This window comes from Oncorhynchus keta, chromosome 26, assembly GCF_023373465.1.
Source record: "Oncorhynchus keta strain PuntledgeMale-10-30-2019 chromosome 26, Oket_V2, whole genome shotgun sequence".
NCBI lineage: Eukaryota > Metazoa > Chordata > Actinopteri > Salmoniformes > Salmonidae > Oncorhynchus > Oncorhynchus keta.
The window spans coordinates 29902371-30044579 of NC_068446.1; the positions used below are offsets into that span (position 1 = coordinate 29902371).

At 44.6% G+C, this 142209-nt stretch overlaps 5 protein-coding genes across 13 annotated transcripts; 1 reads left to right on the top strand and 4 right to left on the bottom strand.

Annotated features, from left to right (window-relative positions):
• Nucleotides 1–6482: 6482 nt before the first annotated feature.
• LOC118376426 (nuclear factor interleukin-3-regulated protein-like) lies at nucleotides 6483–19014 on the bottom strand. Of its 2 annotated transcripts, none has more exons than XM_035763140.2 (2): nucleotides 18747–19014; nucleotides 6483–8483 (listed from the first exon to the last, which is right to left on the bottom strand). In XM_035763140.2, exon 2 carries the CDS (start codon nucleotides 8448–8450, stop codon nucleotides 7611–7613), a length of 840 nt encoding a protein of 279 aa, XP_035619033.1. In that variant the 5' UTR covers nucleotides 8451–8483; nucleotides 18747–19014; the 3' UTR covers nucleotides 6483–7610. The 2 variants fall into 2 exon arrangements, with proteins under 2 accessions (XP_035619033.1, XP_035619032.1); XM_035763139.2 differs by having other exon boundaries at nucleotides 6483–8556.
• An 18053-nt stretch (nucleotides 19015–37067) lies between these two features.
• On the top strand, nucleotides 37068–94589 carry atp8b3 (ATPase phospholipid transporting 8B3). Of its 4 annotated transcripts, none has more exons than XM_052480523.1 (30): nucleotides 37068–37309; nucleotides 37520–37798; nucleotides 37928–37986; nucleotides 38084–38147; nucleotides 38618–38709; nucleotides 38853–38966; nucleotides 40022–40120; nucleotides 40488–40549; nucleotides 63608–63680; nucleotides 63982–64052; nucleotides 64179–64270; nucleotides 68722–68880; nucleotides 69006–69094; nucleotides 69932–70125; nucleotides 70327–70538; nucleotides 77339–77370; nucleotides 77532–77688; nucleotides 78876–79064; nucleotides 79347–79459; nucleotides 79978–80142; nucleotides 80324–80435; nucleotides 80515–80590; nucleotides 80758–80881; nucleotides 82937–83123; nucleotides 83276–83499; nucleotides 91693–91776; nucleotides 91914–92138; nucleotides 92268–92406; nucleotides 92521–92651; nucleotides 92746–94589. In XM_052480523.1, the coding sequence occupies exons 4-30, from the start codon at nucleotides 38111–38113 to the stop codon at nucleotides 92998–93000; spliced, it is 3507 nt and encodes a 1168-aa protein (XP_052336483.1). In that variant the 5' UTR covers nucleotides 37068–37309; nucleotides 37520–37798; nucleotides 37928–37986; nucleotides 38084–38110; the 3' UTR covers nucleotides 93001–94589. The 4 variants fall into 4 exon arrangements, with proteins under 4 accessions (XP_052336483.1, XP_052336484.1, XP_052336486.1 ...); XM_052480524.1 differs by having other exon boundaries at nucleotides 37523–37798; XM_052480526.1 differs by having other exon boundaries at nucleotides 37526–37798.
• Nucleotides 41036–59741, bottom strand: LOC127912036 (ribosome-binding protein 1-like). 2 transcript variants are annotated; one of them, XM_052480527.1, is made up of 4 exons: nucleotides 58519–59741; nucleotides 51906–52218; nucleotides 49351–49380; nucleotides 41036–41530 (listed from the first exon to the last, which is right to left on the bottom strand). In XM_052480527.1, the coding sequence occupies exons 1-3, from the start codon at nucleotides 59612–59614 to the stop codon at nucleotides 49377–49379; spliced, it is 1413 nt and encodes a 470-aa protein (XP_052336487.1). In that variant the 5' UTR covers nucleotides 59615–59741; the 3' UTR covers nucleotides 41036–41530; nucleotides 49351–49376. The 2 variants fall into 2 exon arrangements, with proteins under 2 accessions (XP_052336487.1, XP_052336488.1); XM_052480528.1 differs by lacking the exon at nucleotides 49351–49380 and adding an exon at nucleotides 51448–51477.
• LOC127912037 (apical junction molecule-like) lies at nucleotides 46715–63610 on the bottom strand. 4 transcript variants are annotated; one of them, XR_008080208.1, is made up of 3 exons: nucleotides 63281–63610; nucleotides 62128–62217; nucleotides 46715–47050 (listed from the first exon to the last, which is right to left on the bottom strand). XR_008080208.1 is itself a non-coding variant. In XM_052480529.1 (2 exons), exons 1-2 carry the CDS (start codon nucleotides 61795–61797, stop codon nucleotides 46764–46766), a joined length of 918 nt encoding a protein of 305 aa, XP_052336489.1. In that variant the 5' UTR covers nucleotides 61798–61928; the 3' UTR covers nucleotides 46715–46763. The 4 variants fall into 4 exon arrangements, 1 of the variants encoding a protein (XP_052336489.1); XR_008080207.1 differs by lacking the exon at nucleotides 63281–63610 and having other exon boundaries at nucleotides 62128–62271; XR_008080209.1 differs by lacking the exons at nucleotides 62128–62217; nucleotides 63281–63610 and adding an exon at nucleotides 59738–59802.
• A 10450-nt stretch (nucleotides 94590–105039) lies between the features above and the next one.
• Nucleotides 105040–121766, bottom strand: LOC118358735 (hepatocyte nuclear factor 6-like). Its single transcript, XM_035736666.2, has 2 exons — nucleotides 120548–121766; nucleotides 105040–105648 (listed from the first exon to the last, which is right to left on the bottom strand). The coding sequence occupies exons 1-2, from the start codon at nucleotides 121587–121589 to the stop codon at nucleotides 105356–105358; spliced, it is 1335 nt and encodes a 444-aa protein (XP_035592559.1). The 5' UTR covers nucleotides 121590–121766; the 3' UTR covers nucleotides 105040–105355.
• Between the last annotated feature and the right edge of the window lie 20443 nt (nucleotides 121767–142209).

Below are 142209 nucleotides of genomic sequence, written 5' to 3' on the forward strand. Positions count from 1 at the left end.
AGCTAATGTAGGCTAATGTGATTAGCATGAGGTTCTAAGTAACCAGACCATTTCCCAGGACATAAACATATCATATATTGTCAAAAAGCTTAAATTCTTGTTATTCTAACTGCACTGTCCAATTTACAGTAGCTATTACAATGAAAGAATACCATGCTATTGTTTGAGGAGAGTGCACAGTTTTGAACATGAAAAGTTATTAATAAACAAGTTAGGCAGATTTGGGCAGTCTTGATACAAAATGTTGAACAGAAATACAACGGTTCATTGGATCATTGGAACTGTGACATGCTTAACACCCCTGCCATCCTACAATCTAAGCTTGATGCCCTCAATCTCACACAAATTATCAATGAACCCACCAGGTACAGCCCCAAATCCGTAAACACAGGCACTCTCATAGATAGGATCATTTTCAAAATAGCCTCCAACACTCTACTCATCAAATTGGATGCAGTCTATCACAGTGCCATCCGTTTTCTCACCAAAGCCCCATATACTACCCACCACTGCGACCTATACGCTCTTGTTGGCTGGCCCTCGCTTCATACTCGTCACCAAACCCTCTGGCTCCAAGTCTTTGCTAGGTAAAGCCCCGCCTTATCTCAGCTCACTGTTCACCATAGCAGCACTCACCCGTAGCACGTGCTCCAGCAGGTACTGTATATCTCACTGGTCACCCCCAAAGCCAATTCTTCCTTTGGCCGCCTCTCCTTCCAGTTCTCTGCTGCCAATGACTGGAACGAACTGCAAAAATCACTGAAGCTGGAGACTCTTATCTCCCTCACTAGCTTTAAGCACCAGCTGTCAGAGCAGCTCACAGATCATTGCACCTGTACATAGCCCATCTGTAAATAGCCCATCCAACTACCTCATCCCCATACTGTATGTATTTATTTATCTTGCTCCTTTGCACCCCAGTATCTCTACTTGCACATTCATCTTCTGCACATTCTACCATTCCAGTGTTTAATTGCTATATTGAAATTACTTTGCTTTACCTCCCTTATCCTACCTCATTTGCACATGCTGTATATATACTTTTTCTACTGTATTATTGATTGTATGTTTGTTTATTCCATGTACAACTGTGTTATTGTATGTGTCGAACTGCTTTGCTTTATCTTGGCCAGGTCGCAGTTGCAAATGAGAACTTGTTCTCAACTAGCCTACCCGGTTAAATAATAAAAAAAATAATCAGTCTAAAACATTGCACATACACTGCTGCCATCTAGTGGCCAAAATCTAAATTGCAACTGGGCTGGAATAATACATTATGGCCTTTCTCTTGCATTTCAAAGATGATGGTACAAAAATACAAACAAATTGTTTTGTTTTCTTTGTATTATCTTTTACCAGATCTAATGTGTTATATTCTCCTATATTCCTTTCACATTTCCACAAACTTCAAAGTGTTTCCTTTCAAATGGTACCAATAATATGCATATCCTCCCTACCTTATAGGCTATATCCAGTATTGAAGGCTTGGTTTAACAATCTCTGAATGTCATTCAACTTTTCTGTGTTTTGTAACAGATGTTTCTTTCCATTCATCTAATGGCCGCTGCACAGTTTGGATTGATTGATTGAATTTATTTGTCAGTTTAAAAAAATACGTACATACACAAAGATTTTTTTTAAGTGACTGGGATTGCACACAAATGCTGGGGACTTATTTCTATTGTGATCCCTATATTTTACATAAATACATATACAATTACATAGATAAAGACACATTACAGAGATAGAGACGAAAACATTCTCAACCTCGAGATGAGTATAAGGGGGGCATTTATACAGGTGAATTTGGAAGTTTACATACACCTTAGCCAAATACATTTAAACTCAGTTTTCCACAATTCCTTTCTTTTAATCCAAGTAAATATTCCCTGTCTTAGGTCAGTTAGGATCACCACTTTATTTTAAGAATGTGTAATTTTCCTACCTCATGATGCCATCTATTTTGAGAAATGGACCAGTCCCTCCTGCAGCAAAGCACCCCCACAACATGATGCTGCCATCCCCGTGCTTCATGGTTGGGATGGTGTTCTTCGGCTTGCAAGCCTCACACTTTTTTCTCCAAACATAACAATGGTCATTATGGTCAAACAGTTCTATTTTTGTTTCATCAGACCGGAGGACATTTCTCCAAAAAGTACAATCTTTGGCCCCTTGTGCAGTTGCAAACTGTGGCTTCTTCCTTACTCCCTTGCTTCTTCCTTGCTGAGCGGACTTTCAGGTTATGTCGATTTAGGACTCGTTTTACTGTGGATATAGATACTTTCTACCTGTTTCCTCCAGCATCTTCACAAGGTCCTTTGCTGTTGTTCTGGGTTTGATTCTCGCTTTTCGCACCGATGTACGTTCATTTCTAGGAGACAGAACACGTCTCCTTCCTGAGCGGTATGACGGCTGTGTGGTCTCATGATGTTTAAACTTGCGTACTATTGTTTGTACAGATGAACGTGGTACCTTTAGGCATTTGGAAATTGCTACCAAGGATGAACCAGACTTGTGAAGGTTTACAATTTTTTTCTGAGGTCTTGGCTGATTTCTTTTGATTTTCCCATGATGTCAAGAAAAGAGACACTGAGTTTTAAGGTAGGCCTTGAAATACACCCACAGGTAGACCTCCAATTGACTCAAATGGTGTCAGAAGCTATCAGAAGCTTCTTTAGCCATGACATAATTTCTTTGAATTTTCCAAGCTGTATAAAGGCAGTCAACTTAGTGTATGTAATCTTCTGACCCACTGGAATTGTGATACAGTGAATTATATGTGAAATAATCTGTCTGTAAACAATTGTTGGAAAAATGCACAAAGGAGATGTCCTAACCGACTTGCCAAAACTTAACAAGAAATGTGTGGAGTGGCTGGAACCAAGATTTAATGACTCCAATCTAAGTGTATGTAAACTTCCGACTTCAACTGTATATATAATAATAATAATATAATAATAATATATAATGTAGTATATATATATACTACATTACCAAAAGTATGTGGACACCTGCTCGTCGAACATCTCTTTCCAAAATCATGGGCATTAATGTGGAGTTGGTCCCCCTTTGCTGCTATAACAGCCTCCATTCTTCTGGGAAGGCTTTCCACTAGATGTTGGAACATTGCTGCCGGGCCTTGGTGACATTCAGCAACAAGAGCATTAGTGAGGTCAGGCACTAATGTTGGGCGATTAGATCTGGCTCGCAGTCGGCTTTCCAATTCATCCCTAAGGTGTTCGATGGGGTTAAGGTCAGGGCTCTATGCAGGCCAGTCAAGTTCTTCCGCACCAATCTCGAAGAAAAACAAGTTTTTTTTTGTGCACAGGGGTGTTGTCATGCTGAAACAGGAAAAGGCCTTCCCCAAACTGTTGCCACAAATTTGGAAGCACAAAATCATCTAGAATGATGTAGCATTAAGATTTCCCTTCACTGGAACTAAGAGACCTAGCCCGAACCATGAAAAACAGCCCCAGACCATTATTTACAGATCACTGCACCTGTACATAGCCCATCTGTAAACAGCCCATCTATCTACCTACCTCATCCCCATACTGGTATTTATTTATTTATTTTGCTCCTTTGCACCCCAGCATTTCTAACCTGCACATTCATCTTCTGCCGATCTACCATTCCAGTGTTTAATTGCTATATTGTAATTACTTCGCCACCATGGCCTATTTATTTGCTTAACTTACCTCATTTGCACTCACTGTATATAGACTTTTTGTTTTCTTTTGTTCTACTGTATTATTGACTGTATGTTTTGTTTATTCCATGTGTAACTCTGTGTTTGTTGTATGTGTCGAATTGCTACGCTTTATCTAGGCCAGGTCGCAGTTGCAAATGAGAACTTGTTCTCAACTAGCCTACCTGGTTAAATAAAGGTGAAATAAAAAATAACAAATTCTCCTCCACCTAACTTTACAGTTGGCACTCTGCATTCGGGCACGTAGCGTTCTCCTGCCAAACCCAGATTTGTCCGTCAGACTGCCAGAAGGTGAATTATGATTCATCACTCTAGAGAACACATTTCCACTGCTCCAGAGTCCAATGGCAGCGAGCTTTACACCACTCCAGCCGACGCTTGGTATTGCGCATGGTGATCTTAGGCCTGTGTGTGGCTGTTCGACCATGGAAAACTATTTTATGAAGCTTCTTGTGCTGACGTTGCTTCCAGAGCCAGTTTGGAACTTGGTTGTGAGTGTTGCAACCTAGGACAGAGGATTTTTACTCTTTATGCGCTTCAGCACTCAACGGTCCAGTTCTGTGAGAGTGTGTGGCCTATCACATAATTGACCAGGGCAGCTCTAGCAGGGCAGAAATGTGACAAACTGACTTGTTGGAAAGGTGGCATCCTATGACGGTGCCACGTTGAAAGTAACTGAGCTCTTTAGTAAAGCCATTTTTTTTAAACCAATGTTTGTCTATGGAGATTGCATGGCGGTGTGCTCAATTTTATACACCTGTCAGCATAGGGTGTGGCTGAAATAGCTGAATTGTCACACCTACTCCCTGTCCCTCTCTCCAGCTCTCGACGTCGGTCTACTCAGTCATCAGTCAATATTGGTTTGTTTTCATGTTCAATACGCATCCCCTGTTTTGTTCATTTGCCTTGCATCTTTGTTATTAAACTCTCCTTCTGCACCTGCTTCCTGACTCCCTCCATATACGTGACACTGATCCACTCATTTATAGGGGTGTCCACATACTTTTGTATATATGCATATATATAGTGTGTGTATATGTATATATTTACAGTACCAGTCAAATGTTTGGACACACCTACTCATTCAGGGGTTTTTCTTTATTTTTACTATTTTCTACATTGTAGAATAATTGTGAAGACATGAAAACTATGAAATATCACATATGGAATCATGTAGTAACCAAACAAGTGTTGAACAAATCAAAATAGATTTTCTATTTTAGATTATTCTAAGTAGCCATCCTTTGTGTTGATGACAGGTTTTCATACTCTTAGCATTTTATCAACCAGCTTCACCACGAATGCTTTTCCAACTGTCTTGAAGGAGTTTCCGCATATGCTGAGCACTTGTTGGCTGCTTTTCCTTCACTCTACGGTCAGCACTCCATCACTCTCCTGCTTGGTCAAATAGCCCTTACTCAGCCTTGAGGTGTGTTGGGTCATTGTCCTGTTGAAAAACAAATGATTCTCCCACTAAGCGCAAACCAGGTGGGATGGCAGAATGCTGTGGTAGCCATGCTGGTTTTGTGCCTTGAATTCTAAATAAATCACTGACAGCGTCACCAGCAAAGCACCCCCACACCATAACACACACATACGGAGATCATCCATTCACCTTCTCTGCATCTCACACGGCGGTTGGAACCAAAAATCGCAAAATTGGACTCATCAGACCAAAGGACAAGTTTCCACCAGTCTAATATCCATTGTTCGTATATCTTGGCCCAAACAAGTCTCTTCTTGTTATTGGTGTCCCTTAGTAATGGTTTATTTGCAGCAATTCAACCATGAAGGCCTGATTCACGCAGTCTCCTCTGAACATTTGCTGTTGAGATGTGTCTGTTACTTGATCTCTGAACTTATCCTCTGCAGCAGAGGTAACTCTGGGTCTTCCTTTTCTGTAGTGATTTTCATGAGACATTTTCATCATATTGTTTGATGGTTTTTGCGACTGCACTTGAAGATTTTCTGCATTGACTGACCTTCTTGTCTGAAAGTAATGATGGACTTTCGTTTCTCTTTGTTTATTTGAGCTGTTCTTGCAATAATATGGACTTGGTCTTTTATCAACCCTACCTTGTCACAACACAACTGATTGGCTCAAACGCATTAAGAAGGAAAGAAATTCCACAAATTAACTTTTAACAATGCACACCTGTTAATTGAAATACATTGCAGGTGACTACCTCATGAAGCTGGTTGAGATAATGCCAAGAGTGTGCAAAGCTGTCATCAAGGCAAAACGTGGCTACTTTGAAGAATTTCAAATATAAAATATATATTTGTTTATTATTATTTGTCATTACTACATTATTCCATATGTGTTATTTCATAGTTTTAATGTCTTCACTATTATTCTACAGTGTAGAAAATTGTCAAAAATAAAGAAAAACCCTGGAATGAGTAGGTGTGTCCAAACGTTTGACTGGTATAGCCAATATAAAGGAAGAGAAGATTAGTCCTCACCCCAGAGAGATAGAGTTCAATTGTCGGAGTCAGTTGGAGTGCCGTGGCACACTGCCTTCATATCATAGGCCTGCAGTAGCTATAGCTTCATAATAATAACCACACCATACCAAACCTTCATAAGCCTGTCTAAACTTTAATAGGATAATATCAAAAGTAAGTCAGGCCATTGTTTATTGGGGAAATACGAGCAGAAGAGCTAATGAAAACCAAGGAAAAAACGCACTCCCCTCCCCTGTGCTCCCCCAAAAACCACACAACCCTCCCCAAAGCTAAAAACAAGTTTGTCAACCCTCCCCTATTTTGGACCAACCAGTAAATTTCGACCTATCCCTTAGAAAACATGTCACAGGTGGCCCATCTCTCCACCTCTATGAAGTAGCTCTATGAAGTACCTTTGAAATGCTGGCAGGCAGAGCAGACAAAAATAATATGTCTGTAACCACAACCCAAAAACATACTCCTCACCAGGGTTGTTGTCAGGGTCTGAGTTTTAGTGCAGTCTTGAGAAAAGCAAAAACAAGCATAAATAACCCCAGCATTTATCACATTGGTTTCTGTAGCTTCACCCACCTGTCTCTCTGAAAACACATAGCTATTAGCTATACAATTAGCCGCTACACACTAACTCAGTACCGAGATTAGAAAATATAATTTAATACATGAGGGATCTGTTAGCAGAAAAGTATTTTATTAACAAAGGTAAACAATTAAGTTTGCTTTACAGAAAACATTTTCTCTTCAGTTTTACAGCCAATTTCCTGCAATTCTACACATTTTGCCCTTGGGTGGGGAGACATTTTGTGCAATTCTGCACATTTTGCCATGACTTTTGCCAGGTTAATGTGATATCTGAGTGAGAGTGACTAACAAAATCAATGGGGGCTCTGTGGAGGTCAGGGCAGCTGGGCACGTGCCCTGCGTTTTCGATTGGTAATTCGGCCATAATTACTACAAGTTTAGATAGCTGGCTAGACTAACTAGACTAATTGACCAATCTAAAAATATTTAACTGACATGGGTTAATTGAGTGACTGTCAGTGAGTGACATATACCAAGAGGAAAACTGCTGCAACAAAGTTTTGAAATTGCACCTTGTATGTTCTACGATAAATTTCATCCACCACCCCAGAGTCCCTCAGTACTATGAAACAGAGCTTCATCCCAAAGTCCAGCTAGTTTACCATGATTGCCAGTAAAGTATATTACATTGTATTTAATCCAGTTAACTTGGACAGTAAGGAAGCATGGCGAAACCTGAGAAGCAACATCTTTCAGAAAATGAATCAAAAGACAAATGTCTGTTTTAAGTTGGACATAATGCATTTCTGTAACTTTGGTGTCAATGTTACAGCGCTAAGAGCATGGATCCTTCATGTTCTCAGTGCTGTGGTTGGTCTGCTCTGTGCTGCTGTGCCATGTTCTATGTGGTCAGTCAGTCAGATACATAGAGCGGGAGCGGGGGGGAGGCCCTGTCTCTGACATCCCTGTGGACAGTAGGAGCTCTGATGGTCTTCAGCCTCAGCTTGTGCGGTAATGCAGCACTGGAGGAGGCTGCTGGGACCTGCTGTTCTCCCTCCTCATCTGAACCCCCTCTCCTAGGGGTGGGCCTCAGCAAGGGAACCCCCGTCCAGGACAATAGGGGAGAGGGGAGAAGCGGGGGCAGAAGAAGGGAGGATGAGTTTGCAGGGTGGACAACACCAGGAATTTCTAAGAAGTATGGATAGGCCCTTCTAGTTGGTAGAGCATGTGGATTGATCATGGCAGGAGCCAGTTGTCCAGTCAGGACAGGGGGTAGGTGGTGGTAATTTGGCAAAGTAGAGGGGTCTCTGTAGCTGGGCCTCCTACCCCAGTAGACGTCCTTGTCCAGGGACTGGGTTGGGCTGCTGGGTGGCGGAGAATGAGGGCTGTGGGTATGGGCATGGTGGAGCCGCAGCAGGCTGCTCTGGTGGGCAGCATAGCCCGCAGGGCTCACCAGGCCAAAGTGGAGTTTGAGGGCCAGCAGTTCTGTGTTCAACCGGGCGTTCTCTTTGTTCATGGCCGCCAGGCGGCTCTCCAGCACATAATCGTTTACCCTCCTCTTCTCCCTCGAGCGCTTGGCCGCCTCGTTGTTCTTGCGACGCTTCTCCCAGTATGTGACGTCCTTCTTCTCCTCTGGAATGAACTCTCTCTTGCGCCTCAGGCCCTTGTGTATCAGCGCCCCCTCTAGGGAGGCTGTATGACCATCCTCCACTGTCTCCGTGCTCCCATTTGGAGATACTGACATGGGCTCCATCTGGTCTCAGTATAGAAAGTAGGATGGCTATTTCTTGGTTGGGCAGATAAAAGAAGGATAAGTAAGTTCTCGTGCACTTCGTTCAGGTTTCTGCCTAGGATTTCTCCTGTGAAGGGAATGTTTATTATTAGTTATTTGCAAAATCCTATGATTAGGCTATACATTTTCACATTTCTGCTATACAGTCTGGGTCACAGATCAGATCATTTATTAATTTCTGTGTTTGAGCATTGAAATCTTTGAATGACATGGTGTTGTAGAGCCACTAACACACTCATATCCCACTGTCTAACCGGATATACAGGCTGAATAAAGCAGTGGTGTATATGGTGGAAGGGCAGAGAGGAGGAGTTGTCTGAGGTGTAGCCATCCCCTCTAATGTGACTGAAATAATGTAACACGTTTTGCTCTTAATGTCTGAAAGACGTGTACATTTAATGTGTGATTCAACTCGTAGACAGAGACCAGACAGTATGCATGGCCTGCACATTAAAATGCTCATGTTGGAGAGTTGGTATGATATAGTGTAAGTATATATAGTCTAGTCTTTGCTGTGCCAGCTTTTATGTCATTCACACAACCAGCTTCTAGATTTGACACAGGAACCTCTCTGGACCTGTCTCTTCCTTCAACTTGACTAATAAACTCATATTGTTTTCCTAGATTACTATTACTTTTTTACTACCACTATTTTGTCTGACAGAACGGGCAAGTCAAGTGGTTGAGAGTTGCGATCACACTCAATCTGCTTGATGCAGATCAGGCCCGTTTTAGAAACAAGGAAGGTTTTGGTTTCACAATTCTGCTCTCTCCCTCTCTCACACTCTTTTTTTCTCTCTCTCTCCCTCTCTTACACTCTCTTTTTCTCTCTCTTTCGCTCTCCGTCTCTCTTTCTCTCTCTCTCTCTCTCTCTCTCTCTCTCTCTCTCTCTCTCTCTCTCTCTCTCTCTCTCTCTCTCTCTCTCTCTCTCTCTCTCTTCTCTCTGTCTCTCTCTCTCTCTGTCTCTGTCTCTCTCTCTCTCTCTCTCTCTCTCTCTCTCTCTCTCTCTCTCTCTCTCTCTCTCTCTCTCTCTCTCTCTCTCTCTCTCTCTCTCTCTCTCACACACACACACACACACACACACACTTAAGAGGTTAGGTGCATGGGCCCTAGCCACTGTAAAATAGAAACCCTAATACAACCCTAATAAAAGTCTCTCCTGAACCATTACATGCTTATTAGTAAGAGCACCATGTCCCAATGTGAACTCTGATCTGTCTGGATGTCAGTGGTATGCAGCTCAATAGTTGAGATTGATTGGTCGCGGGCTGGTTTGGGTTACAATGCTGATGGCTGTTTGACGTTGTTTCTCCACCATGTTTCCTACAGCACAGAGATGAGACCATAATGCACCAACTGCCAGCACCATGACGCCAGAAACATAGAGCAACAGAAGAACAGAAGAACTACTAGAATAATCTGAAGGAGACCAGGTGAATGTACAGTTGAAGTCGGAAGGTTACATACACTTAGGTTGGAGACATTAAAACTCGTTTTTCAACCACTCCACAAATTTCTTGTTAAGAAACTAAAGTTTTGGCAAGTCGGTTAGGACATCTACTTTGTGCATGACACAAGTCATTTTTCCAACAATTGTTTACAGACAGATTATTTCACTTATAATTCACTGTATCACAATTCCACTGGGTCAGAAGATTACATACACTAAGTTGACTGTGCCTTTAAACAGCTTGGAAAATTCCAGAAAATGATGTCATGCTTTAGAAGCTTCTAATTTACATAATTTGAGTCATAGGAAAATCAGCCAAGACCTCAAAAGAAATCAGCCAAGACCTCAAAAGAAATCAGCCAAGACCTCAAAAGAAATCAGCCAAGACCTCAAAAGAAATCAGCCAAGACCTCAGAAAAATATTTGTAGACCTCCAAAAGTCTGGTTCATCCTTGGCAGCAATTTCCAAATGCCTGAAGGTACCACGTTCATCTGTACAAACAATAGTACGCAAGTATAAACACCATGGGACCACGCAGCCGCCATACCGCTCAAGGAGGAGACGCGTTCTGTCTCCTAGAGATGAACATCCTTTGGTGCGAAAAGTGCAAATCAATCCCAGAACAACAGCAAAGGACCTTGTGAAGATGCTGGAGGAAATAGGTACAAAGTATCTATATCCACAGTAAAACGAGTCCTATATCAACATAACCTGAAAGGCTGCTCAGCAAGGAAGAAGCCACTGCTCCAAAACCGCCATAAAAAAGCCAGACGATGGTTGAAACTGCACATGTGTAACGGCGTTCTTCGTTTGTCGAAAGAGAGTCGGACCGAAATACAGCGTGGTGGTTACTCATGTCTTTAATAAAGAAACGACGATACATGAAATAACTATCATATACAAAAACAACAAACGGAACGTGAAACCTAATACAGCCTATCTGGTGAACACTACACAGATACAGAATCACCCACCACACACGGACCGAGCAGCGTGTTAACAGGCAGGAGCCACAGGAGAGGCAACAGAAGCAGCTGCAGTGGGAGAGGCTGCACCACTTGGAGAATTGGACATGGGAGGAAGAACTGGACGGAAAAGGACCCTGGGCTCAGCCTGGTGAATATCGCCGCCCCAAGGAGGAACGAGAGGCGGTGAAAGCGGAGAGGCGCTGGTATGAGGAGGCAGCACGGCGACGTGGATGGAAGCCCGGGAATCAGCCCCAAAACAGGGAGTATGGCTACGCCAGGTAGGAGACCTGCGCAAACTCCCTGTGCTTACCGGGGGGCTAGAGAGACCGGGCAGGCACCGTGTTATGCAGTGCAGGCTAGATTGAGCGTCGAGCCAAATGCCATGAAGCCGGCTCTACGCATCTGGTCCCCAGTGCGTCTCCTTGGGCCGGCTTACATGGCAGGGCAGCCTTGCGCCAGCCTTGCGCTCGGTGTCTCCAGTTCGCCTACATAGCCCAGTGCGGGCTATTCCACCTCACCGCACTGGCAGGGCAACCGAGAGTATTCAACCGGGTAAGGTTGGGCAGGCTCGGTGCTCAAGAGTTCCAGTGCGCCTGCACGGTCCGGTCTATCCAGTACCACCTCCACACCCCAGCCCTCCGGTAGCAGCTCCCCGCACCAGGCTTCCTGTGCCTGCATGGAGCAGCCAGAGCTGTCAGTCTGCAAGGAGCTGTCAGTCTGCAAGGAGCTGCCAGTCTGCAAGGAGCTGCCAGTCTGCAAGGAGCTGCCAGTCTGCAAGGAGCTACCAGTCTGCAAGGTGCTGCCAATCTGCATGGAGCAGCCAGAGCTGTCAGTCTGCATAGAGCTGCTTGATCCGCCAGTCAGCCATGATCTTCTAGATCGGCCAGTCAACCAGATTCTTCCAGATCTGCCAGTCAACCAGTCTCTTCCAGATCTGCCAGTCAACCAGTCTCTTCCAGATCTGCTAGTCAACCAGAATCTTCCAGATCTGCCAGCCTGCCAGGATCTACCGGAGCCTACTACCTGCCTGAGCTTCATCTCAGTACTGGGCTTCCTCTCAGTACTGGGCTTCCTCTCAGTACTGGGCTTTCTCTCAGTGCTGGTCTGCCCCTCAGTCCCGTGCTGCCCCTCAGTCCCGAGCTGCCCCTCAGTCCCGAGCTTCCCCTCAGTCCCGAGCTGCCTCAGTCCCGAGCTGCCCACTCAGTCCCGAGCTGCCCCTCAGTCCCGAGCTGCCCCTCAGTTCAGTGGGGTTCTGGGTGAGGACTATTAGGCCATGGTCGGTGGCGAGGGTGGATTATCCCAGGACGCGAAGGGGAGGAACTATGACATTTATGGAGTGGGGTCCACGACCCGAGCCGGAACCGCCACCATGGACAGACGCCCACCCGGACCCTCCCTATGGTTTTGAGGTGCGTCCGGGAGTCCGCACCTTAGGGAGGGGGTTCTGTCACGCCTCGGTCTTAGTATTTTGTGTTTTCGTTTATTATTTGTTCAGGCCAGGGTGTGACATGGGTTTATTTTGTTGTATTTCATATTGGGGTTTTGTAGTTATTGGGATTGCGGCTGAGTAGGGGTGTTGCATAGGCTTGGCTGCCTGAGGCGGTTCTCAATAAGAGTCAGGTGATTCTCGTTGTCTCTGATTGGGAACCGTATTTAGGTAGCCGGGGTTTCTCTGTGTATTTCGTGGGTGATTGTTCCTGTCTCTGTGTAGTGTTCACCAGATAGGCTGTAATTAGGTTTTCACGTTCCGTTTGTTGTTTTGTATTTGTAATAGTTATTTTATGTATCGCGATTGTTTCATTAAAGACATGAGTAACCACCACGCTGCATTTCGGTCCGACTCTCTTTCGACAAACGAAGAACGCCGTTACAACATGGGGACAAAAATCTGACTTTTTGGAAAAATGTCCTCTGGTCTGATGAAACAAAAATAGAACAATTTGGCCATAATGACCATCGTTATGTTTGAAGGGAAAAGGGGAGGCTTGCAAGCCAAAGAACACCATCCCAACTGTGAAGCACGTGGGTGGCAGCATCATGTTGTGGGGGTGCTTTGCTGCAGGAGGGACTGGTGCACTTCACAAAATAGATGGCATCATGACAAAGTCATATGATGTGGATATATTGAAGCAACATCTCAAGACATCAGTCAGGAAGTTAAAGCTTGGTCACAAATGTGTCTTCCAAATGGACAATGACCCCAAGCATACTTCCAAAGTTGTGGTAAAATGGCTTAAGGACAACAAAGTCAAGGTATTGGAGTGGCCATCACAAAACTCTGACCTCAGTCCTATAGAAAATATGTGAGCAGAACTGAAAAAGCGTGTGCGGGCAAGGAGGCCTATAAACCTGACTCAGTTACACCTGCTCTGTCAGGAGGAATGGGCCAAAATTCACCCAACGTTTTGTGGGAAGCTTGTGGAAGGCTACCCGAAATGATTGACCCAAGTTGAACAATTTAAAGGCAATGCTACCAAATACTAATTGAGTGTATGCAAACTTCTGACCCACTGGGAATGTGATGAAATAAATAAAAGCTGAAATAAATAATTATCTCTACTATTATTCTTACATTTCACATTCATAAAATAAAGTGTTGATCCTAACTGACCTAAGACAGGGAATTTGTACTTGGATTAAGTGTCAGGAATTTTGAAAAACTGAGTTTAAATGTATGTTGTTAAGGAGTATGTAAACTTCCAGCTTCAGCTCTAGCTCTAGTCCATAAGTTATTATAGACAATATTATAGACAAGGTTATAGACAAGACCATAGACAGGGTTATAGACAAGGCCATGGACAAGGTTATAGACAAGACCATGGACAAGGTTATAGACAACGTTATAGACAAGGTTATAGACAAGACCATAGACAAGGTTATAGACAAGACCATAGACAAGATTATAGACAACGTTATAGACAAGGTTATAGACAAGACCATAGACAAGGTTATAGACAAGACCATAGACAAGGTTATAGACAAGACCATGGACAAGGTTATAGACAAGACCATAGACAAGGTTATAGACAGCGTTATAGACAAGGTTATAGACAAGACCATAGAGAAGGTTATAGACAAGGTTATAGACAACTTTATAGACAAGGTTATAGACAAGACCATAGACAAGGTTATAGACAAGACCATGGACAAGGTTATAGACCACGTTATAGACAAGGTTATAGACAACGTTATAGACAAGGTTATAGACAAGACCATAGACAAGGTTATAGACAAGACCATAGACAAGGTTATAGACAAGACCATGGACAAGGTTATAGACAAGACCATAGACAAGGTTATAGACAGGGTTATAGACAAGGTTATAGACAAGGTTATAGACAAGACCATAGACAAGGTTATAGACAAGACCATAGACAAGGTTATAGACATATTTGTAGACAAGGTTATAGACAGGGTTATAGACAAGGTTATAGACAAGGTTATAGACCACGTTATAGACAAGGTTATAGACACGGTTATAGACAAGGTTATAGACAAGTTTATAGACACTGTTAGCAGGGACAAGGTTATAGACACGGTTATAGACAAGGTTATAGACAAGGTTATAGACAGGGTTATAGACACGGTTGTAGACACGGTTTATAGACAAGGTTATAGATAAGGTTATAGACAAGGTTATAGACAGGGTTATAGACACGGTTATAGACAAGGTTATAGACAAGGTTATAGACAAGGTTATAGACACGGTTATAGACAAGGTTATAGACACGGTTATAGACAAGGTTATAGACAAGGTTAAAGACCCGGTTAGCAGGGACAAGGTAAGGTCCTACAGTGGTGTGTTGCAAACAAGATGGCTTGTAAATGTGAAATAGACAATAATACACTAGAGATTTACACTACATTTATTTGCCAGTTATGTAACATGAGACCAACAATGATGTCATTTGAGCTTAGTGTAAGTTATGCGATCTGGAGATATGAGGCCTTGAGGGAAAGGCATGTGTTCAACTTCATATGGCTTATGCTGCTCTGCTCTCACTGTACCCTGGGAAGAAGCTCAGTAAAATGTCAGTGTAAAATGAAGTAAGCTACCGATCCGGGGATTTACTCTCTCAGAGTTCAAATGTTGTAAACATACCAGCAATGACTGTGCCCTTGGGTGAGACCACTTACTCATCATACCTTTGATCAAGTGTCTGATCACAATCACAACTGTAGGTAATACAGTGTGTCCATTCTAAATTGCTATAATCACACTGGCAGACACACGTCTGTGTTGTGCAAAATTCCCCGATGGTTGTCATGTCTATGAAGGTCAACATTTTGCTCTGAGAGATGAAAATAATTTGTTAATAACCATGGGTCAGAGGGATGTTCCCACCTCACTCCCTTTTAGGGTTGTCAAGATACCAGTATCGTGATACTCAGAAGTATCATGGCACGCAAAAAAAACATGATAATTAATATTATTATGAAGCAAACTACATTTCTTGGGGAAAATCATTGTAATATTGAAAACATACAAACAGCCTTATGTTGTCATTCAGAGTCACAATTGCTAATTTTCCTAACTATAGCACACACTATTTAACAAAAAGCAGGTTTTTAAAGAGTTTAGTCTTCTTTGTGTTTTACTTTTTTGTCATGGAAAGTGCAGTATAATAGTATTGTGATACTGGTATATTAAGAGCCCTCTTGCCTTTGACCAAGGTTTCAGCCTTTGGCTAATTAATATGATGAGTATAATGAGTCTTTTTAACCGCACATGCACACATGGGACACGCTCTCTTTATTGTCTCGATTTGTCAGATGTGTGCATACTGGTATCGAAGTCAGGTGCAGGAGAGCAGAGATTTGTGAACAGGCACACACTTTATTTAGGCAAAAGTGCAAAACGTGCAAAACAGTCACAAGAATTGGTTTAACAATAAACATCTTCGTGAAAAAATAGCACGGAAAAAACAAGCCAGTCTGGCGCGTCAACAATACACACGTAACACAAACAATCTTACACAAAGACATGATGGGGAACAGAGGAATAAATACATATGAATTGATTGGGGAATGAAAACCAGGTGTGCGGGGAACAAGACAAAACAAATGGATACATGAAAAATGGAGCAGCGATGGCTAGAAAGCCGGTGACGTCGACCGCCGAACGCCGCCCGAACAAGGAGAGGAGCCGACTTCGGTGGTGACACCATTAGTCGTGACACCATTAGGCAAAATTAAAGCTTCTTAACGGGCAAAATGTACAATCAGATATTTACACCTCTTGTTGACCGCTGTACTTAACACTTCCATAGATGCACTGAAAAATATGTTTTCGCACAGGATTTCACACACGAACCAGTGCTGTATAAAGTGCAAAAACATAACTATTATAGCTTTTTACCTCAACTTATAGTGAAATATCCTGCAAGTTCTCATTTTCATTAATACTTTGCGAGCAGTCTCGCTGTCTGTCCTATTAGATATATTATTATTATGTAGATCTTTGTCTGAAGCAATTTTGCAACATCAATGAAATATTACGAAAGTTAACAATATTGAAAAATAGTTTAAAAATGGAAATGTTGCATGTACGAGAACCCCAGAAAATACAACTTTGAGAATTTGACTATTCATGTAGATCACAGTAGACCAGCGTTGTTGCGCGTTGCTGATACTTACTCTTTGAAGTGGCAGTCAAAGCAAAGGACATAAACATTTACCCAAAGACTGAGATGAGAAACAGAGATTAGTGCTCTGCCTTGTGGTGGAGAGCACACGCGTTTAGAGGTCAAAATACCTATATATAGTCTACCCACTCCCCTACACCAGATATAGCTGGACTTCTCAACGTTTCCCTTGCAGTTGTACCTTCTCTTTATATTGTTGTATGATGAGCTAGAAAAATTGCAGGCCATGATAATTTCTTAATGCATATCTTCATCAATTGATAACTAGAAGCAACCAATCTGTTTATGGCGTGTACAACCACATCCAGACCATTTTAAACCTCATTGACATTGCTGTTGTACTGTTGCACATTATTTCATGTGGTGCTACATATTTACAGCCTGGTGCTAGAGGTGCTGGAAGTAGAGCAGCTCTGTGTCGAGATGGCAGAGTGGCCTAAATGGGTACAAACTGGAAAAACTTGCCCCAACTCTTCCGTAAAAAGATTGCAGTCAGATTGCAATATAACAGCAGTATACTGAAAATACTGCTTCCAAAATAACATTTTTTTTTTACTGCAGTAAGTTTGTAACTGCAGTTGAAGTGCAGTATAACTGCTGTTCAACTGCGGTACACTGCAGTTATTTTGCATTTACTGAGTCCAAAATACCACAGGCGACTGCAGTTACTGAACTTCTACTGCAGTTTCAAAACCTCAATCTTTTTTGTAAGGGAACCATGAGTTGGAGGACATTTGTCAGGGGTCAAGGGCTGAGAACTAGCAATTGGAGAGCACTGCTGCTGTGTACAGCGTTAGCGATTAGGGAAGCTTGAAAGCACAGGACTGCAGCAGAGAGAGTTGCTCAGCTTCCTGAACAGTCCTCTCCAGAGACGAGAACCTCACTGCTAGAGTTCTGCACCTGCTTCTTAGTGACATGCTTATTATAGACCCTGCTTTTTAGTAAGAAACTCTCAAACTTCTTCTTTTGACACCTATCTGTTTTTACTGCAGCAGAGTCACAGCACCAGTTGGTCTGTTGTTGTTTCCTTCCTTGCTTTGTGAAGTACTTGAGTCTCTCTCCCTGGTTCCTAATAGGAAACCATTGGTTAACCTCCTGACTTTTGCTGTTTATGTTTTCGGCGAACTGTCACGGTGGCAATGATAGAAAATGTCCAGTACCTCTTAAATTCTCCAGGGAATTTTGCCTTCATTACAAGCATGCTTTTTCAGTTAACGCATACATTCTTCAAAAAATAACATATCAAATCAGTTAGGATTGTATTGTATTTCAAGAATTCTATGTGTCTATAAGAAAAGTACTTTTTTATGAATAACACTTTAATTGACTCTTATTTATTAGCTCGTCATCAGAAGAAGAAGAAGAACAACAACGAGTTCCATTATTAATTTTCTGGTTGTTCTACCTTCTACAAGCTTTATACAGTATGTAGGGAGAAGAAGTAACTAAGCCTTTAACTCTACAAAGTTTGTCGCGTTTTCAACAGGGAATAAAATAGACCATAATATCTGTCTGATGTCTCTTCTTTTACAATTCTATATTTTCACCCTCTTATATAGAACAATCATCGGTCAATTCAAAATATTTGTCATTGCTGTAATCACTTTTATGTAAATGTAGAAAGGTCTTACAGGTCCTACACTGCCTGACTACATTTCACATTTCTCCTAGTTTACACTTATGCAACACATATGCAATAAATAGCATTATTGTATTGGTTTTTGTATGTTGTACAAAAGTATTCTAAATAAGTTAAAGAAAGATGTTAATTTGTTTAAAAAACTAGCTCCTATCCAGTGTCAACATTTTATAAAATGTGTAATCTTTTTTAAATGGGGAAGTCACCTCATTTAAAATATACCCAGATCTGAGATACCACATGTAAAATAGACTTGCTATGATAACACACTCCAAAAATCTCAAAACTAGAATTGTTTAAATCAAGACTAACTTTTCAAGTCTGAAAATATTTGTTAGGAATTCAAGAGTGCATTAATACTCTCTGATGACTGCTGCAACCTGAGACTTGAGAGTTAGATCAGACGGCAGAGCATGACTCTAAAAAATGACATATTGTACCCAATCAACTCCTTGATATTTACCTCACTCTCCCTGTAGCTGTATACGTCATATGTGAAGGGAACTTGAATTTAGTTGGGTGAAAATTAGGTGAAAATGAACACAGGATCTTACCTTCTGCTGCCAGACAACTATATTCCAGTGAGTCCACCACTGATGCAACATGACAACGACCTCACTCAAAGTGCCACCGCCCACCCATTGCGTTTCTGTGAGAAACAGACGGCAACTTACAGAACTGTATAATCATCCTTCCACTGTAACTGAAGTGAAGTTCACCTGCAGTAATGTGGCTATGACCACCAATACTATGTGTGACATCTCACAACCTTTTGTTTTCTCACTCTTAGCGCATTAAGTCTGTCTGCCTGTTTGTCTTTCCACCCCTGCACCATCGAGCCTAGCCCATCACTTGTGTTCTGTGTGTCTGTATCCCCCTCAGTCCCCCTCAGTGTAAAGTTTGAGGCTTACGCATGTTATCGTCTGGGAGATGGGTTTGATCAGAGAGAGCCTGGAAGGGTCAGCCTTTAGATCTGATGATACCTGGCTTACCGGGTCCTTCCCAGAAACGTCAAATATTTGTTTCTCTCTTTCCAGCCCTTAACCATCACTATGTATTCTATGTGGTGATAAGGCAGCTTACTTTATGATGCATAAAGTTCCTCATATGACCTCAAGTTTCCCACAAATGTTCAATAAAAATGTTAGGAACGACCTACAGTACTTCTTTGTCCACTAGGTTAAACACTGGAAAGTGGAATCTCTGAAAACGTTCTATTGCTTTATTATAAAATATTGTTTTGCAAATTTGAGATCAAGATCCAATAGGGAAATTCCAGTGGAATGGCAAAACATCATAGACCTGGTGTGTCACCACACTTTTTAATTCTCCAGCATCAACAGTTAGGCTACATTTGTTCACAACTGTCACAAGCTTTCTAGTTTGTTAATAACTAGTTAATAATTACTTCATACAATTTTACATAAAATATTTTGGGGATTAACCTGTATGATTCAGACGATTTTGACAAACAATACTATATTGACAAAGCATGTCATGACTGAGATTCTGTGTCTGGTAGTAAAGGACTCCATCTAGTGGCTTATCATAGAAACAGGTGCTGCATTTTACTGCCATGTTGTGCAGTGTACAGAGTGCTGTACTGCAGTATCCTCTCCTGGAGGTCTAATAACTGTTAACATGTAGAATAGTGCTGGTCTGAGGACCATGCTTCAAGAGTTCATGAGTTGCCCAATTGATTCTCTAATGTGATATTGTTTTGTTACTATAACTGTTACTATACTGGTTTTGTAGTTACTGTCTACAAAATGGTTAGTTATAGTTGTAGTTATTGTAGTTATACAGTACCAGTCAAAAGTTCGGACACGCCTACTTATTCAAGGGGTTTTTCTTTATAGACATCAAAACTATGAAATAACCCATATGGAATCATGTAGTAAGGAAAAAAGTTGAGATTCTTCGAAGTAGCCACGCTTTGCCTCGATGACAGCTTTGCACACTCTTGGCATTCTCTCAACCAGCTTCATGAAGTAGTCACCTGGAATGCATTTCAATTAACAGGTGTGCGTTGTTAATAGCTCATTTGTGGAATGTCTTTCCTTCTTAATGCGTTTGAGCCAATCAGGTGTGTTGTGGCATGGTAGGGGTAGTATACAGAAAATAGCCCTGTTTTGTAAAAGACCAAGTCCATATTATGGCAAAAACAGCTCAAATAAGCAAAGAGAAATGACAGTCCATCATTACATTAAGACATGAAGGTCAGTCAATGCGGAAAATGTCAAGAACTTTGAAGGTTTCTTCAAGTGCAGTTGCAAAAAACTTTGAGCACTATATTACCAGCCTCAGAAATTGCAGCCCAAATAAATGCTTCACAGAGTTCAAGTAGCAGACACATCTCACCATCAACTGTTCAGAGGAGACTATGTGAATCAGTCCTTCATGGTCGAATTGCTGCAAAGAAATCACCACTAAAGGACACCAATAATAGGAAGAGACTTGTTTGGGCCAAGAAACACGAGCAATGGACAATAGACCGGTGGAAAGTCCAAATTTGATATTTTTGATTCCAACTACTGCATCTTTTTGAGATGCAAAATAGGTGAATGGATGATCTTTGCACGAGTAGTTCCCACCTTGAAGCATGGAGGAGGAGGTGTGATGGTGTGGGGGTTATTTGCTGGTGAATGTCAGTGGTTTATTTAGAATTCAAGGCACACTTAACCAACATGGCTACCACAGCGTTCTGCAGTGATACGCCATCCCACCTGGTTTGCGCTTAGTCTAACTATCATTTATTTTTCAACAGGACACTGACCCAACACACCTCCAGGCCATGTAAGGCACATTTGACCAAGAAGAAGAGTGATTGAGTGCTGCATCAGATGACCTCCCCTCCACAATCACCTGACCTCAACACAATTCAGATGGTTTGGGACGAGTTGGGCCGCAGATTGAACAAGCCAACAAGTGCTCAGCATATGTGTTATGTGCTTTTCTTACTACTGATGTACCCAATTGTCATACTTGAGTAAAAGTAAAGATACCATAACAGAAAATCACTTGAGTAAAAGTCTAAAAGTATTTGTTTTTAAATATACTTAAGTATCAAAAGTAAATGGAATTTGCTCAAATGTGCTCAAAAGTATCAAAAGTAAAATTAAAAGTGTAAATCATTTCAAATTCGGTATATTTAGCAAACCAGAAAGCACACTTTTCTTGTTTGCTGCAGGAAGGACTGGTGCAATTCACAAAATAAATGGCATTATGAGGAAGGAAAATTATATGGATATATTAAAGCAACATCTCAAGACATCAGTCAGGAAGTTAAAACCTGACTCAGTTACACCAGCTCTGTCAAGAGGAATGGGCCAACATTCACATAATTTATTGTGGGAAGCTTGTGGAAGGCTACACAAAACGTTTGACCCAAGTTAAACAATCTAAAGGCAATGCTTCCAAACACTAATTGAGTATATGTAAACTTCCGACCCACTGGGAATGTGATGAAAGAAATAAAAGCTGAAATAATTCACTCTCTCTACTATGATTCTGACATTCACATTCTTAAAATAAAGTGGTGATCCTAACTGACCTAAGACAGTGAATTTTTACTAGGATTGAATGTCTGGAAATGTGAAAAACTGAGTTTAAGGTGTATGTAAACTTCCGACTTCTATTGTATGTGAATTGTATTGTTTACACCTGCTGTATCCTGTACAAGTGACAAATAAATGTCGATTTGTTTTGATTAGAAAATGTCTCCTTTCCCACGACAATGCATTGAGGTAATGTCTAACTTTCTGCAATGTGCAATAGTTGTCAATAACGGAATTCTCAGTGTGGGGTAGAGGGGATTTACCACCCACCAACCAAAAAGAGCACCCAGTTTCAATGCTTCACACCACAGACAAAACGCTATTTGAACTGTAAAATTCCTATAAGGCTAAGCTAAATGTTCAAACCGATGTCGCTCATCTCCGTTTGCAGATGTCAAGGCATTTCAAATCCATATTTGCAGCGTGCGTTAGGTCTGCTTGATGTGTTAGTGTCACTTATTCTTGACAATAGACTAAAAGCAAAAGTTTTTTCCCCACACCTAATAGGACAAAGTGATTGAAAATGTTACTTTGATCGCCTTCAAGCCTGCCCTACCCTATATTGCTTATTTCAGAACTAGACAAATATTTGATTATCTTTGAAAAAGTGTATGTTTCATTGGTGTAAGTAATCAATAATTGATTGAAAGAAAATGCAATCTGTCTATTTTATCCCTAATAATTGAATCTTCACTGTAATTGTAAAAGTTGTTAAACCAGTTGTATTGCTGCGGTTGGACAAATTACACTTGTAGGCCTATAAGGTATACAGCCGAATTAACTCGTTTTTTTATAAAAACAGATGAAATTACAAAATTCAAACAGAGTTAATTGTAAACTTGTGTTCGATTAAAATATACTGTATTTGAAAGGCATTTGTTTAGAAGAATAATTGTGTGAAAATTATAATTTTCAATTTCAATTTTAAAAATAAGTACATTACATTCTCAAGGGTTAATCCGTTTCTTGGGAAATACCAAATTGATGTTTTGCCAAAAAAATAAATAAATGATATTCCTGCATGTGTGACATTCATTCAATGAATTCCCAGTTCACTCTCAAAATTAATTTTCTATACATAATGCATTTATAGAAGTATTTGAAATGATAATTGCAATTGTTGATTAGTAACCTTTAATTAAATACAGTGTCTGTTTATTATCTGACATTATCTGACATTTAAAAGACTCTGAGAAAAAAGGGTTCCAAAAGAGTTCTTCGGCTGTCCCCATAGGAAAACCTTTTTGGTTCCAGGTAGAACGATTTTGAGTTTCAGGTAGAAAGGGTTCTACGTGAAACCATTAACGGTTCTACTTGGAACCAACAAGAGTTCTTCAAAAGGTTCTCCTATGGGGACAGCCGAAGAACCCTTTTAGGTTCTAGTTAGCACCTTTATTTCTAAGATTACCGTTACAACATGTATTAATATCTGGGTCCGATTTCTTCTTAGCAACACTTTTAGCTAGAAGCTGTTTGGACTGCGGTACCTTCTGAACTGAGCCAGAGTGTTGAACCTTCCCCTGAAGCCCCTGTGTATGTCCAGGACCTGGTGCTGCCCCTCACGCTCCTCCAGTGGCAGGTGGAGAGGCAGGCTGGGGTACAGGGCTGACTGGGGGAGGCTGGGGAAACCCCAGGGCATCAACAGGTTGGTATGCATTGAGGAATGACTAAGATCAGGCATCAGCCAATTCTGGGGTGGGCATGAAGAGGGGGTGATGATGGAGGAAGTGGGGAAAGGGTGAGAGGGGGGAAGGAAGGCTCTATTAGAGGCAGAAGGGGGTTCCTCGTTGCCAGGAAGATCATTGCTGGAGGAGATCTGGTGGTGAGCTGCTTTCTCTTGTTCAGCCAATCCAAAACTCTCTGGAGCACAGGCTCTTATATGTGAGAGGAGGGATTGAGGGAAGAAACTAGGAAGACCTGAATCAAAACCAATCTGAGGACTACGTTGATTGAGACCCACACCACCACTGCTGGTTATCAATGTAGGGTTTACCATGGTTCTAAGGAACAGCCCTTCCAGATCCTGCTGGTCACCTAGGAGGGAGATGGGATGGCCCCAGAGCAGTGGAGCTGAGCTATAGGAAGGCAGTGTGGCTGGGCCTGCCTCTTTCCCCAGGTCCATGTGGTACTGCAGGTTGAACACCTTGGCCCTCAACCGGGCGTTTTCCTCACTCAGGGCCAGCAGATGGCCCTCCAGGATAAGGTCATTCACCTTCCTCTTCTCCCTCGAGCGTTTGGCAGCCTCGTTGTTCTTTCGGCGCTTGTCCCAGTAGCAGGCGTCCTTCTTGTCATTAGGGGTCATCTCTCGCTTGCGGCGTGTAGTCTCAAGCCTCAGTAGTCTCTGGCCCAGAAAGGACAGCCGGGCCACAGGGAAGTCCGTCGACACCTCCTCCCCACCACTACTCTCCAACGAGGAGGAGGGCTGGCATATAACCTCCTGGGGCCCGTCCCTACTCCGTGGGGTAGACATGTCACTCAGTAGGCTTTGAGAGAACACAGAATGTATTTATTTATCCGGGAGTCATACTGAGACCAAGTCTCTTTTACAGATGAGCACTTTACAGGATAGGCTCTATAGTAAAATTGTTTTAAAGGAAATATCTTGGACTTTGAAATATTTATCTTACACAGTAATTGACTTGATAATAGTTGACTTGATACAAAAAAAGCCAAGGTTGGAATTTCAACAAAATATACTGGAAAAGGTGATATTCTTTAGACTATTACAAAATATTGAGAAAACTATAAACTGCACAGTGGTGTAGGTATTTCCCATCATTTTCAAATAACGTTTTGGTAAGCTATAGTGACCATATTTGGATGTTTTAGGCCTACCTTTGTTTCGCTGTCATGATGTGAAGTGATAATGAGACAATGAGCATCTTGCGCTCTGAAAACTTTTAAGCTTCTTGTGTGTGCGTGTGCACCCATGGTGTGTTTATCTCTGTGCACGCGCATCTATGTGGTTGGAAACCATGCTTACTTTCAGTAGTCTTACCTAGCCTCTTCAGGAGTTCTGAAAGTGGAAATCCTGAGCAAAAAAAAAAGTTCATCAAGAACTGACTGAATCAAGAAATGACTGAAGTACCCATCCTACAGTATGTATCGCTACTGTAGCCTACCTTACAAACATCTTCTCCGTAGAAATGGGTCAGTGTTTGTGTATCTATGGTTGAGCCATAGGCATGTGGTGAGTGGGGGGGTTGTCCAAGCAGTAAGTGGGGGACAGTCTTGTGGGGAAAGGAAGCTTTGTGTTAAACATGTTGCTTGCGCTCTCCTGTGAGTCATCCACAGGTCTTCTATAGTTCTGAACTGCCAAAGCCTGACAACTTGTCAGATTCTGTGGTCATGATGACTCATAAAGTATTGTCTATATTTCCGAACAACTGAAAGGGTTTAACCACAGACATTCAGCTGAATTTGTATCTAGTCCGACTTACCGCAAGCATACCTTTTATGCCATTATACTGTAGAAGTCAAAAAGCACTTTGAAAAAAACTGTCTTTGTGGGATTACGGATCCATTTTGAGATTTAGTAGACAGGGCTTGTTGTGGTGCTCAGACTTATTATTGGTAGTGATTTCAAGATTCATTCTATACTTTACAGGTACCAGGGGGCAATGATTGGGAAGCTACTCTAAAAATATAGTTTACCAAGCTTCCAATTACTTCACACCGGAAGAAGTTAAGCTACACTAAAGCTAAGCTTAAGAGAAATACAGGTTGGTTAACTAAAGTAACTACATCCAAACTACTTTGTGAAAAATTATCATATGTAAATCTGTAATGTCATAACTACAAATTGCAAGACAGATCACTTTGGGGTCATATGTTATCAGAATATGTAATTTAGCATATTAAACACAAAAACAATGTTTCAAGTGAGAATTAGGCAGGTCTGATGCGGAAAAAGAAGGAAATGATTTTATTTTATTTTTGCATTAAATGTAGTGTATAGTTCCAGTAGTTCCAGTGCATCAGAAAGTATTCAGACCCCTTGACTTTTTCCACATTTTGTTACATTACAGCCTTATTCTAAAATGTAGTACATTGTCCAACCCCCCTTATCAATCCACACACAATACCCCATAATGACAAAGCAAAAACAGGTTTTAAATGTATTTTTGCAAATGTATAAAATAAAAAAATCACATCACATTTACAAAAGTATTCAGACAATTTACTCAGTACTTTGTTGAAGCACCTTTGGCAGTGATAACAGCCTTGAGTCTTCTTGGATATGATGCTTGGCACAACCTGTATTTGGGGAGTTCCTCACATTCTTCTCTGCAAATCCTCTCAAGCACCGTCATGTTGGATGGTGGAGCGTCACTGCACAGCTATTTTCAGGTCTCTCCAAAGATGTTTGATCAGGTTCAAGTCCGGGCTCTGGCTGGGCCAATCAAGGGCATTAAGAGAGTTGTCCCGAAGCCAATCCTGCATTGTCTTGGCTGTGTGCTTAGGGTGGATGTCCTGTTAGGGTGGATGTCCTGTTGGAAGGTGAACCTTCACCTAAGTCTGAGGTCCTGAGCGCTCTGGAGCAGGTTTTCATCAAGGATATCTCTATACTTTGCTTGGTTCATATTTCCCCCGATCGTGACTAGTCTCCCGGTCCCTGCCACTAAAATACATCCCAACAGCATGATGCCACCACACCACACCACACGATGCCGCCGCTTCACTGTAGTGACAGTGCCAAGTTTCCTACAGAAGTGACGCTTGGCATTCATGCCAAAGAGTTAAATCTTGGTTTCATCAGACCAGATGATCTTTTTTTTCATGTTCTGAGAGTCATGTGCCTTTTACTGAGGAGTGGCTTCCATTTTTATTTTTATAGGCAAGTCAGTTAAGAACAAATTCTTATTTTCAATGACGGCCTAGTGGGTTAACTACCTGTTCAGGGGCAGAACGACAGATTCGTACCTTGTCAGCTCAGGGGTTTGAACTTGCAACCTTCCGGTTACTAGTCCAACGCTCTAACCACTAGGCTACGCTGCCGCCCCATCTGGCCACACTACCATAAAGGCCTGATTGGTGGAGATCTGCAGAGATGGTTGTCCTTCTGGAAGGTTCTCCCATCTCCACAGAGGAACTCTGAAGCTCTGTCAGAGTGACCATCGGGTTCTTGGTCACCTCTCTGACCAAGGCCCTTCTCCCCTGATTGCTCAGTTTGGCAGGGCGGCCAGCTCTAGCAAGAGTATTGGTGATTCCATTCTTCTTCCATTTAAGAATGATGGAGGCCACTGTGTTCTTGGGGACCTTCAATGCTGCAGAAATGTTTTGGTACCCTTCCTCAGATCTATGCCTCAACACAATCCTGTCTCAGAGCTCTACGGACAGAACCTTCAACCTCATGGCTTGGTTTTTGCTCTGACATGCACTGGCAACTGTGGGACCTTATATAAACAGGTGTGTGGCTTTCCAAATCATGTCCAATCAATTGAATATACCACAGGTGGACTCCAATAAAGTTGTAGATGAAGGATGAACAATGGAACAGGATGCACCTGAGCTCAGCTTCAGAGCAAAGGGTCTGAATACTTACAGTACCAGTCCAAAGTTTGGACACACCTTTTCATTCAAGGGTTTTTCTTTATTTTTGTACTATTTTCTACATTGTGGAATAGTAGTGAAGTCATCAAAACTATGAAATAATCACCTAGTAACAAGAAATGTGTTAAACAAATCAAAATATATGTCATATTTGAGATTCTTAAAAGTGTCCACCCTTTACCTTGATAACAGCGTTGCACAATCTTGATATTCTCTCAACCAGCTTCAGAAGGTGGTCACCTGGAATGCATTTCAATTCACAGGAGTGCCTTGTAAAAAGTTAATTTGTGGGATTCATTTCCTTCATTAATGCGTTTGAGCCAATCAGTTGTGTTGTGACAAGGTAGGGGTGGTATACAGAAGATATCTATATTTGGTAAAAGACCAAGTCCATACGCAAGAACAGCTCAAATAAGCAAAGAGAAACGGCAGTCCACCTGTCACGACTGCCGCCGAAGTCTGCCCTTCTCCTTGTCCGGGTGGTGTTCGGGTGGTGTTCGGCGGTCAACGTCACCGGCTTTCTAGTCACCACCGATCCATGTTTCATTTTAGTTTTGTTTTGTCTGTATCACACACACCTGGTTTCAATTCCCATATCATGTTCCTTATTTAACCCTCTGGCATACATTTCTGTTCTGTCCGTGATTGTTGGTGTCTTAAGTGGTTGTTGTATGTGCTAGTGTGTATGTATGTTCCTATTTTGAATTTTTGCTTGACTTTTTGTGTAAACTCCGTTGTGTTGCTCAAACCTGTGTCCTGCGCCTGACTCCGCTACATCTCTGCACCCAATCGCTGACACCATCATTACTTTAAGACATAAAGGTCAGTCAATACGGAACATTTCAAGAACTTTCAAAGTTTCTTCAAGTGCTGCCACAAAACCATCAAGCACTATGATGAAACTGGCTCTTACCTGGACCGCCACAGGAATGGAAGACCCAGAGTTACCTTTGCTGCAGAGGATAAGTTCATTAGAGTTACCAGCCTCAGAAATTGCAGCCCAAATAAATGCTTCACATAGGTCAAGTAACAGACACATCTCAACAGCAAATGTTCAGAGGAGACTGTGTGAATCAGGTCTTCATGGTTTCGAATTGCTGCGAAGAAACCACTACTAAAGGTCACCAATAATAAGAAGAGACTTGCTTGGGCCAAGAAACACGAGCAATGGACATTAGACCGGTGAAAATCTGTCTTTTGGTCAAATGCGGTCTCTGTGGTTCCCACAGTGAATCGTGGAGGAGGAGGTGCGATGGTGTGGGGGTGCTTTGCTGGTGACACTGTCAGTGATTTGTTTAGAATTCAAGGCACACTTAACTAGCATGGCTACCGCAGCATTCTGCAGTGATACACCAGCGCTTCGTGGGATTATCATTAGTTTTTTAACAGGACCCAACACCCCTCCTGGCTGTGTAAGGGCTATTTGATCAGGAAGGAGAGAGATGGAGTGCTGCATCAGATGACCTGGCCTCCACAGTCACCTGACCTCAACCCAATTGAGATGGTTTGGGATGAGTTGGACCGCAGAGTGAAGGAAAAACTACCAACAAGTGCTTATCATATGAGGGAACTCCTTCAGGACTGTTGGAAAAGCATTCCAGGTGAAGCTGGTTGACAGAAGTCAAGATTGTGCAAAGCTGTCATCAAGACCAAGGGTGGCTACTTTGAAGAATCTAAAATATTATATATTTTGATTTGTTTAACTCTTTTTTTTTACTACATGATTCCGTATGTGTTGTTTGTGGCGCAGCGGTCTAAAGCACCTCATCTCAGTGCTTGAGGCATCACTACAGACACCCTGGTTTAATTCCAGGCTGCACAACCAGCCGTGATTGGGAGTCCCATAGAGCGTTGTACAATTGGCCCAGCGTTTGGCCAGTGTAGGCCGTCATTGTCAATAAGAATATGTTCCTAACTGACTTGTGTAGTTAAATAAAGGTTAAATAAAAAAAGTTTTTTAAAAGTAAATATCAGTTGTCTTCACTATTATTATACTATGTAGAAAAGTGTTAAAATAAAGGAATACCCTTGAATGAGTAGACTTTGACTGATACTGTGTGTAAATAAGTTATTTCAGTTTTTAACATTTTTAATACATCTGAAACATTTCTAAAAACTTGTTTTCGCTTTGTCATTATGGGGTATTGTGTGTTGAATGAAGAGGATTTAAAAAAAAATCCATGTTAGAATAAGCCTGTAACATAACAAAATGTGGAGAAGGGAAATGGTCTGAATACTTTCTGAATGGACTGTAGCTACACTGCTACATGGCAAAGAAGTAATTAACTACAGGAAATATTACCTAGATTTGACTTTAGTTCAACTACCACCAAGCTACTGCAAAGAAAATTTAAATTACTAGTTGAACTACATGTAGTTCACTACTTCCCAACACTGCCAGGAGGGCATATCTATAATAGTCTAAAGTAGTTTAAACTCATTTATCTGCACTGAACTGAGAATACATGGTGGCTGAAAACAATGTGGTGGACGGCCTATTGGGTATTTTCTCACAACTGTCCAGTTCTTTCACATTAGTGCAGATGGAGGTATGAGGAGAGGAAGCCACTTTAAACTATTGAGATACAGTACAGGTTTCAGTTCATTGTGTGGCAAAACCACTTCCTGCCTTTATGCTTGCATGGGATTTTCCTCCTCTGCATACATAGGCCTACAGTATGTCAACAAAGCGACACGCTAGCTAGCATATCTATAGGCTGTAGCTCAGTTGGTAGAGCATGGCGCTTGTGACGCCAGGGTAGTGGGTTCGATTCCCGGGACCACCCATACGTAGAATGTATGCACACATGACTGTAAGTCGCTTTGGATAAAAGCGTCTGCTAAATGGCATATATATATATAAGTAGCAGAACCCTGTCCATCTCACCGCTTCATCCTCCCAACCCCCATCTTATCACAGCTAACAGATACAGGGTGTTGCATCCATATACAGTACTTCCAGAAAGTGGTTCATTGTGGTGTCCTGTAAACTAGTACACATCAAGTATTGTTTGACAGGTTATGACACCTCATCTTACATGGCTAATTAAAGAGTTGATCAAAAAAATACTTTTGAAAAAAAAAAAACCTTTTCGGCCTTGTTTCTTTTGCTTTCTGTTTCGAGCTGTCAGAAGTGTGTGCATGTGCATTTTGACAATTTAACATAATGTAATGTGAATGACAAGACGTTGTTCTATTTCAAACCAAATTATGTCTTCATGTTCACCATCTTGGTCGAAAGGCCCTTTTGAAATATTGTTGTCTTTGCATGATTCCTGCTCCTCTCCTGTCGGCTAAGGTGCTAACCACTCTACACAGGAAGTTTCACTGCCTCATTTAGCTCACAAGTGTCACCTCCTGCCTCAGATGCAGTGTGACTGGGTGACAGGGTGACAGGTTGACTTAGAGCAGAGGTTGGTCAGAGCCTGGATGGTATTCCCTGGCTGGTAGACTCTTCAAAGAGAAAAGTAGAGTTCTCCCACACTAATCCACTCACCCATCGGTACATATCACATCCAGTAGTTTGTAAAGGGCCACAGAGATTATAGTTTGATCTCACAGTGTGTGAAGGATTACAAGTCTGTAATTCGGGTCAGGGTATTGCACTGCTTTTGAGCACATGTGGAAGTTTTTCTAATGGCACCGGATGAGATGGCTGCGCTTTTAACGGGCTCCTAACCAACTGTGCTATTTTGTTAGTTTTATTTTGTACTTAATGTTGCTGCTACCATCACTTATGACCGAAAAGAGCTTCTGGACATCAGAACAGTAATTGCTCACCTCGAACTGGACGAAGACATTTTCTTTGATGAGTCCAACGCAAAGGATCTACAAGACCTTTAAACAGGTTAACATTCACAAGGCCATAATACCTACATGTTTCAAGCAGATCACCATAGTCCCTCTGTGCAAGAATGTGAAGGTAATCTGCCTAAATGACTACTGCCCCGTAGCACTCATGTCTACAAATACCTAGGTGTCTGGCTAGACTGTAAACTCTCCTTCCAGACTCATATCAAACATCTCCAATCCAAAATCCAATCTAGAATCGGCTTTCTATTTCGCAAAACAAAGCCTCCTTCACTCACGCCGGCAAACTTACCCTAGTAAAACTGACTATCCTACCGATCCTCGACTTTGGCGATAACATCTACAAAATAGCTTCCAATACTCTTCTCAGCAAATTGGATGTAGTCTGTCACAGTGCCATCCGTTTTGTTACCAAAGCGCCACCCACCACTGCGACCTGTATGCTCTAGCCGGATGGCCCTCGCTACATTCGTCGCCAGACCCACCTGCTCCAGGTCATCTATAAGTCTCTGCTAGGTAAAGCTCCGCCTTATCTCAGCTCACTGGTCATGATAACAACACCCACCCGTAGTACACGCTCCAGCAGGTATATCACACTGGTCATCCCCAAAGCCAACACCACCTTTGGCCGTCTTTCCTTCCAGTTCTCTGCTGCCAGTGAGTGGAACGAATTGCAAAAATCGCTGAAGCTGGAGACTTACCTTTCCCTCACTAACTTTAAACATCAGCTATCTGAGCAGCTAACTGATCGCTGCAGCTGTACTTAGTTCATCTGTAAATAGGCCACACAATCTACCTACCTCATCCCCATAATGTTTTTATTTACTTTGCTGCTTTTTTGCACACGAGTATCACTACTTACACACCATCATCTGCTCATCTATCACTCCAGTGTTAATCTGCTAAATTGTAATTACTTTGCTTGCTACTATGGCCTATTTATAGCCTACCTCCTCATGCCATTTGTACACACTGTATATAGACTTTATTTTTTTTCTATTGTGTTATTGACTGTATGCTTGTTTATTCCATGTGTAACTCTGTGTTGTGTTTCTGTCGCACTGCTTTGCTTTATCTTGGCCAGGTCGCAGTTGTAAATGAGAACTTGTTCTCAACTAGCTTACCTGGTTAGATAATGGTACATTTTTTAAATGTCGGTAGCCATGAAGTACTTTGAAAGGCTGGTCATGACTCACATCAACACCATCATCCCAGAAACTAGACCCACTCCAATTCGCCAACCACCTCAACAGATCCAAAGATGATGTCATCTCAATCGCACTCCACACTGCCCTTTCCCACCTGGACAAAAGGAACATCTATATGAGAATGCTGTTCATTGACTACAGCTCAGCATTCAACACCATAGTGCCCTCAAAGCTCATCAATAAGCTAAGGACCCTGGGACTAAACACCTTTCTCTGCAACTGGATCCTTGACTTCCTGATGGGCCGCCCCAAGGTGGTAAGGATAGGTAACAACACATCCACCATGCTGATCCTCAACACAGGGTCTCCACAGGGGTGTGTGCTCAGTCCCCTCCTGTACTTCCTGTTCACCCACGACTGCGTGACCAAGCAGATCTACAGCTGCACCATTGAGAGCATCCTGACCGGTTGCATCACTGCCTGGTATGGCACCTGCTCGGCATCTGACAGTAAGCCACTACAGAGGGTAGTGCATACGGCCCAATACATCGCTGGGGCCAAGCTTCCTGCCATCCAGGACCTATATACTAGGCGGTGTCAAAGGAAGGCCCGAGAAATAGCCAAAGGCTCCAGTCCTAGACTGTTCTCTCTGCTACCGCACGGCTAGCGCTACCGCACCTCCAAGTCAAAGTCCAAAAGGCTCCTTAACAGCTTCTACCCCCAAGCCATAAGACTGCTGAACAACTAATCAAATGGCTACCCGGGCTGTTTATTATCCATGCATAGTCCCTTTACCCCTACCTACATGTACAAATGACCTCGACTAACCTGTTCCCCTGCATATTGACTCGGTACAGGTACCCCCTGTACATAGCCTCATTATTGTTATGTAATCTTATTGTGTTACTTTTGATTTAATTTTTTACTTTAGTTTATTTAGCAAGTATTTTCTTAACTCTATTTCTTGAACTGCATTGTTGGTTAAGGGCTTGTAAGTTAACATTTAACGGTAAGGTCTACTACACCTGTTGTATTCGGCGCATGTGACAAATGCAATTTGATTTGATTTGATTGGACTGAGTACTGGTTTGATCTAACCAGGTGAGATGGAGCTAGCTCAAAGGGGCCTCCAGTCCTCTCTGCGCTACTGGGCTGCAGTTTGACACCAACACAGTGGTACTGATGTACTCCCGACTGAATATACTGCAGTATGTCTGCCCATCCAGCTCTCTGTGTGTGGACATCAATCATCAACTGTCCCAACGGTTACATGTACTATCACAACTAGGCCTCCTCCTGTTGTGCTATATTCAGTGGTGTGGTAGATTCACATCGAAGTGTGTGTGTGTGTGTGTGTGTGTGTGTGTGTGTGTGTGTGTGTGTGTGTGTGTGTGTGTGTGTGTGTGTGTGTGTGTGTGTGTGTGTGTGTGTGTGTGTGTGTGTGTGTGTGTGTGTGTGTGTGTGTGTGTGTGTGTGTGTGTGTGTGTGTGTGTGTGTGTGTGTGTGTGTTTGCTGAGGGATATGAGGTTTAGCAGGTATATCAGGCAGCAGTTAAACTGTAGTGGAAAAAGCCTGTCCGACTGGCCTTATTGTGTGTGGAGGTTTGAGACTCCATGCCTCAACGCATCTCAGAAAACCACTCTGCTGCAAGCCCACATTTAAAAATAGATGGGACTGATTGTTCCTGATAAAATACACACGTCTGCACACACAAAGACATTTGCGTTCAAGGTTTAGTATGGGGCCCTTTTGAGGATAATCAAATATGGGTATGAGTAAAAAACATAACCACATTTAACACTATGTTAAATAGAGTACATACAATTGAACCATTTGATCTAGCTGTAAGATATTTATATGTGTTGACAGAACATGAAGTATTGTTAATGTTTATAAACTGGTAATAATTTGTAGTGGATTGTCAAGCTGCAGTGGTTATTTACAACCACCAGATGGCAACGCAACAGAGAAAAGCACAAGATGGTGGGCTGACTGAACAGTGGAATTGTATGACATCTAAATGGCTCTGATAACACATGCCTTTTGAACCTAGAACATGCTTTGAGATAATTAGCTATGTATCTTAGGGGTTTTATATACTTATTTATTTCATACTGATACCAATGATAGTCATTGCATGTCCACTTCTGATCTTCCAAACAGTAATGGTGATAAGTTGCCTTTGACCTAAGGAAATTGACCCACCGTTTTGATATACAATCCTGACAGTTGCTGTGGTTCCATCGTGATTCCAGACCATTCAGTAGTTTCCACTGTTGTGGCCACCTTTCCCATCTAGCACATTTGGTTCGTTGGAAGTTGTGGGAATGTATATTTTTGGTTTCACATTGGTTGTGGGAAAGAAGTCATACGTTTCGTGACCTGTAAAACAAAATGTTTTTTTAAATGTTCTGAGAACATAAATTTTTTTAGGTTCATGGAGGTTCTGAAAACGTTTTACTCTGGTTTCTTGAAATATTTCCTGGGAGGTTTTATTAAATCAAATCAAATCAAACGCTCTCAGAACAGAAATGATAGGTTATTTGGAGGTTTTTGAGTAACTTCCTTAAATCTTTCAAGAAGACTTTTAACACACATGGTTATGGTTTTAAACAAAAGAAGACACCTGTACCATGTCAGATATAGTTGAAATGTCTTACATTTAGAATTTGAATCCCAATGTTACACTTGAAGTACATCACAGCAGACTGAAATATAGCAAAACTGTTTGACATAGAAACACCGGATAAAAAATAAATAAAATAATAAAGTTGATTAATTATGAAAAATATTAATAACAGTCCACCCATGAGGCCACTAGAAGGCGATTTGGTCATTTGACTGTAGGAAAGAGCTACATGTGCTGAGAATGTTCCAAAGTCAAGCAACTTTCCTGCACCATTTCCAGAAAGTTGTATGCAAAATAACCATAAGACAAACACACTCTCACTGAGTTCTAAGAAACATATGGTTCTCAGAACATTATGTGCTAGCTGGGTGGTTTTCTGGTCCACGTCAGTCCTCTGAATGTGGTTGAGAACTTGAAATACACAAGAGGACTGGAAGAAGAATTTAGACCAGAATGGCTATTCAAATACTATAGCCCATACATGAATGTAATAGGTGTTACGCTCGTCGATGGAAGGATCGGACCAAGGTGCAGCGTGTTAGGCGTTCATCTTACTTTATTCAATGAACACCGAAAAAACAACAAATACCAACGAAATGTAAAGTATAGTAGGGCGAAACTGCACAGTACCAAAACAAGATCCCACAAACTACAGGTGGGAAAAGGCAGCCTAAGTATGATCCCCAATCAGAGACAACGATAGACAGCTGCCTCTGATTGGGAACCATACCCGGCCAACAAAGAAATAGAAACCATAGATTTCCCACCCTAGTCACACCCTGACCTAACCAAATAGAGAATAAAAAGGCTCTCTAAAGTCAGGGTGTGACAGTACCCCCCCCCCAAAGGTGCGGACCCCGGCCGCAAAACCTGACTCTATGGGGGAGGGTCCCGGTGGGCATCTAGCCTTGGTGGCGGCTCCGGTTCGGGACGTAGAACCCGCTCTGCTCGTGGCTCCGCCAACCTCGGGGGCGCCTCTGGTGCGGGGATTGTCGCTGGAAGCGCCGGACCGTGAGTCATCGCCGGAGGAATCGAACCGTGGATCATCGCCGGGGACTCTGGACCGTAGATCGTCCCCGGAGGCTCCGGACTGGGAACCGTCGCTGGAGGCTCCAGAACTTGGAGTAGTGAGTTAACAGTGAGTTAGCAGAACATGTCAATAAATAGCAGACAGTGTTATGCCATAAACAATCAAATTGATTATGGCATAACGTGGTATACCGAAAGCACTTTCCTAGTTGAGGTGTATGGAGGTTTTTCATCATGTTGTAAGGTCAATACATGGGGCTTTGTGTGGAAAGGAGCTTCCCTTTGAGGATAAAGACAGAGTAACCACCCATGGGAGGGAGCTCACTGTGCCCCTCCATCCTCATCTCAGTCCTCCTGCAGCTTGGAGTGCTCTAATAGACAGAGTAGGAGAGAAGGAGAGAGGGGGAGAGAGGAAGGGAGAAAGAGAGAGAGGGAGAGAGAGGTAAGGAAAAATAGAGCGAGAAGGAGAGAGAGGAATGGAGAAAGAAGGAGGGAGAGAGGGAGATAGGGAGAGAAAAGACAGAGGAAGAGATAGGAGGAGAAGGAAAGGGAGAGGAGGGAAGAGGGAGAGAGGGGGATGATGTGGGGAAGAAAAGGAGACCTCAGTGTTGTGAGGGGAAAGAACACGAAACCCATGGTGAAAGGAAATCAGAACTGGGAATTTGGTCTGGTATTTCCAGGACAAAGATGGTGACCTATTACCTACTTATACATACTTTCACCTGACATTCAGGCCTGTGTTAGTTAGCCTTATTAGCATTGTGACAAAGACTAAATCTCAAAATAATTTCCTTGTTTTCTGTAGACTGCTTTCCCATCCTCCTTAAACTATTGAAATTCAGTCAAAGACGTCAATGGGTCCCTCTGTACAGACGAGTACATCTCAATGTTGAATGGCCAGGGAAAAGGGGCTGGGGAACGAGGGACCACTGGGATTTGTGTTCTCCCACAAACTCTTATAACCTTTCCACCTTTCATTTTATTTTTTTCTCCCGTCTCTCCTTACACATTGTCCCTCCCTCCCTCCCTCCCTCCCTCCCTCCCTCCCTCCCTCCCTCCCTCCCTCCCTCCCTCCCTCCCTCCCTCCCTCCCTCCCTCCCTCCCTCCCTCCCTCCCTCCCTCCCTCTCTCTGGCAGGTGCAGGTAGAATATGTTGATACTGAAGCTACCTGGGAAAGAGAGAGGGGCAGGGACTGAGAGAGGCAGGAAAAGAGGGAGGAATGTTATGAAATGCTGTGGAGAATGTGTGGACAGTCACCACCATGTTAATATTCAGCTGTGGTCTGACTGCTGAGTTTGTTGGCACGTGTGATCGTCACCTGGTAACAGGTGTTATGTGAAACACAGAGACACACAAGCCATGGAGGGATACTCAAAGGCTGCTGTTTACAGGTGAGTGTTATTAACGATCACCTACACACCTACACACTTTTTAACATCGAGCTATGGGTTTGTTAGGAAGTACGTTTCTTAGTTCATTAATTGTGGGAGCTTATTCGAGTTTGTGCTGTTTAAGCTAAATTGTGTGCGGGAGGCTAGTGTTTAGGGTTGGTGTTTGTTGTCATCAGGTAACATTTACATGTTATCTATTTTCTTTGTAAGGAGAAGAGGGAATTAGAGCTAAGGAGGTGGAGCCCCTCTCTCTGGTCCGTCTGAGGTGAACTGGGTTGACCTTCATTCCACTGAATACGATCATTACTCCTCTTTAGGCCATGGTGACAGATGAAAACAGGATATCTACCACGATTCACCACCTCTTGTTGTGTTACCTTTTGAGAGTCCTGGCTTAAAAGTATGATACTCAAATAGTTGGATCGACAAGTTTCACCAACTGCTTACCAAACAAAGACTTTCAACCAAAGCTGGGTTAACTCATGTTCGGTAGGTATTTTGTCATCTACTGATCGAACGTCTTAAATGTTAAACCTTGGGAACATTTGAGTTCACACTCAGCCACCTCAAACGACCAGTAGTGACATAGGATTTTGTGTGTCTTTCTGATGAGAATAGGTCACAGTCAATGATTTGAGGAGTCAAGATTCCCTCTTTCTCTCTGTGTGTCCTATGAGGTAAGCAAGCATGGCAACAGTGGAATGAGTAACAGGGCTGACATGAGAGTCAATGTTATGAATAACTTGACTGTTGCTCTCTGTTTCACTCTTCCAGAACAGTATATTTAGTCATTATAGCACCATGACCAAAGGGGATACTACCACCAACCCTGAAACAGGTCAGTCCAGTCCAGTCTTTGTGTCCATCCATATTTGCATGAAACAAGTGAAAGTGTGTCTAGATGTCAAATAAAGCATCCTATACATGACCTTTGACCTAGTTTGATAATGACGGAGTGTTTTAAGGGATCCGGTTTCCTCAGAAGAAGCTATTAGAGTAATTTCTGCCTTCTCCAGGTGCAGGATAGGGGAATAAGGGGCTGCAAGATTCCCCCTGAGAGATGTAATAATAACACACTACAGTCTGTCACACACACACACACACACACACACACACACACACACACACACACACACACACACACACACACACACACACACACACACACACATGATCTCATCTTACCCCATATGTGATGGACAGTGACGTGACCTAGTCCCTGTGCTATGCCCTCCTCAAATCTCTTTGGTGATAGAGAAAGACAATTTGTGGTTGTAATAGGCTTTTCTTTAACCCTGTCTTTAACAGATATTACGTGGGAGGTGAGAGCAAACAGCCGCCACTTCCACAAACATCGACAGCAGAGATCCTTTCTGTGTTTCCGCTGGGGCCGATATGCCGTGAGTCACAGTACACTGTGTTGTTGTAACCCAACACTGTCGGCACAAACACACTAACCCACTAATTGACAAACACTCACGTCTCCCTTGTGTCTCTCTCTCTGTGTTTCTTTCTGTGTCTGTCCTCTGGGTTGGGTTGCCAGGACAATGTGGTGCGCAGTTTTAAGTACTCCCCTCTGACCTTCCTACCCCTCACGCTGTACGAACAGTTCCAGCGAGTAGCTAACCTTTACTTCCTCCTCATGGTGGTGATGCAGGTCAGACTCTGGGTTTCATTTATCTACTCAGTTCGTTTCTATGGTTTCTGAGGATGGGTAAATCATATGTATTTTTGGGCCAATATTTGACATTAGTGATTTTATTTATCTGTATATATGTTGACAAAAGAATGGTAATATTTTCGATTGTTTTAGACTAGTATGAGCAGCTTGTGTGCAATTTATACTTGTGATTCAGTGAATGTGGTAATCAATATGTGTGTGTGTGTGTGTGTGTGTGTGTGTGTGTGTGTGTGTGTGTGTGTGTGTGTGTGTGTGTGTGTGTGTGTGTGTGTGTGTGTGTGTGTGTGTGTGTGTGTGTGTGTGTGTGTGTGCATTCGTGCTGAGCAAACATTGCTTTTTTAGGTCTGTCCGGTTTCGGTCCAATTATTAAAACAAAAATTGTTTTTTTTATGTTGGTTTCGATATTTTTTTTTAACATTAAATGCATTATGAAATAATGACATTAAAATGACATTAGAGCTTTTTAATGGAAATTCAAAATCCGAAAATAGTGAACATTCAAATTCAAAATACGAAAATAGTGAACATTCAAATTTTAAATCCTAAGTATGTCTGACAAAATAATTTGACTAGTTCTTCAAAGTAGATAAGGCATACTATCACATTCTTCTCTATCCCTGGCAGTGTTGTGTTGTGCACGTTCCTCTGTCATGTGTTGCCAGTGATGTGTCTGCCTAACCTAATGTAGCAGCTGTAAAAGTGTATCCGTCTCTGTCCGATCAGGAAAGAGCAGGCACAAAGGATTACAGTCATTGAAGGAAATGACCACATTTCTGCACTGAACGAGGTTGAATATTTCCTTCAGTGCCGGATCCCACATAGTTCTTGACTTGATTTCTCTCGTGAATAATTTGATTTCTCTCTAGAGAAACGGCTCGTTGGGCTCACAAAAAAACAACACGAAATGGAATTCAAGTAATTGAACAAACGTCGGTCAATTAGTTGCTTAAAAACAACAACATTAAAAATCTTGGTTAATCGCTCAGCACTAGAGTGCATGCATATGTGCATGTGTGTGTGTGTGTTTCCAGTGTGTCCCTGCCATCTCGTCCATCCCCTGGTACACCACCACCATTCCCCTGGTAATAGTTCTGTCAGTACGGGGGCTTAAAGACCTGACCAATGACCTGGTGAGATTACTCACTCACACTCCAATCACGCACCTCGCTCATTCATTGTCCTCATTGACTCCTTGTACTCATTGACAAACTGGTCTTCCAAGTTGCATAGATTTTGAACTAGCTTCTCTCCTCCAGCAGCGATTATGTTTTGCATGGAGCATTCTATGGTTATGTGCATCACTGCGTTATGGTGTTTACACCCCTTTTGAAAGGCTTTGTTGACTTGTCAATTAGTGAAGGATGTACATCTCCCAGCTTGTGTCACTATATGGTCCCCTAAATGTGTTTTCTCTCTCTATTTCTCTCTCGCTCTTTCCTATTCACCATTTATTATCTGTCTGTCTGTCTCTACTATCTCTCTCTCTCTCTCCCTCAGGCCAGGAGACACAGTGACTCTCAGATTAATAGGCGACCCAGTGATGTCCTCATCTCCCAGAGGTGAGCACAAGGATGCCAGCTCTGCCTCTTAGGGAACAAACCTAACTACAGACAACCTTGTGAACTGTAAAACATTTAAACGTTTGTGTCAATGTACTGTATGTCAGTTCCTTTGTGCTTCTAGAACAAGGAAAATAATGTAGGTCTTTACCTCAACTCCTTTCTTTGTCCATTTTGTCTCTCTCCTTTCTGTCTCTCTCCCTTCTGTCTCTCTCCTTTCTGTCTCTCTCCCTTCTGTCTCTCTCCTTTCTGTCTCTCTCCCTTCTGTCTCTCTCCCTTCTGTCTCTCTCCCTTCTGTCTCTCTCCCTTCTGTCTCTCTCCCTTCTGTCTCTCTCCCTTCTGTCTCTCTCCCTTCTGACTCTCTCCCTTCTGTCTCTCTCCCTTCTGTCTCTCTCCTTTCTGTCTCTCTCCCTTCTGACTCTCTCCCTTCTGTATCTCTCCCTTCTGACCTCCTCCCTTCTGTCTCTCTCCTTTCTGAGTCTCTCCTTTCTGACTCTCTCCTTTCTGTCTCTCTCCCTTCTGACTCTCTCCCTTCTGTCTCTCTCCTTTCTGTCTCTCTCCCTTCTGTCTCTCTCCCTTCTGTCTCTCTCCCTTCTGTCTCTCTCCCTTCTGACTCTCTCCCTTCTGTCTCTCTCCCTTCTGTCTCTCTCCCCTCTGTCTCTCTCCCTTCTGACACTCTCCCTTCTGTCTCTCTCCCTTCTGTCTCTCTCCTTTCTGTCTTTCTCCCTTCTGACCTCCTCCCTTCTGTCTCTCTCCTTTCTGTCTCTCTCCCTTCTGACTCTCTCCCTTCTGTCTCTCTCCCTTCTGTCTCTCTCCCTTCTGACCTCCTCCCTTCTGTCTCTCTCCTTTCTGAGTCTCTCCTTTCTGTCTCTCTACCTTCTGTCTCTCTCCCTTCTGACCTCCTCCCTTCTATCTCTCTCCTTTCTGAGTCTCTCCTTTCTGACTCTCTCCTTTCTGAGTCTCTCCTTTCTGTCTCTCTACCTTCTGTCTATCTACCTTCTGGCTCTCTCCCTTCTGTCTCTATCCTATCTTTCTCTTTCCCTTCCGTCTCTCTCCCTTCTGTCTCTCTCCTTTCTGTCTCTCTCCTTTCTGTCTCTCTCCTTTCTGAGTCTCTCCTTTCTGTCTATCTCCTTTCTGAGTCTCTCCTTTCTGACTCTCCTTTCTGTCTCTCTCCTTTCTGAATCTTTCCCTTCTGTATCTCTCCTTTCGGAGTCTCTCCCTTCTGTCTCTCTCCTTTCTGTCTCGCTCCCTTCTGTCTCTCTCCCTTCTGTCTCTCTCCCTTCTGTCTCTCTCCCTTCTGACTCTCTCCCTTCTGTCTCTCTCCCTTCTGTCTCTCTCCCCTCTGTCTCTCTCCCTTCTGACACTCTCCCTTCTGTCTCTCTCCCTTCTGTCTCTCTCCTTTCTGTCTTTCTCCCTTCTGACCTCCTCCCTTCTGTCTCTCTCCTTTCTGTCTCTCTCCCTTCTGACTCTCTCCCTTCTGTCTCTCTCCCTTCTGTCTCTCTCCCTTCTGACCTCCTCCCTTCTGTCTCTCTCCTTTCTGAGTCTCTCCTTTCTGTCTCTCTACCTTCTGTCTCTCTCCCTTCTGACCTCCTCCCTTCTATCTCTCTCCTTTCTGAGTCTCTCCTTTCTGACTCTCTCCTTTCTGAGTCTCTCCTTTCTGTCTCTCTACCTTCTGTCTCTCTACCTTCTGTCTCTCTACCTTCTGGCTCTCTCCCTTCTGTCTCTATCCTTTCTTTCTCTCTCCCTTCTGTCTCTCTCCCTTCTGTCTCTCTCCTTTCTGTCTCTCTCCTTTCTGTCTCTCTCCTTTCTGAGTCTCTCCTTTCTGAGTCTCTCCTTTCTGTCTATCTCCTTTCTGAGTCTCTCCTTTCTGACTCTCCTTTCTGTCTCTCTCCTTTCTGACTCTCTCCCTTCTGTCTCTCTCCCTTCTGTCTCTCTCCTTCTGACTCTCTCCCTTCTGTCTCTCTCCCTTCTGTCTCTCTCCCCTCTGTCTCTCTCCCTTCTGACACTCTCCCTTCTGTCTCTCTCCCTTCTGTCTCTCTCCTTTCTGTCTTTCTCCCTTCTGACCTCCTCCCTTCTGTCTCTCTCCTTTCTGTCTCTCTCCCTTCTGACTCTCTCCCTTCTGTCTCTCTCCCTTCTGTCTCTCTCCCTTCTGACCTCCTCCCTTCTGTCTCTCTCCTTTCTGAGTCTCTCCTTTCTGTCTCTCTACCTTCTGTCTCTCTCCTTCTGACCTCCTCCCTTCTATCTCTCTCCTTTCTGAGTCTCTCCTTTCTGACTCTCTCCTTTCTGAGTCTCTCCTTTCTGTCTCTCTACCTTCTGTCTCTCTACCTTCTGTCTCTCTACCTTCTGGCTCTCTCCCTTCTGTCCCTATCCTTTCTTTCTCTCTCCCTTCTGTCTCTCTCCCTTCTGTCTCTCTCCTTTCTGTCTCTCTCCTTTCTGTCTCTCTCCTTTCTGAGTCTCTCCTTTCTGTCTATCTCCTTTCTGAGTCTCTCCTTTCTGACTCTCCTTTCTGTCTCTCTCCTTTCTGACTCTCTCCCTTCTGTCTCTCTCCTTCCTGTCTCTCTACCTTCTGACTCTCTCCTTCCTGTCTCTCTCCCTTCTGTCTCTCTCCCTTCTGACTCTCTCCCTTCTATCTCTCTCCCTTCTGTCTCTCGCCTCTGTCTCTCTCCTTTCTGTCTCTCTACCGTCTGTCTCTCTACCTTCTGGCTCTCTCCCTTCTGTCTCTATCCTTTCTTTCTCTCTCCCTTCTGTCTCTCTCCCTTCTGTCTCTCTCCTTTCTGTCTCTCTCCTTTCTGTCTCTCTCCTTTCTGAGTCTCTCCTTTCTGTCTAACTCCTTTCTGAGTCTCTCCTTTCTTACTCTCCTTTCTGTCTCTCTCCTTTCTGAATCTCTCCCTTCTGTCTCTCTCCTTTCGGAGTCTCTCCTTTCTGTCTCTCTCTTTTCTGAGTCTCTCCTTTCTGACTCTCTCCTTTCTGAGTCTCTCCTTTCTGTCTCTCTACCTTCTGACTCTCTCCCTTCTGTCTCTCTACCTTCTGAATCTCTCCCTTCTGTCTCTCTCCCTTCTGACTCTCTCCCTTCTGTCTCTCTCCTTTCTTTCTCTCTCCGTTCTGTCTCTCTCCCTTCTGTCTCTCTCCTTTCTGTCTCTCTCCTTTCTGATTCTCTCCTTTCTGTCTCTCTCCTTTCTGAGTCTCTCCTTTCTGTCTAACTCCTTTCTGAGTCTCTCCTTTCTTACTCTCCCTTCTGTCTCTCTCCCTTCTGACTCTCTCCCTTCTGTCTCTCTCCTTTCTTTCTCTCTCCGTTCTGTCTCTCTCCCTTCTGACTCTCTCCCTTCTGTCTCTCTCCCTTCTGTCTCTCTCCCTTCTGTCTCTCTCCCTTCTGACCTCCTCCCTTCTGAGTCTCTCCTTTCCGTCTCTCTACCTTCTGTCTCTCTCCCTTCTGACCTCCTCCCTTCTATCTCTCTTCTTTCTGAGTCTCTCCTTTCTGACTCTCTCCTTTCTGAGTCTCTCCTTTCTGTCTCTCTACCTTCTGTCTCTCTACCTTCTGTCTCTCTACCTTCTGGCTCTCTCCCTTCTGTCTCTATCCTTTCTTTCTCTCTCCCTTCTGTCTCTCTCCCTTCTGTCTCTCTCCTTTCTGTCTCTCTCCTTTCTGTCTCTCTCCTTTCTGAGTCTCTCCTTTCTGACTCTCCTTTCTGTCTCTCTCCTTTCTGAATCTTTCCTTCTGTATCTCTCCTTTCGGAGTCTCTCCCTTCTGTCTCTCTCCTTTCTGTCTCTCTCCCTTCTGTCTCTCTCCCTTCTGTCTCTCTCCCTTCTGTCTCTCTCCCTTCTGTCTCTCTCCCCTCTGTCTCTCTCCCTTCTGACACTCTCCCTTCTGTCTCTCTCCCTTCTGTCTCTCTCCTTTCTGTATCTCTCCTTTCTGTCTTTCTCCTTCTGACCTCCTCCCTTCTGTCTTTCTCCTTTCTGTCTCTCTCCTTCTGACTCTCTCCTTCTGTCTCTCTCCCTTCTGTCTCTCTCCCTTCTGACCTCCTCCCTTCTGTCTCTCTCCTTTCTGAGTCTCTCCTTTCTGTCTCTCTACCTTCTGTCTCTCTCCCTTCTGAACTCCTCTCTTCTATCTCTCTCCTTTCTGAGTCTCTCCTTTCTGACTCTCTCCTTTCTGAGTCTCTCCTTTCTGTCTCTCTACCTTCTGTCTCTCTACCTTCTGTCTCTCTACCTTCTGGCTCTCTCCCTTCTGTCTCTATCCTTTCTTTCTCTCTCCCTTCTGTCTCTCTCCCTTCTGTCTCTCTCCTTTCTGTCTCTCTCCTTTCTGTCTCTCTCCTTTCTGAGTCTCTCCTTTCTGTCTATCTCCTTTCTGAGTCTCTCCTTTCTGACTCTCCTTTCTGTCTCTCTCCTTTCTGAATCTTTCCCTTCTGTATCTCTCCTTTCGGAGTCTCTCCTTTCTGTCTCTCTCCTTTCTGAGTCTCTCCTTTCTGACTCTCTCCCTTCTGTCTCTCTCCTTCCTGTCTCTCTACCTTCTGACTCTCTCCTTCCTGTCTCTCTCCCTTCTGTCTCTCTCCCTTCTGACTCTCTCCCTTCTATCTCTCTCCCTTCTGTCTCTCGCCTCTGTCTCTCTCCTTTCTGTCTCTCTACCGTCTGTCTCTCTACCTTCTGGCTCTCTCCCTTCTGTCTCTATCCTTTCTTTCTCTCTCCCTTCTGTCTCTCTCCCTTCTGTCTCTCTCCTTTCTGTCTCTCTCCTTTCTGTCTCTCTCCTTTCTGAGTCTCTCCTTTCTGTCTAACTCCTTTCTGAGTCTCTCCTTTCTTACTCTCCTTTCTGTCTCTCTCCTTTCTGAATCTCTCCCTTCTGTCTCTCTCCTTTCGGAGTCTCTCCTTTCTGTCTATCTCCTTTCTGAGTCTCTCCTTTCTGACTCTCCTTTCTGTCTCTCTCCTTTCTGAATCTTTCCCTTCTGTATCTCTCCTTTCGGAGTCTCTCCTTTCTGTCTCTCTCCTTTCTGACCTCCTCCCTTCTATCTCTCTCCTTTCTGAGTCTCTCCTTTCTGACTCTCTCCTTTCTGAGTCTCTCCTTTCTGTCTCTCTACCTTCTGTCTCTCTACCTTCTGTCTCTCTACCTTCTGGCTCTCTCCCTTCTGTCTCTATCCTTTCTTTCTCTCTCCCTTCTGTCTCTCTCCCTTCTGTCTCTCTCCTTTCTGTCTCTCTCCTTTCTGTCTCTCTCCTTTCTGAGTCTCTCCTTTCTGTCTATCTCCTTTCTGAGTCTCTCCTTTCTGACTCTCCTTTCTGTCTCTCTCCTTTCTGAATCTTTCCCTTCTGTATCTCTCCTTTCGGAGTCTCTCCCTTCTGTCTCTCTCCTTTCTGTCTCTCTCCCTTCTGTCTCTCTCCCTTCTGTCTCTCTCCCTTCTGTCTCTGTCCCTTCTGACTCTCTCCCTTCTGTCTCTCTCCCTTCTGTCTCTCTGTCTCTCTCCCTTCTGACACTCTCCCTTCTGTCTCTCTCCCTTCTGTCTCTCTCCTTTCTGTCTTTCTCCCTTCTGACCTCCTCCCTTCTGTATTTCTCCTTTCTGTCTCTCTCCCTTCTGACTCTCTCCCTTCTGTCTCTCTCCCTTCTGTCTCTCTCCCTTCTGACCTCCTCCCTTCTGTCTCTCTCCTTTCTGAGTCTCTCCTTTCTGTCTCTCTACCTTCTGTCTCTCTCCCTTCTGACCTCCTCCCTTCTATCTCTCTCCTTTCTGAGTCTCTCCTTTCTGACTCTCTCCTTTCTGAGTCTCTCCTTTCTGTCTCTCTACCTTCTGTCTCTCTACCTTCTGTCTCTCTACCTTCTGGCTCTCTCCCTTCTGTCTCTATCCTTTCTTTCTCTCTCCCTTCTGTCTCTCTCCCTTCTGTCTCTCTCCTTTCTGTCTCTCTCCTTTCTGTCTCTCTCCTTTCTGAGTCTCTCCTTTCTGTCTATCTCCTTTCTGAGTCTCTCCTTTCTGACTCTCCTTTCTGTCTCTCTCCTTTCTGAATCTTTCCCTTCTGTATCTCTCCTTTCTAGTCTCTCCTTTCTGTCTCTCTCCTTTCTGAGTCTCTCCTTTCTGACTCTCTCCCTTCTGTCTCTCTCCTTCCTGTCTCTCTACCTTCTGACTCTCTCCTTCCTGTCTCTCTCCCTTCTGTCTCTCTCCCTTCTGACTCTCTCCCTTCTATCTCTCTCCTTCTGTCTCTCGCCTCTGTCTCTCTCCTTTCTGTCTCTCTACCGTCTGTCTCTCTACCTTCTGGCTCTCTCCCTTCTGTCTCTATCCTTTCTTTCTCTCTCCCTTCTGTCTCTCTCCCTTCTGTCTCTCTCCTTTCTGTCTCTCTCCTTTCTGTCTCTCTCCTTTCTGAGTCTCTCCTTTCTGTCTAACTCCTTTCTGAGTCTCTCCTTTCTTACTCTCCTTTCTGTCTCTCTCCTTTCTGAATCTCTCCCTTCTGTCTCTCTCCTTTCGGAGTCTCTCCTTTCTGTCTCTCTCTTTTCTGAGTCTCTCCTTTCTGAGTCTCTCCTTTCTGTCTCTCTACCTTCTGACTCTCTACCTTCTGACTCTCTCCCTTCTGTCTCTCTCCCTTCTGACTCTCTCCCTTCTGTCTCTCTCCCTTCTGAATCTCTCCCTTCTGTCTCTCTCCTTTCGGAGTCTCTCCTTTCTGTCTCTCTCTTTTCTGAGTCTCTCCTTTCTGACTCTCTCCTTTCTGAGTCTCTCCTTTCTGTCTCTCTACCTTCTGACTCTCTCCCTTCTGTCTCTCTACCTTCTGTCTCTCTACCTTCTGACTCTCTCCCTTCTGTCTCTCTCCTTTCTGACTCTCTCCTTCTGTCTCTCTCCTTCTGTCTCTCTCTCTCCTTTGATCTCTCTTTCCTCTCTCTCTAACTCCTTTCTGAGTCTCTCTCTCTCCTTTCTGTCTCTCTCCTTCTGTCTCTCTCCCTTCTGTCTCTCTCCTTCTGTCTCTCTCCTTTCTGATCTCTCCTTTCTTAACTCTCTTTCTGTCTCTCTCCTTTCTGTCTCTCCTTCTGTCTCTCTCCTTTCTGACTCTCTCCTTTCTGTCTCTCTCCTTTCTGTCTCTCTCCTTTCTGACACTCTCCCTTCTGTCTCTCCTTTCTGTCTCTCTCCTTCTGTCTCTCTCCCTTCTGTCTCTCTCCCTTCTGTCTCTCTCCTTCTGTCTCTCTCCCTTCTGTCTCTCTCCTTCTGACTCTCTCCTCTGTCTCTCTCCTTCTGTCTCTCTTTCTGACACTCTCCCTTCTGACTCTCTCTCCCTCTCTGTCTCTCTCCCCTTCTTCTGTCTCTCCTTCTGTCTCTCTCCTCTTCTGTCTCTCTCCTTCTGTCTCTCTCCTTTCTCTCTCTCCTCTCCTTTCTGTCTCTCTACCTTCTGTCTCTCTCTTCTGACCTCCTCCCTTCTATCTCTCTCCTTTCTGAGTCTCTCCTTTCTGACTCTCTCCTTTCTGAGTCTCTCCTTTCTGTCTCTCTCCTTCTGTCTCTCTACCTTCTGTCTCTCTACCTTCTGGCTCTCTCCCTTCTGTCTCTATCCTTTCTTTCTCTCTCCTTCTGTCTCTCTCCCTTCTGTCTCTCTCCTTTCTGTCTCTCTCCTTTCTGTCTCTCTCCTTTCTGTCTCTCTCCTTTCTGTCTTTCTCCTTTCTGACTCTCCTTTCTGACTCTCTCTGTCCTTCCTTTCTGAATCTTTCCCTTCTGTATCTCTCCTTTCGAGTCTCTCCCTTCTGTCTCTCTCCTTTCTGTCTCTCTCCTTCTGACTCTCTCCTTCTGTCTCTCTCCTTCCTTCTGTCTCTGTCCCTCTCTGAGTCTCTCCTTCTGTCTCTCTCCCTTACTGTCTCTCTCTGTCTGTCTCTCTCTCCCCTTCTGTCTCTATCCCTTCTGTCTCTCTCTCCTTTCTGTCTCTCTCCTTCTGACTCTCTCCTTTCTGTCTCTGTCCTTTCTGAGTCTCTCCTTTCTGTCTATCTCCTTTCTGAGTCTCTCTTTCTGACTCTCTCTCTCTCCTTTCTGAATCTCTCCCTTCTGTCTCTCTCCTTTCTGTCTCTCCTTTCTGTCTCTCTCCTTTCTCCTTTTCTGTCTCTCCCTTCTGTCTCTCCTTTCTGTCTGACCTCCTCCCTTCTGTCTCTCTCCTCTGACCTCTCTCCCTTCTATTCTGAGTCTCTCCTTTCTGACTCTCTCCTTTCTGAGTCTCTCCTTTCTGTCTCTCTACCTTCTGTCTCTCTACCTTCTGTCTCTCTACCTTCTGGCTCTCTCCCTTCTGTCTCTATCCTTTCTTTCTCTCTCCCTTCTGTCTCTCTCCCTTCTGTCTCTCTCCTTTCTGTCTCTCTCCTTTCTGTCTCTCTCCTTTCTGAGTCTCTCCTTTCTGTCTATCTCCTTTCTGAGTCTCTCCTTTCTGACTCTCCTTTCTGTCTCTCTCCTTTCTGAATCTTTCCCTTCTGTAGTCTCTCCTTTCTGTCTCTCTCCTTTCTGTCTCTCTCTTCTGTCTTCTCTTTCTGTCTCTCTCCTTTCTGTCTCTGTCCTTCTGACTCTCTCCTTCTGTCTCTCTCCTTCTGTCTCTCTCCTTCTGACACTCTCCCTTCTGTCTCTCTCCCTTCTGACTCTCCTCCTCCCTTCTGTATTTCTCCTTTCTGTCTCTCTCCCTTCTGACTCTCTCCTTCTGTCTCTCTCCTTCTGTCTCTCTCCTTCTGACCTCCTCCCTTCTGTCTCTCTCCTTTCTGAGTCTCTCCTTTCTGTCTCTCTCCTTCTGTCTCTCCTTCTGACCTCCTCCTTCTATCTCTCTCCTTTCTGAGTCTCTCCTTTCTGACTCTCTCCTTTCTGAGTCTCTCCTTTCTGTCTCTCTACCTTCTGTCTCTCTACCTTCTGTCTCTCTACCTTCTGGCTCTCTCCTTCTGTCTCTATCCTTTCTTTCTCTCTCCTTCTGTCTCTCTCCCTTCTGTCTCTCTCCTTTCTGTCTCTCTCCTTTCTGTCTCTCTCCTTTCTGAGTCTCTCCTTTCTGTCTATCTCCTTTCTGAGTCTCTCCTTTCTGACTCTCCTTTCTGTCTCTCTCCTTTCTGAATCTTTCCCTTCTGTATCTCTCCTTTCTGAGTCTCTCCTTTCTGTCTCTCTCCTTTCTGAGTCTCTCCTTTCTGACTCTCTCCTTCTGTCTCTCTCCTTCCTGTCTCTCTACCTTCTGACTCTCTCCTTCCTGTCTCTCTCCTTCTGTCTCTCCCTTCTGACTCTCTCCCTTCTGTATCTCTCTCCTTCTGTCTCTCGCCTCTGTCTCTCTCCTTTCTGTCTCTCTACCTTTCTCTACCTTCTGGCTCTCCCTTCTGTCTCTCCTTTCTTTCTTCTTCTGTCTCTCTCCTTTGTCTGTCTCTCTCCTTTCTGTCTCTCTCCTTTCTGAGTCTCTCCTTTCTGTCTAACTCCTTTCTGAGTCTCTCCTTTCTTACTCTCCTTTCTGTCTCTCTCCTTTCTGAATCTCTCCTTCTGTCTCTCTCCTTTCTGAGTCTCTCCTTTCTGTCTCTCTCCTTTCTGAGTCTCTCCTTTCTGAGTCTCTCCTTTCTGTTCTCTCCTTCTGTCTCTACCTTCTGACTCTCTCCTTCTTCTGTCTTCTGACTCTCTCCTTCTGTCTCTCTACCTTCTGTCTCTCTCCCTTCTGTCTCTCCCTTTCTGTCTCTCTACCTTCTGACTCTCTCCCTTCTGTCTCTCTCCTTCTGTCTCTCTCCTTTCTGTCTCTCTTTGTCTCTCTCTGACTCTCTTTCTGTCTCTCTCCTTTCTTTCTCTCTCCTTTCTGTCTCTCTCCTTTCTGTCTCTCTCCTTTCTGTCTCTCTCCTTTCTGATTCTCTCCTTTCTGTCTCTCTCCTTTCTGAGTCTCTCCTTTCTGTCTAACTCCTTTCTGAGTCTCTCCTTTCTTACTCTCCTTTCTGTCTCTCTACCTTCTGACTCTCTCCCTTCTGTCTTCTGTCTCTCTACCTTCTGACTCTGTCTCTCTCCTTCTGACTCTCTCCTTCTGTCTCTTCTGTCTCTCTCCCCTCTGTCTCTCTCCTTCTGACACTCTCCCCTTCTGACTCTCTCCCTTCCCTTCTGTCTCTCTCCTTTCTGTCTCTCTCCCTTCTGTCTCTCTCCCTTCTGACCTCCTCCCTTCTGTCTCTCTCCTTTCTGAGTCTCTCCTTTCCGTCTCTCTACCTTCTGTCTCTCTCCTTCTGACCTCCTCCCTTCTATCTCTCTCCTTTCTGAGTCTCTCCTTTCTGACTCTCTCCTTTCTGAGTCTCTCCTTTATGTCTCTCTACCTTCTGTCTCTCTACCTTCTGGCTCTCTCCTTCTGTCTCTATCCTTTCTTTCTCTCTCCCTTCTGTCTCTCTCCCTTCTGTCTCTCTCCTTTCTGTCTCTCTCCTTTCTGTCTCTCTCCTTTCTGAGTCTCTCCTTTCTGTCTATCTCCTTTCTGAGTCTCTCTTTCTGACTCTCCTTTCTGTCTCTCTCCTTTCTGAATCTTTCCCTTCTGTATCTCTCCTTTCGGTCTCTCCCTTCTGTCTCTCTCCTTTCTGTCTCTCTCCTTCTGTCTCTCTCCCTTCTGTCTCTCTCCCTTCTGTCTCTGTCCCTTCTGACTCTCTCCTTCTGTCTCTCTCCCTTCTGTCTCTCTGTCTCTCTCCTTCTGACACTCTCCCTTCTGTCTCTCTCCTTCTGTCTCTCTCCTTTCTGTCTTTCTCCCTTCTGACCTCCTCCCTTCTGTATTTCTCCTTTCTGTCTCTCTCCTTCTGACTCTCTCCCTTCTGTCTCTCTCCTTCTGTCTCTCTCCCTTCTGACCTCCTCCCTTCTGTCTCTCTCCTTTCTGAGTCTCTCCTTTCTGTCTCTCTACCTTCTGTCTCTCTCCCTTCTGACCTCCTCCTTCTATCTCTCTCCTTTCTGAGTCTCTCCTTTCTGACTCTCTCCTTTCTGAGTCTCTCCTTTCTGTCTCTCTACCTTCTGTCTCTCTACCTTCTGTCTCTCTACCTTCTGGCTCTCTCCCTTCTGTCTCTATCCTTTCTTTCTCTCTCCTTCTGTCTCTCTCCCTTCTGTCTCTCTCCTTTCTGTCTCTCTCCTTTCTGTCTCTCTCCTTTCTGAGTCTCTCCTTTCTGTCTATCTCCTTTCTGAGTCTCTCCTTTCTTACTCTCCTTTCTGTCTCTCTCCTTTCTGAATCTTTCCCTTCTGTATCTCTCCTTTCGGAGTCTCTCCTTTCTGTCTCTCTCCTTTCTGAGTCTCTCCTTTCTGACTCTCTCCCTTCTGTCTCTCTCCTTCCTGTCTCTCTACCTTCTGACTCTCTCCTTCCTGTCTCTCTCCCTTCTGTCTCTCTCCTTCTGACTCTCTCCTTCTATCTCTCTCCTTCTGTCTCTCTCTCCTCTGTCTCTCTCCTTTCTGTCTCTCTACTTCTGTCTCTCTACCTTCTGGCTCTCTCCCTTCTGTCTCTATCCTTTCTTTCTCTCTCCCTTCTGTCTCTCTCCCTTCTGTCTCTCTCCTTTCTGTCTCTCTCCTTTCTGTCTCTCTCCTTTCTGAGTCTCTCCTTTCTGTCTAACTCCTTTCTGAGTCTCTCCTTTCTTACTCTCCTTTCTGTCTCTCTCCTTTCTGAATCTCTCCCTTCTGTCTCTCTCCTTTCGGAGTCTCTCCTTTCTGTCTCTCTCTTTTCTGAGTCTCTCCTTTCTGAGTCTCTCCTTTCTGTCTCTCTACCTTCTGACTCTCTCCCTTCTGTCTCTCTACCTTCTGTCTCTCTACCTTCTGACTCTCTCCCTTCTGTCTCTCTCCTTCTGACTCTCTCCCTTCTGTCTCTCTCCTTTCTTTCTCTCTCCGTTCTGTCTCTCTCCCTTCTTTCTCTCTCCTTTCTGTCTCTCTCCTTTCTGATTCTCTCCTTTCTGTCTCTCTCCTTTCTGAGTCTCTCCTTTCTGTCTAACTCCTTTCTGAGTCTCTCCTTTCTTACTCTCCTTTCTGTCTCTCTACCTTCTGACTCTCTCCCTTCTGTCTCTCTCCCCTCTGTCTCTCTCCCTTCTGACACTCTCCCTTCTGTCTCTCTCCCCTCTGTCTCTCTCCCTTCTGACACTCTCCCTTCTGACTCTCTCCCTTCTGTCTCTCTCCCTTCTGTCTCTCTCCCTTCTGTCTCTCTCCCTTCTGACCTCCTCCCTTCTGTCTCTCTCCTTTCTGAGTCTCTCCTTTCCGTCTCTCTACCTTCTGTCTCTCTCCCTTCTGACCTCCTCCCTTCTATCTCTCTCCTTTCTGAGTCTCTCCTTTCTGACTCTCTCCTTTCTGAGTCTCTCCTTTATGTCTCTCTACCTTCTGTCTCTCTACCTTCTGGCTCTCTCCCTTCTGTCTCTATCCTTTCTTTCTCTCTCCCTTCTGTCTCTCTCCCTTCTGTCTCTCTCCTTTCTGAGTCTCTCCTTTCTGACTCTCCTTTCTGTCTCTCTCCTTTCTGAATCTTTCCCTTCTGTATCTCTCCCTTCGGAGTCTCTCCTTTCTGTCTCTCTCCTTTCTGAGTCTCTCCTTTCTGACTCTCTCCCTTCTGTCTCTCTCCTTCCTGTCTCTCTACCTTCTGACTCTCTCCTTCCTGTCTCTCTCCCTTCTGACTCTCTCCCTTCTATCTCTCTCCCTTCTGTCTCTCGCCTCTGTCTCTCTCCTTTCTGTCTCTCTACCGTCTGTCTCTCTACCTTCTGGCTCTCTCCTTCTGTCTCTATCCTTTCTTTCTCTCTCCTTCTGTCTCTCTCCCCTTCTGTCTCTCTCCTTTCTGTCTCTCTCCTTTCTGTCTCTCTCCTTTCTGAGTCTCTCCTTTCTGTCTAACTCCTTTCTGAGTCTCTCCTTTCTTACTCTCCTTTCTGTCTCTCTCCTTTCTGAATCTCTCCCTTCTGTCTCTCTCCTTTCGAGTCTCTCCTTTCTGTCTCTCTCTTTTCTGAGTCTCTCCTTTCTGACTCTCTCCTTCTGTCTCTCTCCTTCCTGTCTCTCTACCTTCTGACTCTCTCCTTTCTGTCTCTCTCCTTCTGTCTCTCTCCTTCTGACTCTCTCCCTTCTGTCTCTCTCCTTTCTGACTCTCTCCTTTCTGTCTCTCTCCTTTCTGAGTCTCTCTTTCTCTCTCCTTTCTGTCTCTCTCCTTCTGTCTCTCCTTTCTGTCTCTCTACCTTCTGTCTCTCCTTTCTGTCTCTCTCCTTTCTGAGTCTCTCCTTTCTGTCTAACTCCTTTCTGAGTCTCTCCTTTCTTACTCTCCTTTCTGTCTCTCTTTCTCTGTCTCTCTCCTTCTGTCTCTCTCCCTTCTGTCTCTCTCCCTTCTGACTCTCTCCCTTCTGTCTCTCTCCTTCTGACTCTCTCCTTCTGTCTCTCTCCTTTCTGTCTCTCTCCCTTCTGTCTCTCTCCCTTCTGTCTCTCTCCTTTCTGTCTCTCTCCTTTCTGATTCTCTCTACCTTCTGTCTCTCTCTCCTTCTGAGTCCTCCTTCCTTCTCCTTTCTGAGTCTCTCCTTTCTGACTCTCTCCTTTCTGAGTCTCTCTTTCTGAGTCTCTCCCTTCTGTCTCTCTACCTTCTGTCTCTTTACCTTCTGTCTCTCTCCTTCTGTCTCTACCTTCTGTCTCTCTCCCTTCTGTCTCTCTCCCTTCTGACTCTCTCCTTTCTGTCTCTCTCCTTTCTGTCTCTCTCCCTTCTGAGTCTCTCCTTTCTGTCTCTCTCCTTTCTGAGTCTCTCCTTTTTCTGACTCTCCTTTCTGTCTCTCTCCTTTCTGAATCTTTCCTTTCTGTCTCTCTCCTTTCTGAGTCTCTCCTTTCTGTCTCTCCTTTCTGTCTCTCTCCTTCTGTCTCTCTCCCTTCTGTCTCTCTCCTTCTGTCTCTGTCCCTTCTGACTCTCTCCTTCTGTCTCTCTCCCTTCTGTCTCTCTCCTTTCTGACACTCTCCCTTCTGTCTCTCTCTCCTCTGTCTCTCTCCCTTCTGACCTCTCCCTTCTGTATTTCTCCTTTCTGTCTCTCTCTTCTGAGTCTGTCTCTCTCCCTTCTGTCTCTCTCCCTTCTGACCTCCTCCCTTCTGTCTCTCTCCTTTCTGAGTCTCTCCTTTCTGTCTCTCTACCTTCTGTCTCTCTCCTTCTGACCTCCTCCCTTCTATCTCTCTCCTTTCTGAGTCTCTCCTTTCTGACTCTCTCCTTTCTGAGTCTCTCCTTTCTGTCTCTCTACCTTCTGTCTCTCTACCTTCTGTCTCTCTACCTTCTGGCTCTCTCCTTCTGTCTCTATCCTTTCTTTCTCTCTCCTTCTGTCTCTCTCCCTTCTGTCTCTCTCCCTTCTGAGTCTCTCCTTTTCTGACTCTCCTTTCTGTCTCTCTCTTTCTGAATCTTTCCCTTCTGTATCTCTCCTTTCTTTATCTTTCCCTTCTGTCTCTCCTTTCTGTCTCTCTCCCTTTCTGAGTCTCTCCTTTCTGACTCTCTCCCTTCTGTCTCTCTCCTTCCTGTCTCTCTACCTTCTGACTCTCTCCTTCCTGTCTCTCTCTCTTCTGACTCTCTCCTTCTATCTCTCTCCTTCTGTCTCGCCTCTGTCTCTCTCCTTTCTGTCTCTCTACCGTCTGTCTCTCTGAGGCTCTCTCCCTTCTGTCTCTATCCTTTCTTTCTCTCTCCCTTCTGTCTCTCTCCTTCTGTCTCTCTCCTTTCTGTCTCTCTCCTTTCTGTCTCTCTCCTTTCTGAGTCTCTCCTTTCTGTCTAACTCCTTTCTGAGTCTCTCCTTTCTTACTCTCCTTTCTGTCTCTCTCCTTTCTGAATCTCTCCCTTCTGTCTCTCTCCCTTTCGGTCTCTCCTTTCTGTCTCACTCTCCTTTCTGAGTCTCTCCTTTCTGACTCTCTCCTTTCTGAGTCTCTCCCTTCTGTCTCTCTACCTTCTGACTCTCTCCTTCTGTCTCTCTACCTTCTGTCTCTCTCTACCTTCTGACTCTCTCCCTTCTGTCTCTCTCCTTTCTGTCTCTCTACCTTCTGTCTCTCTCCCTTCTGTCTCTCTCCTTTCTGTCTCTCTCTTTCTGATTCTCTCCTTCTGTCTCTCTCCTTTCTGAGTCTCTCCTTTCTGTCTAACTCCTTTCTGAGTCTCTCCTTTCTTACTCTCCTTTCTGTCTCTCTACCTTCTGACTCTCTCCCTTCTGTCTCTCTCCTTCTGTCTCTCTCCTTCTGACACTCTCCCTTCTGTCTCTCTCCTTGTCTCTCTCCTTCTGACTCTCCCTTCTGACTCTCTCCCTTCTGTCTCTCTCCCGTCTGTCTCTCTCCCTTCTGTCTCTCTCCCTTCTGACCTCCTCCCTTCTGTCTCTCTCCTTTCTGATCTCTCCTTTCCGTCTCTCTACCTTCTGTCTCTCTCCTTCTGACCTCCTCCCTTCTATCTCTCTCCTTTCTGTCTCTCCTTTCTGACTCTCTCCTTTCTGTCTCTCTCCTTTATGTCTCTCTACCTTCTGTCTCTCTCCTTCTGGCTCTCTTTCTGTCTCTATCCTTTCTTTCTCTCTCTCTTCTGTTCTGTCCTTCTGTCTCCTCCTTTCTGAGTCTCTCCTTTCTGACTCTCCTTTCTGTCTCTCTCCTTTCTGAATCTTTCCCTTCTGTATCTCTCCCTTCGAGTCTCTCCTTTCTGTCTCTCTCCTTTCTGAGTCTCTCCTTTCTGACTCTCTCCTTCTGTCTCTCTCCTCTGTCTCTCTCCCTTCTGACTCTCTCCTTCCTGTCTCTCTCCTTCTGACTCTCTCCCTTCTCTCTCTCCCTTCTGTCTCTCGCCTCTGTCTCTCTCCTTTCTGTCTCTCTACCGTCTGTCTCTCTCCTTCTGGCTCTCTCCCTTCTGTCTCTATCCCTTCTGTCTCTCTCCCCTTCTGTCTCTCTCCTTCTGTCTCTCTCCTTTCTGTCTCTCTCCTTTCTGTCTCTCTCCTTTCTGAGTCTCTCCTTTCTGTCTAACTCCTTTCTGAGTCTCTCCTTTCTTACTCTCCTTTCTGTCTCTCTCCTTCTGTCTCTCCCTTCTGTCTCTCTCCTTCTGGCTCTCTCCTTTCTGTCTCATCTTTTCTGAGTCTCCCTTCTGTCTCTCTCCTTTCTGTCTCTCTCCTTTCTGTCTCTCTACCTTCTGACTCTCTCCCTTCTGTCTCTCTACCTTCTGTCTCTCTACCTTCTGACTCTCTCCTTCTGTCTCTCTCCTTTCTGACTCTCTCCCTTCTGTCTCTCTCCTTTCTTTCTCTCTCTCCGTTCTGTCTCTCTCCTTCTGTCTCTCTCCTTTCTGTCTCTCTCCTTTCTGATTCTCTCCTTTCTGTCTCTCTCTTTCTGAGTCTCTCCTTTCTGTCTAACTCCTTTCTGAGTCTCTCCTTTCTTACTCTCCTTTCTGTCTCTCTACCTTCTGACTCTCTCCTTCTGTCTCTCTACCTTCTGTCTCTCTACCTTCTGTCTCTCTCCCTTCTGTCTCTCTCCTTCTGACTCTCTCCTTCTGTCTCTCTCCTTTCTGTCTCTCTCCTTTCTGATTCTCTCCTTTCTGTCTCTCTCCTTTCTGTCTCTCTCCTTTCTGATTCTCTCCTTTCTGTCCCTCTCCTTTCTGAGTCTCTCCTTTCTGAGTCTCTCCTTTCTGTCTCTCTCCTTTCTGTCTCTTTACTTTCTGAGTCTCTCTCCTTCTGTCTCTCTACCTTCTGTCTCTTTCCTTCTGTCTCTCTCCTTTCTGATCTCTCTACCTTCTGTCTCTCTCCTATCTGTCTCTCTACCTTCTGACTCTCTCCTTCTGTCTCTCTCCCTTCTGACTCTCTCCCTTCTGTCTCTCTCTCTTTCTTTCTCTCTCCGTTCTGTCTCTCTCCCTTCTTTCTCTCTCCTTTCTGTCTCTCTCCTTTCTGATTCTCTCCTTTCTGTCTCTCTCCTTTCTGAGTCTCTCCTTTCTGTCTAACTCCTTTCTGAGTCTCTCCTTTCTTACTCTCCTTTCTGTCTCTCTACCTTCTGACTCTCTCCCTTCTGTCTCTCTCCCTCTGTCTCTCTCCCTTCTGACACTCTCCCTTCTGTCTCTCTCCCCTCTGTCTCTCTCCCTTCTGACACTCTCCCTTCTGACTCTCTCCCTTCTGTCTCTCTCCCTTCTGTCTCTCTCCCTTCTGTCTCTCTCCCTTCTGACCTCCTCCCTTCTGTCTCTCTCCTTTCTGAGTCTCTCCTTTCCGTCTCTCTACCTTCTGTCTCTCTCCCTTCTGACCTCCTCCCTTCTATCTCTCTCCTTTCTGAGTCTCTCCTTTCTGACTCTCTCCTTTCTGAGTCTCTCCTTTCTGTCTCTCTACCTTCTGTCTCTCTACCTTCTGTCTCTCTACCTTCTGGCTCTCTCCCTTCTGTCTCTATCCTTTCTTTCTCTCTCCCTTCTGTCTCTCTCCCTTCTGTCTCTCTCCTTTCTGAGTCTCTCCTTTCTGACTCTCCTTTCTGTCTCTCTCCTTTCTGAATCTTTCCCTTCTGTATCTCTCCCTTCGGAGTCTCTCCTTTCTGTCTCTCTCCTTTCTGAGTCTCTCCTTTCTGACTCTCTCCCTTCTGTCTCTCTCCTTCCTGTCTCTCTACCTTCTGACTCTCTCCTTCCTGTCTCTCTCCCTTCTGACTCTCTCCCTTCTATCTCTCTCCCTTCTGTCTCTCGCCTCTGTCTCTCTCCTTTCTGTCTCTCTACCGTCTGTCTCTCTACCTTCTGGCTCTCTCCCTTCTGTCTCTATCCTTTCTTTCTCTCTTTCTGTCTCTCTCCTTCTGTCTCTCTCCTTTCTGTCTCTCTCCTTTCTGTCTCTCTCCTTTCTGAGTCTCTCCTTTCTGTCTAACTCCTTTCTGAGTCTCTCCTTTCTTACTCTCCTTTCTGTCTCTCTCCTTTCTGAATCTCTCCCTTCTGTCTCTCTCCTTTCGGAGTCTCTCCTTTCTGTCTCTCTCTTTTCTGAGTCTCTCCTTTCTGACTCTCTCCTTTCTGAGTCTCTCCTTTCTGTCTCTCTACCTTCTGACTCTCTCCCTTCTGTCTCTCTACCTTCTGTCTCTCTACCTTCTGACTCTCTCCCTTCTGTCTCTCTCCTTTCTGACTCTCTACCTTCTGACTCTCTCCTTCTGTCTCTCTACCTTCTGTCTCTCTACCTTCTGACTCTCTCCCTTCTGTCTCTCTCCCTTCTGACTCTCTCCCTTCTGTCTCTCTCCTTTCTTTCTCTCTCCGTTCTGTCTCTCTCCCTTCTGTCTCTCTCCTTTCTGTCTCTCTCCTTTCTGATTCTCTCCTTTCTGTCCCTCTCCTTTCTGAGTCTCTCCTTTCTGAGTCTCTCCTTTCTGTCTCTCTCCTTTCTGAGTCTCTACTTTCTGAGTCTCTCCCTTCTGTCTCTCTACCTTCTGTCTCTTTACCTTCTGTCTCTCTCCTTTCTATCTCTCTACCTTCTGTCTCTCTCCTATCTGTCTCTCTCCTTTCTGACTCTCTCCCTTCTGTCTCTCTCCCTTCTGACTCTCTCCCTTCTGTTTCTCTCCCTTCTGACTCTCCCCCTTCTGTCTCTCTACCTTCTGACTCTCTCCTTTCTGTCTCTCTCCCTTCTGACTCTCTCCCTTCTGTCTCTCTACCTTCTGTCTCTCTCCCTTCCGACTCTCTGCTTTTTGTCTCTCTCCCTTCTGCCTCTCTCCTTTCTGTCTCACTCCCTTCTGTTTCTCTCCCTTCTGTCTCTCTCCTTCCTGTCTCTCTACCTTCTGACTCTCTCCTTCCTGTCTCTCTCCCTTCTGTCTCTCTCCTTTCTGTCTCTCTCCTTTCTGTCTCTCTCCCTTCTGTCTCTCTCACTTCTGACGCTCTCCCTTCTGTCTCTCTCCCTTCTGTCTCTCTCCCTTCTGTCTCTTGCCTTTCTGTCTCTCTCCTTTCTGTCTCTCTCCCTTCTGTCTCTCTCCCTTCTGTCTCTTTACCTTCTGACTCTCTCCTTTCTGTCTCTCTCCCTTCTGTCTCTCTTCCTTCTGTCTCGCTCCTTTCTGTCTCTCTCCCTTCTGTCTCTCTCCTTTCTGTCTTTCTCCTTTCTGTCTCTCTCCCTTCTGTCTCTCTTCCTTGTGTCTCACTCCTTTCTGTCTCTCTCCTTTCTGTCTCTCTCCTTTCTGTCTCTCTCCTTTTTGACTCTCTCCTTTCTGTCTCTCTCCCTTCTGTCTCTCTCCTTTCTGTCTCTCTCCCTTCTGACTCTCTCCCTTCTGTCTCTCTCATTTCTTTCTTTCTCTCTCCATTCTGACTCTCTCCCTTCTGTTTCTCTCCCTTCTGACTCTCCCCCTTCTGTCTCTCTACCTTCTGACACTCTCCTTTCTGACTCTCTCCTTTTTGTCTCTCTACCTTCTGACTCTCTCCCTTCTGTCTCTCTACCTTCTGTCTCTCTACCTTCTGACTCTCTCCCTTCTGACTCTCTCCCTTCTGTCTCTCTCCTTTCTTTCTCTCTCCCTTCTGTCTCTCTCCCTTCTGTCTCTCTCCTTTCTGTCTCTCTCCTTTCTGTCTCTCTCCTTTCTTTCTCTCTCCGTTCTGTCTCTCTCTTCTGTCTCTCTCCCTTCTGACTCTCTCCCTTCTGTCTCTCTCCTTTCTTTCTCTCTCCGTTCTGTCTCTCTCCCTTCTGACTCTCTCCCTTCTGTCTCTCTCCTTTCTGTCTCTCTCCCTTCTGACTCTCTCCTTTCTGTCTCTCTCCTTCTGTCTCTCTCCTTATGTCTCTTTCTGACTCTCTCCTTTCTGACTCTCTCTCCTTTTTGTCTCTCTCCTTTCTGTGTCTCTCCTTTCTGACTCTCTCCTTTCTGTCTCTCTCCTTCTGACTCTCTCCCTTCCGACTTCCTGTCTCTCTCCTTTCTGTCTCTCTCCTTTCTGTCTCTCTCCTTTCTGACTCTCTGCCTTCTGTCTCTCTCCCTTCTGACTCTCTCCCTTCTGTTTCTCTCCCTTCTGACTCTCCCCCTTCTGTCTCTCTACCTTCTGACTCTCTCCTTTCTGACTCTCTCCTTTTTGTCTCTCTCCTTTCTGTGTCTCTCCTTTCTGACTCTCTCCTTTCTGTCTCTCTCCCTTCTGACTCTCTCCCTTCCGACTCTCTCCTTTTTGTCTCTCTCCCTTCTGCCTCTCTCCTTTCTGTCTCTCTCCCTTCTGTTTCTCTCCCTTCTGTCTCTCTCCTTCCTGTCTCTCTACCTTCTGACTCTCTCCTTCCTGTCTCTCTCCCTTCTGTCTCTCTCCTTTCTGTCTCTCTGCTTTCTGTCTCTCTCCCTTCTGTCTCTCTCACTTCTGACTCTCTCCCTTCTGTCTCTCTCCCTTCTGTCTCTCTCCCTTCTGTCTCTCGCCTTTCTGTCTCTCTCCTTTCTGTCTCTCTCCCTTCTGTATCTTTACCTTCTGACTCTCTCCTTTCTGTCTCTCTCCCTTCAGTCTCTCTTCCTTCTGTCTGGCTCCTTTCTGTCTTTCTCATTTCTGTCTCTCTCCCTTCTGTCTCTCTTCCTTGTGTCTCGCTCCTTTCTGTCTCTCTCCTTTCTGTCTCTCTCCTTTCTGTCTCTCTCCTTTTTGACTCTCTCCTTTCTGTCTCTCTCCCTTCTGTCTCTCTCCTTTCTGTCTCTCTCCCTTCTGTCTCTCTCATTTCTTTCTTTCTCTCTCCCTTCTGTCTCTCTCCCTTCCGACTCTCTTCCTTCTGAGTCTCTCCTTTCTGTCTCTCTCCTTTCTGACTCTCTCCCTTCTTTCTCTCTCCATTCTGACTCTCTCCCTTCTGTTTCTCTCCCTTCTGACTCTCCCCCTTCTGTCTCTCTACCTTCTGACTCTCTCCCTTCTGTCTCTCTACCTTCTGTCTCTCTACCTTCTGACTCTCTCCCTTCTGTCTCTCTCCCTTCTGACTCTCTCCCTTCTGTCTCTCTCCTTTCTTTCTCTCTCCGTTCTGTCTCTCTCCCTTCTGACTCTCTCCCTTCTGTCTCTCTCCTTTCTTTCTCTCTCCGTTCTGTCTCTCTCCCTTCTGACTCTCTCCCTTCTGTCTCTCTCCTTTCTTTCTCTCTCCGTTCTGTCTCTCTCCCTTCTGTCTCTCTCCCTTCTGTCTCTCTCCGTTCTGTCTCTCTCCCTTCTGTCTCTCTCCTTTCTTTCTCTCTCCGTTCTGTCTCTCTCCATTTTGACTCTCTCCTTTCTGATTCTCTCCTTTCTGTCTCTCTCCTTTCTGAGTCTCTCCTTTCTGACTCTCTCCTTTCTGTCTCCTTACCTTCTGACTCTCTCCCTTCTGTCTCTCTCCTTTCTTTCTCTCTCCGTTCTGTCTCTCTCCCTTCTGTCTCTCTCCTTTCTGAATCTCTTCTTTCTGTCTCTCTCCTTTCTGAGTCTCTCCTTTCTTTCTCTCTCCTTTCTGTCTCTCTCCCTTCAGTCTCTCTTCCTTCTGTCTCTCTCCTTTCTGTCTTTCTCATTTCTGTCTCTCTCCCTTCTGTCTCTCTTCCTTGTGTCTCGCTCCTTTCTGTCTCTCTCCTTTCTGTCTCTCTCCTTTCTGTCTCTCTCCTTTTTGACTCTCTCCTTTCTGTCTCTCTCCTTCTGTCTCTCTCCTTTCTGTCTCTCTCCTTCTGTCTCTCTCATTTCTTTCTTTCTCTCTCCCTTCTGTCTCTCTCCCTTCCGACTCTCTTCCTTCTGAGTCTCTCCTTTCTGTCTCTCTCCTTTCTGACTCTCTCCCTTCTTTCTCTCTCCATTCTGACTCTCTCCCTTCTGTTTCTCTCCTTCTGACTCTCCCCCTTCTGTCTCTCTACCTTCTGACTCTCTCCCTTCTGTCTCTCTACCTTCTGTCTCTCTACCTTCTGACTCTCTCCCTTCTGTCTCTCTACCTTCTGTCTCTCTACCTTCTGACTCTCTCCCTTCTGTCTCTCTCCTTTCTTTCTCTCTCCGTTCTGTCTCTCTCCTTCTGACTCTCTCCTTCTGTCTCTCTCCTTTCTTTCTCTCTCCGTTCTGTCTCTCTCCCTTCTGACTCTCTCCCTTCTGTCTCTCTCCCTTCTGTCTCTCTCCCTTCTGTCTCTCTCCCTTCTGTCTCTCTCCCTTCTGTCTCTCTCCCTTCTGTCTCTCTCCCTTCTGTCTCTCTCCTTTCTTTCTCTCTCCGTTCTGTCTCTCTCCATTTTGACTCTCTCCTTTCTGATTCTCTCCTTTCTGTCTCTCTCCTTTCTGAGTCTCTCCTTTCTGACTCTCTCCTTTCTGTCTCCTTACCTTCTGACTCTCTCCCTTCTGTCTCTCTCCTTTCTTTCTCTCTCCGTTCTGTCTCTCTCCCTTCTGTCTCTCTCCTTTCTGAATCTCTCCTTTCTGTCTCTCTCCTTTCTGAGTCTCTCCTTTCTGTCTCTCTCCTTTCTGAGTGTCTCCTTTCTGAGTCTCTCCCTTCTGTCTCTCTACCTTCTGTCTCTTTACCTTCTGTCTCTCTCCTTTCTGTCTCTCTAACTTCTGACTCTCTCCTTTCGGTCTCTCTCCCTTCTGTCTCTGTCCTTTCTGTCTCTCTCCTTTCTGTCTCTCTCCCTTCTGACTCTCTCCTTTCCGTCTCTCTCCCTTCTGTCTCTCTCCTTTCTGACTCTCTCCCTTCTTTCTCTCTCCATTCTGACTCTCTCCCTTCTGTTTCTCTCCCTTCTGACTCTCCCCCTTCTGTCTCTCTACCTTCTGACTCTCTCCTTTCTGACTCTCTCCTTTTTGTCTCTCTACCTTCTGACTCTCTCCCTTCTGTCTCTCTCCCTTCTGTCTCTCTACCTTCTGACTCTCTCCCTTCTGTCTCTCTCCCTTCTGACTCTCTCCCTTCTGTTTCTCTCCCTTCTGACTCTCTCCCTTCTGAGTCTCTCCTTTCTGACTCTCTCCTTTCTGAGTCTCTCCTTTCTGTCTCTCTACCTTCTGACTCTCTCCCTTCTGTCTCTCTACCTTCTGTCTCTCCACCTTCTGACTCTCTCCCTTCTGTCTCTCTCCCTTCTGACTCTCTCCCTTCTGTCTCTCTCCTTTCTTTCTCTCTCCGTTCTGTCTCTCTCCCTTCTGTCTCTCTCCTTTCTGTCTCTCTCCTTTCTGTCTCTCTCCTTTCTGACTATCTCCTTTCTGTCTTTCTCCTTTCTGTCTCTCTACCTTCTGACTCTCTCCTTTCTGACTCTCTCCTTTTTGTCTCTCTCCTTTCTGAGTCTCTCCTTTCTGACTCTCTCCTTTCTGTCTCTCTCCCTTCTGACTCTCTCCCTTCTGTCTCTCTCCCTTCTGTCTCTCCACTCCACGTCTCAGTTTCAGCCCATCCCAGTGGAAGGATGTGTGTGTGGGAGATGTGTTGCGGATTCACAAAGACCAGATCATCCCGGTGAGTTTCCATGCCTCGGCTTTAGCCTCAGCTGATTCAGCACCACCTGCAGGTTTGCATAGAGTCAAATTCAAATGTGTTTATTCGTCATATACACATGCTATACATGGATAACACAGTGCAATTAAATACTTACTTGCAGGTTTACCCCTCGACAGTCAACAACAATAGAAAAAGTAAATAGGTAAAGAAAGGGTACTAAAAAAGGGAGAGAGTCCAAAGTGGTTCCCTAACCCTGACTGTCTGGTCGCCCCTTTGTGCTTCTCTCTATAGACATCTTTTCCTTCTGTATCCCTTGTAGGCAGATCTACTGCTCCTCTGCAGCTCTGAGCCACACAGCCTGTGCTACGTAGAGACAGCTGACATTGATGGGTAGGGGACAGAAACATCCATATACTGGCAATGTACTCTTGTCCATACTGTACACTTGAACCAGATATGACCTGTTTATTTTAAGCTGAGGGTTATGACGCTTGACCGTGGTCCCTGTCTTTGCAGAGAGACCAATCTAAAGTACCGGCAGGCCCTGGACGCCACCCACACAGAGATGACCTCTGACCCCACAGAACAGACCCTGGCTGCCTTCGATGGTAGGCACCACCTGAGCCAAAGCATTAGGAGAGTTAGGAAAAAATGCAAAGCGTATGCAAAATAGGGTGAGCTCAGAACTGAAGCAGACCCTATCTGCCTTCAATAGTAGTCACCGCCCTGATACAGGGCATTAAGAAGTAAAGGGAATTAGGAAAAAATGCAAAGTGTATCAAAATTGGGGTGAGCTCATAATAACAATATGTCAGTGTCAGGTTGCATTTGACATTTTAGTCATTTAGCAGACGCTCTTATCCAGAACGACTTACAGTTAGTGCGTTCATCTTAAAATAGCTAGGTCAAATTACAACATATCACAGTCATAGTAAGTACATGTTTCCTGTATAAAGTAGCTATCAGCAAAGTCAGAGCTAGTGTGTGTGTGTGTGGGGGGGAAATGCGAGTGTTCATTTATGAAAGGCAATTTTATTTATTTTGAAAAATGTGGGTGCGAGGGGGGTTTTCGGGAAGATGTTTTCGGAAGATGGGGAAGTTCTTTGCTGTTTTAGCTTCAGGTTCCACCATTGGGGTGCCAGGACAGTGAAGAGCTTGGACTGGACCGAGCGGGAGCTGGCCTCCTGTAGGTGTGGGAGGGCTAAGAGACCAGAGGTGGCAGAATCGAGTACTCGGTTCGGGTGTAGGGTTCGAGCACAGCCAGAAGGCAGTTCATCTTGCTGGCAAGTATCATGGTCTTGTAGTGAATGCGAGCTTTGACTGGAAGCCAGTGGAGTGTGTGGAGGAGCGGGGTGACATGGGAGAACTTGGGAAGGTTGAACTGGAAGCCAGTGGAGTGTGTGGAGGAGCGGGATGACATGGGAGAACTTGGGAAGGTTGAACTAGAAGCCAGTGGAGTGTGGGGAGGAACGGGGTGACATGGGAGAACTTGGGAAGGTTGAACTGGAAGCCAGTGGAGTGTGCGGAGGAACGGGGAGACATGGGAGAACTTGGGAAGGTTGAACTGGAAGCCAGTGGAGTGTGCGGAGGAACGGGGTGACATGGGAGAACTTGGGAAGGTTGAACTAGAAGCCAGTGGAGTGTGCGGAGGAACGGGGAGACATGGGAGAACTTGGGAAGGTTGAACTGGAAGCCAGTGGAGTGTGTGGAGGAACGGGGTGACATGGGAGAACTTGGGAAGGTTGAACTGGAAGCCAGTGGAGTGTGCGGAGGAACGGGGAGACATGGGAGAACTTGGGAAGGTTGAACTGGAAGCCAGTGGAGTGTGGGAGGAGCTGGGTGACATGGGAGAACTTGGGAAGGTTGAACTAGAAGCCAGTGGAGTGTGTGGAGGAGCGGGGTGACATGGGAGAACTTGGGAAGGTTGAACTGGAAGCCAGTGGAGTGTGCGGAGGAACGGGGTGACATGGGAGAACTTGGGAAGGTTGAACTAGAAGCCAGTGGAGTGTGCGGAGGAACGGGGAGACATGGGAGAACTTGGGAAGGTTGAACTGGAAGCCAGTGGAGTGTGTGGAGGAACGGGGTGACATGGGAGAACTTGGGAAGGTTGAACTGGAAGCCAGTGGAGTGTGCGGAGGAACGGGGAGACATGGGAGAACTTGGGAAGGTTGAACTAGAAGCCAGTGGAGTGTGCGGAGGAACGGGGTGACATGGGAGAACTTGGGAAGGTTGAACTGGAAGCCAGTGGAGTGTGTGGAGGAGCGGGGTGACATGGGAGAACTTGGGAAGGTTGAACTGGAAGCCAGTGGAGTGTGTGGAGGAGCGGGGTGACATGGGAGAACTTGGGAAGGTTGAACTGGAAGCCAGTGGAGTGTGCGGAGGAACGGGGTGACATGGGAGAACTTGGGAAGGTTGAACTAGAAGCCAGTGGAGTGTGTGGAGGAACGGGGTGACATGGGAGAACTTGGGAAGGTTGAACTGGAAGCCAGTGGAGTGTGTGGAGGAGCGGGGTGACATGGGAGAACTTGGGAAGGTTGAACTAGAAGCCAGTGGAGTGTGTGGAGGAGCGGGGTGACATGGGAGAACTTGGGAAGGTTGAACTGGAAGCCAGTGGAGTGTGTGGAGGAGCGGGGTGACATGGGAGAACTTGGGAAGGTTGAACTAGAAGCCAGTGGAGTGTGTGGAGGAGCGGGGTGACATGGGAGAACTTGGGAAGGTTGAACTAGAAGCCAGTGGAGTGTGCGGAGGAACGGGGAGACATGGGAGAACTTGGGAAGGTTGAACTAGAAGCCAGTGGAGTGTGCGGAGGAACGGGGTGACATGGGAGAACTTGGGAAGGTTGAACTGGAAGCCAATGGAGTGTGGGGAGGAACGGGGTGACATGGGAGAACTTGGGAAGGTTGAACTAGAAGCCAGTGGAGTGTGTGGAGGAGCGGGGTGACATGGGAGAACTTGGGAAGGTTGAACACCAGGCAGGTTGCAGGATTCTGGATAAGTTGCAGGGTTTGATGGCTCAAGCAGAAATTCCAGCTAACAGCGAGATGCAGTAGTTCTGACGGGACATGACAAGTGCCTGGATTAGGATCTGCATCACTTCCTGGTTGAGGTAGGGTCGTACTCTACGGATGTTGTAGAGCCTGAACCTGCAGGAGCCAGTCACTGCTTTGATGTTTGCAGAGAATGACAGGGTTCTTTGCACTCTGGGTGGGGGACACCGTGGAGTTGTCAACTGGGGTCACTGGCATAACACAGTTTCCCATTTTTAGACATCTGGCTGGTGGAAATTATGTAATTACTTGTTCATTAATTAAAGTTTATAATTCAAACACTGGAGATTGTAAAATATATTTTCGATGCAACAGCATACTAATCAGCTACCAATGATTTTTTTTCAATATTCAACTGTCCTTTACAGCCTACCTGAACCTGTATGACATGAGCCGACGTCGCGCTCTCTTCCTAGAAAGTGCTTAAAAACAATCTACTAATGCCACATAATAGTCCACCCAGTCCACCCTAAAAACACAAGCTTATTGGGGATTGTTTCATTATGCAGTGTACTATCTATAGATATATAGGCCTACAGTATTTAGTTGCTATTTATATTTTTTTTATAAAAATGACAAATCAAATAGCCTAACAATGAGGAAAAAAGTTATTGAGTATAAATTCAGTCACTATTTATCGTTGAACTCAGTGGGTTTTATCTGGCCTACACAAATGGGCTGCAATATTTAAGAGAATTTAAATTAAATGAAATCCAACTTCTTAGACTCCTCTGGTCTCCTGAAGTCCTCCAAATGTTTTCATTAGGCCTGTAGGTCCAGGTTACGGGCCAAATTGATTTCTATACTTAGTATTGCCAACCCAGACAGTCGTTCCTGAGACATTGTGCAGTATATGTCCATTGTGCAGCACATCAATTGAAATGAATGATATTGCAACTACACAACTCAAACACCGGTTCACCAGTAGGTCTATAAAAAAAGTGTTTTCCATTAAAGATTATAATCTGTTTGCATCTGACAATTTATTGGCCGTCCACAATCCAGACGACCTATTGGCTGTCCTCAGAGCTTCCTATACAGTTAATCTCTTTCCATAACGTGTTCAGGCTGGCAATTAAGGAGAATGAGAGTCTCAATTAAAGATGTTGCAGAAGTTCTGTAATATGATTAACTACTCCCTTCTGCCAAGTTTCCCTGATGTTGTCATGGCAACATAGAGCCCCTGTGACACAGAGGAGAGCAGTCTCAGTTGAATGACCCGTCTTGAAGGCTGACTAGTTAGGATCAGGAAGATAGTTCTGAGAGAGATAGCAAGAAAGTTGATCAGAGACAGCACGCTCAAGTGTTTTGGAAAGAAAAGAAAGAAGGGATACCGGTTTGTAGTTTTTGACGCCAGAGGGGTTGAGTGTTGGCTTCTTGAGGAGGGGAGTGACTCTGGCCATTTTGAAGTGAGGAATAGGAGAAGGTCTCCAGAGATGGTCTGGAGAAGGGAGGAAGGGATGGGGTCGAGCTGGCAGGTTGTCGGTAGAAAGGGGCTTTAGCAGCAGATACAGAGGAAGAGAAGGTAGAGAGGAGGGAGTGAAAGGATGATAGGTCCTCTGGAAGTTTTGTTTTCCACCAGTTTCGCTCAGCTGCCCGCAAACCTTTTCTGTAGACTCCCACTGAGTCACTGAGCCACAGAGGAGGAGGGGAGGGCCGACCGGGGGGAAAGGGGACGGTGCCAGTCATAAGATGTGGAAAGGGAGGAATGTAGGGTCAAACAGGCAGAATTAGGAGACAGGAGGGAGTAGGATTTGGCAGAAGGGAGAGACGATAGGATAGAAGAGGAGAGAGTAGTGGGAAAGAGAGAGCGAAGATTGTGATGACACATGACCGTATGGGTAGGGGCTGACTGGGTGGGGTTGGAGGAGAGGGTTTACAAATGTAAACAGCCTTTTCTTTCTCTTTATCCCTCCATCATTCTCTCTCTGCCTACCTTTCTCTATTTCTCCCTCCTTTCCTCTCTTATTCGCTCCCCACTCCATCTCTCCCTCTCTCCCTCCCTCTTTCAGGCATTGTGTTGTGTGAGGAGCCCAACAGCCATCTGTACACCTTCCGGGGGGAGCTCCGCTGGAGAGGAGAGCGCCACCCTCTGGACAGTGAACACATCCTGCTGAGAGGAACAGTACTTCGAAATACAGACACAGCCTTTGGCATGGCGATATACACCGGTACTCAGCACGCATACATAGCCCCTGCTTCAATACCTTATGCACCCTTTCTTTCCCCCTAACAGATCAATGACAAGGACTATGAAATTGAACGTGTAAATAACACAGATCTTCCTGTCCCTCAGGCTCAGATAGTAAAATCCTTCGCAACGTTGGTCGGCTCAGAGTCAAGATGACTCAGATTGAGAAGGTCCTGAACAAAGTTGTCATTGGGGTGAGTGATAAAGGCCAGGAGAGGATGAAGTAAAGCAGTGTGAGAGTTATGGAGATAGATGGTTTTATCTGTTCATTTATATAACTCTCTTGTCTTGACTCATTTTATTATGATAAAGGATCCAACTTTTTTTGTGTGCTTTTTTAATCAAATCAAATCAAATCAAATGTTATTTGTCACATACACATGGTTAGCAGATGTTAATGCGAGTGTAGCGAAATGCTTGTGCTTCTAGTTCCGACAATGCCTTAATAACCAACAAGTAATCTAGCTAACAATTCCAAAACTACTACCTTATAGACACAAGTGTAAGGGGATAAAGAATATGTACATAAAGATATATGAATGAGTGATGGTACAGAGCGGCATAGGCAAGATACAGTAGATGGTATTGAGTGCAGTATATACATATGAGATGAGTATGTAAACAAAGTGGCATTAGTTAAAGTGGCTAGTGATACATGTATTACATAAAGATGCAGTAGATGATATAGAGTACAGTATATACATATACATATGAGATGAATAATGTAGGGTATGTAAACATTATATTAGGTAGCATTGTTTAAAGTGGCGAGTGATATATTTTACATCATTTCCCATCAATTCCCATTATTAAAGTGGCTGGAGTTGAGTCAGTGTGTTGGCAGCAGCCACTCAATGTTAGTGGTGGCTGTTTAACAGTCTGATGGCCTTGAGATAGAAGTTATTTTTCAGTCTCTCGTTCCCAGCTTTGATGCACCTGTACTGACCTCGCCTTCTGGACGACAGCGGGGTGAACAGGCATGTGCTCATGTGTGAGTTCATATACATGTATGTGTGTGTCTGTGATCTCAGATAGTGCTGTTCATACTGCTGATGGCTCTACTGCTGGCTGTGGGGTCAGGAGTGTTTCAGGGGCGTGTGTCGTCCCAAATAGAGGTTCTGTCTGCTTTAACGAGGGGCAACTCGCCCATCTACACAGCCTTCCTCACCTTCTGGAGCTATGTGATCCTGCTCAGCCCTGCCATGCCCATGTCTCTCTACATCACGTGAGTAACACTACCAGGGTTGGTGTCAGTTCTATTTGAATTCATTCAATTCCAATACGAGAAATCGAAAAGTGGAATCAGCTCTTCCAATCCTATAGTACTGTACACAGCATACTTATTCAGCAGTCTATGAATCTCTGTTGAAATGTATTTTGTCGGTCACACATCTAGTAATGAGTATGTTCATGTCTCTGTGTGCAGGTTTGAGATGGTCCACGTGCTGCACAGCCTGTTTATAGGCTGGGACGTAGAGATGAGAGGAGGGGTGGAGAGGTCCATCCCTGCCCAGGCCCGGAACACCTCTCTGAATGAGGAACTGGGTCAGGTGGGACATCTGTTGAGTGACAAGACAGGCACCCTCACCCAGAACCGCCTGCTCTTCAGACAGTGCTGCATTGCAGGGGACATCTATGGTAAGGATGGCCCATGACCTGGAAACAACCACCCTCTGTCTATGTGTTAGATTTGGTTTCACCACTAAACCTACAAGGGCCTGGAGTACCTTGTGTTATTGTGCAGCAGTTTCTCAGTCTGCTCCCCGGTTCGGAAAGACAGTGACTGAACTCACTTTTGTTTGCATCTGACTAAAGACCAAGACCTACATTTGTATGTGTTAGACTCAGGGCTTGAATTCCAGGGCTGTCTGGGCACTATCAGGGCTGTCTGGGCACTATCAGGGCACTATCAGGGCTGTCTGGGCACTATCAGGGCTGTCTGGGTACTATCAGGGCTGTCTGGGCACTGTCAGGGCTGTCTGGGCACTATCAGGGCTTTCTGGGCACTATGAGGGCTGTCTGGGCACTATCAGGGCTGTCTGGGCACTAAAACAAAAGTACCCCCCCGGATACCTTTTCCCCAGAGCTGAAGATCCAAATCAAGTTCTGCACATGTGTTTCTTTGCCTCTACTTTACGAACACATTGTTGTGGTCACCCTCCTTTCACCTTTCTCACTGTCAATCGCACATATGCTAATTCTTCAAGTTTAACCGGTAAGACGTTTATGCAGCATCTGCATACCAACCATTTGATCTCAATCAGTTTAATAGAGATATGCATTTAGGTCATATTGAGTTATTCAGTGTTGTTTCGAAGTAGCCTACAATCTTGTTGTGAAGGATGTACAATGACCTCTACACCAGGTGGTGTCAGAGGAAGGCCCTAAAAATTGTCAAAGACCCCAGCCACCCCAGTCAAAGCCTCGCTACTGTATATAGCCTCGCTACTGTATAGAGTCTGTCTTACTGTTTTATTTCTTTACTTACCTATTGTTCACCTAATACCTTTTTTGCACTATTGGTTATAGCCTGTATGTAAGCATTTCACTGTAAGTTTGTATTCGGCGCAATCAAATAAACTTTGATTTGATTGTAGAGCAGATGGTGTTAACAAAGTGTAGCATAGCCTACCTGTGTTTTAGTTTAAATCAAAGCATATGTTTTACCTAGTGGCTCACGCTGTTAAGTTTTGACAAATCTGATTTGAGAGAAAAATGTGACCATTCCCACAATCATGAAATCATGAAATGAGGTGGTGTTTGTCTTACAGTAACGTTATACTATGCTATTATATTTGGTTCTATTATGTAGAATACTATCATTATCTGATCTTGCAGACTTTGATTCAACTTTGATCCAACTTTATTAAACCAGCACCATTCACCAGAGTAGCCTGGCCTCCACGAGTAAAGCAGAGACTGTTTGTAAAGTAGAGAATCCTGCACATGCGCAGAATCTTCAGGACCTTTAGCTGTCAGGAAAGAGGGGTTGTCATGCATAGGTGTAATTTGGTGGCAGGGAAGTCAGGCGCAGGAGAGTCAAATGGAGTGTAAAATGGAGTCTTTTAATAAAGTCCAACGAGTATGCTCCATAACACTAACTGTACATAAACAAACAAACATGGGTACGAGGACCCAACACGCACCTAAACAACAATCACACTACACTGACAATAAAACAATCTCTGACAAAGACATGAGGGGAAACAGAGGGTTAAATACACAACAGGTAATGAATGGGATTGAAAACAGGTGTGTGGGAAGACAAGACAAAACCAATTGAAAATGAAAAAAGGATCAATGATGGCTAGAAGACCGGTGACGTCGAACGCCGAGCACCGCCCGAACAAGGAGAGGCAACAGCTGCGCATCGACACCGGCCTCGGGGACGACCCGGAGGGCGAGGTGCAGGGCGATCCGGATGGAGACGGTGGAATTCTGATCACATGGAAGGATCTAACACGTCCTCCACCGGAACCCAGCATCTCTCCTCCGGCCCGTACCCCTCCTAGTCCACGAGGTACTGAAGGCCCCTCGCCCGACGTCTCGAATCCAAAATGGATCGAACAGAGTACGCCGGAACCTCCTCGATGTCTAGAGGAGGCGGAGGAACATCGCGCACTTCAGCCTCCTGGAGCGGGCCAGCCACCATCGGCCTGAGGAGAGACATATGGAACTAGGGGTTAATACGGTAATGAGTGGGTAGTTGTAACCTATAACATACCTCGTTCACTCTCCTCAGGACTTTAAACGGCCCCACAAACCGCGAACCCAGCTTCCAGCAGAGCAGGCTAAGGGGCAGGTTTCGGGTCGAGAGCCAGACCCTGTCCCCTGGTGCGAACACTGGGGCCTCACTGCGGCGACGGTCTGCACCAATTTTCTGGAGCCTTATGGCATGCTGAAGGTGGACGTGGGCTGCCTCCCAGGTCTCCTCACATTTACATTTACATTTAAGTCATTTAGCAGACGCTCTTATCCAGAGCGACTTACAAATTGGTGCATTCACCTTATGACATCCTCAGCGTGCCGAAACCAATTGTCCACCGCAGGGGCCTCGGTCTGGCTTTGATGCCAAGGAGCCAGAACCAGCTGATACCCTAATACACATTGAAAGGGAGTAAGGTTAGTGGAGGAGTGACTTAGCGAGTTCTGAGCCATCTCTGCCCAGGGCACGAACTTCGCCCACTCCCCCGGCCGATCCTGGCAATAAGACCGCAGAAACCTACCCACATCCTGGTTAACTCTCTCCACCTGCCCATTACTCTCGGGGTGAAAACCTGAGGTAAGACTAACCGAGATCCCCAGACGCTCCATGAACGCCTTCCAGACCCTTGATGTGAACTGGGGACCCCGATCAGACACTATATCCTCAGGCACCCCATAGTGCCGGAAAACGTGTGTAAACAGGGCCTGCAGTTTGTAAGGCCGTAGGGAGACCGGGCAAAGGGAGGAGACGACAGGACTTTGAAAACCGATCCACAACGACCAGAATCGTGGTGTAACCCTGTGAAGGTGGAAGATCAGTCAAAAAATCCACAGACAGGTGCGACCACGGCCGTTGAGGAACGGGTAGAGGTTGTAGCTTAACTCTGGGCAGGTGTCTAGGAGCCTTGCACTGGGCGCACACCGAGCAGGAAGAAACATAAATCCTCATGTCCTTAGCTAAAGTGGGCCACCAGTATCTCCCGTCAAGACAGCGCATCGACCGACCTATCCCAGGATGACCAGAGGAGGGTGACGTGTGAGCCCAATATATCAATCGGTCGCGGACAGCAGACGGAACGTACAGACGACCAGCTGGACACTCAGGGGGAGAAGGCTCTGCACGTGACGCCCGCTCAATGTCCGTGTCCAGCTCCCACACTACAGGCGCCACCAGACACGAAGCTGGGAGTATGGGAGTGGGATCCATGGACCGCTCCTCTGTGTCATACAACCGAGACAATGCGTCTGCCTTAACGTTCTGGGAGCCTGGTCTGTAAGAAAGAGTAAACACAAAACGAGTGAATAACATGGCCCACCTTGCCTGGTGAGGATTCAATCTCTTCGCCTGCCGGATATACTCCAGATTGCGGTGGTCAGTCCAGATGAGAAAAGGGTGTTTAGCCCCCTCAAGCCAATGCCTCCACACCTTCAAAGCTTCTACGACAGCTAACAGCTCTCGGTTCCCCACATCATAGTTTGCTCCGCCGGGCTGAGCTTCTTAGAAAGGAAGGCACAGGGGCGAAGCTTCAGTGGCGCACCCGAACGCTGAGAGAGCACTGCTCCTATCCCAGCTTTGGATGCGTCCACCTCCACTATGAATGGCAAAGAGGGATCCGGATGAGCCAGCACAGGCACCGAGGTAAACAGAGTCTTCAAGTGCTCAAAAGCCCTGCTCGCCTCAGCCGACCACTGCAAGCGCACATGGCCCCCCTTTAGCAGTGAGGTAATGGGAGCTGCCACCTGACCAAAACCCCGGATAAACCTCCAGTAGTAATTGGAAAACCCCAAAAAACGCTGCAACTCCTTTACCGTGGTTGGAGTCGGCCAATTACACACGGCTGTAATGCGGTCGCTCTCCATCTCCACTCCTGAAGTGGAAATCCAATGCCCTAGGAAGGAGATGGATTGTTGGAAAAACAAGCATTTCTCAGACTTGACATATAGATCATGCTCCAACAGGCGACCAAGCACCCTGCGCACCAGGGACACATGCTCGGTGTGTGTAGCAGAGTTTATCAGAATATCATCGATATACACCACTACACCCTGCCCGTGCAGGTCCCTGAAGATCTCATCTACAAATGATTGGAAAACTGATGGAGCATTCATCAACCCATATGGCATGACCAGGTACTCATAATGACCTGAGGTGGTGCTAAATGCCGTCTTCCACTCATCACCGTTCTTAATACGCACCAGATTGTACGCACTCCTGAGATCCAATTTTGTGAAAAAACGTGCCCCGTGCATTAACTCAATAATCGTATTGATCAGAGGTAGCGGGTAACTATATTTCACTGTGATTTTATTAAGACCTCGATAATCAGCGCACAGGCGTAAATCACCATCCTTCTTTTTCACAAAAAATAAACTCGAAGAGACGGGTGAAATGGATGGCTGAATGAACCCCTGATGCAGGGATTCAGAGACATGTCTCCATAGCCTCCGTCTCCGCTTGCGACAGGGGATACACGTGACTCTTGAGATATGCAGCGTCTACCAAGAGATCTATCGCACAATCCCCCCGTCGATGGGGTGATAATTGAGTCACCTTCTTTTTACAGAAGGCGAGAGCCAAATCGGCATAGTCGGGGGAATGCGCACGGTGGAGACCTGGTCTGGACTTTCCACTGTAGTAGCACCAACGGAAACCCCTAAACACCTACCTGAGCATTCTCGCAACCACCCCGTGAGAGCCCTCTGTGGCCAAGAAACAGTGGGGTTATGGCAAGCTAACCAGGGTAGGCCTAGCACCACAGAATACGCAGGAGAATCAATAAGGAAAAGACTAATCTTCTCCTTGTGACCCTCCTGCGTTATCATACACAAAGGTGCGGTTACCTCCCTGATAAACCCTGACCCTAATGGTCGACTATCTAGGGCATGAATAGGGAAAGGCATATCCACAGGAACAATAGGGATCCCTAAACTATGAGCTAGACTTTCATTAATGAAATTCCCAGCCGCACCTGAATCTACTAGCGCCTTATACTGGGAATGCAGTGAAAAATCAGGAAAAGAGACAGAGACAAACATTAGTGCAGCAGAGGGCTCTGGATGAGAATGGTGCCTACTCACCTGGGGTGACGCCAGAATGCCCTGCCTGCCCACCCTCTCTATTCCCAGAGGAACCAACCCGGCACCGAGCTCTCTGCGACCTTCGGTCTCCCTGCGCACCATCCCTCCCAATTCCATATGTTCGGGAGAGAGGGTGCGGGAGGATGGAACAACCACACCCCGATCTAGACGTCCACGAGTAGCCAGCATGTTGTCCAGCTTGATGGACATGTCCACCAGCTGGTCGAAGGTGAGGGTGGTGTCTCTACAGGCCAGCTCCCGACGGACGTCCTCGCGTAGACTACATCGGTAATGGTCAATCAGGGCCCTGTCGCTCCATCCAGCGCCAGCAGCCAAGGTCCTAAACTCTAAAGCAAAATCCTGTGCACTCCTCATCTCCTGCCTCAGATGATAGAGAAGCTCACCCGCTGCTTTGTCTTCAGGTGGGTGATCTAATACTATCCGGAATTTGCGGGTGACGTAACTCTTATATAAAAAAAAAAATTAAAAAAAAAAAAAAATATGCCATTTAGCAGACGCTTTTATCCAAAGCGACTTACAGTCATGTGTGCATACATTCTACGTATGGGTGGTCCCGGGGATCGAACCCACTACCCTGGCGTTACAAGCGCCATGCTCTACCAACTGAGCTACAGGACCACTATGTCAGATGGTACTGGGGAGGCCGTGATTAGATACAAGTTCAGTTTAAGGAGGAAACCCTGGCAGCCGGCAGTATCTCCGTTGTATCCCGTAGGTAGGGATAAATGGATCCTCGATTCCGAAGAGGAAAAAACGTTCACGGGAGATTCCGGTTGTGGTGGTGGTGGTGGAGAAACTCCCCGTCTCTCCCAGCCATCCATTTTCATTACAATGTGATCCATGATGGAGCTGATAGCGTCAAGCTCCCTCGCTTGTTCCTGAACGCGTTCCTCCAGCTCCATGGGCATAGTGTCCTCTCCTGCTGACTTCATATATTGGTCAGAGATTCTGTCATGCATAGCTGTAATTAGGTGGCAGGGAAGTCAGGCGCAGGAGAGTCAAATGGAGTGTAAAATGGAGTCTTTTAATAAAGTCCAATGAGTATGCTCCATAACACTAACTGTACATAAACAAACAAACATGGGTACGAGGACCCGACGCGCACCTAAACAACAATCACACTACACTGACAATAAAACTATCTTTAACAAAGACATGAGGGGAAACAGAGGGTTAAATACACAACAGGTAATGAATGGGATTGAAAACAGGTGTGTCGGAAGACAAGACAAAACCAATTGAAAATGAAAAAAGGATCAATGATGGCTAGAAGACCGGTGACGTCGAACGCCGAGCACCGCACGAACAAGGAGAGGCAACGACTTCAGCAGAAGTCGTGACAGGGGTCCAGAAAAGTCGGATCCGCAGCCACTCTGATAACAAATCAGGGCACCCTTGTAAGTGTTCAAATATTCATATGGACACGCCCAAAAGTGTTAAATATTGAATGTCGTTCCAGCCCTCGAGAGTCAAGGTGTAATCTGAAATTTGTCTGGAATCACATTCCCCATCTGCCCACTGTTTACTACTACTATCGGTCTGGTAGTTAGAACATGCTTACTGTCAGTCTAAAGGTCCCCACTCTCCCCACTCTATCTGAAAATGTCTTCATTTCTCCTTTTTGAATTTTTCAGGTGATGCGTCAATCAGTGCAGAGGAATCCCAGGTAATGATCCAGGTTTAGATGTTCCATATCATTGTAGAGGAGAACATTCACGTTGTGTGATTAATTCAGTTTATTTGCACATTGTCAAATCAGTCATGAAGTAGTAAATAAAGAAAAGAACATAACTTCCATCTCTCTGCCCCACCTCTGCCTCCCCCCAGACATTAGACCTGAGCTGGAACCCGTTCTCCTGTGGGGGTCTGTATCTGTCTGACCAGCGGCTGGTGGACAGGTTGAGGGGGCAGCAGTGCACACAGAGCAGACAGTTCCTCACCACACTGGCACTCTGCCACACCGTCATGACCGAATGGAAGAACGGTGAGGGCTAACAAGTCAATCATGTGTAATTAACATTTTACCATGTAAGTTCGTAGATTTAACTAGGTAAATACTTGGTGTTTTCTGTACAGTAAAATACAATTGTTCTAAGCCCTCTCAAGAAGTAGGAAAACACATCTCAGCATGATACAACAATACAGCTGGGCGATTCCATGCCAGCGTAGGCCAAATATATTTTTGGTATGTCAGATTGTTCTTTCAATTCACACATAGAAAATGAATTGGGAGGAAGGATGTGTTTGACATGCTTTTTACATTTGTATCACAAACCATTTTGAAAGTGAAAGTTGACATTTTTAGGCCCTTTTTAGACCTATACACGCATCCTGTAAGACCCTATGATCTGTGAACTGTACCGTACAGACAACATCTTGGTGTCATTATACTCTTTGTAGTGTTCTCCAAAATATGGAGTTTGTCATGATTCTGAAATGCATATTTTCAAAGTATTTTATTCAACATTAAAAACATTAATATCTCAAAATAACCCTTTTGGATTTTGTTCATTTGAAGACATATTGTTTGGAACAATATACTCTACATGTACATCACATTTCCAGAGTGGGCTCTCTGCTAATTCTGACGGTATGATACATTTTATGATCAAGACCGTGAAGGGAAAATGGATTCAAAGGGAATATTATATTGACCTATAATGTCAATTTCTATGTATAAAATGGGTCATATCATTAAAAGTAGCAGAGCACCCACTCTGGAAATGTGACTTGTTTGAAGAGTATATTGTTCCAAGCAATATGTAAAAAAAGAAAAAAAAGAAGCTATATCTAAAATGGTTATTTTGAGTTATTCATATTCATAATTCTACGTTGAATAAATGAATGTGAAAAATAGTATTTCAGAATCTAGACATACTCCATATTTGAGAGAGCACTATAAGGAGGATAATGACACCAAGATGTTGTCTGTATCATGTACGGTTCACAGATCATAGGCTCTAACAAGAGGCATATATAGGTCTAAAAAGGGCCTAAAATTGGCACTTTCGTGATTTTCATGTAAAAAGTATGCCGAACATCCTTCCTCCTAATAAATCTACTACGTGAGAATTTCCAGAAGAATCTGAGATGCCAAAAATATATTTGTGCTATGCTGGCTTGGAATCGCCCAGGTACTGTTACAGTTCTGTTGCGTGATGTTTGTCCTAGGGGCCCCGGTGTACCAGGCTGCGTCGCCAGACGAAGAGGCCCTGGTGGGGGCAGCCAGGGAGCTGGGCTGGGTCTTCCTCTCCAGGACCAGGAACTCTCTGACAGTCAGTGAGCTGGGGCTCAAACGCCACTACCAGCTCCTCACTCTGCTTGACTTCACCAGCCAGAGGCGACGCATGTCTGTACTGGGTAAGACTGACATTACTATCTGGCCATGTTAGGAAGGATGAATGTACGACCCTAACCTTGAGCTTACCCGTAAAAAATATACCCTAATGAGGTACTTTCTCAAAAGATCTGACAGAATTTTCCTACCTGAGTGAGACTGGATGCATCTGCCCCACAGCTCCCCTATCCTGGACCCTTTCCCTTTCTCTCCCTTCATCTCTCTATCCCTCAGTCTCTCATCTTGATGTATTCTCCTGACATGTATAAATGTGTTCTATCCTCTGATGTATTTTGTGTTTGCAGTGCGGGAGCCAGAGGGAGGGCTGAAGTTATACTGTAAAGGTGCTGACATAGTGATCCTGGAGAGACTACAAAAAGACTGTCCACATCTGGAAAGCACTGAGAGAGCCTTAGATGTAAAGACACAAACACACACACATACACACACACACACACACACACAGACACACACACACACACACAGGGGCGGCAGGTAGCCTAGTGGTTAGACTGTTAGACTGTTGGACTAGTAACAGTACAGATCTGTTGTTCTGCCCCTGAACAAGGCAGTTAACCCACTGTTCCTAGGCCGTCATTGTAAATAAGAATTTGTTCTTAAATGACTTGCCTAGTTAAATAAAGATAAAACACTACGAATACTACATTTGCATTGATCCCCCCCTTTTTTTACGCTGCTGCTACTCGCTGTTTATACTTTAGCTTATTTAGTAAATATTTTTGTAACTCTATTTCTTGAACTGCATTGTTGGTTAAGCCCTTGTAAGTTAGCATTTCACTGTAAGGTGAAGGTACAACACCTGTTGTATTTGGCACATGTGACAGATACAATTAGATTTGATAATAAGCAGAGCAAGTAGATCTCACGCAGCATCTCATCCAGCATCTCATCCAGTATATTCCTGTCCTCCTCCAGCTGTTTGCCCAGTCCTGTCTGAGGACTCTGTGCATAGCTGAGCGTACTGTATCTGAGGCCAAATGGGAGGAGTGGAGCAAAACCATGGCCCAGGCTGCCATGACAACCCATAACCGTGATGACATGCTGGAACGGCTGCATGACGACATGGAGAGAGATCTAAAGGTATCCTCATAATCAGGGCACTGCATTACAGTATGTTTACCATACAATGACATTTGAGGAGAATTCCTATGCTCCAAAGGATGACGCCCATCAAGGAAACTCATGAACGCTTTATATAAATGCAATGTGATCCAAAATCAGAGTGATAAACTCTCTGTACATCTTGGTTCCTGTTGTGCAGCTGCTGGGGGTGACAGCTATAGAGGACCGGCTACAGGACGAGGTCCCTGAGACCATCTCCATGCTCAGACAGGCTGGACTCAAAGTCTGGGTGTTGACCGGGGACAAGAAAGGTAACTACTGCTCCCCGCTGTCTGTCTGTCTCTGTCTGTTGGTCTTTCACTCCTCTTTTCTCTCTCTTTCTCTCTGCAGAGACAGTGGTGAACATAGGGTACGCCTGCAGACTTCTGGATCCTGATACTAGACTACTAGAAGGGGATGAACTGAGGTCAAACATATTTACACACACACATACACACAAAGACACACATTCCCGCACACACACACACACACACGGACAAACACACAGTCACACACGGACACACACACATGGACACACACACACACATTGACGATACTTTTCCAATATATCTATTTTTCTGTATCCTCCCACAGGCAGCTCCTCCAGTCTCCTGATCCAGAGATTACTTTCTCCAAGGGCAAAGAGACAGAGCTGTGGTGTGTGGACAGGGAGAGGGCTGGGGAGAAATCAGCGCTGGTCCTCACCGGCCCTGAACTGGTAAACATACACTACCGGTCAAATGTTTAGAAAACCTACTCATTCAAGAGTTTTTCTTTCTTCATTTTTTTTAACACATTTGGAATCACAAGGTAAGCACATAAGTGTTAAACAAATTCTTTGAATAACCACCCTTCGCCTTGATGACAGCGTTGCACACTATTGGCATTCTCTCAACCAGCATCATGAGGAATGCTTTTCCAACTCTTGAAGGAGTTCCCACATATGCTAAGGACCTGTTGGCTGCTTTTCCTTCACTCTGCGCTCCAATTAATCTCAAACATCTGTTTGGTTGAGGTCAAGTGATTGTGGAGGCCAGGTCATCTGATGCAGCACTCCATCACTCTCCTTGGTCAAATAGCCCATACACAGCCTGGAGGTGTGTTGGGTCATTGTCCTGTTGAAAAACAAATTATAGTCCCACTCGCCACAAACCAAATGGGATGGCATATCGCTGCAGAATGCTGTGTTGATTAAGTGTACCTTGAATTTTTTTTAAATCACTGACAGTGTCACCAGCAAAGCACCCCCTTCACCATCACACCTCCTGCTCCATAATTTACAGTGGGAACCACACATACAGAAGATCATCCATTCACCTACACAAAGACACGGCGGTTGGAACCAAAAATCTCCAATTTGCACTTCAGACCTTAGGACAAATTTCCACCGGTCTAATGTTCATTGCTAATGTTTTTTGGCCCAAGCAAGTCTCTTATTATTGGTGTCCTTTAGTAGTGGTTTCTTTGCAGCAATTCGACCATGAAGGCCTGATTCACACAGTCTCCTCTGAACAGTTGATGTTGAGATGTGTCTCTTACTTGACCTCCGTATAGCATTTATTTGGGCTGCAATTTCTGAGGCTCTAATGAACTTATCCTCTGCAGCAGAGGGAACTCTGGGTCTTCCATTCCTGTGGCGGACCTCATGAGAGCCAGTTATCATAGTTCTGCGACTGCACTTGAAGGAACTTTCAATGTTCTTGAAATGTTCTGTATTGACTGACCTTTATGTTTTAAGTAATGATGGACTGTCGTTTGTCTTTGCTTATTTGAGCTGTTCTTGCCATAATATGGACTTGGTCTTTTGTGAAATAGGGCTATCTTCTATATCCCCCCACCTTGTCACAACACAACTGATTGGCTCAAACGCATTAAGAAGGAAAGAAATTCCACAAATTAACAAGGCACACCTGTTAATTGAAATGCATTCCAGGTGGCTACCTCATGAAGCTGGTTGAGAGAATGTCATGAGTTTACAAAGCTGTCATCAATATTTTATATAATAACACTTTTTTTGTTTACTACATGATTCCATGTGTTATTTCATAGTTTTGATGTCTTCACTATTATTCTACAATATAGAAAATAGTAAAAAATTAAGAAAAACCCTTGAATGAGTAGGTGTTCTTTGCACCTTTTAAGGAATGACCCAGGTGCAGAGAGTGTTGAAGAAACTAAAGTTTATTCTGTAAACGGGCAGGCAAACGACAGGTCAAGGCTGGCAGGGGTCAATAATTCAGAGATGGTTTAAGGCTCAGGATCAGGTCAGGCAGAGGTCAGTAATCCGGAGTAGTGGGTCAAAGGTACAGGACAACAGGCAGGCTCAGGGTCAGGGCAGGCAGAACGACAGAACCGGGAAACTAGAAAACAGGAGCAAGGAACAAGCGGGAGCAGGGAAACAAAACACTGGTAGGTTCTAACGAACTTGCAACAGACAAACAGAGAACACAGGTATAAATACACAGGAGATACTGGGGAAGATGGGCGACACCTGGAGGGGGGTGGAGACAAGCACAAAGACAGGTGAAACAGATCAGGGCGTGACAGTTCTAAATATTTGGACCGGTAGTAAAGGTGTTAATGCTAATACTCTCCCTTTTAAGACCATAAGACTGAAAACCTTATAGCTTAGTGATTATCCATAATTCTGTATCATTCATTTGCTCTGAGTCTAGTAAACACTCCCTTTACCTAAAGGCCGCCTTATCGTGTTGTTTATTCAGAAAACCATCACACAAAATGTTAATAGTGTTCATGGTTTGACCATTCTCAGGCAGAGTTTGATGCCAGGCCAGAGTGGGGTGCCAGGTTCATTTCCCTGGCAGGGCTGTGCCAGTCAGTGCTCTGTTGCCGTGTGACTCCCGGCCAGAAGGCTGACGTGGTCACACTCGTTAGGAAAAACACTACCTCCATCACCATGGCAATAGGTGACGGCACCAACGACGTGAACATGATCAAGAGTGAGTGTGATGGAAAAAAAGGTTGACTGTGAAATGATGTTATGATTTCTGTTCAAAGACAGGGTGTATTTAACATGTCCTCTCTCTCTCTCTCTCTCTCTCTCTCTCTCTCTCTCTCTCTCTCTCTCTCTCTCTCTTCCTCCCTCCTGTAGCGGCTCATATAGGGGTAGGTTTGGCTGGGGTAGAGGGGGGTCAGGCAGTTCAGAATGCTGACTATACCCTGGCCAAGTTCAGTTTCCTACAGAGGCTCCTATTGGTCCATGGACGCTGGTCGTACCGCCGAATTGCTGTCTTTCTGCGTTACTTCCTGTACAAAACCTGCAGCTTCGCTTTGGTGCACATTTGGTTCGGCTTCTTCAACGGCTTCAGTGCCCAGGTTAGATGGCAACACTGGTCACATTGGTTTAGCACCAGAATCATTCATATAACGCTAATGGTTTACGGGGGAGGGGGTTCTGGGTGGGGAACAACCAATGGGTGGGTTTCCCTGTGGGTCCTGCTTTTTGTTTCACATCCATGGGCTTATTAACACTAAAGATAACAATTCCATCGTTAATAATGCATTCGTGTTTTTATGGCAACGCTACCCATTATTTCTTGGAATTTGAAAGGTCTGAATATTGCTATCAAATGTTGCAGCTGTCTTGATATCCTAGCAATGACCAGTGGTGGAATATATCCAATTGTCACACTTGACTTAAAGTAAATATACCTTAATAAAAAATGACTCAAGTAAAAGTGTTAGTCACCCAGTAAAATACTACTTGAAAAGTCTAAAAGTATTTGGTTTTAAATATACTTAAGTATCAAAAGTAAATATAATTGCTAAAATATACTTACTCAAAAGTAAAAGTATACATCACATATAACATTCATATAGAGAACCAGCATATAAAGGTATAATCATAATGAAACATAAGAAAAGGAAGGCAGAATCATTTTCCTTAAATGTATCCATAATGGAAGAAAATTGCCTTCATTAAGATGTACGCTCCAAAACTGAAAACTGATCCACAACGACCAGGATCGTGGTGTAACCCTGTTCGGAGCCAATTTACATTTTCCTAAGTCCCTCTTTGTGGCACCTGGCCACATGACTGAACAGTAGTCCACTTGCGACAAAACTAGGGCCTGTAGGACCTGCCTTGTTGATAGTGTTGTTAAAAAGATAGACCAGCGCTTTATCATGGACATACTTCTCCCCATCTACACTGCTGTTGTATCAATATGTTTTGACCATGACAGTTTACAATCCAGGGATACTCCAAGCAGTTTAGTCACCTCAACTTGCTCAATTTCCACATTATTCATTACAAGATTTAGTTGAGGTTTAGGGTTTAGTGAATTATTTGTCTCAAATACAATGCTTTTTGTTTTTTAAATACTTAGGACAAACCTTTTCTTTGCCGCCCATTCTGAAACTAACTGTAGCTCTTTGTTAAGTGATTCAGTCATTTCAGTCGCTGTAGTAACTGACGTGTATAGTGTTGAGTCATCCGCATATGTTTTTCCCCAGCAGTAGACTATGATCAATAATGTCAAATGCCACACTGAGCAGCCACCACAATCTTTATGTCTATATTGTTTGTAATGAAGCCATTTAATGGGTAAAAATTGTTTTTATTGGCTGGGCCTGGCTCCCCAGTGGGTGGGCCTGGCTCCCAAATGGGTGGGCCTACGCCCCCCCAGGCCTACCCATGGCTGCACCCCTGCCCAGTCATGTGAAATCCATAGATGAGGGTCTATTGAATTTATTTCAATTGACTGATTTACTTACAGTACCAGTCAAAAGTTTTGACACACCTACTCATTCAAGGGTAATTCTTAATATTTACTATATTCTACATTGTAGAATAATAGTGGAGACATCATATGGAATCATATAGTAACCAAAAAAGTGTTAAACAAATCAAAATATATGTTATATTTCATATTCTTTACAGAAGTCACCTTTTGCCTTGATAACAGCTTTGCACACTCTTGGCATTCTCTCAACCAGCTTCACCTGGAATGCTTTTTCAACAGTAAAAAAATATATTTAGATTTGTTTAACACTTTTTTGGTTACTATATGATTCCATATGCGTTATTTCATAGTTTTGATGTCTACAATGTAGAAAATCGTAAAAATAAAGAAAAACCCTTGAATGAGTAGGTGAGTCTGAACTTTTGACTGATACTGTACAGTTGAAGTCGGAAGTTTACATACACTTAGGTTGGAGTCATTAAAACTCCATTTTCAACCCCTCCACAAATTTCTTGTTAACAAACTATAGTTTTGTCAAGTCGGTTAGGACATCTATTTTGTCCATGACACAAGTCATTTTCCCAACAATTGTTTACAGACATTATTTAACTTATAATTCACTGTAACACAATTCCAGTGGGTCAGAAGTTTACATACACTAAGTTGACTGTGCCTTTAAACATCTTGGAAAATTCCAGAAAATGATGTCACAGCTTTAGAAGCTTCTGATAGGCTAATTGACATCATTTGAGACAATTGGAGGTGTACCTGTGGATGTATTTCAAGGCCTACCTTCAAACTCAGTGCCTCTTTGCTTGACATCATGGGAAAATCAACAGAAATCAGCAAAGACAGAAAAAATATTGTAGACCTCCACAAGTCTGGTTCATCCTTGGGAGCAATTTCCAAACGCCTGAAGGTACCACGTTCATCTGTACAAACAATAGTACGCAAGTATAAACACCATGGGACCACGCAGCCGTCATACCGATCAGGAAGGAGACGCATGCTGTCTTTTAGAGATGAACGTACTTTGGTGCGAAAAGTGCAAATCAATCCGAGAAAAACAGCAAGGGACCTTATGAAGATGCTGGAGGAAACTTGTATAAAAGTATCTATATCCACAGTAAAATGAGTCTTATATCGACATAACCTGATAGACTGCTCAGCAAGGAAGAAGCCACTGCTCCAAAACCACCATAAAAAAAGCCAGTCTACGGTTTGCAACTGCACATGGGGACAAAGATCAGACTTTTTGAAGAAATGTCCTCTCGTCTGATGAAACAAAAAATACAACTGTTTGGCCATAATGACTATCGTTATGTTTGGAGGAAAAGGGGGAGGCTTGCAAACCGAAGAAAACCATCTCAACTGTGAAGCACAGGGGTGCCAGCATCGTGTTGTGGGGGTGCTTTGCTGCAGGAGGGACTGGTGCACTTCACAAAATAGATGGCTTTATGAGGGAGGAAAATTATATGGATATATTAAACCAACATCTCAAGACATCAGTCAGGAAGGTAAAGCTTGGTCGCAAATGGGTCTTCCAAATGGACATTGACCCCAAGCATACTTCCAAAGTTGTGGCAAAATGGCTTAAGGACAGCAAAGTCTCTGATTGTAAATCCACACCAGGCCTGACTAAGTCCTTTCTAAAATAATGAGGAACTCATCTTCTCTCAACAGTCTCTCTCAATGATCTCAAAAGGGCATTGGTGTGTATGAATAAAGGCAAATCGCCTGTATGGGGCGGTAATTTCGTCTGAGCTCTACTTAAATTGTTGAAATCAATTAGGTTCACTATTGCTCAAAATTATTAACACAGCCGTTCACAAAGGCTAATTTGAGATGTGAATACAGCACTAATTTCCCCTTAATAAAACAAAGGTAAGGATGCCACCCAGTGTTCGACACTATGGCCCCAAATCTTTGATAAACACAGATATTAAACTGTTTTCTAAAATGTTGTCATTCCATCTTGAGACGTACTTACCAAAATTGGTCCACACTAACAAAATAAATTGTCCCTGTATAACCGCCGTCAATTACTACATATTGTATCTCAAATGCTTCATCAGAAAAAACAGCTCCTTGACCTGTTTTATCTCTCGATGCAGAATTTGTTTTGGATCGACTAGATTGGTCATATCTCTGGTCTGTCTTGGAACATATGGGAATTGGTTCCAATTAAAATGCTATATGCCAATCACATAGCCAATGTTTTAACAGGTAATATCTGCTTCTCTCAGTTCAGAATTACTAAAAGCAGCAGAAAGGCAATCCAATTTCTCCTTTGATCATTTTATTCTCAATGGAACATACGCAATTCATCAAACAAAGGAAATAATAAAAATTTCCCTCAAATCTACTGATAATTTAATCTCATTATATGCAAATGATACTTTACCATATCTAGACAATGTATATCAATCACTCCCAAACGCATTGAAGATCATAGATAAATTCATCGTAATCTCAAGTTTTAAAATTGATCTAACCAAATCAGCCCTACTGCCTGATGGAAGACTCCATCTCTACCAGTGGAGGCTCCTCAGAGGAGGAAGGGGAGGACCATCCTCAGTGAATTTCATGAACATAAAAATAGTGTAACATTAAAAAAGTTTGCCCTTTTAGATAAAAATATAGTAAATATATTCACGTCACCAAATAATTTATTAAAACACACTGTTTTGCAAGATCTACAGTAGCCTCAGCAGCACTCTGTAGGGGAGCACCATGATGTAGCCAGAGGACAGCTAGCTTCTGTCCTCCTCTAGATACATTGACTTCAATATAAACCTAGGCGGCTCATGGTTCACACCCCCTTCCATAGACTTACACAGTAATTATGACGACTTCTGGAGGACGTCCTCCAACCTATCAGAGCTCTTGCAGCATGAACTGACATGTCGTCCTTCCTTTCAAAGGATCAGATAATTTTATCTAGTACTGAAAGCATAAGCTACCGCTAGCTAGCACTGCAGCAAATAAAATGTGCTGAGTAGTTGCCTCAAAGAGAGAGAAAGATAATAGTTTAACAGTTTTGAACAATTTAATTTCTTCCAAAATTAAGGAGAAGCAAAAAAAGAGAGAAAGAGATAGCGAGAGAGAGAGCTAGCTATATTTCCTAGTAAAACATTTTTCATTTGTTTTGCTTCCAGCTCCTAAGCAACTTTGCAGTATTTTTTTGTGTGTATTATTTCTTACATAATTACCCCAGAAAGTTTTTTGTGTTATTAGATACAGCCGGAAATAACTTTTGTATATCAGAGCAGCGGTAACTCACCTGCATTACGACCAGGAATACAACTTTCCCCAATTGGATCCTTTGTTCGAACGATCCATGGCAATTTAACTTATCCCAGAGGCTGCTCCAAGATGCCACTGGTGGAGAAGAGTTATTCTGAGTGTACTTCTAGTCTGACTCAGGAGGCGTGCACACCATCCACCGCTTCCAAGTATATTACTCGCTAATGTTCAGTCTCCAGACAATAAAGTAGACGAGCTCCAGGCTAGAATCTCCTTCCAGAGAGACGTCATGGACTGTAACATACTCTGTTTCACAGAATCATGGCTCTCTCCGGATATACTGTCCCCGTCCATACATCCAGCTGGGTTCTTAGATAGGAATAAAGAACTCTCCTGGAAGAAGAAAGGCGGGGCTGTATGTTTCATGATTAACCACTCATGGTGTGATTGTGATAACGTACAGAAACTCAAGTCATTTTGTTCACCTGACCTAGAATACCTCACAATCAAATGCCGACCATATTACCTCCCAAGGGAATTCTCTTCAGTTATAGTCACAGCCGGTTAGATTCCCCCTAAAGTCGATAACACGACAGCCCTCAAGAAACTACACTGGACTTTGTGCAAACTGGAAACCACATATCCTGAGGCCGCATTTATTGTAGCTGGGAATTTTAACAAAGCAAATTTGAGGAAAACACTACCGAAGTTCTATCAACAATTTTACTGTAGTACTTGCGCTGCTAAAGCACTTGACCACTACCTACAAGGTCCTCCCCCATCCTCCCTTCAGCAAATCAGATCATGACTCCATTTTGCTCATCCCTTCCTATAGGCACAAAACTCAAACAGGAAGTACCCGTGCTTAGGTCTATTCAACGCTGGTCTGACAAATCAGAATCCATGCTTCAAGATTGTTTTGATCATGCTGACTGGGAAGTGTTTCGGGTAGCCTCTGAGAATAACATCAACATATATACTGACACAGTGACTGACTTGATCATTTTCCATTGTGACTATTAAAACCTACCCAAATCGTAAACCATGGATAGATGGCAGCATTCGCACAAAACTGAAAGCGGGAACCACTGCATTTAACTATGGCAAGGTGACTGGGAATATGGTTGAATACAAACAGTGTAGTTATTCCCTCTATAAGGTAATCAAACTGGAAAAACTTCAGTACAGAGACAAAGTGTAGTCGCCGAAGACGTATGTGGCAGGGTCTACAGACAATCACAGAAAACCATCCACGTCACGGACAGCGACGTCTTGCTCCCGGACAAGCTAAACACCTTCTTCGTCCACTTTGAGGATAACATAGTGCCACACATGTCCCGCACCCAAGGACTGTGGGCTCTTGTTCTCTGTGGCTGATGAGTGTAAGACATTTAAACGTGTTAACCCTCGCAAGGCTGGGTTAACCGCCCAGACATTATCCTTAGCCACTTCCTCAGAGCATGCGCAGACCAGCTGGCTGGAGTGTTTACGGACATATTCAATCTTTCCCTATTCCAGTCTGCTGTCCCCACTTGCTTCAAGATGGCCACCATTGTTCCTGTAGCCGAGAAAGCAAAGGCAACTGAACTAAATGACTATCGCCCCATAGCACTGACTTCTGTCATCATGAAGTGCTTTGAGAGGGTAATTAAGGAAGCATATCACCTCTCCCTTACCTGATACCCTAGACCCACTTCAATTTGCATACCACCCCAATAGATCCACAGACGATGTGATCACCATCTCACTGCACATTGCCCTATCCCATCTGGACAAGAAGAATACCTATGTAAGAATGCTGTTCATTGACTATAGCTCAGCCTTCAACACCAGATGGTGAAGGTAGGAAACAACACCTTCACTTCGCTTATCCTCAACACGAATTTGGGGATAACGGGGATTAACATACATGAATTTGTCCAATAAAAACTCTTGTTTGCAACTATTGGACTAATGATTACACCCTAGATCAGATAGATGCAGTTAAGAGTGCAAGGCGGTATTGAATGTGTCACTGTCTGTCACCTTGATTACTCAAAATTCTCTCAACCTGTGCACCTACGTTGTAGTCTTTCATTCATTGGCTAGATTGTAGCAACCTCATGATGGGTACAGAGAACATTTTAGACTGATGTAGTCGCCTAATCCTATCGATGTTACATTGAGCTGGGGGAATGGAATATGAATGACAGTCATCCAATATGCTCTAATAGAAATAAGTAATTAAAAAAATTATAATTCTCCCTCTTCTTAAACGGCACCGACCGCCACTGGTCTCTACTCATGGAATCAGTCGTTTCCCATTTTAAATATTTGGGAGTAGATATTTCTCCTTCCTTTGATTAAACCATTGTCAGAAACCTTAACAGAACGCTCAAATCAATTCAATCCAACCTCAGTAGATGGAATAACATTCCAGTTGCAGAATAAATATTATTGAAAGGAATATATTGCCCTGGCTGAATTTCTGTATTTCAATGCTTCCCATGGCTTCCCCTTCTGGCTATTGAAAAACAATGTAACTGGTAATCAAGGTAATCAAAATGGCCCATACTCCAATATTTCACAATAATGCCTTGCAATATGGAGGGAAGCCTTTTACATCCCAACCAACAGTCCAAATGTGGAAACCGTATCCTTGGCGATATCATGGACAGTAATGGTTTGAGAACATTCCAAGATTTGAAAGATTACCAGACACATTACCAGGCAACTCCTTTTTTCAATATTTACAATTTACGTCAGCTATCCTGGCTTATGGAGTCCCTCGGGAAACTCAACTCCCAATTATGAAATGTATTATTTATTTATCAACTTTTGGAAAGCTCATATTCTGAGCCAGCCATTAAAAAGTATGGTCCACAAATCTGACTGAATCTGAACGACTGTTTAACTGGAACAGAATATGGAAAAATATGACATTGGCATCCAGTAATCTAAACCAATTTATACATTTTAAGTTTTTTTCACAGACTGTATTTAACACCAAGGAAACGTTTTACGATTATATTGGCCCCAACTCCCACCTCTTCACTGTGTCCCCTAAATCAGGTAGGCACTTTCCTTCCTATGATGTGGGAGTGCCCTGCAGTTAAATGCTTCTGGGGAAAAGTTACACAATTCATTTAGAAGTGCTTGAATGTAAATATTCATGCTTTGCATCTATTATGTTACATAACGATGATAGCTCCTTGAATCTCTCAATCAATCAGAGACTGTTACAGCTGGCTGTTGGCTGGGGTTGGGGGAATGGGTTGGGGGAATGGGAGGTCCTCTTCTTCTTTTGTTTGATTTTCCTGTTTATACTTAATTTATTATTAATTAAACAAAAAATATGATACTTTGTAATGTTTTTATTTTATGTTCTCTTCTTTTTTTCTTCTTCTTTGGAGTGGCAGCCCACAGGTACAATGTATAAATAATGAATAGAAAATATATGGATTATGAAATTATATGAATGTAAATACCTGTAACCCCCCTCCCCCCAAACAAATACACCCCAAATCATATAATGGAACTGCAACCTTTTTTAAAAGATCCCAATGTTTTTGCCATTTTCTGTGCTGTTTTCTTCCAGTCTCTGTATGAGAATTGGTTCATCTTCCTGTACACTGTGTTCTACACTGCAATGCCAGTAGAATGCCTGGCCATTTTTGAGCAGGTAAGAGAAAAGACAAAGGCATCTTTGTAACGAGGTGTGAAATCCCAAGGGGCCCAGAGTTTCTGTTTTACTCCACGTGGCCATGGACACACTCCTGACCCTTACCATACTGTTGTTTGATCTCCTCTCTCCTATAGGATGTGAGTGCAGAGTGCAGTCTGAGCTGGCCAGAGCTCTACAAGGTTGGCCAGAGACAGGAGCTGTTCAACACCTGGCTGCTGGCTGCCACCCTGCTCCATGCCTTCTACACCTCTCTGGTTCTCTTCTTTATGCCCCTGGGGGTCTTCTACAACTCTGCCCTGGACTACCAGACTATGGCCGTCACTGTCAGCATAGCATTGTTGTTCTCAGCCACCATTGAGGTAAAAAGGGTTGGAGGTCATGGAACGGACGTAAACAGTTCTATGGAGTTGCACATCACTGCTGATTATCGTTGATGATTATGATACATGTATTGACATGGACATTGTGTGTTGGTTTGTGTGTCTCAGATCATTCTCCTGACCAGACACTGGACTAAGTGGAGTGTGGCTGCGATGTGTGTCAGCTTTGGCCTGTTCTTTGTGTGTACGCCTATCACTCACAGTCCCAAGCTATTTGAGAAGTCCCCAGTAGACTACTACTTCCCTGGTACACACCTCACTTCTACCACTGTCTTAACATTGATATTTTATACTGTCTTGAACTGACTATGTGTCTGGTAATATTGAGGTGTTTGGGTGTGTTTGTCTGTGGTCTGATCAGGTGTGTCTCAGAATGCCTTCCCCAACCCGGTGGTGTGGTTCACAGCCCTGCTGACAGCCTGGACTGCTGTCCTACCCTCCTTTACCATCCACACCCTCAACATTATCCTCACTAACCCAGACAAACATAGGGTGAGACTGCTGCGCGTGTGCATGTGGGATGGCCATGTTACATTACCCACAGTGGAGAGAAGTCATGTTTGACCTGTTCTCTGATTTTCACCAGGTTCACATCACCAAACACGGGCCTGTAGAGCTGCAGAAGTCTGGCTTCAGGAGAGGAGACTCCCACCGCCGCTCCTCCTACGCCATGTCTCAGGGCCGAGGCATTGGCCGTCTCATCACTTCTGGAGCTAGTCACCGTAGCACAGCTCCCCCAGTGGACAGGAGGGGAACTTTAGGTGAAAATTTCACACTAGCAGGCCAAACACAGAGTGATGATGCTCCGAAGAATATTACTGAAATTGATTCATCCAAATAGATGGAAATGGGATTGATAATGTGTGTAGGTACCTCCACAACTACAAGAATAATGTATTTTCTACAGCAGTAAAAACATTGCAAATGGGGCCTGTCTATAGGGTCATAGTTTAACCCATGATTTAGCCCTGGTAGTTCAGTACCTTGGACAGCAGAATCCTAGACTGAGGTGTACCTGTTCAAATGATGGTTGGATGATATGGGAGTGGTTTGTGAGGATGGCATACAGATGTACGATCTTAATTTGATCACCCTGTTGCAGGAGATACACTACATGACTCCTGCTTGTTGAACATTTCATTCCAAAATCATGGGCATTAATATAGAGTTTGTTCCCCCGTTGCTGCTATAACAGCTTCCACTCTTCTGGGAAGGCTTTTCATTAGATGTTGGAACATTGCCAGTCAAGTTCTTCCACACCGATCTCGACAAACCATTTCTGTATGGAACTCGCTCCATGCACGGAGGCATTGTCATGCTGAAACAAGAAAGGGCCTTCCCCAAACTGTTGCCAAAAAGTCAGAAGGACAGAATCATCTCAAATGTAATTGTATGCTGTAGCGTTAAGATTTCCCTTTATTGGAACTAAGGGGCCTAGCCTGAACCATGAAAAACAGCCCCAGACCATTATTCCTCCTCCACCAAACCTTACAGTTGGCACTGTACATTTGGGCAGGTAGCGTTCTCCTGGCATCCGCCAAACCCTGATTCATCTACTGGACTGCCAGATGGTGACATGTGACTCATCACTCCAGAAATTGTGTTTCCACTGCTCCGGCGGCAAGCTTTACACCACTCCAGGCGACGCTTGGCATTGCGCATGGTGATCTTAGGCTTGTGTGCGGCTGCTCGGCCATGGAAACCCACTTTGTGCAGCTCCCGACTAACAGTTCTTGTGCTGACATTGCTTCCAGAGGCAGTTTGGAATTTGGTAGTGAATGTTGCATTTTTACGCACCAGGCGCTTCAGCACTCGGTGGTCCCGTCCTGTGAGCTTGTGTGACCTATCACTTTGCGACTGAGACGTTGTTGCACCTTGATGTTTCCACTTCACAATAACAGCACTTAAAGTTGACCAGGGCAACACTATCAGGGCAGAAATTTGACAACCTGACTTGTTGGAAAGGTGGCATCCTATGACTGTGCCATGTTGAAAGTCACTGAGCTCTTCAGTAAAGCCATTCTACTGCCAATGTCTGTCTATGGTGCTTGCATGGCTGTGTTCTCGATTTTATACATCTGTCAGCAACGGGTGTGGCTGAAATAACTGAATCCACTAATTTGAAGGGATATATACATACTTTGTATATACACAGTAGTGCATTTCCTGTAATGCTGGAAATGCATAACTTGTAGTGTATTTGAGGTTTAAAAAGGCTTCTGACGTTTGTAATTTACCTTTCGAAATATGTATTAACTCCTACAAAAATGTCCATTAATTATATAATCCACATAATAATTCACATTTCCTGTTGTTGCAGGATTATTTTCCTGCTGTAGCAAACTGTCTCAAATTGAAATCCTACATTTGTGTGTTTTTCTTTTCTCTTTTGTATGCATTTTTTCTAAATAAATTATATTTGACACCTTAGTGGTTTAAAAATCATAATTTTATTTCAGCAGTCACCTACTGTCACACCCTGGTCAAAGTATTTTGTGTTTATCTTCATGTATTGGGCCAGGCCAGGGTGTGGCATGGGGTTTTTGTATTGTGGTGTGTTTTGTCTTGGGGTTTTGGTGTGTATGTATTGGGTTTGTAGCTAGTGGGGTGATCTAGCAAGGTCTATGGCTGTCTGGAGTGGTTCTCAATCAGAGGCAGGTGTTTATCGTTGTCTCTGATTGGGAACCATATTTAGGCAGCCATATTCTTTGAGTTTGTCGTGGGTGATTGCCCTTGGTGTCCTTGTTCCTGTCTGTGTTAGTTTTCACTAGTATAGGCTGTTTTTGGTTTTCGTTACGTTCATTGTTTTGTAGTGTTTGTGTTTTAGATTCGTGTTACGTTTTTTTGTTCATTAAACATGGATCGCAATCTACTTCACCACACCGACTCTCCTTCACCACACCTAGAAAACCGTTACAGAATGGGACATGGGACATGGGAGGAAATCCTCGACGGGAGAGGATACACCAGGGGAGTGTAGCCGCCCAAAGGTGGAACAGGTGGAGGCAGCGAGGAGAGCAGAGTCAGTCGGAGAGAGGAGCCGGCGATATGAGGGAACACGGTTGGCAAGGAAGCCTGAGAGTCAGCCCCAAAAATGTCTTGGGGGGGGCTCAGGGAGAGTGTGGCAGAGTCAGGAGTCAGACCTGAGCCAACTCTCCCTGTTTATCGTGAGGAGCCAAGGAGGAGACCAGAACCAGAGCCGGTGTTGGAGGTGAGCGAAGCAGAGACCGTGAAGGAGTTAATGGGGAAATTGGAGGAGAGAGAAATGAAGGAGTTGCTGTGTTGGTGCTTTTTGCATGGAATTCGCCCGACGGAACGTGTCGGGGATTTGATGGCACCTGGGGCAGCGCTCCATACTCGTCCTGAGGTGCGTGTTAGTCGGCTGGTGAAGTTGGTGCCAGCCTCACGCATCAGGCCTCCTGTGCACATCCCTAGCCTTGCACGTCCTGTGCAAACACTGCTCTCAAGATCTCCAGTACGCCTTCACGGTCTAGCCCATCCTGTGCCACCTCCACACACCAGCCCTCCGGTAGCAGCTCCCCGCACCAGGCTTCCTGTGCGTGTCCTCGGCCCAGTACCACCAGTGCCAGCACCACACATCAGGCCTACAGTGCGCCTCACCTCTCCTGCGCTGCCGGAGCCTCCCGCCTGTTCAGCGCTATCAGAGCCTTTCTCCTCTCCTGCGCTACCGGAGTCTCCCGCCTGTTCAGCGCAACTAGAGCCGTGTTCCTCTACAGCGCTGCTGGAGTCTCCTGTCTGCATGGAGCAGCCAGAGCCGCCAGTCAGCGTGGAGCAGCCAGAGATGTCAGTCTGCATGAAGCAGCCAGAGCTGTCAGTCTGCAAGGAGCTGTCAGTCTGCAAGGAGCTGCCAGTCTGCAAGGAGCTGCCAGTCTGCAAGGAGCTGCCAGTCTGCAAGGAGCTGTCAGTCTGCAAGGAGCTGTCAGTCTGCAAGGAGCTGCCAGTCTGTAAGAAGCCGCCAGAGCTGTCAGCCCACATGGAACAGCCAGAGATGTCAGTCTGCATGGATCAGCCAGAGATGTCAGTCTGCATGGATCAGCCAGAGATGTCAGTCTGCATGGAGCAGCCAGAGCTGTCAGTCTGCATGAAGCAGCCAGAGATGTCAGTCTGCATGAAGCAGCCAGAGATGTCAGTCTGCATGAAGCAGCCAGAGCTGTCAGTCTGCATGAAGCAGCCAGAGCTGTCAGTCTGCAAGGAGCTGTCAGTCTGCAAGGAGCTGTCAGTCTGCATGAAGCAGCCAGAGCTGTCAGTCTGCATGAAGCAGCCAGAGCTGTCAGTCTGCATGAAGCAGCCAGAGCTGTCAGTCTGCATGAAGCAGCCAGAGCTGTCAGTCTGCAAGGAGCTGTCAGTCTGCAAGGAGCTGCCAGTCTGTAAGAAGCCGCCAGAGCTGTCAACCCACATGGAGCAGCCAGAGCCGCCAGTCAGCGTGGAGCAGCCAGAGCCGACAGTCAGCATGGAGCAGCCAGATCTTTCAGTCTGCCCAGCGCCACCAGTGCCGCCAGTCTGCCCAGCGCCGCCAGTCTGCCCAGCGCCGCCAGTATGCCCAGCGCCGCCAGTCTGTCCAGCGCCACCAGTGCCGCCAGTCTGCCCAGCGCCGCCAGTCTGCCCAGCGCCGCCCGCGCCGCCAGTCTGCCCTGCGCCGCCAGCGCCGCCAGTCTGCCCAGCGCCGCCCACGCCGCCAGTCTGCCCTGCGCCACCAGCGCCGCCAGTCTGCCCTGCGCCGCCAGTCTGCCCAGCGCCGCCAGAGCCCCCAGTCTGCCCAGCGCCCCCCGTCTGCCCGGCGCCGCCAGTGCCCCCTGTCTGCCCAGCGCCACCAGTGCCCCCAGTCTGCCCAGAGCCGTCAGTGCCCCCAGTCTGCCCAGCGCCGCCAGTGCCGCCAGTCTGCCCAGCGCCGCCAGTCTGCCCAGCGCCGCCAGTGCCGCCAGTCTGCCCAGCGCAGCCAGAACTGCCAGTCGGCCAGGATCTGCCAGTCTGCCAGGATCCGCCAGAAATGCCAGTCAGCCAGGATCCGCCACTCAGCCAGGATCCGCCAGTCAGCCAGGATCTACCAGTCAGCCAGGATCCACCAGTCAGCCAGAATCTTCCAGATCTGCCAGTCAACCAGAATCTTCCAGATCTGCCAGTCAACCAGACTCTTCCAGATCTGCCAGAACTGTCAGTCGGCCAGGATCCGCCAGTCGGCCAGGATCCGCCAGTCAGCCAGAATCCGCCAGATCCGCCAGTCAGCCAGGATCTATCTACCTGCCTGAGCTTCCTCTCACTCCTGAGCTTCCTCTCACTCCTGAGCTTCCTCTCACTCCTGAGCTTTCTCTCACTCCCGAGCTTTCTCTCACTCCCGAGCTTTCTCTCACTCCCGAGCTTTCTCTCAGTCCCGAGCTGCCTCAGTCCCGAGCTGTCCTTCAGTCCCGATCTGCTCCTCAGTCCAGTGGGGTTCTGGATGAGGACTACTAGGCCATGGTCGGCGGCGAGGGTGGACTATCCAGGGACGCAAGGAGAGGGAACTAAGACATTAACTGAGTGGGGTCCACATCCCGCGCCGGAGCCGCCACCATGGACAGACGCCCACCCGGACCCTCCCTATTGTTTTGAGGTGCGTTCGGGAGTACGCACCTTAGAGGGGGGGGGGGGGTTCTGTCACGCCCTGATCGAAGTATTTTGTGTTTATCTTCATGTATTGAGTCAGGCCAGGGTGTGGCATGGGGTTTTTGTATTGTGGTGTGTTTTGTCTTGGGGTTTTGGTGTGTATGTATTGGGTTTGTAGCTAGTGGGGTATCTAGCAAAGTCTATGGCTGTCTGGAGTGGTTCTCAATCAGAGGCAGGTGTTTATCGTTGTCTCTGATTGGGAACCATATTTAGGCAGCCATATTCTTTGAGTTTGTCGTGGGTGATTGTCCTTAATGTCCTTGTTCCTGTCTGTGTTAGTTTTCACTAGTATAGGCTGTTTTCGGTTTTCGTTACGTTCTTTGTTTTGTAGTGTTTGTGTTTTAGACTCGTGTTACGTTTTTTGTTCATTAAACATGGATCGCAATCTACACGCTGGAGTTTGGTCCGACTCTCCTTCACCACACCTAGAAAACCGTTACAACTACATTGTTAAATTAGATTAGAACTCCCTCACGACGCCAGGACAGCGGAGTCAATCACCACCTTCCGGAGACACCTGAAACCCCACCTCTTTAAGGAATACCTAGGATAGGATAAGTAATCCTTCTCACCCCCTTTAAGATTTAGATGCACTATTGTAAAGTGACTGTTCTACTGGATGTCATAAGGTGAATGCACCAATTTGTAAGTCGCTCTGGATAAGAGCGTCTGCTAAATGACTTAAATGTAAATGTAAATGTAGATCAATTCAACACACCTTGGGATGCATAGTAATTGAGAGAATGTTTGGATTTGCAACATACTGTAGGATGTGTGTGCCCCATGTTTTGGGGTATACATGTGTGTATTTGCCCATAGAACATCACCTCATTTCAAGAGCAAAAACAAACCAAACTGAGACAGCACAGATGTTTTACAATTGTTTTATTTGTTCATTTGTTTCAAAACACGCAATTTACCCATATTATCCTTTTTAAGTTCTTATTTTCTGTAACGGTTATTACTCCGGTTTATTTTCCTTCTCGAAAGTATCCACCAAAGCTAAATAAAAAGTTATCCACAGGCTCTCCTGCTTCTGCAGTAGGAGGAGGGACAAGAGGCTCTCAGTGTGTTGGGCCTTCAACATCCTGCAGGACGCACAAGTGTGTGTGCATGTGCGCGTGTGCGTGTGTGTGCATGTGCGTGCGTGTGTGTGTGTGTGTGTGTTCTAACAGCAAGGGAGGCATGTTTACATGGCCAGTGTTGGAATCACTCACAGGAAACTAGAGCAGCTTTGAGAGCTAGGCATTGTCTCGGTTCAGTTGTCAGATTGTCATACCTCTGAATTCATCTTTGGTTTTTAGCAAATGCTCTCAAAGGGCAGACTCGTTTGTAATTCCGTGCAGGTGAGTGAGTTTGTGTGTGTGTATGTGTACTGTAAGTCGACCCTTGCCTTTATAGAGTGTTCATTCCATATGGATGTCTCTGCATTGATTGATTGGGGCCTTCCTTGCCCCTGAACAGAGACTATACAGTACAACATTGTAACACATTGAACCATGTAGCAAATTGATTTAGTCTACCCACTTGGGCATGGACTCCATTTCATGTCAATGACGTTTGGGGTCTTTCTAAAAGCTGTAAAAGCACAGTCTGGTTCCCCCTAGAGAGTCAGTGCTGCAGTGCCTCTCTTCTCCAGGCCCTCTCTACAGTACCCTAAGTGACTGAAGCTGCTAAACCCACTCTGGGGGAAACCGGGAAGGGGGCAGATGTCATGAAATGGAAAGGGTAGGTGGGGGATAGAAGTTTGTACACTCTGACCCAGCAGCAATGATTAAGATTGGGGGGGTCAGGTGTTTGCATAGTTTTCTGTGCAAAAGCCACCAGCCAGAGCCTCATATCTCTCATGGCTGGTTTCATCAACATTAGATCAGCAGGAGACCATGTTGGACAGGGGTCAGATGGGAAATGTAGTAACAGCTGTCTTGCATTGCACAGCACTGCATTGTGGGTTGTGTAGTTTGCATTGGGTTAATAATATAGACAAGGGGTGTCAGAGTAGGAGTGTCTCGAGGTAAGGTATAACTGTTTGGTTTGAGTTGTTTGTAATGATGTGTTGTTTGTGATGAGATGATATGGTGTGGGTAGTAGTGGGTAGTGGGCATATTTTTGCTGTCGGCGCAGTACATCTGTAAATAACCCAGAGAGCCTCTTTTCCCGATTTCTCCTCCCAGCCCCCTTGCTGGCCTGTCCTCTCTCGACCTTTTCCTTGTTTTGAAACTGATTGTCTTCTACCATCACAAAGACACTTGGTTCTGATTGATTAACAGGCACCAGAAGAGGGAGAGCACAGTGTGACTGGGGTGTTAACCGGGTCTGACTGCAGGCAGACTGGCAACTTTACATCCCAAAGGAAGATGATGCACATATGCTGTTTGACAGTAGATGAACATTTCTGGTTGGAGGGGTCAGTTGCCAGTGTATTGGTTGGTTGGTAAATGTTAGAATATCGCTTGACAAAGATTGCAAACCAAAGAAAGATCACTTCTTCAGATAAATACAAGTGCAGGCACACATACACACACAGACTGAAGTAAAGGATGGCATACAGCACATACAGGCCTGTGGCTTAGTCCCTCTGATTAACTCCAAGGAAACAACCCGGCCTTGGAAAAGCAGGACAGCCACCAACAGGACCATGTTAGTAGCCAGGTTGAGGAATGAGATTGAATGAGATTGATTGGAGAGGAGGGGTGGAACCTCCCCCAGCACACTGCCCCCTACTGTCAGGATTTATATGCATTAAAAAAACATGAGGAGGGGAGAGGGTTGCAACAACACATGCACACAACCAGAGAATCCAACAGTGACAAACATTTCTAAAAACAAATGGCAAATCCTGACCCCAGCCCGCCCTTTTGCTAAATACCCCCCTCCATCCACCCCAGTCTTTCCTTCCTCCTCTCGCACAAAATCACAGGTCATTCCTGTAGGTTTCTATACAGTTATACAATATCCATGCAGAAAAAAATGTTGCACCTCCATTTCAATAGGAGGTGCTGTTTTCAATATATTAATAACATCAGGAGCACTTGAACACACTTCAAAAGTAACTGTGAAATTGTTTTGGAGAAAAGAGAACAAAATGGCAGAAGAAAGCTTGGGATGAGTAAAATAACATCTTCCTAAAGTTTGATATTCAAATGATGCTTCTTTTTTTATCCGATCCAAATCCGCTACATTTTTTTTGTCTTTAAAAATACACTCCTCAAATGGCTGAGCTAAATATCTATCTATGTGTTAAGTAGCTCTTGTAGCCCTCTCTTCCCTTCCTCTTCTAGCATTCTCTCCTGTCTCTTCCTCTTTTTCCACAGAAACATTCACAAGGTCTTTACTTTATGAAAACATTAAGTGCATGCCGCAGCAAAACAAACAGGAAACGTAAAGGAAAAATAAGCAAACAAATAAAAACATTGAACAGTATAAAGCTTCAAGTCACAAGTTCCAAAACTAACTATCATAGAATCATAGAATCATAGTATCATAGAATCATAGTCATTTTTATCATTAGGATGATTATTTTTCAGTTAATTACATAAACTTGAAAGGTTTGAGGTATTTCAGAATTAATTGTCAACAGATGCCTACCAAGTCTTAGCTCTGGCCAGGGGGAGAGGTTGATGTGTGAGTAGAGTAGACAGGGTGGAGGCGGAGGGAGAGAGAAGTTGTGTCTGTCTATAATTGTCAATGACTGTTCAGGTGCCCCGCGCAGCATTAGTGCTTGCACCAAGTGTGGAGGGAGAATGATATACAGTGGTAAGATATTACAACTACATACTGGCCACTGTTGACTTATGCCAAGCCCTTTACCTCCTCCCTCTCTGTTACATAAAAATATCTCTGTTGGGAGGAGTGAAGGGACGGAGAACAGAAGAACACCAGGCTAAGAAAACAAGGGCACCCTCTGAGCCCCTCCGACAGCAACTACTATGCAGTAACAAAGTGATTTACGGAATTCAAAGTAACATATTTTTGTCTGATTTAAATAGTATCTAGAAAATGTTTTCTAGATTTTCTACATGATAAAGTGCTTGTATTCTAGTGTATCAAGATGGAAAGTCAATATGAAAGAAGATGCTGACACAGCCCCCACTCTGTGCCCCTTTCTGGCCATTTAATAACAAAGTGTGTGTGTGTGTGTGTGTGTGTGTGTGTGTGTGTGTGTGTGTGTGTGTGTGTGTGTGTGTGTGTGTGTCCAGAGCAGTCCCACCTGTGGTTGAAGAAAAAAGGCACTCAACTCTATCTGCATGGTAGCCACCTCCTCCTTTGTGGTACAATGCAGCCTGACTGCACTGTACATTTACGGTATGTGTGTGGAGTGTGTCAGGGTGTCTGTTTGTGTGTCAGTGTGTCTGTCTGTAACAACGTTGGGGTAGAGGGGGGCTCTTTTTGGTGTGTGTCCCCCGGGTAGCATGGGACTGGCAGGCTGGAGTAATCTTTGGTATTCGTGGCGGTTTCACAAACCACTCAGCTTAGTGAGGTAGCCACATTGGTTCTCACTACAAACAAAGGTCATTTATTCAGCCACGTACATAGAGCTGAATTCTGCCCTTGCTGAACTGTGTACCACAAATCAATTTTTCTCATCGTTCGAGACTTTAAACTCACTGCTTATAGCAAAGCGAGTTTGGAGCCGTTCTGTCAAACTATCAAAGTGTCTTATCTATTCTGCACAGTTAATCTAACTACATTGTTGGAAATGCTACAGTTGCATTTTAAGACCCCACAGATAACATCCATGTTCTAACTCCTCTTTAACCTGCATCCCTCCCTCCCCATACACACATATAATCAGCAAGGTCATGTGGAGGTCATGTTCTAACTCCTCTTTAACCTGCATCCCTCCCTACCGATACACACATATAATCGCAAGGTCATGTGGAGGTCATGTTCTAACTCCTCTTTAACCTGCATCCCTCCCTCCCCATACACACATATAATCAGCAAGGTCATGTGGAGGTCATGTTGTGTCCCTTTTTCACAGCCCATTTTTGGGGCTCAGATTAACAAGGTGCTGAAGTACAGACCGCAACCCTGACATGTAACGGCATGAAGAATACACTGTCCATCTCCCTGCTTTCTCCTTGTCTTGGGAAATGTCTCCTCCTTGTCAATATTCACATATAATGCAAAAAAAACAATGTCCTTCATTGGTCTAGGTCCACACATCCCTTTTTTTTTCTTTTAAAAAGTCCTTTCATTTGTCTTTTTTGGATTTATCAACAAGGTGCCTTACTTATGCACGACAGAGCACAGAAGTAACAAGAAAGAGAAACTTTGTGTCTATGGTACTAATTACCCGCATCAATATTATAGAGTGAAAGAGAGAAAGAGAGGGAAAGAGAAAAAGAGAGAGAAAGAGAGAACGAGAGGGGAGAGGGTTATGGGGAAGAGGGGGTAGAGAACCAAAGATAGAATGAAAGAGAGAGAGATTTTCCTCTGTTTCAAAAATGTGTCCAGTATGTGTTGGTGGATTTGTCTTTGTTACACAAATTGTGGTATCTTTGTGGTTTTGAGGTTTGGTATTGTATGCCTTAAAATCTGGTTAACTTTTTGTTTTCTAAAAAAGTAGATTCTAATTCACTTAAAAGTTGATTGTTGGTTGCTATGGTACGTACTGCCCATCATTATGAGTAGGGTACGCTGTAGCTGTGTGTGAATGCAGTACCATATTCTCTGATTATCATTAAGGCAGTTAGCATTGGCACTAGTTCTTGTAGCATTTGTGACTGTAGTGTGTGATGGCTAGCCACAGATAATAACCATTGTGTGGGAATATCCAGAGGGAAATGAGCTCTTTTCCAAATCTGCTGATCATTATTTTTGGTGACAGACGGATAATGCGTCTAAACTGTGTGTAATTTGAGATGTTTCAAAACAGGAAACATCCTCACCATTTTTGCATAAATGATGATGTGAAGCTAAATCTCTGTAGCACCTCAAATGTTTCTGGATCCATCATTACCCCACTGTCCACTAAATGAAACTGAGACATATCTCTATATCAGCTGTATGTGTTTCTGTGTGTATCTTTCAATACCCTAGCGTATGGGTTGTGACACAAGGCCATCTATTTGCTTGGTGAGTATCATCAAGGTAACGTATTTGGAGTGTTTGCTAAAAACCTGACTTCTATTTTCCAGGGTAGTGGGCGCTTCTTGAACCATTCCCCTCCTCCCACTTCACCAGTCCTCGTTGGATGAGGAACAACAATAGGATAATGGCTCACTATTGATCTGCCTTCAGAGATCTGCGAGGGCCTGAACATGTGCCATGGCCTCTCTCTCCCCAGCCCTGGAACACTCGTAAAGGCCTTTCCTAGAGGACTGCTGGCTGCAGCTTACTCTTATAACCAGCAGGGGGCACTAGGGCACCTTATGTACAGAGCAGACTGGGAAGCTGTTAGGCCATTGTGTCGCCACCTCCACTGGGTTCCATGTGCTCCTCTTACATTCTATACAGCAGCTATAATGCTGTTCGCTTGTCGCCTGCCTGGCCATGTTGTCGCTTGGTTTCTGTATTGATCAGTGAAAAGCAGCTCCCTCCTGAACAAAGAGCATGTCCAGGCGTATCGCTCTCTCACCTCCCCGACAGACACTTCTGCTTCTCCCAAGCAACGAAAGTCTCCCTGCAGGCCTCCAACATCTGTGCAACAATATAGACCTAGGCAGCCGGGCAGATCTGAGTATCTTTATTGCCAAGCGTCTTCTGTTTCACCTTCAAGAAGGGTCAAAGCCCCGTTCCCTCTCCCTGTCTGCATCGATTCATTTTTCGATTCATTAGTTTGCCAGAGTATGATTCGAGTGGCTCGCTGAAATGGCTGGCCATCAGGGAATACCTTTGGCGAATAAGGAGTGGATAGAGGGAGGAGAGGAAATGAGAGGTTGAGCTTTTGTTTTTTCAACGGGGTTGTGTTGTTTTTTCCAGGATGGCCTTGTGCACAGAACTGGGTAGGATCACAGGGCTGGGTAGGATCACAGAACTGGGTAGGATCACAGAACTGGGTAGGATCACAGAACTGGGTAGGATCACAGAACTGGGTAGGATCACAGGGCTGGGTGCTGTCATGTTTATTGCCGTTCTTCTGTCCTTTTTGCTTTGTGGAGAGATGAGAGATGTGAGGAGAGACTCAGAGTAGCAGACACAAAGGGGAGTGCTGAAGAGGGATTCAGTACCAACTACCTGGATAGGGAGGCTGGCAGAGGCTTGATTTTGAGATTGTTTAAACAAAGCAACATGTCATTGTGTCTGTAGTGTAAATGGACTGACACCATCAACAGAAAGCTGATTCAATCGAGAGAAAAAAATGATTGTCCTTGTGTGGACCTGACTACATGTTACCTTTACGTTTCACTTGCTTCATAACAGTCCAGTGGTGAGATGTTCAGGATCGTGGTGGTTACAGTTACGACTGACCAAGACATGGTTGCATGGCACGAATGAGGAGGCATCAACATGGTTATTGGGAACGAAGTGGGATACAGGAGGTACCACCTCCCCATCCCAATGCCACCCCGTGGCTCCCCCCGGGCGTCTCAGGCCTTGGAGAAAGTGGTGGCCGAGGTGCCCGGCTGGCCGGGGCTGGTGCTGTGCTCGTCGTGCCAGCGGTCCACGCAGCGGCGCCGGGCATTCATGAAGAAGTTGCTGACAGTGTTGAGCTCCAGGCCCAGCTGCTGGGAGATGGTGATCTGCATCTCCTTGGACGGGCGCTTGTTCTCCTTGAAGATGGCGATGAGTGTGCGGCGCTGCAGGTCCGTGAAGACCAGCCGCTGCTTTTTTGGCACCATGTTGCGGTCTTTGTGATGCTCCTGCTCCTTGCGCTTGCAGGCTGTGAGGGGTGATATGGGTGGGGTTGGGGAGACAAAGGGGGAGAGAACAACATAGCATAAATGCAGTGTTACAGTTATAGTACTGCAATACTATATGATTATGAGTACTTCAGTGATAGTAAAAAGGTGAGAAATGCAGAGGGAGAATTAAGGGAAGATGTAGGAAATGAGTCATTAGCCAGTACTTAAAGATGTAAAAACTGGTTTATACAGCAGCAAAATATATTGAGCTTGCGTATATTGCCATGTATTAAACTTGATTTAAAGCTAATCCATCCCTTGTGCCCGGTGGGAATATTCCTTCCATCCTGCAGAGTGCAGACGGAGCTAGCCTGCGGTGAGCAGCTCTGGCTGCCTGGTGGAGACACTGCTGTTAGATTCAATATTAATGCAGTTTGGGTCGCAATGGGAGACTGAGTGACTGTTGCACAATAGTAAGCGTTTGTGTGTGAGCGTACGCGTGCGTGCGTGTGAGAGAGAGAGAGAGAGACGAGAGCGAAACAGAGATCAGTGTGTGTGCATGTGTGTATGAGAGAAAAGGAGTGGTGGAGAGGGAGATATTGACCCACATTGCTGTAGGAATTGGGGGGTTCTCTACAGGGACTGAGGTCAGAATCCCCTCCAGCAGGTCTGCAGTCTGCTACTTCAAACAGAGCCACTGGAGCCCTATCCATTGAGCTCTGAGATGGTATTTATAACTGCCTCCAACACAAACTGGAGTGTTGAGTGTGCACTGACTTCTATGGGGAGCAATTTGAAAAGAAAACCTCTAGTATTACTTAGAAGCACCAAATAGAAACATATACTGCTTACCATATGTACTGGAACTAGTATTAACTGTGTATAAAGGTAATATAAACAGTGAAAACATGAGGAGACAGGTTTAGATATAGTCAGTTTTGTCCCCTGTTGTCGCCTCTCTTTTTTCACTCCAATCTTACTTTATTCCTTCATTCTTTCACACTCTGTCTGTCTGTCTGTCTGTCTGTCTGTCTGTCTGTCTGTCTGTCTGTCTGTCTGTCTGTCTGTCTGTCTGTCTGTGCAGCAGTGTGTGTGTGTGCTGAAATTGCTGGAGCCAAGCTGGTGGTGCTGTGTGTCTAATTACAGTGGAACAGAGCCCATTGATCAACCATTGCAGTCAAATCTGTTTACTACAGTGGCCTAACCTCCACATGAGCACAACTATCATATTTGTATTTCACATCAAGACTACTCCAGACCTCTCCTAAGCACAATCATACACTATACACTGTGTCTGCTCTATAGACAGACTGGTGGTGATGATGATGATGATGATGATGATGATAGTTTCATAGGGTCTAGCGTGGATATATCATCGTTGTAGTTTTCTTGGGCAACAGATGATGACAGATGCAATATCCTAGTTATGTGTGTATTGTATGATTATTAACACAGCTATCCATTCGTATCCCTCTCTCCATCCATCCCCTTCATCCCATTATGTTTGAGTTGTTCACAGAGCTCTGTGGGAGACTTTTGACCCTGTTGTTTTATCGTCTCTTAGTCAGTAGGTGTCACTCGCGCTGTGCCCTGGCCGTACGGGGCGCCATACTGGGCTGTCTTGCTACAGGCGCTGGATTTAGTAGGCAAATCAATAGTGATCGATCGGTGAGGAAGGGGGCCCTGATTACTGAATCACGCTGTAGAAAAGAAGAAAATCGATCATTGCAGCTTTTAGAGCTACAGAAGACACAGAGCACAGAGACTGACATAAACTCACATAAACTCATGCACGAAACACAACCCATATTGGACTGAAAATACAAATGTATTTGGCTTTTATTTCCTGCTTTCACGATGGCCTACTCTGCCCAGACTACAACCCCACACCATGGCATGTATTATACCGTTCGCTACTTCAAACTGTGGCATCAGTGGAAGCCTTATAAATTGATAGACATGATTTATTTATTTTCAATATCTTTCAGTCACAAACCTGAGAATTACATAGGATATTATAGCCTACGGTTTGGCATGTGTATAAGGTTAGGGGGACGTTGTGTTATATAAGCAACTAATTTACAAACATTACAGAGTATACCCTACTCAATTAATCATCATCATTACCAATGAATACATTTGGGTCGGTGTGGGGTTTACCATAATATAGTCCAACGGCTGTTGGATTTTGTCATGGTCACTCAAAACAATCTCACAATGCACGGGCAGATCATGACTTCAACACATTTGTATTGAACCGAAATCTAAAACGGGAGTCAATATAAAGTTTTATATATTTATATATATTTATTTTATAACTTTTCTCTTTCTCTGGTCGTTAATATTCGTAGCATTGCAACGCACCAAAAAAAGGTTACGAGAAAGGCCCTGGGCGTTCAATAACGGTCGATAGATTCGTGAGTAATTCGTGTGTGAAATTCAGTTCGTCCAATTAATTATGCCTCGGAGGGAGAATGGGAAGGAAAAAGATTCATGAGATTCGAGAGATGCTTCTCGAATTGGTCAGTTGTAGGTTTTATTTGCTCAAATTTTGTGGGAGCAATGGTCCTCATAAACCGTTAGCACCAGTTAATTTCACTCATAAGGGCGACTAGCCTACCAAGCCTGTTATTCCAAGGACTTCGCTTCAACAGTCAGTTCCTGCCTGGGTTATCCAAATGCCACTCTTTTGTCAATTTTGTGCTGCGGTTATATTTGTTGGAGAAAAACAACAGCCTACTATGTCAAAATAAAATATATGTTTATCTCTAGACATTGAAATCATACTGGATCTATGTAATGAACGTCACGTTGTGATGTGTTTTGGTTATTAGCACTGCAGAATGAATAGCCCATAGGTCTTTGATCAGCTAGTCCAAAATGTTACTAATGTCTAATAGCCATGGCTACATATTTAATGACAACACTCCTAAATGTAAAACACAGATTCATGTAGGCTTACTGTTAAAGTGTAGCCTATTGGTTGATCTAGCCATAGACCACTGTTTTAATGAATCTCCCGATATTTGTTATTACTGGTTACGGTTGAACATGTTTATGCACACGATAAAGTCAACTTCCAGTTCTGCTTCCATTGCCATTACAGAAAAGAACCCCAGGCACTTCTCTCTCTACCTTATAGGCTCTGCCAGTTGGCATGTATCAGTGTGTTATCTAAAACTCAATTTTTTCCCCCTGCAGGATTCTAGATGCCACAGAATCGGATGCACCTTTTCTCCAGACCTTGGGTAGTGCTGTAAAATAGGGCGTACAGTATTTTAAATACATGGATTTTGTTTTGACTTGTGTTGCACAAATATTGGTAGGCTATGTATCGACTGGGCTGCACTTTAAACGCTAGTTTGTACAGTATTTATTCCATTCAGACCGCAGGGCAGTGCCAAGGTTTCCCAATGCAAACTTACAACTCAATACTCCTTAATGTAATGAGGCAGAGTTGGTGCTAATATACTGATAACTTGATACAATTTGTTTGTTTACCTTGCACACTGCTCTGCTGCAAGGCATTCCCCCACAGTTTCAATAACACTCACTCAGGACCACTTTGAAAGTCAACCTGCTCAAATCTCTTGTTAGGAAGAAGAATGGTTCTAACTTCAGTTCAGAATAAATTCACTGGAAGCATACATTTTCATTTGACTTACGCTTTTTTGTTATTTTTTTGAAGAGATACTTTATATTTTACCAGTCATTAGGCTTCCATTATATCTGAGATCATCAAAGAGATTTCTCTGTGTGCAAAATTCACAAATCAAATGTTGTCATTAGATGTTTGTTCTTTAATAAAAGTGAAGCGAGTACCTCTTTAATCACCTTTAGATAAACACCCTGTATTTACCTATGTAGGTCGAGAACCTGATATGATATAATATCAAAATAATACCATAATGACTATACAGTCAGCTCATTGTGTGAGCTGACAGCTGCTAAATGCCTTTAGAGACAGTACTCAAGTGCTCAGATTATCGATGGAAACATGCATTTATACTTACAAGTCATGTTTAACTGAAGTCAAATGTGACAAAATGCGTGACTTGGAAAATGTTGTAGACCTCATGCTTAAATGTATTGACATGGCATATCATACTTAATTGGCAACAAATATCAGTGAAAGTTGCCAAATTAAATATGGTGGCATTGCTAAGTAAACAGTCAGGCTGCTGAGGAAATTTAGGAGTGCCCATCTAAAGATTAGTGATATAAATTCAACTTTTGTTTTATGATTAAACATATTTATAATTTAGTGACACCTCGCTACTTTATATAATGTACTCTGTCATTTTGGTGTTTCCCTGATTAAGAAAGGTAATAACCGACAGATAATTTTGGTCTGAGAAGTTCATGTAAAACAGCACTACAGGTCCAGTGGCAACATGCTTGTAAGAGTGGGGTAACGTTGACATTGACTAACTTCGCTGAGATTGACTCGATCTATTATTTACATAATAATAACTATCATCTTTTTTACATCAAGAGGTCTGCGGTGCCTGTGAGAGCAAACCCACAATCACAACAGGTGTATCTCTCAGTTGGACGCATTTGTTGAACGTAGACCCACCACATCATCAGTAAATACATCGTTTGATAACAATAGGCCCATAGGATACGTGGTAAATCAATTGTGAATGTATTTCATATATGGCCTGATCATAATACAAATTTGCTTAATTGTGTCTCATTGAATTATTATACTTGAGTTACTAATCCCCAATTTCGGTAAAAGCCTGCCCATGCATACTTCCAGATTCAAAATGTTATTTAAATAAATATGTGAGCGTGTGAAAACTGCCTCTGCAGCCTGGCTAGAGGTGTGTGCTCTATCGGATTTGAAGTGAGGGGGAGGGGGGTATGGTGGGGGAATCGATAACTAACCGCACCGTGCAGCCAACCGTTCTGCCTGGGATCGATGGCTTGAATGGGGCTGATCTGAAATTGGGTGCGGTGCGACTCTCTCCCGCTGAGGCCGGGCTACTGCAGGCGAGAAACAGTCACTATGTCAACCATGGACTCTTATTCATAATTACTTACTATTAATAGCTGGCTTCTAACAAGTCATTGGGTCAATGTCTGAGGTGGACATACAAGATGCACACCATCATCAGCTACGACTGACTCATTTTAAATCGTTATTATGGGCTGTTACTTTTAGTTACCTGAAATAGAGATTATTAAAGCATAAAGTCATCGGTCTCCATGATTTAATTGCAGACATATTATGTTGATATTGTGAAGGTAGGCTGTCTTTTTTGTGTGATGGTATTTCTGCCAATGTTTTGCATAAAGCCTATTCTATTGTTAAGTTGTTTTATAGCAACACGTTTAGCATCATCAAACGATATTGGTCTACAATGAAAAACTGCAATACCCTGTACCAGAGCCTTTATTGAGGATTGTTGTATTACCTTTTGAAATAAAATTAAGAATTCGCCTACATCAAAGGTCAAATGTAAAGACAAATAAAAAAGGCTGAGTAATTGAATTGGCAGTATGGATGACTGGCCACAACAGATCACAGATTCGTGAATATCTTTTTTGAGTGACCTTTGTGGCCAGCAATATCACTGTGCAGACAGAAGGCTATTGTCAACATTGTGAGGGGCTCCTGTTAAAACGCATAGCTCAACTGTGATGTTTGTTTCTTTAAGCATAGCCTACTGTTCTTGGCATGTTCATAACTGGTTAATTTGCTCTCTGGCACCATAAAACATATGGCCTCTAGTCCTGACTCTATTTACCAAGTCAAACCTTAAGTTTAAACACTTTTCGTCACACATTTTGTGTTTTTCTTCCATTCGGTGTTTTATGGGACTGCCCAAAAATGTTATCAGTGAAGCAGCCTGCAAATCGTCTCAAAGGTCGATCTTGATGAATGTAATTCTGCCGTTGTCAGCTGAAAAGAAAATGCAGATGAGTACTTGCATAAAAAATGTTATTCAATCAACGAGGCAGCTCAAATATCGGAAAATATGGCTAAATATTAGGAAATAAAACCGTAATCATAGTATAATTAATTAATTAATAAAATACTACTACTACTAATAATAATAATAATAATAATAATACATGTAATAACCAAGTCAGAGGAAGTTTAATTAATCCAACATTTTATCAAATAAATAACTAGTTTTATCGAACAAAAGTGCAGCATGTAAAAAGGGTTGGGCTTGAAGTTTGTCATAGTATCTTTGGGTGCGTGTTGGGTTAATGCAATTGTCACACACACACACACACACATACAAAACACAAACACACACAAAGTTTAAATGTGTTGATTTTGATATTGAATCATTAAATGTGATATGAATATGTGATGTAATGATGTATTTGTATATCTTCTTCAAGCTACAACATGTTTAATCTTTAGCCAGTAGTGGATAAAGGGGGGTCTAAAGATGCCGTCTCAGAATGGGCCTTAGTTCTTTAAACATAGGCCGAAAAATGATGGCCTGGCTGAATGTCTTGGCTGAATAGATATTCAAACTTAAATTAAAATTATTATGTTAGAAACCACTCAGTTTGTTTAAATAGCATGTAATATAACATTGATTAATTAATTAATTGATTTAACGGTCGTTTTGTTTCTTTGTTGATTTGTGTGTGTTTGCCCAACTGGAGTTTCGGGTTGCATCTGTGGGTACGGCGTGGGGTGTGTCGTGTGTATGACTGCGGTTTTACTGTGTGATCGACCCTGGTTGCATGTGGTGTATTTGAGCGCATGCAGGCTCGGCTCTCAGGGTAGGATTAACTGTCTATTCAATAATATTTCTGTAATGTAAAAAAAAAAAATCATTCCAAATGATTGTAAGTTTTTCAGTTTTCAATGTAAGAGTCAGGCTGGGATGCTCTTCGGAATTACTTGTCTTCTATTCAACTCTGAGTTAAATGAAAGTTTCAGTGTTGGAAAATATTTAGCTGATGTGAAATAAAGAATGGTAAAATCCGAGATAGTCTCCAATCCTATTTTTGGAACTATTACCACTGTAAAATGTAGGCAAACCGTGTGCTATTGTGTGCAAATAATCAACATGCAACATGTGAAATTTGTGGCCAAACTTTAAGGCCCTCGACTACTTATTTATCTATTTGATGTCACCTTTAAAAACCGTGATCCACTTTTGACAATAATCTATGAAGCCAATGCGGCATGCAGGAGATCGTTGGCACGCGGTGCCCGAACACGTTTTACGTTATTATGGGCCTAAAATGAGACCCGTTTCTGAAGTCATTTTTAATCACAGTTTAAAAAACGTTTTTTACTGCCTTAGAATGTGTTTAGACTTATAGTCTACAACCGAACCTGAACGCAAACTACGAATATGAATTCGGTGTAGCCTATGGATGAGGCTGTTGTCATTGCATGTTGCCACTCAATTATCACTGCCGGCTAATTAGTTGACTATTGGCTAATGCCTATTCGTTCAAGGCCTAAATGGGGATGTGTGCCTTTTCTCTCCTTAATAATTGGGTGGACAATGTGTACTTTGTTCTTCGAACGTTGCAGTATTCGCCTTAGATCGGGCATTAAACAAGCCGTTATCGGACATTGAATAAGCGATGACCTGTCGGGACGTCAGATAAGCCGCCACTTCTAACCGGAGAGACAGTCGGCATTTCAACACCACTGCTCAAAGATTTACAACCGTTTACGTAGGGCGAAACGGGAAGTGCTGTATTGCAGGGTTTCCCAAACTCGGTGCTAGTGTTTTGTTTGTAGTTTTTTGCCCTAGCACTACACAGCTGATTCAAATAACCAAGGCTTGATGATGATGATGGTGTGTGTGTGTGTGTGTGTGTGTGTGTGTGTGTGTGTGTGTGTGTGTGTGTGTGTGTGTGTGTGTGTGTGTGTGTGTGTGTGTGTGTGTGTGTGTGTGTGTGTGTGTGTGTGTGTGTGTGTGTGTGTGTGTGTGTGTGTGTGTGTGTGTAGGGGGGGGGCAGTTAGGCTTCAAACAACCAAGTAACGCTTATAGGTTGGCTAGGGATAATGTGGTCTCGTATACTCTGATTCCACGCCACCAAAATGTTTATGGAAATCGACCCATTACAAGCTGCCTTTGTTTTTACGGTGCCAAATATGACAATATAAGCGTAGGCTTATTGACATTGATTTTGCATTTCATGTGTCTAATAATACATATAATGTAAATAAAATAATTATTACATTATCTGGCAGGGAAATGTTGCTGTGATTTTACAACAATGATCCTATAGGATGGCTTCAGAAAATGGCTTCCTTTACTGTTTGATATTTGAAATCAGTGACACAATGCCATTTAACCCTTTGACGCTAACCTCATGCGCACAGTTCATTCTCCTAGCAATTTGATTTAAAGGTCATTCTCTCCTATTGATCCGGTTTGGAGAGTGGGCGACAGAAAAGCGTAGGAATTGATCATCTAAAATAGAATAGACGGTATTCTAGACTGTAAGCCTATTGATGCAAACGGGTTGGAACTATGTGCTGCATTTATAATTACAATGCCCCCGTGTGTATTATCTCTCTTTTGTGTGTGCATATGTGATGAAAATATGGAAAAGAGACACAGTGAAGTTCTGAGGTTATACTAAAGGCTACTACTGTACAGTGTGAGTGGAGCGATTGCCCACATTGGCTTGTGTAAGTGACGGAACAGTCTTCTGTTATTGATCCCTTTACCTAATGGAGACATTGTCATTTTCACCGTAGGTCTGTCTGGCCATAGGCCTATTGGTTATACTGTGTTGACGGGACGAAATTAGGCTAATGTAATTTTAGGCTATTCCCTTATCTACAGCATAGGTTAACTGGTTCGCAATTTTAGAGAAATGTCAACATAACATAGCCTATGATTAGTGGAATACCAGTTTTTACAGCATATGCTGTAGCTGCATCGTGCCAATGAAAGCATGCGTTTATTATTCATTCCGTTGTATGTTATGAAGGGTGAGCTGTTAATGGGGGAAATGGTATTGCACAGGAGAGGAGGGGAAGGGGCAGTATGCCTGCATGTCACAGCTCCAGCGATGGAAAGGAGAGACCCGGGAATGGAAATCGATACAGAATCAGATCGGACTTAACAATGTATGGCGCACTCTATATCCTGATCACATACGCACATGCAGGCACGCTACACTGTAAAAATTGGGAGATGTATGCGAGTGCTCAATTCGCCTCCTCGAAGGCAGAAAAACACAGAACAAATCATTATTCGTCATCTGGCTGCCTTGACAAACATTTGGAATGGATTTGAAGAATGTGAATATAGCTTTTCATTATTGTACGGGGGAAAATGGCTGCGTACTGGCCATTGTCCACAACAGCCACAGGATTTCACTGTGTGGCGTGTACGCGAGCGCGCGCGTGTGAATCCCAGTATTTACAACACACATTGCTGTGCTTAACGAAGAGCGTCTGTGAAACCGCAGCTGCATGATTTTCTCCCGTTGTCTTCCCCATGCTTATCAATTATTAAAGTCCGCATCGATCATTTCGCAGGCCTGCATCAACACGTCTCTTTATGAAAAAGCCTGTTTTCGATTATCCTAAATCAATCACGTCTAAAGGTTCTATGCAATCAAAAAGAGGAACCGGATTTCCTGGGAAGATTATTAACAACATTCTGGCTTCATAGCTTTTTATTAATTTTATGCTCAGTCTCTTTTGTTGAAACCTTTAGTTTTGTTGTGCACCATATGAAAATGTGTATTTTGGAGGCGAGTATCCCGGGAAAGCGTTTTCCGGATTTGATTGAATATGGACGTTCTTCTTTGGACTTTGTGTCTTAACAGAGCCTACAACAAGATGGAGAGACGGATCTGATTGGGAAATTGTGTAATATTATTGATCACGTGTTGACTGGTGTTGGGTAAATGATTTATACTTGACGCAGGCTAGCCTATGAACAATATATATATATATATAACCATGTTGTACAGCCCCTTATTAAAGCCATAATACATGGCTTCAAACACAGGCCAACAGCGCCATTCATATAAAGATTTCAGCACCAAAGACAGCGGTGATCCCAATTGAAAATGGTTTTGTTAGGTGGTGGTAAACATTTATGTAGCCTGCACTTGGAGGTGGATAGAAATGCTAGTGCTGTGTGGAGCAGGCTGGGTTGGTCGTTGCTTAGGTACAGCGATGACATTTGGATTATGTCTCAGACAGGCAGCGTTACGTCGGGAATATGGAGGCTGCGTACATGTGGCTTACTTGTGCATATAAACTGTTGGATGATAGATTAATAAAAGACTCATTTCACTTAGTTCACTTAGTTTATCATGAATATCCGAGCAATCCCCAAAAAATCTTGCTCCATAGTAATAGTATGGGGACAGCAGACAGGTTGACCGCCAATGATGTGATTGGCATGTAGACTAGGCCTAGTCTGTGATGAACTTTGTTATTGAGCTATTCTCTCCCTATCCATGATTTGCGTGTATTTTCATTGAATAGCCTATTACTAGAACAGAGCATAAACTCATCCTCAAAATCGACATTTTACAAACGATAAAATGTTGATATCCCCGCTTTATATGTTTGGATAAATGAGATTGATTCTCTTGCGTAATATTTCATTGCGTCGCACTTTCCACATGGGAGGTTTGGCAGGATCGTATCATTTTGGTTGTCTCTCTGTTGTCTTCCTCATGGCTCCCGAGTGATTCTGGAACAATGCGTTGGTGGATACATGTTTACACAGATCCAAGCTGATTATGTAACCCAACCCCCAAATGGCGTTTTGAGGGCAAGTTTTCCATCCAGTCTACATGTAACATGATTACAACAGAGAGAAAGAAAAATGCGTGCAATGGGGGCTTTTCCCAGTCTCTCATCCCCTTTCCCAGCCCCTGCCTAAATCTCCCCGCCATCCCCCAACGCTCTGGGAGAGTCCAATGGGAGAGAGTGCTGAGGCGGAATAATTGATAGATGCACTGGCTATCCTTATCGATCACTGCTTTATTGACCCGACCAAATACATTGAGATGGAGTGTGGAATTCAACACAGCTGCAAAGACGAATTGTTTTAATCGTTTATGCAATCTATGCATCTCAGCCCTCACTTTGCCGTGGCTTTTTCAACACAATCAAAGGTGTCGTCTACTCCATAGCTACAGTATATGTGCGCTTCCTTGTTTAATTGGCTTCAACATTCGAAAAGCTGCAGGTTGTGAGCTTGTTTGGAGATAATGATTTGTTCTAAAAGCCTGGTTGGCCTAAAATGTAGGCCATAACAGGTTGGTATCTTCTCTGAGATTCACCTTGCCCTCCTCACGCGGACAATACTACACATCATTCCAATTATGAACCATGCGTTTTAGGGTATGCGCTTAAAGGGCACGCAGCCTATCTTTGTCATGACAGAACCCCCCTCAATTGACTACATCGTATTTTTAATTTTATGGGGAGGATTGTCATGTGAGTGTGCAGCCACTAGCGTTTTCACATTAGCTAAGCAAGGCAACGGCATTGATTTGTGTGACTGTGATGAATTTGGAATAGTAATTTGAATATATTGATTGATGTGGCCGACCGAGTAGGCCTATCGCCAGCATCCCTTTTAGAATCACAACCACCAACTCCCACTCCGCATGCGCACAGTGTATAATGGTGAATTTAAATGCAATAAGTAAAATGTAGCGCCCACCATTTCCATACCACAGTCATTTGTCATTTTGCCCAACTCCATGTCGCTAGAGAGAAACTGACAACAGAACAAGGTAGCTCACAGGACAACAGACAGCACGTCGAGGCCAGGTGACACCCTCCTGGAACAGCGTTCGTTCTCAAAGAGTGCAGCTATTAAACAATCATAGCCATAATTATGACCATAATAACAATAACCACAACAATTACCATAATATCTCTACTATAATGATTGATACTTGTTAATAATGTATGATACTTGCACTATACCGATTAAAATAGCCTATTGAAGTATGAAGAATGTCTATGTAGCCTATATCATCCTCAAATATCCGAAGTCAACCTTAATGCGTTCAGGCAAATACCCATGGGGTAGCAAATGGAGCATAGGTGAATCAATTCTAAAAAAGAATGCATACGAACGGACATGCATGCTGCACATATACACCCTATGCATGCAGAAACACAAGTATGGAAAGTTCTGTGCCATAGTTCTAGTATAGTGCATGCAGTTCACAATCAACCATGTCTCAGAGCATTTCGTATTATTCTGTATATAAATTCGAAACAATCCATTTAGTATGATATGTTACGTTTTGCATGGTATGTATTAGTTTGTGGATGTACATCAACCATTTAGTATGATATGTTACAAATTACAATTCATATTATATGTTACGACTTTGCTAAACGTGTTATATGTTACGAATTTGTAAAACGTGTTATATGTTACGAATTTGTAAAACGTGCAATATGTTACGAATTTGAAAAATGTATGAATTTTCTAAACATATGATATGTTATGAATTCTAGCTAGGTGGCTAACGTTAGCTAGCTACCTACTGTTAGCTAGGCTAGGGGTTAGGGATAAGGTTAGGGTTAAGTTTAGGAGTTAAGTTAAAGAGTTAACGTTAGGGTTAGGGGAAGGGTTAGCTAAAAGGGTTACGGTTAGGGTTAGGGGAAGGGTTAGCTAACATGCTAAGTAGTTGCAAAAGTAGCTAAAAAGTAGTAAGTAGTTGAAAAGTGGCTAATTAGCCTAAGTTGGCTGTAATAAGATCCAGACTTGCAACCTATGAGTTGCTAGAAGTTTGCGTTATGAGCCTACCCGTTCACCAGACCAATCACCCTACTTTGTTTTTGCCTTAAGTAAACATCTTCCTTATGTAACCATGTAACTAAATGGAGTGTCTCGGATTTATGTACAAAATAAAAGGAAATGCTCTGAGATCAGGTTGCGACTATATAAAAACCCCACTGCCCAATTAGGTTTAATTAGGTTTAGCAATGGCACTTAAAGAGACAATTGTGGAGTGTTTAAATCTTTATATACCAAAACGCCGCTAAATGTGCAAAGTAACCATTTATATTCCATGAAGTGCTTTTCAATAGGACATTGACTGGAACTAAAATATGCCACTATATCTGCTTAATTGAACTGTCCACTGAAATACGACACACAGAAGTACTGATTGACGTGCGAGCGCATGCATGTCCTAACGGAGTGCTTTGCAGAAACATCAAAGTGGCGCTCACTTCCAACTCTTCTGATTCTATAGCTTTCCACCCTTAATTAATCCTCTTTAATTAGCTCCTAAGATTTATAGCTTGTAAAATAACACTATTCCCAGTTTTCACGGTAAAGGCTTGGAGTACAATACTGAACAATGTTTCAAACTGTTCAAACTGTTATCTCTCACTGGCAAAGTGGGTGGATAAATGATCCAATGTAAGAATAAATAAATATGAATAAATTGTTGCAACTTTTGAATTCAAAGTGAAATATAAAAGTAATGGATAAATAGACAAGTTCAATCGCAGGCCTATTTCAAATTATTTATATGAACATCCCCTCTCGAAGTTTCGATGTCTCGAAGTTGAGTGATTAGCAATATGTGACAGTTAAATGGTATATGTCTGTTGAATTTCCAAAATGAAGTATGATTATTTTGTGGTTTAATTGTTATAAAATTAATTTCCTTCTGCTTGTTTGCCTTGCCATCCGTAAGCAGGCTAGTGTAGGCCTTAATCATTTGTAATTCTATGTACTAGGATTGCATAGACCTTTGTAAAAACAAACGTTTGACTATAGGCCTATGTATGTTTATTGCCAGCATAGACTACAACACAATGTTCAACCTGGGTTGTAGTGTTTTTGTCCGGTGTAGCTCAGTTTGGAGAGTATGGCGCATGCAATGCCAGGTTTGCTGGTTTGATTCCCACGGGGGACCCACTACTGTAAGTCGCTTTGGATAAAAGCGTATGCTAAATATGATTGTTGTTTTAGAGTTGGTATGTTGTAGATTCAAGAAAAGTCCCCTTTGACCACAAATCATTGAGAAATAAAGTATAGCCTAAGCAGAATGTAAAAAGAAAATCATAGACAGAGGCATCTGTTTCTTGAGCTGTCTTTCAGATCCAAATGGATCATTTATTAGTGGCTACTTTAAAAAGGGACGCCGGACCCGAAGTATCGATTCACGGGAGGTCACGCTCCCCTGACTCACTGCTCCGCTGCTAGGCACACCTCAGACGCGCCTTGTGTACGCCTCCCAGAGTCGACAGGGGAAGGGAAGGCCCACGAGAATTCCAGGTCCATTTCAACACATACATATAATCAGCGCGAGGCTTGTGGAACGACTCCACACCAGAAGAAGAGTGAATATGTGAAACTTGACAAAGGGTCGTCAATACTACAATACTACAGTCTTTCTGTCAATAATCGCACCATTTTATTATCGTTATTATGGTCCAAATGATACAGTTACAGAGATGCACAATCAATTTGATTCAAGCCATTCCCTGTTTGATTTCATTTTGTCTGTGGTCGAAACACCTCGTGAGTTTGTGTGTGTGTGCGTGTGCGTGTGTGTATGTGTGTGTGTGTGGTCCCCATTACGCCAGTGCGTAAAATTGATTACAACTATAGGCCTACTATAACGTTGCCAGCACATTTGCGCATGACTTATTCAAAAACTTGAATCAAGTTGATTGATCTTTTTCAGGTTTAACACCTAATTAGGATATCACCAGCAGAGTAGACTACCACAGCACAGCCTAGCTTGTTTACTCTTTCTACTTTATTATCTGTGCATGAAGCAGTCAATCCAATCTGGATTTACTTATCTTTTCTAACAACCAATTCAACATGGTTATTTAACAACCATCGTTAACTCCTCCAAGAATCCACACTAATTTGTTTAAGTCATAATCTGTTTGAGTAGCAATTGATAGTCTCGCCACATTGACTTCTAATTGATCCCTTCACATTAGCCACATTTCTCCTCACTCACCTGCTAGTCTGAGCGCCGACATTCTCTGGAACTCGGGTTCCTGCAGCCACTTCCACATCCTCCGGAAGGTTTCCCGTCCAGACTTGAGTTTAGTCCAGGGTTTAGGGTTCCTCAGCAGGTCAGACAGGGTTCCCTGGGACCGACACAAGATCCGCTGTGCGAAGATTGCCTGGGGAATGCTGTAGCGCTTGAGCTCCGCCGTTATTCGCTGTGCCACCTCCTTGGTGTTTATTTCTTCCACCTGCCCCGAACCACCTCCCTGCCCGCCCCCCGCCGCCTGCCTCTCCCGATCAGAGAGCATGGACCCGTTAGCCTGAGAGTGCGGATGGCTATGATGGGGCATAACGTTCAGGGATGACATGATCCCGGCCCCGTGCCCCCCCAATCCCCGGTTTAGGTGGTCCTCGCTCCGGGACAGCATCGCTGCGTGAGACTCGAAGCCTCCGGACGAGAGCATTTTGTCGTTGGAGAGGTGGGCGCCAGGACCATAAGCGCAAAGAGTCTGCTGAGAGTTGTGCAAAGACCCGAGGCCGTTGGAAAGAGGGGACAGCGACTGGCACATGCCGGACATGTCTTTAGGGTAGTGGCCATAGAGATTGCCCATCGAGGCAAGGCTCCTGTCGTCCCGCATCAGGGTGAAGCTGCCACTGACGTTGCCGGCGGCGAGTCGCTGGTGCGCCGGGTGGTGGTGGGTGTGCGGGTGGGGATGGTGGTGAAATTTATCCGAGACTGTGGATATGGGGGGCAGGTGCTGCAGCGGCGTCAGCGTAGTGTAAGTGCTACTCATGGTCATCCCGGAGTCGCAGGACATGGTCATTGCGGGGTGCAAGGGACCGGACAATGCATGGTCTGTGCGATACTCCCCAGATCCATCTAATATTGAGGCCATACTGGACACCATGGCTGAACGTCCGTGTGACACCAAGTTCCGATGCGACGCCAAGGACTGCCGTGCGTGGTGCGGAGAGTTCATTAAGTCACCCGTTTGATGAGAGTGAGATACGCCGTGCAGATTTCCAATGTTTTCCATTGTAAGTTCCATCGTTTAAATAATCTTTATTTCCACCTCTCTTTCTCCTCTCTCGCGCGCTCCCTCTCCCCCGTCTCACACACTCCTTTCCAATAAATTGTGAACGATTTCAAAGCCAAGCCATTGATTGTACTAGCCTCTCTTCAGTCAATACAGCATGATTTAAAGCGTTCAGTTGCCCGCGACAGAGCTGTGCCACAAACCGCTGCTCACGCTTCTGATAGGTGTCCGTCCTTGCTTGTAGCCTATTTTATTCGCTGTAGAGCACCACTACTATAGAAAGCGAAGGCTGTGATTCCAGCGTCTATGATGACGTGCCCGCGCGTATGTTAAGACGTGACTGTGCCTGTGTATGTGTGCGCCCACTGTTCCAGCGTTAGCACTCAGTCTGAGGCTGTCTGACGTCACCAGCTCTCTGTCAGACAGATGTTTGCTCATGTTGTAAACTGAACCTCGAATTTCTCAAAAAGATTACATGAGACATTTAAAGAGATACGAGACAGACCCGTATCTTGAGCAAAACTGCAAGCCATCGCCATGCAACATTTACCTTGAGATATTGGGGAGTCCTGCCTGGATAAGAAACTTGCGCCTTTGGTTTTCCCTGATAAAGCCGCATAACTTGGCGCCAGGACATGTGATTTCTTAATGGTTAAATATCAATTGACATGCTACTGCCATAAATAAAAAGCTCTGTTATTTTAAACAATCTATTAAAATGCACTCCCTTAAAGATACAGGCTATGGTATACACCTTGGAGTTTCAGTCAGGAGATGCGCACACATAGTTTATTTCCGGATATGATATGCTGATTGATTTTCAGAATGCAATTTAGGAAAATGTCATAGAAAAATGCTATGCATTTTATTGTGTGAAAGACATATGATAATCCTATTTGCTTCTGTTTTTAGGTCGACATGTAATCACGAGGCCCAATGTCCATGCACTATATTATTATTTCTTCAAGGGTCAAGAAGGAAAACGGCTAATTCTAGACTAGAATAACTATCACTGTGTGCTATATGCACACAGTGCCTCCTTTAGGTATATCCTATAATGTACAGCAAATAGGGTAGACCTGTTCTCATGAACGAATAAGTCCAAATGGTTTAGGAAAAAGCAAACTATATTTTAATTTGTCTAAAAATGTACCCAATATTTGAGCCAACTATAAAAGCCATGAATGTATTGGCTATATGTCTTTATGCTGTATGCGCTGTGTATGCAGTTGATGGACGTTAAAGGCATAGGTTATACGGGAACTCACCTATATTCTCATTTTCAGTCAAATTTTCCTTCACAATTTCCCAACTTCTGACCCGTGTTAAAGCTCGCAGCCTGCTGACGTCAATCCAGGTCAGCAATCCTAATTCATCAGTGTCAATGGATGTATAGATCAGTGGACGATTCATCGATAGTGCAGCAGCAAAATATACAGAAGCCATAGGTGCTTCATTTGATCACGAGAACCCTCAGATATATGGGGTTGTGGAAAAAGCTTTTTGGGTAGGTCCAAACCATGCGGAGATTTAACACGTAGTTCCATTTCAGTTTGGAATTTAGCCTGTCAGGTGGTTACTTCAAAATATATACAATCATTTATTATGTGGACTATTTGTATTGTTTTTCTTAGCCTGGTTTGTACAGTGTGTATTTGTCATTTTTTAAAGAGCATCAGTTTCAAAATACTATTTTGCATGCGTAAAATGTGTGTGTAGTCTATTCTAGTTGTATATATATGCCTTTCGTGTACAAACCTGTATAGGCCTATATTTATAATATGTTAAGTAATATAGTATTGGACCTATTTTACATTGTATTTGCACCACAGAACTAAGGCCCAGTAGCTTATCTAACTAAGTTTAATTTTGCAATCAAGACATGGGTCTGTCCTAGGTCTTCAATAGCCCATAACCGAGGAAACAATCGAGGACAGCATTATTATCTCTCTGCACACACACCAGGTGAAAATACGTGTAATAGGCTTTATGACATGAAAGCCTGTGGGTTAAAACACGGAAAATCGCCATTAAAAGTAAGAGTTCCGTGTATGTGACCCGCAATGTCTTGGGACAAGCCTATGTTTGTTGATCGCTTCTTGCTACTTACTGTTCCAATTTCAATTTCCATTTGAATGAGATTTAAAAGCAGCAGAAAGTGCCCACTTGGAATATGGTCCTCATTTCAGATGTATATTTAGTAATTTAGCAGACGCTCTTATCCAGTGTGACTTACCGGAGATATTAGGGTTAATTATCTCGCAGGGCACATCGACAGATTTTTCACATAGTCGGCTTGGCGATTCGAGCCAACGACTTTTCGGTTATTGGTCCAAAGCTCGTACGCTCTTATTAAGCCTATGCTCATTGAGTGAATAAGGATGTGATATATTTGCATACACTACAGAATTTACTCAGAATTGATTTTGTGACAACTTAATTAAGGCTAAGTCTACCCAAGTTAGGCTGCATTCCAATTATGAAAAGGTACTATGTAGGCCTAGGTATCTAACCCCATTTTATGGGTCCCCTGATTGTAAAATGGTGCCGTGTTGTTAGCCAATGGAGGATGGTACTGGTGGCATCAGGGAAACAACCGTGTCCGCCCGGGTTAATGTCCCTCTATTGATCCCCGAGACCACTGCTATCCAAAATGAATTACTCTACCCAGCAGCGAATCTGTCATCTCCGCGCAGCGAACCTATTGGTCAGCTCTGTGATGGATGTTAACTTTCATCCTTCTTCGCTGCTAAACACGGAAAAAAGGTCTGTTAAAAGTTTGTACAGTGCCACTTTGTGAACGGTGCAGAAGGTTGCATACAGCAGAAGGTTCCTTGGTAGGCTAAGGTCCTACCTGTTGCCTTATCATCAAAACTATATATTTGTCGACATAACACTAGCCCTTTATTTGTTTGTTATAAAGTCTCGTTTCAAATCGATGTTAATTTTGTTGTTGTTGTAGTTTGACTTTCAAAAACTGTTGGAAACACGGTGCACTGGGCCATCAATAGTATCTTATTGAGCGTTGTAATATAATCCTATGATCTACTGGACACACACACACACACACACACACACACACACACACACACACACACACACACACACACACACACACACACACACACACACACACACACACACACACACACACACACACACACACACACACGTATTCTTAAAAATAAATATATTAGCCTAGAGCTGTTTTTTAATTTGAATTTCACTGTAGGCCTACTGTTTTCGAATGTCCAAATAAGCGTATCCTGTGGTGAACAGGCCAACAATATAAAATATTAACGTTGTCGATATCTGCGGTGTAAGAGGGGCGATGCCGCTGAGGCTCAGATATTTATTTCACGTTATTAACAGCGGGTGGGTCGACGGATTCAGCACCATCGACTTTACTCAGCCACCCTGGTGCTGCTACCGCCTACTTACTCCGAAGCATCGGGTCACCAACATAACAGGGAGATGCAGTCTGGTAGGAAACATAAACACACCCCCCCCCCTTAAAGTGAGATAGGCACGGTGTCTTACCAAGCTTTTCACACCTTAACTAATCACTTTTTTGTAGCACCTGTTGTTAATAAGTAGAATAGCAGCAGCAACAAACGCGTTTCTTTATCAATAATTCTATGAACTTATTGTCTGGCTCTCTGGTAAACCACAAATCTGAGAAATCTGAGTCTACATTAGTTTTTTTTGTAGGCCTAAACATCACTTTTATTTCATTTATTTAAACTGATAAATTGCGCTGTTAATATCAACCACTTTATATTAATGATTAATATTATTATTTTTATGCCTATTTAGGTCTAGGGATTATTGATTTCTCTATTCACAAACGACATAGTGCTTCTATAAACTTTTTATTTTTAATAACAATGGTAGAATAATTCGTTTCAAAGTTTTCTCTCGATGTTGTTGGGAGACATGTTTGAATATTGGAATATGTTTTTTTTATACACAAATCAATAGTACGAAAGTTAACCTTGAGTAAAGGTTTTTGGAAGTCCTCGAAGAGATATGCATGTAGTGTGAACATGTTATTCTTGCAGTATGTATTACCAAAAATTCCAGACCACATAAACTGCATGTCGTCTCACAGCGTGAACCAATGAAAGTGAATTCGTACCAAGCAAAGTGAAGCCCCTACACAAGCTATATTTTTCAAGTCTTTAAAGAGATCACTCGACAGAGACAGAATAATCTTTTCATGGCTTCTTGAATGACTCCGTCGCTGATGCATCGCGGTTAATGTATTCTAAAGTATATTTACTTGAATCTGTCTATTGGCAAAAGTTAAGTACCCGTGTTTAGTAATGTCGCATTCATCAGAGGCCTCTGAGCAAGTCAGCGGGATGGAGCACTCTGCAATGCCACAGAGCCCCAGATGCTAGATGGTCTTGGGTGTGAGAAACTCGGAAACTCGCTTGTTTGACGAGCTCTACTTTAAGTAAGTCCGTGTGTGTCTATATTAAACTTGTGTGTGTGTGTGTTTGTCAGACTATCACCACCTCCACTATGTTTCCTATTTCTCATATACATTACAATGATCTCGTAGGCTCATATGCTTAGCATTTAGCTTTCAGTTTCCTTATTAAAAACGTCATAACCAGCTCTATAGTAGTTTAGTGAAGTTGGCTATAAATGTATTATTTCAAACTACCAGTAGCTTTCTCTTGCATGTCTGTATTATGTTGGAATGTCCTCATATCTCGACGAGCGACAGCTGAAACACATTGACAACTGCTTCCTCACATAACTCTCTCTCTGTTTTTTGTAATTCTGTTCATTTCACACATACGTCTACTGGACACAGAGGCCTGTACCAACGCTGATGTAGGGACATTCAAGTAATGCATAGTCCTGCCTATAAGCTTTATAACATTGTGACGCTAAAGTATTTTAAAAAAGTAATGCTGTTTTTTTTACATTTGACTTAAAGGAACATATATTGAACATATCTCGGTTTGAAACACTTCGATGACTGCATAATAGTTGATTTTGTAAATGTGTGAAAGATCTACGCGCTCTCATCGAATCTCCGTTTTTGTAAAGCGTTTGCCTGCAGTTTGTTATAAGTTATTACTGTGTTGCCATGGATTATTATTTAGGGACGTTTGCATTTGAAAGCATCCTGCGCATAGAGGACTTGCAGTGATCAATAGCACTGGTGCCATATCGATCTATCCGCATTCTGATCGATTGACAGGTAGAATTGGGCCTAGAATGCGTAGGGACACTATTGCAGGTTTACTCGAATTAATATACACAACTTGGTTTTTACATATATGCATAATTTATTTATATGATGTAGCCTAACATGTATAATGTAATGTAGGGTAGTAAAAGTTTTCGGCTGCCCCAAAAACAACTAGAGTAGTCATCATCCTTTATGGCTGTGAATCTATCGATAATCAATATATTTAGCCATGCCCGGGATGTTTATTGGCATCGTATTAATCACCAACATCAGAGAGTGGTTTCACTTTTAAGATTAAATGCTTGGAAGAAAACATAAACATTCACTGTATGGTAGACTATAATATTGTCAAATAAAATACAACCTGAAAAAAAAAAAAATCATTATGCAACAATGTTTTTTGCGTTCCTTTCTTAATTCGTATTTAATGGCAACTTGTACGATGGTAAATGATCTAAATACGAATACTATAAACAATATAGTTAATTTGATAATAACAAAAATAACACTTTATAACAGTGTAATAATCCATATGTAGCATTTTTCCCTTTGCTATAGTTGGTCAAACATTGCAATTTACAAGGGAATCGTTTATTATATAATATAGATAATACATAAGCATACATACTATTAAGCCTATAGAAATACATATATCGATGACATTAGCTAAAACTGAATCCTTTTAAATCATCGATCTGTGTGAATCTGATCGTTGATTTCATTCGAGTTTGTGAAGTGCATGTACGAAAGGGCTAGGCCTATGAAATGAACATGCTGTTATTCTCCAAATAGATGGTGGTGTCTTACTATTGAATGTTACTGTTTACTACTGACTGTTTACTATGATCACTGATGATCTATCGAACCAATGTTCAGTCACTTATCGACACTTCAGACATATTCTGTTTTAGCGATGTAAAGCCATTTAGAAACATATGGCATGTTTGACTATTTTGGCACTTATGCTATGCATATGAGTTTAAGATTGAGCCACTGAAAATCAAACATGCATTTTTGAATGCACTCACAACAATCTGTGCTATGCTTATAAGGCTACATGCAGGCCAACACGTGCATGTCTGACTATACTTTATAAAATATATTATTTTATACAAACAAAACCTATTTGTATATATATATATTTATAATTGTTTACAGACAGATTATTTAACTTATAATTCACCGTATCACAAATTCTAGAAAATTATGTCACGACTTTAGAAGCTTCTGATAGGCTAATTGACATAATTTGAGTCAATTAGAGGTGTACCTGTGGATGTATTTCAAGGCCAACCTTCACACTCAGTGTCTCTTTGCTTGACATTATGAGAAAATCAAAATAAATCAGCGAAGACCTCAGAAAAATATTGTAGACCTCCACAAGTCTGGTTCATCCTTGGGAGCAATTTCCAAATGCCTGAAGGTACCACGTTCATCTGTACAAACAATAGTACGCAAGTATAAACACCATGGGACCACGCAGCCGTCATACCGCTCAGGAAGGAGATGCGTTCTGTCTCCTAGAGATGAATGTACTTTGGTGCGAAAGTGTAGATCAATCCCAGAACAACAGCAAAGGACCTTGTGAAGATGCTGGAGGAAACAGGTACAAAAGTATCTATATGCACAGTAAAACAAGTCCTATGTCGACATAACCTGAAAGGACGCTCAGCAAGGAAGAAGCCACTGCTCCAAAACTGCCATAAAATAGCCAGACTACGCTTTGCAACTGCACGTGGGGCCAAAGATTGTACTTTTTGGAGAAATGTCCTCTGGTCTGATGAAACAAAAATATAACTGTTTGGCCATAATGACCATCGTTATGTTTGGAGGGAAAAGGGGGAGGCTTAAAAGCCGAAGAACAGCATCCCACAGGGGTGGCAGAATCATGTTTTGGAGGTGCTTTGCTGCTGGAGGGACGGGTGCACTTCACAAAATAGATGGCATCATGAGGGAGGAAAATTATGTGGATATATTGAAGCAACATCTCAAGACATCAGTCAGGAAGTTGAAGCTTGGTCGCAAATGGGTCATCCAAATGGACATTGACACCCACCAAGCATACTTCCAAAGTTGTGGCAAAATGGCTTAAGGACAGCAAAGTCGTATTGGAGTGGCCATCACAAAGCCCTGACCTCAATCCTATAGAACATTTGTGGGCAGAACTGAAAAAGCTTGTGTTCGCAAGGGGTTCTACAAACCTGACTCAGTTACACCAGCTCTGTCAGGAGGAATGGGCCAAAATTCACCCAACTTATTGTGGGAAGCTTGTACAAGGCTACCCAAAACGTTTGACCCAAGTTAAACAATTTAAAGGAAATGCTACCAAATACGAATTGAGTGTATTTAAACTTCTGACCCACTGGGAATGTGATGAAAGAAATAAAATCTGAAATAAATCATTCTCGCTACTATTATTCTGACATTTCACATTCTATGTCACGACTTCCGCCGAAGTCGGCCCTTCTTCTTGTTCGGGTGGTGTTCGGCGGTCGACGTCACCGGCATTCTCGTCACTACCGATCCATTTTTCTGTTTCGTTTTGTTTTGTCTGATTACACACACACGTGTTTTACATTCCCTCAATACATTCCCTATTTAAACATCTGACATACATTTCTGTTCTGTCCGTGATTGTTCATGTCATTAGTGGTTGTGTTTGTGTTAGAGTTGTGTTGTATGTTCCTATTTGGAATTTTGCTTTATTCTTTGAGTAAACTCAGTTGGAATACTCTATATCCTGCGCCTGACTCCGCTTTCACTCTGCACCCAATCGCTGACATTCTTAAAATTAAATGGTGATCCTATCTGACCTAAGACGAGGATTAAATGTCAGGAATTGTTTAAATTCTACATTGTAAAATAACAGTGAAGACATGCAAATTTTTGAAATAATACATATGGAATCATGTAGTAACCAAAAAAGTGTAAAATAAATCAAAATATTTTTCATATTTAATATTCTTCAAAGTAGCCACCCTTTGCCTTGATGACAGCCCTGCACACTCTTGGCATTCTCTCAACCAGAGTCATGAGGAATGCTTTTCCAACCGTCTTGAAGGAGTTCCCACATATGCTGAGCAGTCGTTGGCTGCTTTTCCTTCACTCTGTGGTCCAACTCATCCAAAACCATCTCAATTGGCTTGAGGTTGGGTGACTGTGGAGTCCAGGTCATCTGATACAGCAGTCCACCACGGTCCTTCTTGGCAAATAGCCCTTACACCGCCCGGAGGTGTGTTGGGTCATTGTCCTGTTGAAAAAAAAGTGATAGTCCCACTAAGCGCAAACCAGATGGCATGGTATATCGCTGCAGAATTCTGTGGCAGCCATGCTGGTTAAGTGTGCCTTGAATTCTAAATAAATCACTTAGAATGTCACCAGCAAAGCACCCTACACCATCACACCTCCTCCTCCATGCTTCACGGTGGGAACCACACACACGCGGACATCGATTTCCACTGGTCTAATGTCCATTGCTCGTGTTTCTTGGCCCAAGCAAGTCTCTTATTATTGGTGTCCGTATGTAGTGATCTCTTTTATATCAATTCAACCATGAAGTCCTGGTTCACACAGTCTCCTCTGAACAGTTGATGTTGAGATGTGTCTGTTACTTGAACTCTGGTTAGCATTTATTTGGGCTTCAATTTCTGAGGCTGGTAAATCTAAAGAACTTAACCTCTGCAGCAGAGGTAACTCTGGATCTTCTTTTCCTTTCTCATGAGAGCCAGTTTCATCATAGCGCTTGATGGTTTTTGCGACAGCACTATAAGGAGATTTGAAAGTTCTTGAAATTTTCTTTATTGTTAATTGAAATGCATTCAAGGAGACTACCTAATTAAGCTGGTTGAGAGAATGCCAAGCATGTGCAAAGCTGTCATGAAGACAATGGATGGCTACTTTGAAGAATCTCAAATATAAAATATATATTGATTTGTTAAACACTTTTTTTTGGTTACAACATGATTCTATATGTGTTATTTTATAGTTTTGATGGCTTCACTATTGTTCTACAATGTAGAAAATAGCAAAAATAAAGAAAACCCTTGAATGAGTACATGTGTCTTAACTTTTGACTGGTACTGTATATATACTCTCTATGACCAAAAGTATGTGGACACACGCTCATTGAACACCTCATTCCAAAATCATGGGCATTTATATGGAGTTGGTACCCCCTTTGCTGCTATAACAGCCTCCATTATTCTGGGAAGGCTTTCCACTAGATGTTGGAACATTGCTGCGGAGATTTGCTTCCGTTCAGCTACAACAGCATTAGTGGGATCGGGCACTGATATTTGGCGATTTGGCCTGGCTAGCAGTCAGCGTTCCAATAGGTGTTTGATGGGTTAGAGATCGGGGCTCTGTGCAGGCCAATCAATTTCTTTCACACCGATCTCGACAAACAATTTCTGTACGGACCTCGCTTTGTGCACTGGGGCATTATCATGCTCAAACAGGAAAAGGAAAAGTTGGAATGACGGAATTGTATAGAATGTCGCTGTATGCTGTAGCATTAAGATTTCCTGTCACTGGAACTAAGGGGCCTGAACCATGAAAAACAGCCCCAGACCATTATTCCTCCTCCACCAAACTTTACAGTTGGCACTATATATTGGGATAGGCAGCGTCCTCCTGACATCCGCCAAACCCAGATTCGTTGGTTGGATTGCCAGATGGTGAAGCGTGACTCATCACTCCAGAGAACGCATTCCACTGCTCCAGAGTCCAATGGCGGCATGCTTTAAACCACTCCAGTCGATGCTTAGCATTGTGCATGGTGATCTTAGTCTTGATTGCGGATGCTCGGCCTTGGAAACCCATTTCATGAAGCTCCAGACAAACTGTTCTTGTGCTGACGTTGCTTTAAGAGGAAGTTTGAAACTCGGTGGTGAGTGTTGCAACTGAGGACAGACGACTTTTACGCACTACGCACTTCAACACTCAACTTCCCTGTCTGTGAGCTTCTGTGGCCTACCACTTCACGGCTGAGCCGTTGTTGCTCCTAGACGTTTCCAGCAGGAGATTTTCACAATGCCAGCAGTTACAGTTGAACGGGTCAGCTTTAGCAGGGCAGAGATTTGACGAGCTGACTTGTTGGAAAGGTGACATTCTATGACGGTGCCAAGTTGAAATTCACTAAGCTCTTCAGTAAGCCATTCTACTGCCGATGTGTGTCTGTGGAGATTGCATGGCTGTGTATTTGATTTTATACCTGTCAGTAACTGGTGTGGCTGAAATAGCCAACTCCAAATATTTGAAGGGGGTTCCACATACTTTTTTTATGTACAGTGTTATTCGGAAAGCATTTAGACCCCTTGACTTTTTCCACAGTTTGTTACGTTACAGCCTTATTCCAAAATTGATTAAATAGTTTTTCCCCTCATCAATCTACACACAATACCCCATAATGACAAAACAGATTTTCATAAATTTTTGCAAATGTATAAAACATTTAAACGGGAAATATGACATTTACATAAGTATTCAAACCCTTTACTCAGCACATTGTTGAAGCACCTTTGGCAGCAATTACAGTCTCAATTCTTCTTCGGTATTACGCTACAAGCATGGCACACCTGTATTTGGGGAGTTTCTCCCATTTTTCTCTGCAGATCCTCTCAAGCTCTGTCAGATTGGATGGGGAAGGTCGCTGCACAGCTGTTTTCAGGTCTCTCCAGAGATGTTCGATCGGGTTCAAATCGAATCAAATCAAATCAAATTGTATTTGTCACATACACATGGTTAGCAGATGTTAATGCGAGTGTAGCGAAATGCTTGTGCTTCTAGTTCCGACAATGCAGTGATAACCAACAAGTAATCTAACTAACAATTCCAAAACTACTGTCTTATACACAGTGTAAGGGGATAAAGAATATGTACATAAGGATATATGAATGAGTGATGGTACAGGGCAGCATACAGTAGATGGTATCGAGTACAGTATATACATATGAGATGAGTATGTAGACAAAGTAAACAAAGTGGCATAGTTAAAGTGGCTAGTGATACATGTATTACATAAGGATGCAGTCAATGATATAGAGTACAGTATATACGTATGCATATGAGATGAATAATGTAGGGTAAGTAACATTATATAAGGTAGCATTGTTTAAAGTGGCTAGTGATATATTTACATCATTTCCCATCCATTCCCATTATTAAAGTGGCTGGAGTTGGGTCAGTGTCAATGTCAGTGTGTTGGCAGCAGCCACTCAATGTTAGTGGTGGCTGTTTAACAGTCTGATGGCCTTGAGATAGAAGCTGTTTTTCAGTCTCTCGGTCCCAGCTTTGATGCACCTGTACTGACCTCGCCTTCTGGATGATAGCGGGGTGAACAGGCAGTGGCTCGGGTGGTTGATGTCCTTGACGATCTTTATGGCCTTCCTGTAACATCGGGTGGTGTAGGTGTCCTGGAGGGCAGGTAGTTTGCCCCCGGTGATGCGTTGTGCAGACCTCACTACCCTCTGGAGAGCCTTACGGTTGAGGGCGGAGCAGTTGCCGTACCAGGCGGTGATACAGCCCACCAGGATTCTCTCGATTGTGCATCTGTAGAAGTTTGTGAGTGCTTTTGGTGACAAGCCAAATTTCTTCAGCCTCCTGAGGTTGAAGAGGCGCTGCTGCGCCTTCTTCACGACGCTGTCAGTGTGAGTGGACCAATTCAGTTTGTCTGTGATGTGTATGCCGAGGAACTTAAAACTTGCTACCCTCTCCACTACTGTTCCATCGATGTGGATAGGGGGGTGTTCCCTCTGCTGTTTCCTGAAGTCCACAATCATCTCCTTAGTTTTGTTGACGTTGAGTGTGAGGTTATTTTCCTGACACCACACTCCGAGGGCCCTCACCTCCTCCCTGTAGGCCGTCTCGTCGTTGTTGGTAATCAAGCCTACCACTGTTGTGTCGTCCGCAAACTTGATGATTGAGTTGGCCACGCAGTCGTGGGTGAACAGGGAGTACAGGAGAGGGCTCAGAACTCACCCTTGTGGGGCCCCCGTGTTGAGGATCAGCGGGGAGGAGATGTTGTTGCCTACCCTCACCACCTGGGGGCGGCCCGTCAGTAAGTCCAGTACCCAGTTGCACAGGGCGGGGTCGAGACCCAGGGTCTCGAGCTTGATGACGAGCTTGGAGGGTACTATGGTGTTGAATGCCGAGCTGTAGTCGATGAACAGCATTCTCACATAGGTATTCCTCTTGTCCAGGTGGGTTAGGGCAGTGTGCAGTGTGGTTGAGATTGCATCGTCTGTGGACCTATTTGGGCGGTAAGCAAATTGGAGTGGGTCTAGGGTGTCAGGTAGGGTGGAGGTGATATGGTCCTTGACTAGTCTCTCAAAGCACTTCATGATGACGGAAGTGAGAGCTACGGGGCGGTAGTCGTTTAGCTCAGTTACCTTAGCTTTCTTGGGAACAGGAACAATGGTGGCCCTCTTGAAGCATGTGGGAACAGCAGACTGGTATAGGGATTGATTGAATATGTCCGTAAACACACCGGCCAGCTGGTCTGCGCATGCTCTGAGGGCGCGGCTGGGGATGCCGTCTGGGCCTGCAGCCCTGCGAGGGTTAACACGTTTAAATGTCTTACTCACCTCGGCTGCAGTGAAGGAGAGACCGCATGTTTTCGTTGCAGGCCGTGTCAGTGGCAAAAAAGGGCAAAAAAGTTATTTAGTCTGCTTGGGAGCAAGAAATCCTGGTCCGTGACTGGGCTGGGTTTCTTCGCTGGCTCTCGCTGAGCCACTCAAGGACATTCAGAGACTTGTCTCGAAGCCACTTCTGTGTTGTCTTCACTTGTCTTGGCTTGGCTTAGGGTAGTTGTCCTGTTGGAAGGTGAACCTTCACCCCAGTCTGAGGTCCTGAGCACTCTGGAGCAGGTTTTCATCAAGGATTTCTCTATCCTTTGCTCTGTTCATCTTTGCCCCGATCCTGACTAGTCTCCCAGTCCCTGCCTCTGAAAAACATCCCCATTACATGATGCTGCCACCACGCTTCACCATAGGGATGGTGCCAGGTTTCCTCCAGATGTGACGCTTGGCATTCAGGCCAAAGAGTTCAATCTTGATTTATCAGACCAGAGAATCTTGTTTCTCATGGTCGGAGAGTCCTTAGGATGCCTCCAAGTGAGCTGTCATGTGCCTTTTATTGAGGAGTGGCTTCCATCTGGTCAGTCCACCATAAAGGCCTGATTGGTGGAGTGCTACAGAGATGGTTGTCTTTCTCCCATCTCCACAGAGGAACTTTGGAGCTCTGTCAGAGTGACCATCGGGTTCTTGGTCACGTCCCTGCCCAAGGCCCTTGCTCCCCGATTGCTCAGTTTGGCTGGGTGGCCAGCTCTCAGTCGTGGCCAAAAGTTTTGAGAATGACACAAATATTAATTTTCACAAAGTTTGCTGCTTCAATGTATTTAGATATTTTTGTCAAATGTTACTATAGAATACTGAAGTATAATTAAAAGCATTTCATAAGTGTCAAATGCTTTTATTGACAATTACATGAAGTTGATGCAAAGAGTCAATATTTGTAGTGTTGACCCTTCTTTTTCAAGACCTCTGCAATCCGCCCTGTCATGCTGTCAATTAACTTCTGGGCCACATCCTGACTGATGGCAGCCCATTCTTGCATAATCAATGCTTGGAGTTTGTCAGAATTTGTGGGGTTTTGTTTGTCCACCCGCCTCTTGAGGATTGATCACAAGTTTTCAATGGGATTAAGGTCTGGGGAGTTTCCTGGCCATGGACCTAAAATATCAATGTTTTGTTCCCCGAGCAACTTAGTTACCACTTTTGCTTTATGGTTCATTTGCATGGCAAAGAGGGACTTTGCAATTAATTGCAATTCATCTGATCACTCTCATTTAACATTTACATTTACATTTAAGTCATTTAGCAGACGCTCTTATCCAGAGCGACTTACAAATTGGTGGATTCACCTTATGACATCCAGTGGAACAGCCACTTTACAATAGTGCATCTAAATCTTTTGAGGGGGGTGAGAAGGATTACTTTAACCTATCCTAGGTATTCCTTAAAGAGGTGGGGTTTCAGGTGTCTCCGGAAGGTGGTGATTGACTCCGCTGTCCTGGCGTCGTGAGGGAGTGTGTTCCACCATTGGGGGGCCAGAGCAGCGAACAGTTTTGACTGGGCTGAGCGGGAACTGTACTTCCTCAGTGGTAGGGAGGCGAGCAGGCCAGAGGTGGATGAACGCAGTGCCCTTGTTTGGGTGTAGGGCCTGATCAGAGCCTGGAGGTACTGAGGTGCCGTTCCCCTCACAGCTCCGTAGGCAAGCACCATGGTCTTGTAGCGGATGCGAGCTTCAACTGGAAGCCAGTGGAGAGAGCGGAGGAGCGGGGTGACGTGAGAGAAACTTGGGAAGGTTGAACACCAGACGGGCTGCGGCGTTCTGGATGAGTTGTAGGGGTTTAATGGCACAGGCAGGGAGCCCAGCCAACAGCGGGTTGCAGTAATCCAGACGGGAGATGACAAGTGCCTGGATTAGGACCTGCGCCGCTTCCTGTGTGAGGCAGGGTCGTACTCTGCGGATGTTGTAGAGCATGAACCTACAGGAACGGGCCACCGCCTTGATGTTAGTTGAGAACGACAGGGTGTTGTCCAGGATCACGCCAAGGTTCTTAGCGCTCTGGGAGGAGGACACAATGGAGTTGTCAACCGTGATGGCGAGATCATGGAACGGGCAGTCCTTCCCCGGGAGGAAGAGCAGCTCCGTCTTGCCGAGGTTCAGCTTGAGGTGGTGATCCGTCATCCACACTGATATGTCTGCCAGACATGCAGAGATGCGATTCGCCACCTGGTCATCAGAAGGGGGAAAGGAGAAGATTAATTGTGTGTCGTCTGCATAGCAATGATAGGAGAGACCATGTGAGGTTATGACAGAGCCAAGTGACTTGGTGTATAGCGAGAATAGGAGAGGGCCTAGAACAGAGCCCTGGGGGACACCAGTGGTGAGAGCGCGTGGTGAGGAGACAGATTCTCGCCACGCCACCTGGTAGGAGCGACCTGTCAGGTAGGACGCAATCAAGCGTGGGCCGCGCCGGAGATGCCCAACTCGGAGAGGGTGGAGAGGAGGATCTGATGGTTCACAGTATCGAAGGCAGCCGATAGGTCTAGAAGGATGAGAGCAGAGGAGAGAGAGTTAGCTTTAGCAGTGCGGAGCGCCTCCGTGATACAGAGAAGAGCAGTCTCAGTTGAATGACTAGTCTTGAAACCTGACTGATTTGGATCAAGAAGGTCATTCTGAGAGAGATAGCGGGAGAGCTGGCCAAGGACGGCACGTTCAAGACTCTCCATAACATTCTGGAGTATATGCAAACTGCCATCATAAAAACTGAGGGAGCAGACTTTGTGAAAAATAATATTTGTGTCATTCTCAAAACTTTTGGCCACGGCTGTCGTCTTGGTGGTTCCAAACTTCTTTCATTTATATTAATGGAGTCCACTGTGTTCCTGGGGACCTTCAATGCTGCAGAATATTTCGGTACCCTTCCCCAGATCGGTGCCTAGACACAATCCTGTCTCGGCGCTCTACGGACAAAACCTTCGACCTCATGGCTTGGTTTTTGCTCTGACATGCACTGTCAACTGTGGGACCTTATATAAACAATGTGTGTGCTTTTCCAAATCATGTCCAATCAATTGAATTTACCACAGGTGGACTCCAGTCAAGTTGTAGAAACATCTCAAGGACGGTCAATGGAAACAGAATGCACCTGAGCTCAATTTCGAGTCTCATAGCAAAGGGTCTGAATACTTATGTAAATAAGGTATTTCTGTTTTTTGTTTTTAATACATATGCAAATATTTCGAAAACTTGTTTTCACTTTGTCATTATGGGGTAGTGTATGTAGATTGATGAGGACAATTTTTTATTTAAACAATTGTAGAATAAGGCTGTAAAATAACGTGGAAAAGGGGAATAATGTGGAAAAGGGGAAGGAGTCTTGCCGAATGCACTGTATATGTCACGTTCTGACCTCAGTTCTTTTGTTATGTCTTTGTTTTAGTATGGTCAGGGCGTGAGTTGGGTGGGTTGTCTATGTTCCTTTTTCTATGTTGTGTTTTGGTATGGCTCTCAATCAGAGGCAGGCGTCGTTAGTTGTCTCTGATTGAGAATCATACTAGCCTTTTCCCACTTGTGTTTCGTGGGTGATTATTTTCTGTTATGTGTATGTCACCTTTCAGAACTGTTTCGTTTCGTTTCTCCTTTGTAATATTGTTTAGTGTTCTCGGTTTAATAAATATATGATGAACACTTACCACGGTGCACGTTGGTCCTCACCTCATTTCAACGATGATCGTGACAGAATCACCCACCAACCAAGGACCAAGCAGCGTGGTAACGGGCAGCAGCAGTGATCTCCAGACTCTTGGACATGGGAGGAGATTTTGGACGACAAAGGACCCTGGGCACAGGTGGGAGAATATCGCCGCCCCAAGGCAGAGCTGGAGGCCGCGAAAGCCGAGAGGCGGTGGTATGAGGAGGCAGCACAGCAGCGCGGCTGGAAGCCCGAGAGGCAGCCCCAAAAATGTATTGGGTGGGGGCACACAGGGAGTGTGGCTAAGTCAGGTAGGAGACCTGCGCCAACTCCCCGTGCTTACCGTGGAGAGAGGTGGACCGGGCAGGCACTGTGTTATGCCATGAGGCGCACGGTGTCCCCGGTGCGCAGGCATAGCCCGGTGTGCTACATAGCAGTGCCTCGTATCGAGCCAGGTGCCATGAAGCAGGCTCAGCACATCTGGTCTCCAGTGCGTCTCCTCGGGCTGGGGTACATGGCACCAGCCCTGCGCATGGTGTCCCAGGTTCGCCAGCACAGCCCAGTGCGGTCTATTCCACCTCACCGCACTGGCCTGGCTACGGAGAGCATCCATCCAGGTAGGGTTGTACAGGCTCGGTGCTCGAGACCTCCAGTGCGCCTCCATGGTCCGGTCTATCCGGTGCCTCCTCCACACACCAGGCCTCCGGTGGCAGCCCCCCGCACAAGGCTGTCTCTCCGTCTCCTCCCTACAGGTGCTCCCGCCTGCTCAGCGCTGCCAGAGTCTCCCGTCTGTCCTGAGCTGCCAGAGCCGCCCGTCTGTCCTGAGCTGCCAGAGCCACCTGTCTGTCCTGAGCTGCCAGAGCCGCCTGTCTGTCCTGAGCTGCCAGAGCCACCCGTCTGTCCTGAGCTGCCAGAGCCCTCCGTCAGTGCGGAGCTGCCAGAGCTGTCCGTCAGTCAGGAACTGCCAGAGCCGCCCGTCAGTCAGGAACTGCCAGAGCCGCCCGTCAGTCAGGAACTGCCAGAGCCGCCCGTCAGTCAGGAGCTGCCAGAGCCACCCGTCAGTCAGGAGCTGCCAGAGCCGTCCGTCAGTCAGGAGCTGCCAGAGCCACCCGTCAGTCAGGAACTGCCAGAGCCGTCCGTCAGTCAGGAGCTGCCAGAGCCACCCGTCAGTCAGGAGCTGCCAGAGCCGTCCGTCAGTCAGGAGCTGCCAGAGCCGTCCGTCAGTCAGGAGCTGCCAGAGCCACCCGTCAGTCAGGAGCTGCCAGAGCCGTCCATCAGTCAGGAACTGCCAGAGCCGTCCGTCAGTCAGGAACTGCCAGAGCCACCCGTCAGTCAGGAACTGCCAGAGCCACCCGTCAGTCAGGAACTGCCAGAGCCACCCATCAGTCAGGAGCTGCCAGAGCCACCCGTCAGTCAGGAGCTGCCAGAGCCACCCGTCAGTCAGGAGCTGCCAGAGCCACCCGTCAGTCAGGAGCTGCCAGAGCCACCCGTCAGTCAGGAGCTGCCAGAGCCACCCGTCAGTCAGGAACTGCCAGAGCCGCCGGTCAGTCAGGAGCTGCCAGAGCCGTTCGTTACTCCGGTGCTACCGGAATTGCCCGCCACTCCGGCGCTGCCGGAATCGCCCTTCACTCCGGAGCTGCCGGAGTCTCCCGCCTGTCCGGCACATAGTTGAATGTGCTGACAACAAAATCACACAAACATTATCAATGGAAATCAAATTTATCAACCCATTGAGGTCTAGCATTGTCTTGCATTAGGAGGAACCCAGGGCCAACCACACCAGCGTATGGTCTCACAAGGGGTCTGAGGATCTCATCTCGATACCTAATGGCAGTCAGGCTACCTCTGGCGAGCACATGGAGGGCTGTGCGGCCCCCCAAAGAAATGCCACCCCACACCATGACTGAGCCACCGCCAAACCGGTCATGCTGGAGGATGTTGCAGGCAGCAGAACGTTCTCCACGGCGTCTCCAGACTGTCACGTCTGTCACATGTGCTCAGTGTGAACCTGCTTTCATCTGTGAAGAGCACAGGGCGCCAGTGGCGAATTTGCCAATCTTGGTGTTCTCTGGCAAATGCCAAACGTCCTGCACGGTGTTGGGCTGTAAGCACAACCCCCACCTGTGGATGTCGGGCCCTCATCCAACCTCATGGAGTCTGTTTCTGACCATTTGAGCAGACACATGCACATTTGTGGCCTGCTGGAGGTCATTTTGCAGGGCTCTGGCAGTGCTCCTCCTTGCACAAAAGCGGAGGTAGCGGTCCTGCTGCTGGGTTGTTGCCCTCCTACGGCCTCCTCCACATCTCCTGATGTACTGGCCTGTCTCCTGGTAGCGCCTCCATGCTCTGGACACTACTCTGACAGACACAGCAAACCTTCTTGCCACATCTCGCATTGATGTGCCATCCTGGATGAGCTGCACTACCTGAGCCCCTTGTGTGGGTTGTAGACTCCGTCTCATGCTACCACTAGAGTGAAAGCACCGTCAGCATTCAAAAGTGACCAAAACATCAGCCAGGAAGCATAGGAACTGAGAAGTGGCGTGTGGTCCCCACCTGCAGAACCACTCCTTTATTTGCGGGTGTCTTGCTAAATGCCAAAAATGTCCACCTGTTATCTATTCCATTTGCACAACAGCATGTGAAATGTATTGTCAATCAGTGTTGTTTCCTAAGTGGACAGTTTGATTTCACAGAAGTGTGATTGACTTGGAGTTACATTGTGTTGTTTAAGTGTTCCCTTTATTTTTTTGAGCAGTGTATGATGAACACTTACCACATTGCGCGTTGTTCCTCACCTCATTCCAACGACGATCGTGACAGTATAGTGTATTTATACAGTAGCAGTCAAAAGTTTGGACACACCTACTCATTCCAGGGTTTTTCTTTATTTTTACTGTTTTCTACATATTTCTACACAACCTAACCCTTTGTAAAGAATGGAACATCTTATCACACAATCACAATAACTCAGACATCGTATCGCCTGTCATGTGCAGTGATTTCAAAACAGAACTGTTGTTTTTTCTTAATTCTTTACTATTTTCTACATGGTAGAATAATAGTGAAGACATCAAAACTATGAAATAACACATATGGAATCATATAGTAACCAAAAAAGTGTTAAACAAATTAAATATATGTTATATTTGAGATTCTTCAAAGTAGCCACCCTTTGCGTTGATGAGAGCTTTGCACATTCTTGGCATTATCTCAACCAGCTACATGAGGTATTCACCTGGAATGCATTTCAATTAACCTCACCAGGGTACTTGGGACGCTAGCTTCCTACCAGGCCAACACCCAGTGAAATTGCACCAGGGCCGCCACCGACACTAGACACCCCCCCCCAATCATCCCGTTTTGTTTCAGGTTTTGGGGTCGGAGTCCGCACCTTTTTTTTTGGGGGGGGGGGTACTGTCACGCTCTGACCATAGGAAGCCTTTATTTTCTATGGTAGAGTAGGTCAGAAAATAAAGGCTTTCTATGGTCAGGACGTGACAGGACCTTGGGAGGAAATTATGGCTGGAGACGAAAGCCTTCCGTGGAAGCAGACGCAAGCGGTGAGGGAAGGACAGCGACGACGCGGTCACAACACAAGCCCAAAAGACAGCCCAAAATAAATAAATATTGGGGGGCACACAGGGTGGTCGGCAACGCTGAGGGGTGAGTCAGAGACCAAGGAGGAATATTGGGACAGATTGAGCGAAGAGTGGTTGGCGAAAGTTGAGGAGAGTGATGAGAGAGAGCTGTTGGTTTGGCTGGAGAGGCGAGACAGTCGCCCGGAGGAGTGTGTTAGCCGTCCGATGCCACCTGTGCCACTTTGAGGAGAGTGTCATCATTCCGGTACAATGTGTGCTGGTTCTACACACCGTGTCTCCAGTGCGCCTCCACAGCCCGGTACGTCCTGTGCCAGCTCCCCGCACTTGCCGGGCAAGGTGTGTCATCGAACTGGTACCATTGATGCACATGACGTTGATTGATGCACATTGATGCTCAGCCTCCAGTATTTATGCTGCAGTAGTTTATGGGTCGAGGGGCTAGGGTCAGTTTGTTTTATCTGGAGTACTTCTCCTGTCCTATTCAGTGTCCTGTGTGAATTTAAGTGTGCTCTCTCTAATTCTCTCCTTCTCTCTTTCTTTCTCTCTCTCGGAGGACCTGAG

Bases quoted from the DNA above. Each gene is read 5' to 3' on its own strand.
- LOC127912036 (XM_052480527.1), bottom strand. From the start codon at position 59,614: ATGAGAGAGACAGAAGGGAGAGAGTCAGAAGGGAGAGAGACAGAAAGG. The intron at 52,219-58,518 runs GTAGAGAGACAG...GAGAGACAGAAG, and splicing joins AGAAGGTAGAGAGACAGAAG to GTAGAGAGACAGAAGGGAGA.
- LOC127912037 (XM_052480529.1), bottom strand. From the start codon at position 61,797: ATGAGAAAGACAGAAAGGAGAGAGACAGAAGGAAGAGAGACTGAAGGG. The intron at 47,051-61,166 runs GTAGAGAGACAG...GAGAGTCAGAAG, and splicing joins AGAAGGGAGAGAGTCAGAAG to GTAGAGAGACAGAAAGGAGA.
- LOC118376426 (XM_035763140.2), bottom strand. From the start codon at position 8,450: ATGGAGCCCATGTCAGTATCTCCAAATGGGAGCACGGAGACAGTGGAG.
- LOC118358735 (XM_035736666.2), bottom strand. From the start codon at position 121,589: ATGGAACTTACAATGGAAAACATTGGAAATCTGCACGGCGTATCTCAC. The intron at 105,649-120,547 runs GTGAGTGAGGAG...CACCCCTCACAG, and splicing joins GTCGGCGCTCAGACTAGCAG to CCTGCAAGCGCAAGGAGCAG.
- atp8b3 (XM_052480523.1), top strand. From the start codon at position 38,111: ATGACCAAAGGGGATACTACCACCAACCCTGAAACAG. The intron at 64,271-68,721 runs GTAGGCACCACC...TCCCTCTTTCAG, and splicing joins GACCCTGGCTGCCTTCGATG to GCATTGTGTTGTGTGAGGAG. The intron at 92,407-92,520 runs GTACACACCTCA...TGGTCTGATCAG, and splicing joins AGTAGACTACTACTTCCCTG to GTGTGTCTCAGAATGCCTTC.